Genomic DNA, 144179 nt, shown 5'->3' on the forward strand with positions numbered 1-144179 from the left:
TCTCCAGGGAAAATGTTGCAGGCAAAATCAGTTGGATGCTGGACAGCAGACTCAGGCACAAAATGAAAATTTCCCACACCTACAACAGCTTCACCATCGAGCTCAAACAGTCAGCCTGTGTGCGGGCAGCTGATTAAAGAGCAATTGTATAAAAGAAAAGGGGGAAAAAAGGAGGATGTCTTGTTCTCAGGGGCCCTGAGTGCCAGACAGGCAGCGTGGCTGAAAGCTGGGCCTCAGTGCAGGACAGCTGCCGGACACACTGCCTGGGGAAGGCACCGGTCCAAACACGGCTTAAACTGGATGCCGTCAGCATCGCTGCACAGGCAGCTGGAGAAACTGTGAAATAAAATACCTTTCTGCTGGGCATTTTGCATATTTAAGGGGGAGGAGACACACACATGCCTTCTCCCTTTCATGCCTTGGAAACCCTGTCTCCCTCACTCTGTCCAGACACAGAGCTTCATTTACAGGAGGCACTTCAGTAACTCAACACTGCTGCTGCGTTTGGACGGAGGTGATATGAAGTTCTCCTAAAAGCCTGATGAATTCAGTATCTGAGCAGAGTTAGAAAAACCTCACTAATCTGGTTTCACTTCATAAACACAGGTTTATACTTGAGCAGAGATTTCAGGTTGTGTGTTCCCTCGTCTTTGGGGTTACAGATCTTATTAGGATTTTTTCCTGTTGCTCATACTGCCAGAAGTGTCTCAGGACCAGTGGTGTGTATCTCTGTGGGGTAAATGTGATGGATATTTAACCCTTTAGCTGATCTACAGAAGTTTTCCAGCATTTCTATCCCGTCCAGGAGGTTTACAATCCAGCCACTAAATGTAGTTTTATTCAGAGACTCTATCTGGTAAATCCACAATGATCCATGATAACAGCATTATTTACACATTTCACCATAAAAACATCACTATCACCAGCTGTGTGTGTTATTTCTACAAAGTTCTGTTAGTTATAAATTCTGCTTTCTTCTTCTGGTCGACCTTTATGCTGCTATATCTATCATTTACATAATTTTAGTCTCACAATCTGACAGCTGAGGCTGGAAACATCATGTCTGATGCTGACTGGGATTAAAAGCTCCAGCTTCTACATGGATTTTTATACATGTAGACCAAAAGTAGTAACAATGGTTTGGAGTTTAAAGGGTTCATATTGATACTTTATTTAACTGGTCCAGAGTTCATGACAAGCTTACAGTTAGGAAGCTCAGACAGACAGTGTCATCCTCCATGCAGTTGAATTTGCATCAACACAGCGGTTTGCTGACTTCTCAGGTTTCACTGTGAGTTTGTTTCCAGACGTTGCGACCGCGAGCTTCTAGGCAAGTAAAAAGGAAGCCATTTTAATCACTCCTGTGTAAACAAACAGCTGGACGACGGCGGCGGAGTCGGTCCCATCGTCCGTGCATGAATGATGCCGAGTGAAACTGATCCCGTGTTTCCCAGAAGTGTAGATGTCTGGATATCTTCATTTGTCAACAGTGATTTTAGCAATCCCACCCTCATCATGAGAAGAGCCGTGATGTCGGGAAAGAAGCTGGAGCTGCTGAACTGTGATATTTCAATCAGAGAGAGAGAATTTTCTAGAAAGCTTTTGTATTTTAAAGCAAAGAATAGAGCTGTGATCCAGGGATCATTTGAAATTAAGCTGTGAAAACTGAGTAGTCTATGAAAAAGGCCTGTTAATTAATGCTTTGATTAATTTTCACATGCATGGAAATATCAGAGTGGAACGAAACGGACTGTGTTCACATGTGGCACTATTTAATGTGGACGCGTTAATTACTGCAGCTGTTTTATGAAAAGTGAGAAGGTTGAGTTGTTTAAAGCTCCATTTTCCTGTCTGCGCTGTCTTTCCCATTCGTTGTTCCTCCTGTAATTACAACAGCAGGAAGTAGTTAGTAATGTTCTTGTAAAGTTCTTGTTCACGCTAAAGTTAAAATATCACACATTCTGTGACCTATTAACTGAGACCAAACAGCCCAAACTTCTGCAGAATCTTCATCACCAAAATCACACACAGACAAAAATGTGCTTAGTAAATACCAGCACTCACTTTTCTCTTTGAATCTTCTAATTGGATCCCAAGGAAAAGAAGATTTTTCTTATACTTTCTTGTTTCCTGATGATCTAATTTTGCTAATTGCAACCTAAGGCAGATGCGACTTAAACCCTGGGGAAGCTGTGAGGGATGATTACTCTTCCTTTGTTGCTTTGCATTTTAAAAACTTCATTGCAGTTGTAGACAGACTTCAGCAGGAATGTGATTGTATCAAGAAAACGGTGTCGGGTGCAAATGGCTTTGAGCTGCCCCACAACAATACCAGTTGAATTTTCAACACTTGAGATTTCCTCTGGGGCGACCACTCCATATTACCGATCTATAAAAAGAAGCAAATTGCCCGCTTGCAAAACCAAACCGCCATCTGACAGGGCCTCTGGGCTGCTTCTCAGGGTCGCTATTAAAGCTGCTGGTGGTGTTTTCCTCCAGGGCCCTGACAGGCGGACTCCAGCCTGCCCCCACCCAGCCTGCAGGGTGCCCGAATCAGCCTGCTGCTGCTGGCCGAAGACGGCTGGCTCGCCTCTTACTGAGTCAGCCTGAGCCGTGCATGGGAGCAAGGTACAAGTGTATACAGAAGTATTTCCAACTTCTTTACACGTCTCAGCAGTCTGTGGAACTAAGACGTGTAATTTGAGCCTGGCAGGAGGAAACACGGGCAGAGGAGTTAAGTGCTGCCTGCTGATGAGGACGTGGGATGAATGTTTAACAGATTTCTCTGGAAGCACGTTGTGTTTGTGTTCTTAGACATATTTCCTGACCTAATCGAGTCTTTTTAGAACAAGAAGGCCTTGAAAGCATTTAGAAGAACATGAGGCAGGAGCGCTTCCACTGGCAGCATCCACAACCCCGCTGCACCAGTTCACATGGAGGAAGGAGACTGGAAACATGCCTACTGGTCATACGACGGGGAGCAGATATCTGACTTCAACGTCCCACCTCACCCAAAACTTTCTAACTTGCTTTTAATCCATAACTTCAGCTTTAGTTACTGCATGGTTACTGTGAAAAACAAACAAATAAATAAACAAAACCCCAGGAATTTAAGGTTTCTATGAGTTTTGATCTCTTTTCAAACAGTAAATAAATCAATAAATAATGCAAAACATGACACAACCAGCTGTAAAATGTAGTAAGATGTCATCAATAAAAAATTAATACATAAATTATCATTATTATTATTATTATTATTATTATTATTGTTATTATTTAAAGGTTTTTATTTATTATTATATACTTTTCAACTCTTAGCTGTCAGAAGAGACTGAGTTAACTAAATAAACTTAACTTTTTTGGTTCTGTTTTGGTGTTGAGTTCCATCTACTCAGCGACCTGCAGCATCTGGAGGATGAAAAGTTTCTAGAAGCCTGTTTATCTCTTAGCTGGATTATCATGTTTGAATCTTTCAGTAATAAAATCTCATGTATGAACCAAAAACCTATAAAATAACAGGAAATGTCAACAGAACACTGGCTGTAAAAAGGCAGTAATAATGTTGGAGGTTATCTTGTGTGAGTTTTTCACTGTCTGACTCGTTTCATGATCATTTCAGGAGGAATAAGCTGATCCAGAATTTAGGAGGCTGCACCATCCGAACTGTCCTTGAGATGTCTGCTAAAACATCCATCACAAGTTCTCCTAAACCAGACAGGAGGCATGTCCTCTGGTGGAGAGAACCCACAAAGATTCAACAGAAAAACATGGAAGGGGCGGAAATGAATTTAGTTTATCTATTGTTTTACAGAACTGGAAAAGGCTGACTTAACAGAAGTTAACAGAGGAAAAGCATGAAGACAGTTTCCTGATGAGAATCAATTGACTGAAATTTCATGTAAAAATTACCCAAAAAACAAATGAATGAATGAATGAACAAATAAATTTCATATTGTGTAAGTTTGCATTTTAATATTCAAAATTTATACATTTCCAAGGTACTTCTCAGTATTTATGGCCACAAACATAGTGAAATAATAATAATAATAATTATAATAATAATAATAAATTAATAATAATAATAATAATAATAATAATAATAAATTAATAATAATAATAATAATAATAATAAATTAATAATAATAATAATAATAATAATAAATTAATAATAATAATAATAATAATAATAATAATAATAATAATAATAAATTAATAATAATAATAATAATAATAATAATAATAATAATAAATTAATAATAATAATAATAATAATAAATTAATAATAATAATAATAATAATAATAGTGGTTCAGCATTTTCCTGCTTGCTTTTCATGCCTGTAAGTCAGAACATTGTAAAAGAAACATTTTACTGACACTGTTTAGAGTAAAAGTTTTCCTTTCTGTTCTTGCTCTTGTTTTAGTTTTTGTGCTAATTACCTCTCCGTGCTCATTCACTGTTGTTCTCAAATATTCAGGAATAATTAAGTTAGTATTCTGTACGAACCTCAGACTCTTCAAACCAAAGCTGGTTGATGATCAGAGGCACACTTTGTTCAGTAAAGCACAGAAGACACAAAATGGAGAAAAGTTGATTGGAACTGATTCGTTTTCCCTGAAGTGAATTGTTAACATGTATTACAGCCATACGTAAAGTTCTGTTAAATATCATTAAACAGCTGTCATGAAAATGTGACTGGGTTCTTTCATATATCAGTGTGTAATATGCAGCAACAGGCTGCCATATTGCATCACTTTGCAGCTGTGTTGGCGCAGCCCCTCCCTGCAGCAGCTCCTTGCTGCCCGCTGTGATAGGCCACCTACTGGACCTAAACCATGTGATCGTCTCTACTGACACAACAGTTTCAAAACTCTCACAGATTTCCAGCCGTGACCTTTCAAAACGTTGTATTATTCAGTTAGCTGTTTAATTTGGCTACAACGGGGCAAGATGGCTGCAGCTTCATTAATGCCTCTAATGATAAGTGTCTTCCACATGAGGATAATAGGACTTTAATTACAGGACACTATGGTGACAGGGAACATGTTTACAATGAAGTGAGACACACAGCTTCCAGTTTGGTGGGATATCTCACATCACTCATGAGGCTGCATCAGTTGCAAAGAGGAGACAATGAGCGAGCAGGTTTTCCAGGATTTGTGGCTTTTAACTTGGTGTGGACCTAGCATCATTTCCACCCATTTAATACACAATCTTGATTAACTCCAAATGGGTTGTAATTATTTCAGAATGAGGGAGAGCCTTGTCATGGGGAAATGTGGAGCTGGTTGGAGATAATGGTGACTTGGGTCAGGAAGACACAGCAACTCATAAACAAAACAAACTTTGACAAACAAGCTTTGTTTCTGGGCACAACATCACCTCAAATCCCGCCATACATGCTGGGTCCACAATCAGATCCAGACTATGAAGGTGAGAGGTACAACAGCAAAGATTACAGCCTGTTAGGTGAACTGCTGATGGCTTTTCTTTGTACACAGTATGTGAAAAGTGGTTGCTTGTGTGAGTAATTCCATGTTTTTGAGCAGCTGCAGAAGCAGGAGGTGACCTTGAAATACTTAACAACCACAGCTTAAGCACTTTCTTTATGGAAATAATATTTTGACTATTCAGTTTGTTTGTTTGGAATTCACACAGCACAGCCACTGCAGCTTTAACAGCTGTAAACTATGTAATCGACTCTTTGGACAACAAGGAAGATTGTGCAGTCCTTTTTATCTACCTGTCCAAAGCTTTTCATACAGAAACTTACCAGAACTGGATTTTCACATCGATCTGGTGGCTGGTTGAATAACTACCTTTCTCATAGAACTCAGTGTGTACAAGCTAAAATTCAAACCTCCGACTCACTTACACTTTGCAAAGGTGTGCCACAGGGGTGAGTCCTTGGACCTCTCCTCCAATTTTCAAATTGTATGCAGATGATACAGTCACATATCTCAGGATCTCCACCTAGTCTGGCTCTGTCTCTGTTGCAAAGTGCTTTATATATTACAGTCAATTTTGTATGATTTAAAACTGGTTATGAATGTGTCAAACACTAAACACATGTTTTGTTTTTTAACTAAAAATCAAAACTTTCTGGAATCACCAACTGTATCAGAGCACAGATACTGAATGAATGAATGAATGAATGAATGAATGAAATTTTATTGTCATTGCAACAGGTGCAACAAATTTTTTCCAGTACAAACCAGTCCAAGAGTAAACAACAACAACATATAGAACCAACAGGATCGGGCAGACTGAGGCAGATACTGAGGTGACTCACTCCTTTTTGCCACAAATTCAGCAGTTTGTAAAGTGACTTAAGCTAAAACTTGGTTTTTCCTTCAGGTTTTCATTGAGGCTAAAAGGAACTGGTGGCTGCTACCTTCATGTCGGTGCTCTACTATGACGATGTTAATAGGAATGTCTCTTCTAAATGTTTGTCTTGATCTGGTTACCATGTTGCTCTGAGCTTCATTACAAACTACAGAACTCTTACCCGTAATCGTTTTTTGCCCAGTTTGATTGGTCTGCCTTGTTCATGGAAAGCTAAAGCATTGACATGTTCTCATCTATTAGTGTTCCCTGGGTCTGCTTCCACAATTACACTTATCATGGAGTAACTCTACTTGGCTTAATCTCCAATCACAAAACCTCTGAATGTTAACTGCGCCTGAGGTAGGAACAGAGCAGGTAAAAAAGCTTTTAAAGATTTAGCTCCTGCTGCTTGGAACAAGCTGCACGAGGACCTGGGACTGAAGGAGCTGCTTTTAAAACATATTTTAAACATCTGATCAAATGGTAAATCTGAATGTAGAAGCTTTAACATGTTTTAGATCTCATCTTGGTCATTTTTAGCGTTGATGTTTTAATCAATGTTTTATATGAATGTTTTTGCTTTTAATGTTCGGTGCATGTCTTTAGTGGTTGTCGATAGCTGTAATTTCTCTTGTTCTTAGTGCTGCTGCAGTCGCAGCCAGGATGCTCTTATTAAAGAGACTTTTTTTTCAGTTAAAATGAAATAAACACAAATGGAGACGTTCAGCTGTCCAGGAAACAAACATGTACAAATACAAATTACTGTTGGCAACCTGGCATCTTAAACAGTTTCACCAACCGCTTCAAATTGAGACTCTCCTGGACCAGCTTTAGCTTTAAATAGCTATGCAGCTGTCTTCATGCTGGGCTTTGTTCCGTGTAATTTAGCAACAAATACAAACATTTTTGTCACTGCAGATCCAGGATTGTTGAGTCTTCATGTAAGCTGAAACTGGTCAACTTGTCCTCAGCCTAAAGCACATTTCCTGAAAACATCTCTAAAACAAAAACAACGTGCCGAGTTCTGACAGGAAGTGCTGGGTCACTTGTTCCTTGTGCAAAAACCTCTTAAAATGGTTGCAGCGGTGTATGATAGATCCTGTGGGTGCACGTTGCCTGATCTTTTTAACCATACAAGGAAATCCAGGAGCAAAGTCGTGATAGAGGCCACAGTTTGCTAAATATTAAGTCTACAAGTGACAGTTAAAGACCACTGGATAAAGTGAGTTCCTGTTGCATAAACTATGAAAACATATAACTTTTTTTTAGCCTTGGGTAACATTTAAGGTAATAATAAATCTTTGTTTTAACATCACAGATATTTTAGTACCAGCTCAAACAGAAGCAGGGAAGAAGAGGGAAGAAAGATAAACAGGACACATCATTACTCCCATTGGTCCAGAACAGTAACAACAATATCATGTCACACCAAGAAACTCTTTTCCATTTGGATCATTGCAAACGGTTAGAGTCTAACAGGGCCAGCATTCAACCAGAAGTAAGAAGAAGCTTTGCTCTTGTTGACATCCGTAAAAGATGTCCTGGCCCACAGAGTATCGGGGTAAAGATCATCTGGAATTACAAGACATCTAAACTACCTACATAAGCAAACTGGGTTGTCCAGAGCCACCAGCTCACCTTCAATATGGAAATCTGTCCATGTCCTCATCCATCGTGGATGTGGGCATGGACAAATTTCTCCACTGAAGTTTGCTACTTCATTGGAGTTAGTTTGAAGATGCAAACAGTGGTGTAAACCACATGTTTGATTGTGATATGATATATATTCATTGAATGGAAAAGGATTTAGTATAGTATGATCTATTCCCATATTTCATAGACAGTCTGGGCTCAAGCAGCCACTTTCTCAATCAAACACAGTCCCATTATATAACCCACCCCTCAAAGTTAGACATAAAAAGCTAATTCAACCTCATCACTGTCATTTACGATGAAATATAATTTGCTTAGTTTTGAAAACTTCACCGCTCTATGCTCTCTAAAATAAAAGTTGAAATGTGTCAGTAAGTCATCACCAAAGCTGCTCTGAGGACTCATCCTAAGACAGGATCAGACCCACCAGGAAGTCTGTCAGTACCGGAGAACTGTAAAATCTCCGACCGCAGAGTGTAGCCGACAGTCTGCTCGTGTTATTTAACTCCCTCCAATAACCGCAAGGACAAGCTGTTTGTTAGAGGGAAGGTAGTCGTATGGCGCACCATGCCATAAGAGATGAGAGGGAAAACAGATTTTCACAGGAAACGCAAAAAAATGGATCAAAACAAAACGATAATATATATTTAATATTAATTTTTTCTATGGCTATGCATTATGTGATAAATGAAAATAAAAAATATATATAAAATAATACATAAAATAAAAAGTATTTGTAGATATCAGATTTTCTTTAGAATCATCTGGATCCCAAGCTGATTTAACTCAATAAAAATGACAGTTTCATTTTGGATTGTTGACCATTGAATTGATGGTTGGTGGTGTGAGATCTGGTTCTGGAGTCTCAGAACCTTGGTGCTTCCTGGCAAACTGGCCCACTTTCACACCAGTTCAACCAGAACTGAAGTGGGACTTTCCTCCGCTGAAGCAAAACATCTACATGTAGCAGGTTCCTGAAGGTTGATGGTTGAGTCATCAACCTACAGTTTCCCCAAATAAACAACGTCAGACAACGTTAGGATGTCAACATGAACACACACTGAAATTTAATTCAGTTGCTAGGCAACATAACAGCATTCAGGTTTCTCTCTAAATGAATTATTCCAGTGTTTGATCAACCTGAGTTAGCCGACTTGAACTTTATTTCCAACGGGTGAGGATCTGACGTCAGCCTGCCCAGGAGAGGGAGGCGATGCATGGCAGGCTTCTTCTTCGGTGGTGGCTGTGCAGCAGCGATAAAAATGGACATGTAACACCGCGCCCACTCTTCTGTAACATACCAAGTAATAAAACGATCTGTTGTTCAGCCTTTGCCCTCTGATCAACCATTGTTGGTGTCCATTCAGATGGGCACCAAAAACATATAATTAAACTCCATTTCTGATGAAAATACCTTGCTTTGTTGGATCTGCACAATGAATTCTTATAATTGTACTATTTTAAAAAGTAGAAGTGACTACTCTCATTAATCAAGTAGCTCATCCTCCTATCATCCTAATATTTACAATTAGTTCAGTCAACTAAATCATTTCTCACTAAATTTAAGCTTTTGATTTAGATGAAAATTATTTAAATGATTTGAAACAGTTAATGGAAGCTACATGTTCATGCAACAGACTCCCAGTTTGCTTTTTTAGTGTACTGGTGAGCAGGATCTGTCCATGAGTTCTGCACAAGCTTCATCTCTGAGTCATAGCTGTGCAGTTGGGAGCGAGTCAAGGTTTTCCTCCGCTGATTAAACTATGTTCCTCCCACCAAAAAACAGATAAGACCGGAGTCCACAATGCTTGGCTTTTTCTGAGATAATGATGTCCACAACCTGCTTGATGAGCTTTAGGTTTCTCTGTTGAACTTCTGTTTATTTTAAACTAATATTCTCCTGTTCCTTCTTGTAAGGGGTTGCATGTTGGATCCTGGTGTTATGATACCTGACATGACATTTAAAAAACACAATTATCTTTAACCAAATTCATATTTCCGTCTATACCTGCATATGAAGCCTGCAAAGCAAAGAGAATACTCTTAAATATTCAAGAAATGTCAAATGAAACCTAAAATCCACAGAAAAAAATCTTCAGTTGCTTACACTGAAGCAGACAGTTTACGATGAAGTTCGCTTTAATCCAGATTAATTACAACCATCATTAGTAAAACACATCCAGCACATCAAGGGCAAACAGGATTAGCTGCAGTTTGCATTACAAACAGACCAAAAACAAAACAAAAAAGCTCAAAAAAATAAACCTTGAAATGAGTCCTTGTCTGCCTTCGTCCATTTCTATGTACACAGTTTATTAATCAATATTTGTGGGCCATAATTACAGCTGTTTGGCTTGTTGGGAAGTAACAGAGATTAACTGGTGACCTGAAAAATGCTGTATGTTTAAAAGCATAATGAGCTCTGTTTTGCACTTTCATTCTTAAGTGATATGCCAAGTCATCTGAGAAAGTGGAAAATTAACTGCAAACTTTTTAATTGTGTTTTAACCCCCCCTAATCTTTGTTTTATTTAAAGACCCCCGGTGGGTCCATCTTTCTGGTGAAAGTGTCTGATGTAGCAGAGCTGTAATGAATCAGTTCCTGTTGCGTGAATGGTCCGCCTCAGTGGGACTTTCCATACTTAAGGTGACCTTCAACAGATAAAAACACTATTTAATGTCTCTCCATCAAATACTATGTGGCTACAACATTAAAGACGCCGGCGCTGGGGGAGAATGGAAAGCATTTTCACTCACCTGAAACTCCTCAACTTTCCCATTCAGCATATCTTGTGCCTTTTTAATTCTTCCATTGTATTTCTCCACATTGGACTGATAAGGAAACACGGCTTTTCCCTGCTGGAAGCAGTCGTCGTCGGCAGCATGCAGGACGGAGTGGGCTTGATGGGGAATGTTTCATCACACCTGCTCTTATGTGATTGGTTTAAACCCTGACTGAGTATAATAAACAGGAGATCACGTCTGATAATGTGAAAAACCAGCAGCTCTGTTTCTCTTCGCTTCTCTTGCCTGATTCACAAACATTTCTGCTATTATTGCAGCAACTGTTTGAGTTTTGTTAGCATATTAACACACAGCAGGAAATGCTTGTGTTAAAATCTGCTCATGACAGGATTTTACTGGACTGGTTTTGTGGGCCTTCTACCACCATCTCCCCACCGCCCCCTTCCTCTCCTCCAACATTCACACTTCCTAAATCTGAAGATAAAACACAAATGTTCTGTACATGATTCCACCATAGAGGCACGTCATTTTTATTATTAATATTATTATTATAAAGAAAGAAAACACTCCCTTCACTGCCACAAATCCAACATGGCGGCCTTATTATTATGGGATGGCTACAGTCCAGACTGCATGGACGCCCATCTGGACAGATCAAAGGTGTGATTCACCTCCAGCTGTCAGGATGAAACCATGTCAGATAAATAAGCATTAGAACAAAGTTTATCTGGACTTATTTTTGCATTATCTGGAATTTTTCACTGCTTTGCTAAACAATTTCAAACATAAACATAATTTAGCTGATCATTAAAAAAAATTCTGTATTAAAATAATGAACAATAAAAATTTGGGGATTATTTAAAATCTCTAAAATAATCACATGTTTCTACTCACCTAATTTATTTTGTCTTTAACAACCAGATTTGAAAAGGAATAAAAGCAGCAATGAAATTTTATCTATCAGGAGAAATTTTAGGTTCTTTCTTCCCCTTTAAAATAAATTTATGATTCCACTGAAAGTCATTCTCATTCACTTGTGTTGGATTAACTTTTGGCCATTAAAGTGTTTTTATTTTTCTGTTTGTGTAAATGAGTTGGTGCAGGTTAATAAACATGAGTAAAAAAAGACACATGATGTAAACATGCTGGATTTTAGAGAGGAATTCTCATTTCCCTCCAAAGTCCCAAAACAGGTAAAAAGAGATGCGATAACAACAAGACCATAGAAGAAGAGATGAACCGAATAAACAAATAATCATACGGCATACAAACAAGAGAGAAAATGATCAGAGGCTCGATGCTCCTGTAATAACTGTTGGAAGATGGCGGGTATAGAGGAGGAGGGAGAATATTCCAGATTTTGCTAAATAACTAAACGCTTATAACAAGGTCGTCTCTCATGATCCAAGAACCTGTCAGACCTCTGGTTAAAACATCTATAAACAGGAGTAGGACGGCCATACGGGGACACACACTTATTTCACATTTATAAACTGTTATATTTTGTAGTGATGAAATGTTAAAGGTGTCTTAACAAGAATCTTTAGAGCTTTTTTAGAGTGAATCTGTTTTTCCTCCTGTAAATTACCCACTGGTGACTGATGTGGAGAAAAGCCATAAATACATCTTATCAGCACTAAGTGTCAAAAATGGCCCATTTGTGTAAAGTTCTGTAAGTTAAACTAAAACTAAAACTTTTCAAAGAGAAAGTTGAGTCTACCAAAATCGCAGGACAATTTAATAAATTTACAGTATTCAGCTTTCAGAAAATATAACTTCTGGTTGTGGTGTTAACATCAGACATACACTTTTTATTTATTGTTTAGTTTAAATGAGAGATGTTAATAAAAAAGCTGATCTGAACTCGATTCGCTGCAGCTGCAATAGTGACGTTTTTTTTCTTTTCTTTTCTTTTTACCCTGAAAATAAAGGATGTTTGGTTGTTGTTTGGTTTCTTTTTGCAGAAACAACAGAAGGGCAAATTTAAGCTGTAAAAGTGACATGAGAGGATGATGAAGAGGAGTTTTCATCCTGTGATGTGGGATGTTTATTCCAGACACAGAAGATTCTTTATCCTGAATAAATCCTAAAATCTGATCAATCGGGAGACGTTTCCTGCACAAAAACCAGATAAAAAAAAGAGAAGAGAACAAAAATAAAGCGATCAAGCACCTTTTAGAAACTATTGGTCTTCCATGTCCGTGATGCGTCATTTCCAGCGCTCCTATTGGACGAGCCCTCCGCCCGTCTCGTTGACTGACAGCCTGGCAGTCAGAGGCTCCGCCCCGCGGCAGCAGACGCTATTTGAGTGTGGACCAGGAGATGTTGTACAGAGAACCAGTGTTGTGTCGTCAATGGGAAGCGAGCGAGACGGTGGCAAAGCGAGTTACGGTCTAGATGGAAATCCGCGGCTGCACCATGCTCTCCAGGTCCTTCCCGTGTCTGTGGATTACATTTTTCCTTCATTTGTGCTGTCACGTAGGCAGCGGAGGAGCGCAGAACGCGAAGGAAGGTAAGTTCCTAAAGTTTGGACTTTCTCGTGTATCCCGTCATGATTGAAGACGTGGAGAGGAACGTGTCCAAAATCCAGACTGCTCTGACTTCCAGCTTTATTCACTGTCCAATTCCACATTTTATTAGACCGTAATCAGAGATAAATATGAGGAAGAAACTGGTCTGACGGCGCTGTCTGCTCCCGGCGGCTCAGCTGAACGACCTCACGGTTTTTACGCACAGCAATTAAACACCGTCCAGGCAGAAGCTCGTGCTCGCACTCTGGACGAGCTCTTGTTTTAGTGTAAAATAGTCCTAACAATCCTGCTAACTCAAAGATAGACGATCCCTCAGTGGACTCTTAACTAGGTGAAATTAGCGGATCGACGAGCCAGGCTGGCCTCGCTGGAAGCGAGCGCGCCGGCCGTCAGGACGCAGTTTCGGAGGCTCATTTCGGCTCTGACAGCCCTGTCTCATCTTGTTTCGGAGAGGAAAATACTCCAGACTGATGCCGAGCCGGAATCTGCTGCTGCCGCTCAACTTAAAAAGAATCCAAGAAATGAAAACAGAAGAAATAGAAACGGGGTTAGATTTAGATTGAGAACCGGAAACCGACATCTTTAATTCTAGTTATTAAAACAAAGACATGAAAAAGGCGTAAAAAACAGATTTTTTTACCACGGAAACTGCAGGCAGATAACGGAGCGTGGCGTGGATGGTGATCTGCTGATGTGAATTGGAAATTCCGTGGTGTCTGCGGGATTTCGCGGACCTTCCATGTCACACACTCTTCTAAAAAAAACAACCAGGGAATAAATTTTGTGTGCGAAATCTGCTTTAATTCCCCACCGGTGCGTCCTGGCGGCTGCGCGTCCTTCTACTGATGGAGCTGGCTGTAAATATGAAATATAATTAAAAGAAGTTGAATTGTGGACGCCGCCGCGGTGCCGCTATGCGCTTCCTCGCGCGTTTCGAACAAAAACCGGACTGCGCTGATAAATCTGGACTATTAAAAAACCGAGCGCGATAAAATAAAATAAAATAAAATAAATAAAACTCTATCAGCCAAATGTTTGTGCGTTGGGAAGGTCAGGAGCAGAAACCATGACCTTTATGTCTCCTTTATAAATGCGTAAAATCATCCATGAATCTTTGGCTATAATTTCCATCACAGTCCAGCATGTTTCCGGAATTTTTGTATCTTTAATTAGTTGTTTCCTAAAAACAGGGGGGAAAAAAAAGTTTTCCCCTAGAGGTGAGGAAGTCTGCATTGCATGTTCCCTACCTTAACTCATAAAGAAATTAGGTCACGGGTATATCACACCATAGACAGGCTATAGCTGTGTGGCCCATCAGTAACACCGAGGCCCTGTGAGATTTAACCACCTGCTTCTTGCTTTCCTGTCACCAGTGATTCTACTGGACTCCAAGGCACATCAGACAGAACTGGAGTGGATCTCCTATCCTCCCAATGGGGTAAGTCTGCAGAGTCTCTGCACTGCCTGCCTGCATGCGGATGAACTCCACATTTCTATATATTTATTTTTTTCTTTGTCAGTTTTCTCTGATGCTGCACACCTGTGATGGGAGATAGTAACATTTAAAGGACACATTCAGAAGGTTCATGGTGGCATGACAAAGGTCTGCAGCAGAAGTAAAGATAAAGAGGCTGCTTCTGCATCTAAATGCTGCCGGCTTTATCATTCAGAGCACAAAGACCTTAAGCAAACCACTTGCACTAGTCTGATTAAAACAAGCAGTGAGAAAGTTTTTGAGTAAATAATGTGAGCACAAGCTGACAAAACCAAACACTTTTTTTAAAGATGTTTAGCTTCAGATTTCTTTACAAATGCATGTTGTCTCCTTTCAGTGGGAAGAGATCAGCGGCTTGGATGAGAACTACACGCCCATTCGCACATACCAGGTTTGCCAGGTCATGGAGCCCAATCAGAACAACTGGCTTCGGACTAACTGGATAGAGAAGAGGGACGCCCAGAGAATTTTTGTGGAACTGAAATTCACCTTGAGGGATTGTAACAGCCTGCCCGGTGTGGTGGGCACTTGCAAGGAGACGTTCAACTTGTATTACCAGGAAACGGATTCGGAGGTGGGCAGGGGCTTGAGGGAGAATCAGTATGTGAAAATTGACACCATCGCTGCAGATGAGAGCTTCACCCAGGGTGACCTGGGCGAGAGGAAGATGAAGCTGAACACAGAGGTCCGCATAATCGGCCCTTTGTCCAGGCGGGGCTTCTACCTGGCCTTCCAGGATGTCGGGGCCTGCATCGCCCTGGTCTCTGTCAAAGTCTACTACAAGAAGTGTTGGTCTATCATCGAGAACCTGGCCACGTTTCCAGACACCGTGACAGGTTCAGAGTTCTCCTCGCTGGTGGAAGTGGAGGGTATGTGTGTGGATGACGCCGAAGAGGAGGCTGACAACTCTCCCAAGATGCACTGCAGTGCTGAGGGGGAATGGCTGGTGCCCATTGGGAAATGTATATGCAAAGCTGGATTTCATCAGAAAGGAGATGCGTGTGAACGTGAGTACTTTTTAGGAGAATATTTTCAGGATTATTGGCATTCACTCAGCGAGTTGCATCCTTGTTACTGCAGATACGAGCGTAGAGTACTTGTGGCTTGATTATGCAAAGCAGGTGAATGATAAAGACGACACTGATGGTTGCAGCGTTGTGTAGGCAGAAAGGATTAATGCAGCTGATGTGACAGCAGTGAAGTTGGATAATGAATTGAGACCAGACGTGTTCAGTGTAATAATCGGATTCTGTGTTAATTGATTGTGAGGCTCTTTAGTTATCGGCATGGTTCTGTTGACACTGGGATTAAATAATAACTTGAGTTTAGCTCAAACACTCTTCACTCCCACTGGCTCAGAGCCAACACAGGCCCTGGCAGAGTTCACAGGTCCAGCCTTTCAGTGCACGACTGGTCCGGCCAGATGACCGTGACAAGCAGGTAAAACAAACCCCGCTTCGGCTGGTATGATTCTTGTCCTCTAAATGCTCAAAGGATTGTTGTTAGTGCCCCCCTGACATGAATGATAGAATCCACTGAGGAATAAAAGAGCGTGACTTAGGTCACAGATGCCTCATCAGCCTCCTTTTTACTTTTTTTCAAAGTGGGCAACCTCAATCTAATCAGCTTATAAGGAGCAGCAGCCATATAAGTGAAGGCAATGCGTCTAAGAACAAATTAGCGTCCCTGGCAGACAAGCTTTTATGCCACGCTGTCATCCATTAGGGACCCCTCTGAGGGAGGTGTGTTAATGAAATATATTAGGCCATGTAATTTAGAGCAACACAGCCTGCCTCAAGTTGTGTTATGCCTCTAATGTTAGCAGGCTATCACTGATTCAGCCCCATGGAGCTCCTTCTTATTGTTCTTGTTGTTTTAATATGCATAAGGTCCAGTTGTGCCCTTAGGTTTACAAAAAAGACTCCATGATTTATTTCCACAGGGAGAGCACTGCAACGTGAAAACCAACAGCTCCATCTACCTTTTCTTATTGTATCTTGAAGCAAAGCTGTCCCAACGGAGGACTGTTGCGTGTCATTATTAATTAATCTGTTGGTGAGTGAATTAAAACATGAACACGTAGATGTGGGCAGCAACTCTCTGAGTCGAGCCGTGGATTGTTGAAAGCTGGAGGAAGGAGGCTCCTTAACTTGTATGTGGATCAAATTCCAGTTTTGACTTCACCTTTATGAGCTTTATCTTCACTGAGGCACGAGAAGCTTTTGTATTAAGGGGTACTTAATCTAAATAAAACGAGAATTGCACTGCACTATCAGCACTTCTTCTAAATTGTCCATTCAGTAGTTTCCTCATGATCAATTTAAGAGCTGTTCAAAGTATTTGTATCAGCTGAACAGCAGAGCAGTAAGTCCAAGTATTAGACCGTAAACACAGGGCAGGATCCTGGATGTTAGACTTGCTTGTCCAAGTCTTTCAGATGAAGGGGTTTGCTCTTCATGCTCTGCACCGTAGAGAAATCCTGGATGAGCAAACTGGAAGGTGGAAACGTTGGGCGTCAGAGAGCGGAGCAGCAGACAAAGCAGACCCAGTAGTGATGGACAGAGGTGAATAAAGCCTTGTCCTGATTTTCAGGTCTGAATGTTTCCAAGAGTATCTTAGACAATGACAGCAATGAAACTCCTTTTTGATTCTTTTCTAGTCAGCGAGTCTGAGTCGGTTTCAGGTACGTGAGGAAAATATCAGCAGGCCTGCGACGCTACTTAAACGAGTAGCTGCATCAGAGCTGTGGAGAATTTCTTTTTGGTGATTTAACTTTCCCCACTAAGAGAGAGGGCAGAGCAGCTGTCAGCCAGCTAATCTATCAAATGCTAACGTATTCTTCCGTCAAAGTTAAAATAAGGCTGTGGGTGACGATGAAGATTATCCTTCTCAAAGCAGGGGCGCATCTAGAAAATTTTTGATGGGGGGGCATATAGGGCACAGACTGGGAAAGGTTGGCAGATGTAAATGAGACAGTGAATGTGAATAAATAAATAAAAAAAATCTATATTTTAGGAAATCATGACTTGATTATTAACACTTATAGTTGCTTACATTGTGAATATTGTCTCAGGAGCGGTGGTGTGTAGCTCTGTGGGGTAAATGTGATGGATATTTAACCCTTTAGATGATCTACAGAAGTTTTCCAGGCATTTCTATCCCGTCCAGGACGTTTACAATCCAGCCACTAAATGTAGTTTTATTCAGAGACTCTATCTGGTAAATCCACCATGATCCATGATAACAGCATTATTTACCACATTTCACCATAAAAACATCACCATCACTACTATGTTGCTAAGAGACCTCTATTTAGACCTGGACATGACGATGAAGCCACTTCCTGTCAGACTTTCCACCAATCAGAGAGCTTAGATTGACGGTAACGTCCAATCAGGAGCAGCCAAAGATCAACCAGTGAGCAGAAAGTTCTATGTGTGTGTGAAAAGAAGAAAAATAATGCTCCTCTATGGCTGGAATAAAGCCAAGAAGACGTTTCTGATGCACGGTGGCGCCACAAAGCAGCTGAGCTGGAGTTGGTTTAGTGAGGATAGCAGGTAAATAGTAGCAGGAATAACTGGAAATGAGGAAAAAGTGGAAACATGGAAATAGTTTCTGTTGTGTGTTTGTTTCAATAACAATATTTTTTCTCCTGAAAGCCAAGACTTGAGAGAACGATGAGATGAGAAAAGGTTTGGTCACTGTTGGTCTGTGTGTTATTTCTACAAAGTTCTGTTAGTAATAAATTCTGCTTTCTTCTTCTGGTCGGCCTTTATGCTGCTAAATCTATTCATACATTCATTTTACATCAGTTTAGCCTCATAACCTGACAGCTGAGGAGAGTTAAAAAAAGACGTCCAGGCTGTTTCCAGCCATTTCTAAAATGACTGCTGAGTCATTTTGAAATAGTTTGTTTTCGATTCAAATGTCAGAAGATGCTATTAATATCTGACAGATGCATTAACTGATGCCAATCCAGAATTGAGTTTTTTAAATTATTTTTATTTTATTTTGTACATGATTTAGTAGAAAAAGCCTTTTGGAGACCTCTTTACTGGGCTGAAGGTATTCAGCCGTGGTGTGGCTGCAGGTGGAGTCGCCATGCTGAGCTGTCAGTCATGTCATCTGAGAAGCCCCCTGTGTGGATGCAAAAGCTTCTCCAAACTTGTTGTGATCCACTCATTCATCACAGTCAGCAAAGAGGGACTCCTTGTCTTTCATTCTGCCCCCCCTCCTCCGTCCCCCTCCCCTCTTCCCTGTCTGTCTTTAACTCTTTGTGTGGCATTAAATGTCACTCGTCTTCTGCGCCCACTGTGTCCGTCCAGCGGTCTCAGTGTAATGAGTGTTGATAAAGGCCAGTTGAAGTGTCCCTGCAGCCTGCGAGGGGCTTCATTTTGCGAAGAAGTGCGTGTTGTGAAAGTAGCGTCCATTCATGTGCTGGTTGTGTTTAGCGCTGTCTGCTGGTTGCAGTGGAGCCACTGAGTCGTTGACACACAGCGGGCCCTTGTGGGAGAACACTGACGCTTTTGTTTCCCCAATGCCGAGAATGTATGTTGTCCAATTTTGACACATCACACGGTTGTGGTACTAAGTAACCAGTGGCTGAGAAATGATTAACTGTTGACCCTCACCTTAAACCAGGGAGAGATCTCCAAGCTGGACAGAAGATAAAGCAGGCCGTGTCTTGTTGCTATCGGTGCATGCTAACAAGGGAATTAATGAGAGGATACGGCATCCTGTAGATGCCGGCACCATCCATCTTGACTGTCAGGGACTTAGACAGAAGTTAGTTGGAGACTGATTGATGATTAAACCCCCTGAGGGGAAAGGGCTGAGCTCTGCCTGACTGTAGTAGCTAACGTGTATGGAAGCCACCAGGCAGCCCGGGCAGTCAGGCCCAGCTCCAGACCTGCAGGGAAAGCTACATTTAGCATCTCAATAAAGCCAGGAAGCCATGAGTCAGGAGGTCCTCATACATCTTGATGTTCCCATGATTGATAAGGTGTGAATTTAATACACCAAATGGCTGTCTCTTACAACTCCTCCAGAGCTTAATTATGCAAATGACAGGTGTGTGCCAAATCCACAGGAGACCCAAATGGACCCAAATCACTCAAGATTGAAACAAATTGGTGATGGATGGGATCTCATCCTGTGTCTGCTTCCTGTGGAAAGCAGCATTCTTCCACAGTGCAGGCCTTCTCCTGCTTGTTGTCTGGACCTGGCAGGTAGGACTCAGACTCACAGGTGTGGTATTCTCCTCTCAGGATGTGATTTCCAGTTCTGATGCTGGGTGTGAAAGTGATTACTGAGGGGAGGGCATCAGGCTCAGACAAACAAAGCTGCCTTCTGCACAAATAATGTATGAAAGAAGACCTTTGGCCAGTTATCTGGGAAGATGCTGAACATTTGTTATGCTTGCATAATGAAAATAAAGATCTTGAATCTTAAATCTTGAATTCCCTGAAACATGGACATTTACAGTTTTAGTCCATTTTTTTAGCCTGGACGTGTTTGGGTTTTGCTCTGTTGGTCAGACTGAACCGGACTTTGTGCTCGCAGCATTAGAAATGAGGCTAAAGGTCTTATTTGGATCTATAAACAACTAAATCAAAGCAGAGCACCACGAAACAAAGAGTAAAATAATAAATGCATTATTGAAGAACCACTTAGATAATTATTTAACTTTTGTTTTTGCATAATTAAAGCTGTGATCAGCTGAATAATTAGTCATTTTACATCTGTGGTTTTCTTCTTACTGGAACTCATTTTTCTAACACGCTGTCCTGAAAGTTGAATAAACTGTCTCAACTTTCTTCATATTTTCTGTTTCGTACATGCAGATTCATCCCATTCCTTTTGTTCTTTGCTCTTTTTTGCTACAGGTAGGTGAAAAATGTTTTAGGGAGTTTTCATAAACAAGAATATAACGGCTTTACTCAGAAAGAAAAAAAAAGATGAGATGGGGTGCCTCTGGCAACAGAATCTCCTCTTAACCGAATGACTGCATTCATCTGTAGATCTTTGGGTCTAATTCCTTCTCATTAGCAGAATAAACCACAGCTACTTCCTCAGAGGAGGAGACAGCAGAAATGGTTGATACTGAGGTTTGGCACGCAGTGGTGCAAAGTTTTTATTTTACATCCTCATCCTCCAACCCCCCCCCCCCCCCCCCCCCCCCCCCCCTTTTTAAATATACACTTGCAAATGATGAATAAAAGCAAGAAAAGGATGTTTTCTGGATAGAAATGCTTGAGCTGATGCCAGCAGGGCTTTCTGTGGAATGTGGCTGCCCTGTCAACACATCAAATTAAATACAAATGCCTCATTTTACATAAGGAATGAAAAGACCGTGGTTCTGGGTCTTGGTAAATATGTCCAAGTTATTTTAGTAAAAAATACAGAAGCCTGACATACAGCAGCCAACCTAAGGATGGATGGAAAGCAAACCACGTAATTACTGTAAATTAAAATCACAGTTGACTCAGACTTTTTAGATTCATTAATCTCATTCAGTTAACATTTTTATGGTTGTAAACAACAGAATTTAAACCTTAAAATTCCTAACTTTTAACTTTAATGTTGTTACTGTACATGGAAATTTAGTTGTATTTTAAACTGTAGGAAACAGATATTAGATATGCAGATATCATGTCTCCATCACCAACATCAACCCCCACCACACCCCACCCTTATTCCTGGGGATTCCAGCATTCATGCTTTTAGTCCACATGGATAAGTGGGAGAAGCTGCACAGGACATGTAGCATATTTACATGTGTGTTACAGAAGCTGCACAGCAACGTTTGAGTCAAGAATCAGAATCATTTCACCAAGAACTGGTGACCAAGAGCTACTGGGAAACATTCCTCATCATCTTTAATCAAATTTATTAACCCTCACTCATCATCAGCGTCTCAGGAGCGGTGGTGTGTAGCTCTGTGGGGTAAATGTGATGGATATTTAACCCTTTAGCTGATCTACGGAAGTTTTCCAGCATTTCTATCCCGTCCAGGAGGTTTACAATCCAGCCACTAAATGTAGTTTTATTCAGAGACTCTATCTGGTAAATCCACAATGATCCATGATAACAGCATTATTTATCACATTTCACCATAAAAACATCACCATCACTACTATGTTGCTAAGAGACCTCTATTTAGACCTGGACATGATGATGAAGCCACTTCCTGTCAGACTTTCCACCAATCAGAGAGCTTAGATTGACGGTAACGTCCAATCAGGAGCAGCCAAAGATCAACCAGTGAGCAGAAAGTTCTATGTGTGTGTGAAAAGAAGAAAAATAATGCTCCTCTATGGCTGGAATAAAGCCAAGAAGACGTTTCTGATGCACGGTGGCGCCACAAAGCAGCTGAGCTGGAGTTGGTTTAGTGAGGATAGCAGGTAAATAGTAGCAGGAATAACTGGAAATGAGGAAAAAGTGGAAACATGGAAATAGTTTCTGTTGTGTGTTTGTTTCAATAACAATATTTTTTCTCCTGAAAGCCAAAACTTGAGAGAACGATGAGATGAGAAAAGGTTTGGTCACTGTTGGTCTGTGTGTTATTTCTACAAAGTTCTGTTAGTAATAAATTCTGCTTTCTTCTTCTGGTCGACCTTTATGCTGCTACATCTATTCATACATTCATTTTACATCATTTTAGCCTCAGAATCTGACAACTGCGACTGTCCTGGAAACACAAACATAATGCCTGAGCTTCTTCATGTATTTTTACATAAAAATAAACCAAAAACAGTAAAAAATTGACTTGGTGTTTTAAGGGTTAATGTTGATGGACTACAGAGATATTTACATTTTCTGAGCTGAGTCCTGCTGCTGCAGTTTATCTGCTTCATGGTTCTGAGGGGGAGGCTAAGAATACTGGTGCAAACTTTACCATGATCAGTCCCTGCCAGTCCAAACTGAAGACCCTATGTTGGATCATAAATGGACAGAATCCAAGTAAACAGTGTTTATTCTCACGCAAACAAAGCCAGATGGTGAGCTCTGCTGGTTAAAGACTTTGCGGGCTCCAGAAAGGGAGACCTCTGTGACTTTACGTCAGATAGTGTTATTACCAAGGTGACACAGAGGTCCACGGTTGCCCATGCATGAGGTTAGTGGATATTAACTTCATTTACACATGGCTGCAGCCCGGTGCAGCAGCACAATGGAGGCCTGCCTGGTGTGTTTGGTAACGTGAGCTCCCCGGCTGACAGGACACTGTCAAGAAGAAGATGGATGATCGCAGCAGTTGACCCCTGATCACCCGAAGAGTCACCTCTCCACCCCCTCCCCCTGGATGACAAAAGAGCCCTCCCCACAGTGCAGAGGCTCTCATCTCCACTTGCACTAACAGGTTCAGACATCTTTATCGATCCCTGCTTTCAAACCTCCTGCAATTCTAAGCTTTTGCCCTTTTTAGCTATCCAAACTGTGGCACAGATGTCTTTTTTGTAATTGCTTGCCTGCTGACTGCCTGAGAGGATGTGATCAGACAGGCGAACTGCATGGCAGAAGACAATGTCTTCTGTGTTCTGTGTTTTGTCCCTGTGGCATGAAGGTGAAAGTGATATGTGACTGGGTCCAGGGTTCCAGCACCTTAAGGAGCAGCAGGGAGGGGATGGTGTCAGTGGAGCTGCTCCTCAGGGAGGCCCCAGACCCCTGGCTCTGTTCTTCAATCTTCCTGCAAGAGGGAAATCAATAACTTATTACATAACTGCAGTTTTTTTCCCTCCACATTATATTCAGAGCAAAGGGAGCAGAACTTAAAAAGTGCTTAGGATGGCTCTGTTGTAGAAAAATCTTGTTTCTTAGACAGCTCTCTTTTTAGATCCATGGTTTTCTTCCCAGTATGAGTTCCGGTGGATTTAACGCTGTGTTGAGGACAGCCACTCAGCAATTTGTTTATTTCTGAATTATCTGCTGAGGATTTTGGTGGAAAACCCAATGAATGTTTTATAAGACCCCTGACTTTGATAAACATTGTCAGACTAAATCACTCATAGGCTGCAGTTTAAGTATGAGTGGGGAAAGGTGGCTGCATCTGGGATGGCCAGCCCCTCTCCCAGTAATCCAGACCTGCAGAAGGACTCTACTGCATCAAGGGAGACCCAGCCACAGCAGTGATGAGCTGGTTTGATATTTGGGGATGGGGCTGGTGGTCTGGGATGGACTGGGTCTGGAAGGTTGGTGGGCATTGGGACAATCCAGAAATAATGCTGGGCTGCTGACTGGGGACATTTTCAGCGCTGATTTCGCTTTGGCTGCAGGGGGCTTTGGGTTGGCCAGACCTTTAGACCCTTTGCTTTCATCCCCCCCCCCCTCATAGCGGTGTCTTTCAGCTCAGCTCCCTTTTAAAGCTGACCATCTCATCCATTAAAGGTATCTGCCTGGCTGGCCTTAAGGGCCCACTCTCCTGTTTCCATGTGAGTTAAATGAACTAAACAAAAGACGATTAGGCAGGGACATTTTCCATGTCACCGAGAATCCATTTCACAAGCTCACTCCGTACCACAGCTTAAAAAAGCAGGGACCTCTCCGGAGACCTGTGCATGGATTCATGGCACAGCTCAAACAGAGTGAGAGGCCATCGTTTTAACTGATGGAAGGCATTTAAACTTGGAATACTTTTCATTTCCCACCTCAAATGGGCGCAGTAAATCACGGGAGAGCGGGAAGAAGAGACAGATGTTTGCTGTTTGTACGGATGTCAGCAGGGACTGATGCAGCTGAACTTACTGTTTAGGAAGGTTAGCTTTCTTCTGAATTTTAGCTTTATCTGTTCCAAATGTCCTGCTTAAAAGTTTTTAGACAGCAACTCCAGCCTGACGACGTCCTACCTGATAAAATGAAGTGAATGTGAAAACAGTGGTCCATAGATTAAAGGAGACATTTAAAATCAATCCTGAGCAACGTGTCTTTGTTATTCTGGAAAAGCAACAGGAGGAAGGAAGTCTGACGACTGTCATTGTGTCATCTGAGCTCCTTCAGCTGTGGTCAGCAGAGCTTCATGGGTTTGTTTTATGGGCAGGTTAATCTGAAACAAATCTAACAGGAGATTACAGAATATTGAGTTGGACCTGATACAGTGTTCTTTGCTGTATAATTCCAAATTGTCCTAAGTTTCAGCATTGGTTATAACCCTAGTTTTATCCTTAGCTAGATTTTTAATATAACTTCATCAGAGTGAAGCTTTGAACTTTGCCGTGTACGACGGAGCAGGCACTTCCTTCGGTTTTCCCAACTTAGAGGGCAAAGCTGCATGCCCTCCAACACAGTGTAAGGGAATGCTAATCTTCTCTTTGTTTCTCATGGAAAGCTACTTATCTCCTGCTAAGCACAGGTACTTCGGATGAATGGCTCGGTTGTGTGGATGTGTGGAGTGCAGCAGCAGCCAGACAGAGCCATTCCAAGTATGCGTGGGGTGGGGAGAGGATCCAGCAAAATGTCTTAAAACGTTTCATACGTGTTTCAGTGACTCTTTTTAATTCTTCTCTTTTTTTTCCACCTTATTGTTGCCGTGTCCTTGCTTCCTCCCCTCTCCCTTTACCCATGGGAGGTGTTGCCACTCGGAATGAGCTTGTTTGGTAAGGTTTGGAAACTCTATCTCCGTCTCACGAACAGTTTGTTTAGCAGGTCTGTTTCTTTCTGTGCTCTGGGTAGGTGCCTCGCCTCGCACCAGATTATCGTGTCTGCAGGAAAAACTCTGCTGTGGAGAATCTTTGTTTTTACTGACAGAAAGAAAATGAGGTTCAGGGCTGTGCATCAGGCTCAGAGGAAAATTGGAAAATCATCAAAGACCTGCTGCATCGTTTGATACACCAGTGATCAGTCAAAAACACAAAGAAGAAATTTCAATAATAAACCAGAAGAATTTGGTAGCATCATTTCAGAAAACTTTCAATACAGTTTAGATTACATGATGCTGTAAACAAAACATTAGTGAGCAATGCAGTACGCTGAATAAATAAGTCACATCTTCCTTCAAGCTGCACTCGATTTCTCCAAAACCTTTGCAGCTGTGGAAGTCTACACATCACCCTCAAGATGAAATCAATTGAGCTGTCCTTTGGCTTTTACAATGGAAGAAACACACTCGGTTTGGGCTCTGAATGTGCAGCTCAGAAATTACCCCAAAGATGTAGTGCCTCCTACACTGCAGGAGAAGGCACCACAGGCTGAAGTCCATAAAAGAGATGCAGCCATAGTTCAGCATGCATAAAAAGCCAGTAAACAGAGCCTGATGAATGTCCATACTGAGGCCTACTATTTATTGAGGCAAAGAACATAAGTCACATCTAATCAGACCACTGCACGCAGGCCCTGGGCTACATTAATGCATAAGAAATAAGCTCTGTGTGAGCTATTGACGTCCCTCTCTGTAGTCGAAGCACACGGTCATGGTCCTAATCGTATGCCTTGAAAGTAAAACTGAAAACATAAAGTAGTTTCGGGTTTTTGAACAGCATTTCATGGTTGTCAAAACGCAGCTCCACAGGGGGCATCTTAGAACAGCTGACAGAGGATGTTTATGACAGTATAAACATCAGATTGCAGCGTGATTGAGGCAGTCGGAGACGTTTAAAGCAAAAGTTTCCAGCTTTTTTTTCACAGGTGGTTAATAATTTAATTAGATTTTACACTAGCTGTTTAGACAGCAGATTGACCTGCCAAAGAGAAAAGAATTAAGATGCCAGGCCTCTGTTAACCCCCCTGTGACTCCCACGCTCCCAGTTTATTATCCCTCATGCTGGAATATCTGGACAGTGTTTCTCATTTAATGCTGTGAACATTTCAATCAGTCAGTGCATTAAGGAACGTGCTGATTCAGAGTCCAGGTTTGGAAAATCAGGATTTCAAACAGAAAAAGCCTTATGAATACTGTGCATATTCCTACATTGGTACACCTCATTGTCCCCTGGAAGTTTTGGACTTGGATGGTGGTTGTCTGCGCTGCATGGATGGTAATTCAGTCACGTGTTTGGGTTCTTTTGTTAAATGAAAAACATCGGTGATAAAATATCTCCGAGCGATGCGTGACCAGCTTGGTTAAAAATCATTCAAAGAAAAAACAACAAAAATACCTGCACGTGCACCACAGCCGACAGGACCCACATGACACCACGTCCATGTTTAGAGCTGGTCTTTATAAAGCTCGCTGAGCTTTTTACACACATTGTGTTTTTTTTTTAAATAAGAAAATAAATAGTTTTCTTTATCACGCTTGACCTGTTCCACCTGGCATTCATCAGTGGCGGGGCCTGCATGTTGGTCCTGTCGGCCGCTCTCCTCCCTCTGCCTCTTTTATCACTCTAATGGGGTGCTATCTCCAGGCTGCTCTCTCCAGGCCTCCACAGCCCTGGTCGGCTCCCTTCAGCACACATTCTTTCCACATCCATCCCAACACACAGGCGGATTTAACACATAATCAGGCCGGACGGGAGGGCAGCCGGAGAAGAAGGGGGAAGGCCGGCCCTGACAGAACTCATCATGTGAGGACCGTGGAGACAGAAAGGCCCTCGCTATCGTTCTTACTTGGGCCCTTGCAGTCTGCAAAAAACAGAAGGAATTTCCCACATTCCCACCCTGTAGCTCACTTTTAGTCCCATTCATGGTAATATTGAGACAGATGAGGGGAAATTCGATACCCCAGCTGCCCTGCTTGGACCAGTTAGTCTTCTCTGTGCTCAGCACCAATAAGGATTTTAACCTTGATTGGATTTGTGGGTTGTAAGCAAATAAGGAAGGTTAGTTTCCAGTTCCCCCTGGAGACTGGGGATCATCTGAAGTGGTTTTTTTTTATCCTGGCACCAGTATATTACCTCACTTCTGGTGCTCAAATAATTTCCAATGCCTAAAAGATTAGATTCAACTTTCCACATCTGCTTTGCCACCAGAATACGTAAGCCCGAATTTTTCTCTGTAGCGCTGAACACATCCTCTAGACTTTGCATTAATACCTTTACTGGTATCCCAAGTTAGGCACATGAATCATACATACTCATTTACACACAAAGTTTATAAAGGTCACAAGGACATGAGATGGCAGTTTTTGGGTTCACTAAAACATGATTTAAATGTCTCCTTATGATAATTTATAACCAAGTTATCACTTAAAAATGAGGAGGAACAGGTTTCAGTGCACATCTGTCTCACCTCTCTGTGTCCGGCTCGTCAGCTCATCACCTTTTTGGCTGTTTTCCATTGTTTACCTGCTCATCAAGGTCAGCAGGCACATCCTTTTAGCTTCCGGAGAGATTGATCTAAGATATTTAGAATGAACCAAAACATCCAAAGTAAAGCTTAAGAACAAATTTAAGAAGATTTGTAAATATATATTGGTGAATGAGGCGTATTATTCTTATGTCCATATAAGCCAGGTATGTAAACACTGTAAACAGAAGGATCCAGTTTCAGACACCTCAGTGTTTCAGTTCTTGATGCCATAAACCAGGGACCTGCTATCCCGGTCCTCGAGTGTCCTGCAGGTTTTAGACGTTTTTCTGCTGTAACACACCTCACTCAAATCAATGGGTATTTAACAGACTTGTGCAGAACTTGACATCAAGTCTGAATCAGGTGTGTTGCTGGAGGGAAACTTCTAAAACCTGCAGGACACTGGCCCGTGAGGGCTAGGACTGAAGATCCCTGCTATAGATAGTCGCTTCATTACTCTGCTTTCTAGGTCCTCTAAACAAAAACATAAAGTAAAACAGGGTAAATTTGGAGCTCAAACTGTCAGCAAGAGCATGAGCTTAAGAAAAAAACGTCCTGGAGAAAGGACATAATTATGTTCTATTTTGACCGGGGACGAACAAGTCAGGCAGCTGCTTCTGCCCATCACCCCGAGCCTCTTCACTCTGCCAGAGTGGAGAAAAACTGGATATATTTCAAGAAGTTTAAGATGCTCAGCTCAGAGGAAAAACGGAAATAAACTGACTTCTAACAAAACTACAGAAATCTTTTCCCCCCTTGATTTTGCCTGAGTGTGTCTGTATAAGATAAGGAGACTTTGTTTTCCTGTCTTGGCTTTGATAGAGACAGTAAAGTCACCAGAGTTTTTATTATCGCCGTCCCTGTCGTCCGAGGACCTCTCCTTTCTCAGGCTCCTCGCCCTCTCTGTGTAAAACTGCTGAGTGCGGTTTGTCCCTTTACACGTCACTGGTGAGGAAATTACAGACGCTTTCTGTTCAGCCAGCCGAAGAGATTTTCTATTCTTTCCTCTCTGTCTTTGTCAAACCTCAAGCCACGGAGGACAGACTCATTTCTGAGTGTTGTAAATAAGCCTGTTGTTGCGTCTGCTGCTGAGCTCCTTGTCAACAAGCACATGGCTGCAGTCTGCCGTTATCTGTGCAGGACGGCGACCGGGCCAGCTTCAACGGGCCTTTCCCCAAAGAGTCACTCTGAAACTCTTCATCCTTACATATGCAGTTATATGATGGATGGTCAGCCCTCTTGTCAAAGTCATTGCAAGTAGTGCAGCGTCTAGGTTTTGTGCAGTGTTTTAACACGTTTGTGTGTCAGTGTTGGTATCCCTCATCCTGTCAGGTAACAGCGCGATGGGCTGGAGAGACGTATTGTTGGACTTGCTTTGTAGATATTTCTCCTCAGAATGAAAGTGTTGATGCAGGGACGGTCGACATAGACCCTCTCACCCGCCCATCTCATCCCATCTCGACTGAGAGCGCCTCCTCAGCGTCTGGGGCAGGAAAAGCCAACTGGCCAGCAGTGCTGCTGCTGCTGGGACTGGGATGCTGGACTGGGTCGGCTGTGTTTGTACTTGTCACTCAATGCGCTGCCAGTGGTGGTGAGAGCTGCAGAAACACTTAGCCGCCCGTGTCATACAGGCATTCGATTTTTGAGACCTCATTTGCCGGCTTGTTGGCTCTGTAAACATTTCCGGGTGCACGAGTAAACGTGCACGCAGCTGGTGAAAAAATGCATGACTGGACTTTGAACACTAACTTTATCTATTTATTATTTTCTGCAATGATGAAGATGAAAACAGTGAAAGTCAATGAGGTAAAAACAGGCGGTCAGACAGGGTGTAAGGCTGTTTCTGGATACAGGGCTCAGCATGTTCAGCCTTGCAATAAGTCTGTTAGCTTGGCAAAAACCAGGGGTGGAAAAATCCATTGATTAAATGATCAATGAGCCAATAGCATCAATCCAAACATGGATCCAGCAGTCATTCGTAAGATGTGTTTAAGAGAGACATCTGCTTCCATTTACTTCGTTTTTGCTCCTGAATCAAGCCAGAGATCAATATGAGAAACGATCCGATCCACTGAATCGACATGATATCATTTCCTGATCAAACTTGTGATTTAAACTGACTAATTTTAAATAAATACAATAAGTAATTTTAGTGTTTTTAGTTATTTTTGCAGCAGTAAGAACTTTACAATACAGATGATTTTCAGACTTGGCTTCTTGTTTTAAAGGTTTTAGTCATTTTGACTTCTTCAGATTAGAATGATCCTCATTCATTATTCAGATGAAGAAGCAATATCTGCCATTTAAGACTGAACCGAGCATCATGTCATATTATATAGCTCCTATTAGTGTCCCAAACACACAGTTCATGGTGTAAACCGGCGATGGTGGATCAGTTTTACACCGACAGTAACAGTGAGGCTGTTACTTATTTATCTTTAACTTTCCCTGAAGACTGGGGTCTTTGCTTGTGCAGCAATGACAGTTTTCTAACAGTTTTTGAAACAGAAATGCACATTAAACCAACAAAGATGCAGCATTGCGGTGGTGGATTGAGAGTTCAGCCCATGCTGAGCATGATGAATGTAGGTTCCCAGCTTTCAGCTGGGCAGCCTGTCGTGCGGACTGGGATGGAAAAGCAGCAGCTCGTTCTTCTGAACGTGGCACAGAAGGTCGTGCATGTCAGCACCAGCTTACAGTTTCCCTGAGCCAGTCAGGAATCACACACACAACAGTATTTGCACTTCACGGAAGCTGTTGATCAAAAAAACAAGGCTGCTTCATCCATGTCGGATGAGCTCCATCATGCTCCAGCTTCACCAGATGAGCTGGGCCATTTGTTTAAATTATCACCTGCACTTCTTAAACTTTCCACAGTGAACTCAGTACTAAAAACGGATGAGCACAAAACGAAGTAATGAAAACAGGGAAATCTGTAATATATGAGAAAATCTTTAACAGTTTAGCTTAAAGCTGTCTTCTTTTAACTTTTGTAGTCTTTATAAACTGAGCATTGAATCCTGTCGTTTTCGTGGTGGCGGGCGGCCCGGTCCCAGCTGGGGTCTCCCCATCTGCTCACCGGCCACCAAGCTAGGAGCTGTCAGAACCCGAACACAAACAGGCTTTATGTGAACGTTAAAAAGCTCAGCGTGGCGGGACCCGGCCAGTTTTCATCCTTCAGTCTCATTATCTGACCCTGCATCTACACACAGCTTGTTTGCTGTTGGTGAATGTCATCACTTGTGAGAACTGCATCAACAGAGTGATGCTGAATACGATGAGTAAGCACTCGAGGAGCTTGTGAAGATGTTTTGCACAGTCAGCGTTCAGCCTGGCGGCCTCCTCGTGGATCTGTTTTCAATTACTGGCTCACAAAGGTAAAGAAAGATTAAAGATAAAATCGTGTCGTTTCTCCTCTCGGAACAGAAAGCTCTTGTTTCACGTGGCTGCAGCAGTGTGATAAATAGAGAATGACAGGGCTTTCATGTCGCTGAAACGGGGATAGCCTCGTCTTCTCACCACTTTCCTTCAGAAAACTGAATCCTCCGTCCGTCTGCTGCAGGATCTGCAACAAGAGCAGCTGAGTGAAGAAAATCAAAAAACAATGATGAGGACAAAAGCAGGATGAGAAATCAGGCGAAGCCAGTGTGAAAGTCGCAGCTCCTTTCCTCTGTAAAAATGTATTTCCTCCATAGTCTGATAGTTTGCATGCAGAAGTGTGGATTTCCAGCCAGTTGTGGAGGAGATCATGTGCCCTGGATTGCAGTTTTTCACCAGTCCTGGCACACACACACACACACACACACACACACACACACACACACACACACACACACACACACACACACACACAGAGGCAGCCGGCACTGATTAGCCAACATTCAGACTAACACAGTCACACCTAGAATAGACATCTTACTGTTTGCTGCTATCTAACCACAAACAGTAGGATTCACCATGTCTGTTTTCTTCATGTCTGGCATCAGTTAATTAAATCTCATATTTTGGGACTTTATGAACATATTAAACTGCTTTCTGCCCACACAAGCAGAGAAAATCTTGTGTCATATCAGCAGCTCTGGTTTGTTTACTGACTTGGACAAAGGTGAAACACCAAAAAGTCTGTGTGCTTGTCCCTGAATGGAGGATCCCCTCACAGATGGGACTCAGTCTAAATAAGTCAGACCCCTCAGCTGACCTGAGCGCTCATCAGATTAAAACTAGCCTCTTTATTTTCCTCTCAGGTTTTCATCTATCCCTGGGCGAATGCTCCAGCGTGAGATTTGCACGGCTCGGGCTGCTTGATGAACCCTGAGAGGGCAGGTTCAATCAAATACTGACTGCACAAAGATGTGAGCACAGTGGTTTGTTCTGTCTTGCCCTCTTCGTGATGGGAACTGTGACTCTTTCAGACCGTGTTTGCACAGGACTAATATCACCTGGAGACATTCAGAGATTTTTAATGACTGCTGAGATCATGGGTGAAAATGATCCTGCATGAACCAGGCTCAGCTGGGATACAGCGGTTTAAGGCAAGAGGAGAGTTCCACATATCTGTTGAATTTCAGATTAGAGATGATTCTACTTCTTACATCAGCTGTAATACATATTACAACCTCTTCCTCTCATTTGGTATGTATCACTTCCTCCTGGACACGTATTAAAACTAGAAGTGGGGCTCGATTAAAAACATGAATCTAATTAATTTCAGGCTTTGTAATTAATTAATCTCAATTAATCGCATTTTAATTGCAATTTAATATTTGCACCCCCCCCCCCCCCCAAAAAATTATTTTTTTTATTTATTTTTTATTTAAATGGATTTTAGTGGACGATTGAATCAAATAACAGACATTAATATTATAAACTCAGGTCTAGTCTGTCTGGAAAAATGCATTTCAATTCCAAACAGTAGAAATAGAAATAGAAAACATCCCCGGTCCAAACTGAACAGACCTAAAAGTAAAGAGTCATTTTAAGTCTTTTAACCAGCAGCTGCAGCTGTTCTCTGGTTAAGGGTCTACAACATGTTCCAGATCTTTAACTTTCTGCATGTTCTCCTCCACACGCTTCATTAACGGGCATTAATATGTGCAGGTAAGCCAGGACGGGATCAGCCAGCAGCAGCTTCCAGTCTGATCCTGGAGCAGAGGGAACGTCTCCAGGTCTGCAGCTGGAAGCTGATGGACGGGGGAGGAGCCTGCAGAAGGGGGAGGGGCCATAGCACTGGTCATTGAGATGACGCTTTCCAAAAGTCTCCAATAACACCAGAACATGTCTCCAGATTTGTTGCTAGTTGCTTCTTTGAAATAGTTGCAGAGGGGTCTGAAAACTCGCTAAATATTACGCCAACGTTGCTAAGTTGTTAGCTGAGCTCTGCAGTGTGCACCAGTCTAAACGGTGTACCAGAAACTCTTACAATGACAAACGTTCCACGTTGTTGTCTTTTAACACGTTCATTTTTTTTGTAATTAGTTAATCATAATTAACGTGTTCAAGTTCCACCCTGAATTAAAACATCTGTAAAACTGCTCAGATCCACTTTATTAGCTTCTACTTCATCAGATATTACTTTGCTAATTCTGAGCTAAAGTCAGCTACTGTCTTCTGATTCAAAGATTATTTTTACTTCATCTTAACTTTATTTTCAGATCAAGATTGAACATACAACCCTTGTAGTTAAAAATGTATTTTAGGAATGTCATTTCAGACAGGAGGCAGACAAGGACACTTGTGAAGAAGGGGTTAAGATTCAGGTGATCTCCAATTAGAAACGTCACTAGTATGGATAGATAACAGGATCGGTTCTCTGGAGCACAAACATACAGCTTTAAAGGTTATAAGTCTGAAGATAAGTTTTATGGATACCCTGCTAGCCGCTGGGAGAGGCTCCATACCCAGCAATGGACGAGGGGGGTAGCCAGTGGATAGATGTTGGGGTTTAATTTATATTCCAGTTAGTCTTTCTTCCTGTTTGATTTGATGGAGTCGATCCCTTTGTGTATCCACTTCCTGCTCACCTGGTTTCTGTTTGCTGACCACCACACCTGCTCGTCAGCAGATCTTGCCTAGCTTCATTTGTTTTTTACCAGTTCACTGCTTCTCATGTTACTTCTGTCTTTACTGCCAGTGTTAGTCCTGATGTTGTCAGTCAGTTGTCTATGTTCTGCTTTTTGTCCGTCTTTTTTCCTTAGTTCCTGGTTGTCCTGCCTTTTTTTATTAGAAATAACTTCCTGGTTCCTACATTTGTCTGCATGGTCCTGTGTCTTGGTCCTACGTCCTCATGTCTTCACCACAAACTGTGACACAGAGCATAATAAAACTGTAACATATTTGGTCACTCACATTTTTAATTTTGATGTAGTTCCACATGAGGCAAAGAGCTTTGGGTCAGTTTATTTTGGGTTGTTCTGGAAGCAGAAGTACTATTCTGTTCTCAGGTTCTACTGTAGATTAAAAAAAGAAAAATGCAACTGTTTATGGGTTAATAAAGACACTAAAGATGCACCCAGTCTCCTGACCAGGTCTTTTCCTTCCTGTCCGCAGCATGCGGTCGTGGTTTCTACAAGTCTTCGTCCCAGGACCTCCAGTGCTCTCGCTGTCCGGCGCACAGCTTCAACGACCGCGAGGGCTCGTGGCGCTGCGACTGCGAGGACGGCTACTACCGAGCACTCTCTGACCCTCCATCTGTGGCCTGCACACGTAAGTCTGCCACGCTGTCACTACGTAAACACAGCCCAGATCCCTCGCTTCTAAGCAGGTCCACATGTGAGAGGGGGAGCGACACAGTCCAGAACCCGATCCACACCTGTTCAGTCACATGAAAGCCCCACATGTGTTCCACAGCCGTTCCTTTGCCTCCAGTATGTCATTGTAATTATGTTTGCAGGCTTGGGTGTCTGTTTTCTGTCTTAGCTGGTTGCTAATGATGAGAGGAGCAATTTGCCATTTCCCGTCTGAAAGATTGCAGCTTCGGCGAGCTGAGGCAGCCGCGCAGCAGTCTCCCTTTGTCCTGACCGGTGGAACGCTTATATGGCAGCCAGGGATGGGGGATCCAGTCTGAACGGGTGGGGGCTCATGTACACGCTTATTTCAAAAAGCCGCTGTTTTGTTTATTCTCCTCCTTTCCTTTGTTTCTGGCCACTTAGCCGTCAGCTACTGTGCGTGAAGGAGTGGCTCTGGTGTTGGCACTCAGCTTTTATCTCAGCAGGTAAACAGGACCTCTAAATGAAATCTCTGCACCTTATCTGTGTGCCTTCTCTGCACTCAGAATGTGTCACAGGACCGCGGAAAGACCCGCAGGTCATTCTGTTTCTGATGCACCTTTCGAAAAACTGTTCATTCATTTATTTTGCTCATGCAGCTGTTGGTTTAAAAGAACTGAAACAGTTATGCATGTGTGAAAATCTAGTCCACATCGTGGGTTGTGTTCACACAAATAGGTCATTTCTGAATCTCGTGTGTGTGAGACGGAGACGCTGCAGGAGAGTAATTATGCAGAAAGTGGGATTGTGTTGCATTGCACCGGCTTGTCTGTGCAGTAAATCAGAGAATTAGAGAGGAGTTTGGAGTCGAGGTGAAAAATGCTTCTTTGTTTTCATGCAGCAGCTCACAGAGAACATGTCTGTCTCTGCCTGCCCAAAAACTGTTTTCATTCATTCCCCCACGCTGCAGACAGGTGTATTTACACTGCCAGCAGCTCTGTTTGAACATTAGCCACTCTGTTGCTTGTGCTTTTTAGAATGTAGCTGCAGAAAAAAAGGAAAAATATTATAACAGATAAAAAAAGGTGATTTATTCCTCTCTAAGACAGAGCTGTGGAGGCCCACAAACGTTATCTTTAGATCATCTATCTCCTACGTTTCCGTTCCAACATTCTGTGGTTTCGCTTTGCCTGAGGAATCTGTGGTGGAAGTATTTGGGTGTGTCTCCAACTGCTCCCTCAGCTTGTTCGCTGGTCCAGAGAGTCAGGCGTTTCCTTTCTGTCCAAAAGCTAAAACAGAACCAGGGCCGCTTTTATGGTGCCAGGCAAACGTTTGGGCACACCTACTCATTTAAAATGAAAAGCAGATTACATCACTGTCGGAGAAGAGTGTCTGTCAGCAGGGTTGCACGTCGGGGCGCAGAGAGTTTTTAGCTGCAATTCTGCCCGTTACCACGGGAACGTTTGGCAGCGAAGCCGAGTGGCGCCTCTGCCATGTGGTTCCATCTCTCCGAAGACGTCCTCTGGAGAAAAAAAGCAGAGATGCTCAGTCATGTGACTCACCGCCGCCCAGATGTTCACACGATCACTTATTCCATACATCACGCTGTAGTGATTCACACACACACACGCACACACACATCCACACACACCTTCACCTCCGGACATCTTCAAATAACTTTAATGTATCATCACTGCCTGTGATTTGGTCTGTTTTTTTTTTTGTTGTTTTACAGAACGGACACAGAAGTTTGGAACAGCTGATTAAAAATAAAAAATAAACTAAAGAATAAATTCTCATCAAGTGAATTAAACAAAAAAGTGTCTTAAATAAAATAAAACTAATTAAAATTATTTAAAATAAATAAAACAAGCAAACGACAGATTAAAATAAATTCATTAGAAAAATTAAATGTAGAATAAAATGAATATAAAAACTTAAAATTAAATAAGAATGAAAATAATTAGATAATCAAAAAAATTCAAATAAATAAAAAATGAAGAAATAAAAAGAAAAATAAATAAATAAAGACCTTATTTGCGGCCATGTTAGAAATGTCGGTGTTCTTCGTTCTGCAGAGCCTCATTCATCTGTTTTAGCCGACTCTCAGCAGAGAGAAGACAGACACAGGCGCATTACTCTTCTCCAGCCATCCTAGCGGGATGTTAGCGCTTGGCTCTGCCATCCCGTGCTGATGCAGGGCGGCGCACGCATGCATGCATAGAACGAGTATGGAAGGTTCCGGTCCCACCGTGTCCTCTGGCTGTTCCCTCCTGGGTAATCACCTTGGCTGAGCTGCACAGTAATTACAGAAGTTGCCTAATGCACACTTTCCATTATTCATTTTCATTAACTTTGGGTTTACACTCGATGGCCCCATACCATTAAATGTAAATATGTATTTTCAACTGGTATGAAAAAGTTTGCCGTCCTCATGATTCTGCCAGCACAGTTTTTATGTTCCCGTCTGTACGTGCATTTCTTCATTCATGGCCGGATTAAGTCAGTGTGACCAATAGTCACTGTGATTTCCTCTTTTTATGCCTCATCCAGCCAAGGAGTGAATAGTAATTGAAAATGAATTTGCAGTGCCTGAATAAATAGCTTGATTGACAGCTTTTTTAAATAGAGGTTTGTAAAGCTACCATATGATAGGCCTCAGCAAAACAGCGAGATGGATCCCTGGCATACAGAGATTAAGGATTTAAGAAGAAATAAGATGAAGATGTAATGTAGGGACATGAAAAGCCAAATCACATGCTGAGAAGATGTTCCAAAAATATAGCTCCAAATACATTGTTTTCCATGTGGTATGTGCCGAGAGGGGGCGGGGGGAAGAAATGCTTTTGTTTGTTGAATGTTTGTCCAGGCTATTCATATGCAAATATCTGAAGGGATGAGATGTGTGCTCGTGGCCTTGGGGAGGCGTCTTCTTTAGAGGAAAGATACAGACTGAAGTTGTTGACAGGCTGGGGAGTTGGTCATCAATCATGCAACAGCTGTGAGCGCTGCTGGTTCAAGCGAGGGGCTGAAAGGGGCATCTGTGAGCAGTCATTTGCTTCGGCCAGCCCCCCTCCCCACCATCCCTGCCGCACCCCCTTAAAAATGTGCCACCTCAACAAGTTGACGTCCGTCGGAGGAGCCATCCTGCCTGGAGTTGTTTGGGAATGTGAAGGAGCAGCAGAGAGAGGAGGGGCTAATGTGGCTGCAAGTTTGCTTTTATTTCTACAGCAGAGGAATCTCCCAGCACAACCAAGCCAGTTTCAGTCTAGTTACATGAAATTAATAAAAAATAAATCCACATTAATACAGCTGGAGCCACTGTTGCAAGATGTTTGTCTTCAAGCATTACAAAGAACCAAGAACAACGGTTTAAAATCAGACTTTTGGATAAACATGACCCAACTACAACAAAAACACCTTTACAGACACGATGAGGTCAGATAGGGAGCCTTTATTCGTCCTCAGCGGGGAGATTTCAGAGCAGCAGCAAACGCTAACAGATTCCTCTAACTTGGGATTATTGTTATTGAAAATGCAGAACTACAGACACATCAGCAGTAGAATCTCACAAAATTCTGAATTTAGGTTCAGTTCAAATCTTAAAAGATCATACAATGCACTGTTTCATGTAAAATGGAAAGTAAATAGAAAAATGGGAAAAGTATGCAGCACTCTGGCTTCCTGGGTAGACTTGGGGGGAATTTTGCAGTTTTCAGCGGTCTTCTACCAACCTGTGGGAGTGGAAGGAACAGCGGAAGAATATTATAAAATACTTACAGGCTACATATCAAAAATAAAACAAGAACATGAAGTCAGAGTTGGAGATAACCTGCCTCTATGGAAGGAAACAGTATCATGGGTTTTGGGGTTCCAAATTGAACCAGCATTGGAGGAATGTTCACAACACATCAAATAAAGAGTTTACTCAAAAACCTCAGAAGTTTGAAACCTGTATCTGGGTCGTGTAGTGTGTGGAGCTAAAGAGGGATATAAAGCTGCTTCAAGCCTCTCTGGTAAATCCAGTACCAGGAAGCTTTAAACCTGTTATCATCTACAAATGAGCGATTGGTACAGAATAATCCTAGAAATCGAAAAGGTTTCATTTTACTTAATATGGAATATATTTACAACCCCTAATTATTATTTTTTCCTTCTTGATGGGTGATGAGGTAGAAAAACAGTGTTTGTTGATGGGTAAAAGTGGGAGTATTGGGATGGGTTTATCCTGCATATGTGGAAGAAGATGCTGGGAGATGAATATGGAGGAACATGATGTACTCGGAAAGCTGGCTGTTACAATAAACTGTGACACAAGTAGATGTTTTTCTTTTTTAGCAGACATTGCAGATGTAAAGACTAATTCTAGATGTAAAGACTAATTCTGGATGTAAAGACTTATTCTGGATGTAAAGACTTATTCTAGATGTAAAGACTAATTCTAGATGTAAAGACTAATTCTGGATGTAAAGACTTATTCTGGATGTAAAGACTTATTCTGGATGTAAAGACTAATTCTAGATGTAAAGACTAGTTCTGGATGTAAATACTTGTTCTGGATGTAAAAACTAATTGTAGATGTAAAGACTTATTCTGGATGTAAAGACTAATTCTAGATGTAAAGACTTATTCTGGATGTAAAGACTAATTCTAGATGTAAAGACTAATTCTAGATGTAAAGACTTATTCTGGATGTAAAGACTAATTCTAGATGTAAAGACTTATTCTGGATGTAAAGACTAATTCTAGATGTAAAGACTAATTCTAGATGTAAAGACTTATTCTAGATGTAAAGACTTATTCTGGATGTAAAGACTAATTCTAGATGTAAAGACTTATTCTGGATGTAAAGACTAATTCTATTCTGGATGTAAAGACTAATTCTAGATGTAAAGACTTTTTCTGGATGTAAAGACTAATTCTAGATGTAAATACTTATTCTGGATGTAAAGACTAATTCCAGATGTAAAGACTAATTCTAGATGTAAAGACTTATTCTGGATGTAAAGACTTATTCTAGATGTAAAGACTTATTCTGGATGTAAAGACTAATTCTAGATGTAAAGACGTATTCTGGATGTAAAGACTAATTCTAGATGTAAAGACTTATTCTAGATGTAAAAACTTATTCTGGATGTAAAGACTAAGTCTAGATGTAAAGACTTATTCTGGATGTAAAGACTAATTCCAGATGTAAAGACTAATTCTAGATGTAAAGACTTATTCTGGATGTAAAGACTTATTCTGGATGTAAAGACTAATTCTAGATGTAAAGACTAATTCTAGATGTAAAGACTTATTCTGGATGTAAAGACTAATTTTAGATGTAAAGACTAATTCTAGATGTAAAGACTTACTCTGGATGTAAAGACTAATTGTGCATTTCAATCCCGTCGGGCTTCTATGTAAATGCCTTTTCTAAACTTAAAAAAAAAGAAGAACAAAGATGTGACTTCTTGAGTTTTAGCGAATAGAAGGTCAGAATAAGGGGGTGGGTGGCGGCTCACTGGCTGCGGTCCCTGAATGGCCCGGTCGTGGGGGGCGGCCTCTCCTGGCCTGTCTTGCCCTGGGGGGCCTCCTGGGGAGCAGGGGTGCCTAATGCCACTAAAGGCTCATCATCCAGAGGGAAGTTTGCTTCCCTCTGGACGTACATCCCCGGACCCCTCTTACTTCCCGCTCTCTCTGTCTCACACACACACACACGTAGGGAGTTGGGAGGCGTGGGGCCATGAGGGGTGGAACGGAGGAGACCATTCAGTGGTCTCCTTGGATGCACCCCGTGGCTGCTCGCCTCTCAGTTTTAATTGCACCAAGACACCAAAACACAAGAAACACAACACACAAACAACACCTGGGGGCCATGGCATGTGGTGCATGGCGGGCGGGGCCACTTAGGTAGCCCGGCTCGCGGCTCATAGCAGTCACTGCCCCTCAATTTTAATTGCACACAACACACACTACATAAACAGTCAGGAGCGGGGAGGGAGAGGGTATTGGGGACCTCTTACACCCCTGCTCCTCCTGTGTGTGGCTTGGGGGGGGGTTGCCCCGGGGCCGGGTCCCGGGATGGCTGCGCTGGTGGGCTGCTGGCTCTATGGGGGTTGGGGCCCGCTGTCCGCTGGTCCGCCTGGGGTGTCCCCCACTGGGCATAGTGGGATGGTTGTGTGTGGCGTGATTGTGTGGTGGTGAGCGATTGTGGGTGCGGCACGGGGGAGGGTGAGTGTGGGGTTATATGGGGTGCAGGTTGAAGTAGATGGGGAGTGGGGGGAGGGGGCCGATAGCACCCTGGTTCCCGGGCTGTGCGGCTGGAACATCGGGGTGTGTGCTGGCCTACGCCGGGTGGCTGTCTGGGGGGGCCTGGTCCTCCTGGGCATGTTGCGGGCCCTCTGCCTTTGGGGGGTGGGGCGGCCGCCTCTGGGCTCCCGGGGTCCTGGGCCCTTCGCTTGGGCTGCCCTGGGTGGGCCGGTCCCTGGCGGGGCCGGCGGCTGCTGATCTTGGCCCACTGGGGCCTGTGCCCCGGGACCGTGGGGGGCTCTTGCTGGGGCTCTCCTCTGCTGCCCTTCGGGTGGGGCTGGAGTTGTCTTTGTGGTGGGGTGGCATGGGTTGGTGCTCCGGGTCTGCTGCTGAGGGCCCGGCCCAGGCCCTGGTCTGCCTCTGGCCTCCGTGGAGGCGAGGTCGCATTTGCATGATCTCACTCACCACTCTTCATCACTGATCACTCCTTGTTTCTCATGCTCTGCATGCTGACACAGTCACTGAGTTGTCTAGTGGGTTTTTAATATTAAGCGATAATTATTAAAAAAGGAAAAAGAGGAGAAAAAAAAAAATTGTATTTTTCCTGTGAGTTAGTATCTGGTTGCTGTTATGTCTTTTTGATTTGATTTGGTTATTATTTAAAAACTCTTAATGACTGGCAGCCCTGTTTTTTTTTTGTTGTTTTTTTTTTTTTTTTTTCTGTGTGTGTGTTTCTGCTTTTGTAAAAGTTGTAGGAAATTTTCTGGTGTGTTCATGTACAGGTGTAACAGTTTGTTGTCTGGTGATGGTGTGGATTGAAGGGTCGTTTTCCTTCTGTCTGTGATCTTTTTGTCTCCTTTCTTCTTTCCCTTTTGCTCTTTTTTTGCTATTTTCCATCTTTTTCTGTCCCCTCCGGTCAGGTCCAGCAAGATTACATAGATTCCGTGATTCAAAGTAAATAAATAAATAAATTAATCATATTATCAAGAGGAGCCTTACCCATAGGCCTCCCCTTGGCAGAGCAAATTTGTTCAGCACGATAAAGCAACCAGATTATCATTTTGCTTGCTATGATGCTGGACAGGACAAGTTAAAAAAAAAAAAAAAAAAAGAATAAGCCACAGGCTCCATTTCTGTTTCATTTTGATTCAAACTGGCTTCATTTAACAGTAAACATCCAGCAGCTGAAATATTTGTGTAAAATTTGGATTCCCATACAAAATTATCAGAATAGTACAGTTAAAATAAAGACGCCATGACATTTTTTTCTTTTTTTTCAGTGTGTATCATGTAAATATTTCTAAATAAATTAGCATATGATCAGATTAGCCAGACGTATGTGGCGTGTAAGTGATCTGAGGCCTATGCGGGGCTTTGAGCAGTTGTTTGCTTTGTGTGTGGGCATGATAATCCGCCGTATTTCATGGTGTCTTTGTGCCAGTCCTGGTCATGCACATGTAAAGTCAATGTAAATCACTGCATGTTTTTGCATCTATGCTGTAATCAGATGAGACCATGCAAATAAATACCATTTCACTCCAAACAAGATTCACAAACAGCAGCACATGTAAGGACAACCTCAACCTTCTCAAGTGTCCGGGCTTTGGGAGGCACCATGCAGCACCATGCATCACCACACAGCACCGTGCAGCACCACCACCTGTCACAACGCTTCGCCACACCGCACCATGCAGCACCATGCATCACCATGCATCACCATGCATCACCATGCAGCACCACGCTTCACCATGCAGCACCAAGCTTCACCATGCAGCACCATGCATCACCACACAGCACCATGCATCACCACGCTTCACCATGCAGCACCTTGCAGCACCCCACATCACCACGCTTTACCATGCAGCACCACGCTTCACCATGCAGCACCATGCAGCACCATGCAGCACCATGCAGCACCAAGCTTCACCATGCAGCACCATGCAGCACCACGCTTCACCATGCAGCACCATGCTTCACCATGCAGCACCATGCAGCACCATGCAGCACCACGCTTCACCATGCAGCACCATGCATCACCATGCATCACCATGCATCACCATGCAGCGCCACACATCACCACACAGCACCATGCATCACCACGCTTCACCATGCAGCACCATGCAGCACCATGCATCACCATGCATCACCATGCAGCGCCACACATCACCACACAGCACCATGCATCACCACGCTTTACTATGCAGCACCACGCTTCACCATGCAGCACCATGCAGCACCATGCTTCACCATGCAGCACCATGCAGCACCACGCTTCACCATGCAGCACCAAGCTTCACCATGCAGCACCATGCATCACCACACAGCACCATGCATCACCACGCTTCACCATGCAGCACCTTGCAGCACCCCACATCACCACGCTTTACCATGCAGCACCATGCTTCACCATGCAGCACCATGCAGCACCATGCTTCACCATGCAGCACCATGCAGCACCACGCTTCACCATGCAGCACCATGCTTCACCATGCAGCACCATGCAGCACCACGCTTCACCATGCAGCACCATGCAGCACCATGCTTCACCTTGCAGCACCCCACATCACCACGCTTTACCATGCAGCACCACGCTTCACCATGCAGCACCATGCTTCACCTTGCAGCACCCCACATCACCACGCTTTACCATGCAGCACCACGCTTCACCATGCAGCACCATGCAGCACCACGCTTCACCATGCAGCACCATGCTTCACCATGCAGCACCATGCAGCACCATGCTTCACCATGCAGCACCATGCAGCACCATGCTTCACCATGCAGCACCATGCAGCACCATGCTTCACCATGCAGCACCATGCAGCACCATGCAGCATCACAATGCTTCGCCACAACTCACTATGCAGCATCACACAGCATCAACCCTTCCATCAAGTGTGTCTTTGGCCTTTTTTTCACATGCATTTCAGCAGTTAAATGCGTTGACGTCTCTGAGCGCTCTGTTCAGGAGCTGAGGTAAACCACAAAATGTGTGTATTGTTACTGCTTACACAGACCAAGCTACATTTAGCATATTTGTCATTCCTGTCCACATGCCATCATACATTTGTGCTGAGACTGAGGTTGAAACTGATTTCAGCTTGTAGCACACATTGTGTAAGTGAAGCACATTCATGTTGAATTCTGTAAGGTAGCATTGAAAATTTTGGTACTATAGCAACAACCGCTTCAAAAGAACTCCCCTCCAAGCTCTTTTACTTCGGCATGTCTTCCCATTTAGAGGTTCTGCTGCAGCCACATCATTAGAGGCAAGGTCACAGGGTCATAACACACATTTGTAGAGTGAGGATTACCTCATGGGCGATTTGAATACCATTCACCCCTGCTGCCCCTCTCTCCACCACTCCCCAATTAGAGCATGGCCAGCTAATAGGCTGTGGAGGGTTAAGTTAGCCCCAAGCACCTCTCAAGGCTGATAAGCAGCTGATTCTTCCCTCTTAAGCCTGGATTTACTCAGGTCTTACAACTATGCAGCGAAGAAGGGCTCTGAAACATGACCTAAAAGCTGTTTTCTATACTATTAGTAAGTAGCTGATACCCTTTTCTCACAAAAAATACAAGTTCTGCCTTTAAATCTGTGTCATGTTAGCGTGCAAATATTGTAAACTGTGCATGCACAGATTCCACATCTATGCACTACAGCAAAAAAAGAAAAAAAAATTCCTCAGACAGACTCGATCACCCATGCTTGGTCACAGCGACAGAGTTGGAGGGAAGCTAGTAAGTGATTGAGACATTTCAGGCTGTGCGGGCTCTGGCAGCCTAATCCGTGAAATGAAACTTGACTGGGAGGAGGGGTGAGAGGAGAGGACACGAAAAGATAAGACAGAGTGGGGGAGTGAGAGACAGAAAAAAGTAAAAGAAGAGGGAGGGCGACAAGCCCTTGAGCTAGAAGGATGAGTAGACAGACGGGCAGACAGTGGAGGGCTCGGGATGTGGTGAAAATCTGTGCTGCAGGTGAAGACCAGTTTTATGTTGCAGAGTTCAGACACAGCACATTCAAACACACAAAGAGACGCCAGGACACAGGAGGAGGGAAAAGCTGAGCTTTCAGACAAACTTAGCTGAATGATGTCATCTTACCACGCCAACATTTGGTGCCTCTATATCCATCCCCCCACCACCTTTATCTTTTTGCAAGAGTTAATTTTCTTTTGTGTGTACTTGCAGTTTATCATCGCTAAATACCAAAACAAAATGGAGAGAAAACCTGCTTCTTTTTACTGTTTTAAACATACTGACAAAGAAGGAAAAGAATGGTAAATGGTCTGAACTTATAAAGCACTTTTATCCAAAGCACTTTACATATACGTCACATTCACCCATTCACACACAAAAGAAGGAAGGCCAAAGACGAAGGTCAGATGAGCCTTTTCCACACTGCTGCTGCGAGGCAGGACTTCACCTCAGAGTTTAGTTTGAAGTCTAAGGAAGGAGGAATGGGGCAACAGAGTTAAGTTGGGAGACGGTTGCAGCTCAACTGGGCTCAGACAGCGGTGTTGATGCAAAAGGACACGACGTGGAGCGCTGAGAGCTAATGAAGGGCTGCACAGCTTAGTTGTAACCAGCTTCTTCTTCTGTTGCTTCCTAGTCAAAGCCCAGAAGGAGCCATGAAGCAATGAACTGGAACTGGTCTGGAGTGTTTCACATGCAGGAACTAATTTTTCTCCTATAGGAACACATCTTTCTCCTGCAGGAACGCTTCTTTCTACTGCGTTCTTTGGGGTTTTGTCCAACTTTAGTTGGGGCAACACATTTTTTCCACTCTGCCGTCTTACACACTGATTTAATGAAGATGAGCATGGCTGTAAAATCTTCTTTGCTCCACAGCAGCTCCTTTAGAATCCTGATCAGACCAACCGGTTAGGATCGGTCGGATTGGGATCGGTCTGATGGGGACTAGTCTGATCAGGATCGGTCTGATCAGGATCGGTCTGATCGGGTTTAGGATCGGTCTGATGGGGATCAGTCTGATGGGGATCGGTCTGATCAGGATCGATCTGATCGGGTTTAGGATCGGTCTGATGGGGATCAGTCTGATGGGGATCTGTCTGATCAGGATCGATCTGATCGGGTTTAGGATCGGTCTGATGGGGATCAGTCTGATCAGGATCGATCTGATCGGGTTTAGGATCGGTCTGATGGGGATCAGTCTGATGGGGATCGGTCTGATCAGGATCGATCTGATCGGGTTTAGGATCGGTCTGATGGGGATCAGTCCGATCGGGATTGGTCCGATCAGGATCAGTCTCGCCTTGTTCTCTCTGGCTCCTCTTTGATTTGCGACACCTGATCCGGCATGGCAATCTGGGACGTGACGGTTTTTTAGGCTGCAGAAACGTGAAGACTAAACGTGTTGGTGGTTTGTGCTGCAGGGCTGGAGGAGAAGCCGGTGTGGGTGCACATGTGCATGTGTTTCTAAATGCGTATGCGTTGAGTCACACCGTCCCTTTGTAGATGAGGAGGATGGAGAGCGGCTGAGTGTCGATGCCGGCGCTGAAGTCGAGTGGTGCTATTGGCAGTCACTCCTCTCCACTTCACCTGCCACAGGTGGCTCTTTCATCTCCCCCGTCCACAGCCCGTCTCTTATCTTACCCAGTAATCATGAATATGGATGTCTCTGTTTTGCCCTTGATTCTAAACTGAAAGAAAAAACCCACACAAGTGCTGTATTAATGAGCCAGAATATTATGATAGCAGTTTTGGTCTTATGCATATGAATGATATGTTTTGTTAGTTAATGTGACAAATTTAATGAGTTGGAAGTTTCCCTTTATAGAACATTATCTTAGAAAACAGAATTCCCAGAAAAGAATATAACATTCATAAAGTGCACAAGTCGTATAATCTCATCTGAGTTTATTTCTATCAACATCTGGACCATAAAAGCCGGCAGCTGGGCATGTGAAAGATAAAAGCAGCCCTTTATTTTTCATTGTTTTATGATGCTAGCTAATTTCTCTGTCACTATTTGGACCTTTAAAGGCAACCTGTCTTCATCTGTGATGGTGGACGTTGAGAAATGTTATAACAGAGGTGTGATTATTCAAGCTGGAAACATGCGTTCATAAGTACTGCAGGAGAGACAGCCTTTAAGGTCATTTTTTTTGGAGAACTCAGACTTATCTTCTCAAAGAAACGGAGCGGAGCCACCACGAGGCATGAAGACTTGTTGACTGTTTCTGGCATCTAATTTGCTGCTAAGCATTTGCAGCCATGTCTCAGTCATTTACACAGCAGCTGCAGGTTTTATCTAGTTAACAATGACAATTTAAACAAAGTCCACAGACCATCTGGATGAATCAGCAGCCATGTTTGCCTGCTTGCATGAATACGCTGTAAAACAGCATTAGCTGGGTTTAGAGTGTGAATAAAAGCAGGCTGCTTTCAGAGGCATGCTGTTATTATTGTCATGTATCATATCCTGAAAAGGTCACTTATAGTGACAAACCAGTAAAGTACCCAAACAAATGTTAACATCCATCAGCTCGGCGAAACCTTTTAGGGTTTAGAATTTCATCGTTTCTTTCGGTGAGCTCTCCCTGGCTTTCAGCCCGTCCACCCAGAACCAAACAGCAGATAGAAAGGTTTGCTGTTATCGGGTCAACATGGCGGCACGTATGTTTACAGAAACATATTTTTTCCTCATGCGGGTGCTATCTGGACCATGTCGGCATGATAAGTTGTGATTAGCTGACACATAATGTAAGGAGACTGGATGGTAAAACTTTCATTCTGGTCATATTGTTTTCAAACCTTGAGAGTCATGGAGAAATCTGTTTTTATGGATTCATGTGAACATAAACTCATCATTATTTGTTCTGTAACATGGTTTAATGTACAACCCCAACACAAAAACGCTGGTTCTGTGTAGAATGTGTAAAACCAGAATCCCATTAACTCATAATTTATTCCCTGTAGAAGTTCAACATCTCAGATGATGAAACTAAATGTTCAGCACGGTGTAAAAAGTAGTTCCAGGGTGATGTTCAGCACGGTGTAAAAAGTAGTTCCAAGGTGATGTTCAGCATGGTGTAAAAAGTAGTTCCAGGGTGATGTTCAGCATGGTGTAAAAAGTAGTTCCAGGGTGATGTTCAGCATGGTGTAAAAAGTAGTTCCAGGGTGATGTTCAGCACGGTGTAAAAAGTAGTTCCAGGGTGATGTTCAGCACGGTGTAAAAAGTAGTTCCAGGGTGATGTTCAGCATGGTGTAAAAAGTAGTTCCAGGGTGATGTTCAGCATGGTGTAAAAAGTAGTTCCAAGGTGATGTTCAGCATGGTGTAAAAAGTAGTTCCAGGGTGATGTTCAGCATGGTGTAAAAAGTAGTTCCAGGGTGATGTTCAGCATGGTGTAAAAAGTAGTTCCAAGGTGATGTTCAGCATGGTGTAAAAAGTAGTTCCAGGGTGATGTTCAGCATGGTGTAAAAAGTAGTTCCAGGGTGATGTTCAGCATGGTGTAAAAAGTAGTTCCAAGGTGATGTTCAGCACGGTGTAAAAAGTAGTTCCAGGGTGATGTTCGGCATGGTGTAAAAAGTAGTTCCAAGGTGATGTTCAGCACGGTGTAAAAAGTAGTTCCAGGGTGATGTTCGGCATGGTGTAAAAAGTAGTTCCAGGGTGATGTTCGGCACGGTGTAAAAAGTAGTTCCAGGGTGATGTTCAGCATGGTGTAAAAAGTAGTTCCAGGGTGATGTTCATCATGGTGTAAAAAGTAGTTCCAAGGTGATGTTCAGCACGGTGTAAAAAGTAGTTCCAGGGTGATGTTCGGCACGGTGTAAAAAGTAGTTCCAGGGTGATGTTCAGCATGGTGTAAAAAGTAGTTCCAAGGTGATGTTCAGCACGGTGTAAAAAGTAGTTCCAGGGTGATGTTCGGCATGGTGTAAAAAGTAGTTCCAGGGTGATGTTCGGCACGGTGTAAAAAGTAGTTCCAGGGTGATGTTCGGCACGGTGTAAAAAGTAGTTCCAGGGTGATGTTCGGCACGGTGTAAAAAGTAGTTCCAGGGTGATGTTCAGCATGGTGTAAAAAGTAGTTCCAAGGTGATGTTCAGCACGGTGTAAAAAGTAGTTCCAGGGTGATGTTCAGCATGGTGTAAGAAGTAGTTCCAGGGTGATGTTCAGCATGGTGTAAAAAGTAGTTCCAAGGTGATGTTCAGCATGGTGTAAAAAGTAGTTCCAGGGTGATGTTCGGCACGGTCTAAAAAGTAGTTCCAGGGTGGTGTTCAGCATGGTGTAAAAAGTAGTTCCAGGGTGATGTTCAGCATGGTGTAGCATCTTTTCTTCTAACATGTCTGGAAACGTCTGGGTTGTGAGGAGACCAGTTGCTGGAGTTTTAGGAGAGGAATGTTGTCCCATTCTGGTCTGATGCAGGATTCTAGCTGCTCTACAGTCCTGGACCTTGGTTGCTGGATTTCTGCTTCCATGATGCTCCAGATGTTGTGTACTGGTGAAAGGTCTGGACTGCAGGCAGGCCAGTTCAGCAGCCGGACTCTTCTCCTGTGAAGCCATGCTGCTGTGATGGATGCAGGATGTGGTTCAGCATCGTCTTGCTGAAATCTGCAAGGTCTTCCCTGAAAGAGACGTTGTCTGGATGGAGCAGATGTTGGTCTAAAACTTCTAGACATTTGCCTCAGACCATTTTAAATGAGCTTTGGTCCAGAGAAGACGGAAGACGCTGGTTCTGGACCTTGTTCACATCTGGCTTCTTCTCTGCATGATGGAGCTTTAACCTGCATTTGTGGGTTTCAGGGTGAACTGTGTTCACAGACAGTGGTTTCTGGAAGTCTTTATGAAAACATGCAGTGGTTTCCAGTAGAGAATCATGTCTGCTTTTAATGCAGAAGATCACCAGCATCCAGCCTTGTCCCAGGCACACAGAGATTCCTCCTGAATTTTAAATGATCAAAGTCTTTACAATTTTACATTGAGAAACGTTTTCATGAAATTGTTCCACAGTTTTATATCCAGTTTGTCTCAGATTGGTGAAGCTCTGTCCATCTTTCCATCTGAGAGACTCTGCCTCTCTGAAATGCTCCTTTTATACCAGTCATGTTACTGACCTGTTGCCAGGTAACCTGATTAGTTGTCCAATGCTCCTTCAGGTGTTTCTGGTTTGTACCAGGTACTTTTCCAGCCTTTTGTTGCTCCTGTTCCAACTTTTTCCATCAGATTCACTATCAGCTCATATTTCCATCACATGGTGAAACGTCTCAGTTTCATCATCTGACATGTTTTTATCTTCTACTGGGGATAAAATATGACCTGATGAGATTTGGAAATCATTGGATTCTGTTTTTATTTACATTTGCACAGCATCTCAACTTGTTTGTCCTTGGGGTTATAAAAGCCTGTATGTAGATGTAACTTGAAGAAGACTAACTCTGGCAGTGTGTGAGCTCATAATCTGTTTAACTTCTAAACTTTTCTTCTAAGCTTCACAGTCGTTTAATGAGAAAAACGGTAACAAAAAACCTCTGACTATGAAATTCTTCTGGCTTTGAAAGTCTGTTCTCCACTGCTCGACTCATCAGCCCTCTAACACTGACCTTGGTGTCTGCCACAGCTCACTTCTTTTCAGTGTACCTGCACCATTTTTATCTGGCTCTGATTCTTATTATAATTGAGTGTCAGTGTTTGGCTCTGGGGCTGGAGCTCTGAAAGCACAGATCCAGTCCATGCACACACTTGGCTGTCACTCTCTTTGGCACTCAGTTATCTCATTCTGGCTTTCTCTGTGTCCACCTCTAACAGGACCTCCCTCTGCGCCACAGAACCTGGTCTACAACATCAACCAGACCACCGTTAGCCTGGAGTGGAGTCCTCCGGCTGACACCGGCGGCCGCAATGACGTCACCTACAGGGTTATATGCAGGCGCTGCAGCTGGGAGCCCGAGGAATGCGTGCCGTGTGGTCCAAACGTGGGATACTCTCCTGCACAGTCAGGATTAGTGGAGACTTATGTGACCATCATGGATCTGCTCGCCCATGCCAACTACACCTTTGAGGTGGAGGCTGTGAACGGAGTGTCTGACCTGAGCCGCACACAGAGGCTGTTTGCAGCGGTTAGCATCGCTACAGGACAAGCAGGTAAGGAGTTTGCTGGTTTACATTTGGATGAAGTTGTGTAGTCTTCTGTGGAGCTGAAAACTTGAAATCAACTTTGGGACATACACACATTCACTTTCTGAGAGTTAAATGGATATTATTGTGGAGATAACTGAGGCTGCGCTAGCCTTGAGGCAGAAGGAAGCTCCTGGATGTGATGACGTGCTCATCACACCGTGGCCTTCAGCTGACATGTCTCCATCTGGAGAGCAAATCAGTGTATTTTTTTGATTCCGGTCTTCTCACAGTTTGCAGAGTGGGATGTTTGTTAGCACGAAGCTCACTCTGCTCCAGCTCAGAGAGCATCAGACATTTGCACCGCAGCGATTGACAGTTTAATTTTAAAAACCTCTCATATGCAACCCGCGTTAATGATTCCCGTTTGCATTAATGGCCATGGCCTGATTTGATCCATAATATTTCCACCATGCATATTACCCAGATTAATTTAATATGTATATCAGCACTGCAGTGGCAAACATTATTAGCTTAGCGATGATGTAGACTCTCAGTGGTATCTGGAGTTAGCAGTGTGTTTGCAGCTCTGTCTCAGGGGAACTGGGTGTAATTAAAATGTTGTGTTTTGCAGTGACAAACTCTAAGACCTTTTTATTCATTATTTCTATGGATCCAACCAACAGAAGATTCCTCCTTCATGCTCGAGCATCCATGAAACACAGTTGACCCAAAAGACTGTGGAGAGAAAGAGAAGGCTGCAGAGAGAAGCTGGATGTAGAAGTTCAGTTTGGTTTAGTCTGTGACAGTCTGGACATGATTTTAGGTCTGAGCTGTGCTACGTAGCTGAATATGTTAGAGGCAGAGGCCATAAGAAAGATGGCGGTGATGGACTGAATGAATGTGCGGAGCATGCGATGCCAGGGATGATGTATTTTTTGTGGCTCGGTTCGTGACAGGGACGCGAGCTGGAATGAGCCACGGGGTTGCTGGGCCAAGGACACGAGGATGTCAGGAGGAAGATGACCTGCAGAACAAAAACAGAAGCAAAACAATTAACACATGCTCTTTCAGAGCCAGTCATAATTATACATGGCGTGTTGACAAGAGTCTATTACCCAGATAACCTGCTGCAATATGCAGTCATTATCTATTGTTAAAGAGAGCAGCATGCTTGGCCAAGATGGTGTCATGTTTATCATTTTGAGTAAGTAGCAGCATTTAACTCACTCACACACCATAATCAGCACGACTGGCTGGGACGGGTCATTAGCTGATCGTGTCGCTCATAACCTCCACAAAACTTTAATATTTAACGGAATTATGAAAACATTCCTTTATTTGTCCTGTTTTATAGTGGGGTGTGGAATAGGCTCTGAAGCATGATGCAATACTAACAGATTTCTGGCAAATCCACACTATTTAAATTCAGTCAGGATCAACAGCTCCTGAAGGCGAGGCGACCACCTCGGGAAGGAGTTACCTTACAAAGAAGGATGAAATAACAGAGTACTGCGCTGTAAAGAATTCATGGCACAAACAAAATGGAAAGGTTAAATTAAAAATATATAGATTTCTATTTCTTCTTTTATTTATTTTTATTTTTGGGGGAAAGGTGTGTCAGGACAACAAAACAACTTATCTGGCCTTGAATCAATTATTAGTTGTCTGGCCATTTCTGGGGATGTTAAGGCAAAAACACCACCTTTCTTTAATTTAAGTTTAAAATTTAAATTCTCTTACTTTTTTTTTATTAAAAAAATATTCCTAAATTCAAACCTGATGTACTGATGTGGGATCCGGGTACATAATTACACAGCTGTAATCACTCTGAGAGGTCGTCCCGTTTCCAGTCTTGAATTGATCGGGTCAAAATAAAACATTTACCCTAAACTTAGAATGAAGCACTTGGTTGTGATGGAAGGTGCTGGTGCACGTCTGTCAGTATGACAACAAGTAGGCCTGTCACGATAACAAATTTAGCTGTACGATAAATTTTCTCAGAAATTATCGGGATAAACGATAATATTGCGCAAAGCACTAATGTGTTATTTTGAGACCATTCTCAACTAATATAATGACATATGCCATAATAATGCAAGTACACATTTTCAAAGATCAATAAACTAAATAAATAAAAGCGCCTTTTCACATACGCCGGGACGCCGGCCCAAAAGTAATGCGGCCCACTGGGAATCCTCCCAAACCTCTCGATTAGCCGGCATTGCTCTTAATGTGTATTTTGTCAAATACGCTAGTATATAGGCTGACTCTATTTGCGTAATGTGCCTGCGGATTACAGGGGTTATTACGGTAGACCAGGAAGTGGGGGCTTTGTACTGACGTCGTAAGCTAGAATGTGTGTGTTCTGCTTACATGTGGGGAGCAGCGAAATGATAAAAGAGGAGGTGCTTGCATCTATTATTTCTCCATTCGACTTATTTACATATTTCAGCATGAGAATCGGAGGTTTAGCGCAAGAGCGTGAGAAGCCACTTAAATACGCAAGTCTCACGGCCATTGCGTGTTGGCAGCCCTGCAAAACAAATGCGGCTTACCGGCTCGTGCTGCAACATGCTGCAGTCAAGTATGACACCAGAGAGATCACTCCGCAAGAAACCAGAGCGTTTAGTCGAAATACTCCATAGTGAAACCTATTGTCATACACAGTTTATGGTAAAGGGGGGACTAATAAAAATTATCGTGGCCGGCAAACTTATCGTGCTCTTATTTTCTTATCTTTCAATTAATTGACTTATTGCTTATCGCGACAGGCCTAACAACAAGAACATGAGCTTTCTAATTTATAAGGCTCTCTTAAGCTTGAGTCCTTATTTGTGCACTTTACTGCAGAAAACAAGCAGCTGCTATGCTTTGCGATCTTGTTCTACACTTGTTTTATCAGTTTCACGAGTAAGGTCTGAATTTGGAAAAAGAGCATTTAGCTTTGCTGCCCCCACAGCATGGAACACTCTACAGTCCAAACTGAAACTCCTTGAAATTATTCCTCTTGGAGCTTTTCGCTCTATGTTAAAGGACAGACAGAGTGAGACTATTGGACAGTGCCTGTGTTATAAATCTTAATTCGTTGTCTGTTGTAAAATTGCTTGGATAGTACACGCACTCTATGTTGAAAATGCTATTGCTTTGGTGATATTGTATGTTTAATTTTGTTTTGTTTCTTTGTTTTGGTTCTCATACTGTTTTGTTTGTCCGTTTATGACGTGCCAGGTCACCCTTGTGAAAGAGATCATGATCTCAATGGGTTTTTTATCTGGTTAAATAAAGGTTTAAAAAAAAAAAAAAAAAGCTGGTCTGTTTTTCTGCTGGTTTCTGGGACTTGATGCACCAGTCGGGTGAAATGTTTTAGCTGTACATTCACACTGAGGGCCCCGTCCTCGTGCCCCCTCACTGTGTCCAGCTCTCTCTGGGCTGAACATTTAGATGTATTGTAATTGGATTGTTGGAGCTTCCTAAAACAATCAGTCCCTCCAAGGTGGGCATGCAGGACCGCTCATTAGAGAATGACTGCATTATTAAAGCTTTTATGGCTCATCATTCAGAATTGATTAACCTTTGGGTGGTGAGGTGCTTAAAGCCCTTAGCAGTGAAAGAACTTAAAATAGTAGAACCCTCTCGTCTTCGGCTGCTGAATGATAATCAGCATGAACCTCGGCTCACGGTGGAGACGGAGGAAGCCAAAACGCAGCATGTGAATGCAGATGCATAAGAATCTGATGAGGAATTCTCACCTCCCTTAATTATACGAAAGGAAATATCCAGAGTGAGGCTGGAACGGCACGAGGTGCAGAGTGCTTATTGTTTCCTGAAACCTAATTACCACTCTGGGCCATCTTAAGTGACCTTAAGTACAGACTGCGAGTTTGTAAGCTTGATTTTTCTGACTCCATCCTCGCTAAGTTTGAACAGAATTTCTTAATCTTGAGGGTTTGTTGCCTTTTTGCCATCGCAGTATGCTGGAAGTTAAGAGTAATTTTCAATCAGCGCCTCATTGTGAGTCGACAGCACGGCAGAGCCAGCCTCGGAGGCCCTCGTAGGTCCTTCCTGCTTCAACTTTCCTCAAGCACACTTGTAAACAAGACCTTTTGTTCTTCCAGCAGGCTTGTGAGTGGGCGCTGCTCACAGAATTACCATTAAGAGTTGGTTTAGTGAGGATAGCAGGTAAATAGTAGCAGGAATAACTGGAAATGAGGAAAAAGTGGAAACATGGAAATAGTTTCTGTTGTGTGTTTGTTTCAATAACAATATTTTTTCTCCTGAAAGCCAAGACTTGAGAGAACGATGAGATGAGAAAAGGTTTGGTCACTGTTGGTCTGTGTGTTATTTCTACAAAGTTCTGTTAGTAATAAATTCTGCTTTCTTCTTCTGGTCGACCTTTATGCTGCTACATCTATTCATACATTCATTTTACATCATTTTACCTCCCAGTCTGACAGCTGAGGCTGGAAACATGTGTGATGCTGACTGGAGTTAAAAGCTCCAGCTTCTACGGTTTATGTTAAAAAAAAGGGGGTGTATTAGATGTGGAATATTTAACATTACAAATTTTCTCTGGCTAAGAAAAGTGATTAGGTTTGCGAGACGTTGGGTATTAGCGTACCTGTGAGGATTTTGTTTTCAGGTTCAATCTTTACATCAGTCGCTCAGCAGTTTCTTACCTTCCCTGCTTCCTGTAGCGACATACACATGTGAAACCACAGTGTGCTGCAGGTGATTTTCTGTAGGCTGGATGTTTAAAATATTAGCTTGATGGCAGCAAAATGTCTAAAGAAGATATGTTTGCTCAATGGCTTCTTCATTTTCCTTGACATTACATACTCCTCACTGTAGCCGCTAGATGATTTAAGTGAAGGAACATGTGTCTCATACAACATGATTACACAAAAGATTGCTTCCTGATCAGCTGACTGACTGCAGATGGAGTTATCTCTCCAATCCATGCTGAAGCCACATCACAATATCCAGTGGTTGTTCCCGTAGCCGAGTCTGGAGTCGGGTCTGACTGACAGCTCTCTCATCAGCACTAATGAACTGCGCTACCAGAGCTGCAGCACCAGCTTGTTTTTATGTTAGCATGCAGGCTAGCTTTAAAACTCCCTAAAGCTCTGGTGGAAGAATCATTTTCAGTGACACATCTGCTCTCTTCTCTTCTGCCAGAGTGTTTTAACTCACTCATATCATAAAGACAAAAGGAAGCAGTGTCGCTTGTTTCTGGTCTAAAAGGGTTGCAATAAGGAGACTGTCTAAAATAAGCTTCATAATCCACCGAGTTCATCTTGTCATTGTTATTCCAAAGCTTAAATCTTTATGAGTTATCTTCACTTGCTTCATTTGTTCTGCAACATTTAGTGAATGTAGGGTGATCTTCTCATCTCCCACGAGTACAAACCTACTTAAACATTCAAAGCGAACAACAGGCTATTCCCTTTAGTGAAATCTCTCCGTGCAGAAGGAAGGAGGGAGAGAAGACACAGCGGCACAGCAGAATGTAAGCTAAGCATTCCTCTTTGATCTGGAGAGCCTCTGTGCTTTTGCATGTCGTGAGAAGCAAATATTCGCCGTTATTTTGGCATTTTCAGACGGACTCTGATTCTCCAGTAGCTCAGTGGAAGAGGACAGAGACTGAAGTGTGCTTTGATAATTACTGAACAGTAGTGATCATTAAAAGCTGTAAACTGAGACCTGGCTCCTCAGTGGTAACCTATATATCCACTTTGTTGACACTTTATCATCACTTAATGGATACTGTTCTGTGCATTTGTGAAAGTAACACTTAGGGAACAATAAGGGCATTGATTTATCCCTTTTTGTGTTCTAACCTTCCATGGTGGCCTTAAACAGAGGGACTGATTGATTCTGAGGAGTCCCCACTGACCACTGCCAGCCAGTGTCATTTTCTAGTTAAGCGGATCCTCCTTTGTAGCATTTGTCCCTGGTTTTACGTTACCTGGGAGCCCATTCTTTTCATTCCCCCCTCCCCCCTCACCGCCCCACATGCTCGCAGTAATTTGATGAGAGCTGGGCGAAGCAGTAAGATTCAGCAGCTGCAATAAAACTGCGGTGGTCTCAGAGCAGCAGCTCGGACCACTTAACCTGTAGCTTTTCTGTAAATGGCTCCTGATTTGTCTGTCACCCAATCCGTCAGCAATGAATAATTTTCATGGAAGGTGCACTTTAATTACTTTCCCATTTAAATGGCATTATCGTGGCCTATCTAGGTAATTAATCTCACCAAGTATCCTGTTTCAGCCTTTTATTGCTGGCAGACGAGCTCCCTAAATCCCCCCGAATCTGCTGTGCCTGAACAAGTCCTCCCTCCCAGAAGCTGGCGTTGCGTCTTTCCCCTTCACTTGCTTGCTTTTGCAGCCGTTGGATGCTCCTTTCTTTGAGTGCAGGCATTCTGTCAGAGCAACCGGCTGTTTCAGGCAGACACGTCCATGCTGGGTAGCAGACCTGAAAAGGCCTCGTCGCTGTGGGTTCAGTAGCTTCACACGGGAGCCTCAGAGGTTTTCTGCTGGTATACGCCACCTGGACTTTTACTTCTCACCTGCAAACTGTGTGAACAGAACTCCTCTGACTGCTTCCGTGTCCTGAAGAGCTCGTTCCGTAGTCCAGCGCGTCTTTTGGCTGCCTGAACCGCTCATTTCTGCACAAAATATGAACTCATCCGCTGCTAAAAGTAGTTCCTAACAAATGCTCTTTTATTTTCTTCTGTGTGCGTTAGATTTGATTGAGTGCCTTCAGTTTTTGTATGAAACTATATGTTTAAAATGTTTAACACAAAGAAGCAAATAAACATTTTAACTGAAGGGAAAATGATTCAAGATAAAAAATCTCTCCTTTCTTGTCGGACCGACTGCCGTGCAGTTTTTTTTTCCTCATGCCTCTTATATATTATAGTTGAAAACTAACTTAAAGTGTTGATAAAAAGCCAGTAGTGACAGTCATCACAGCTCAAACACAGCACGCCTGCAGTAAGGACGTTATTGGAAGTGAAGCCACAAATGTCTGCAACATGGGACAAAGCATCACAGAGAAGCAGATTAAAAGAGAAGAACTGCTTCCAGTTTGCGTGCTAAGGGAAAACAAAGACGTCAGCAAAATTTAGAAAAGATGGAAGATGTATTGTTGGAGCACTCCCACACCCACACCCTGGGATTACTGGTTACGTTCCACACCAGGAGCATGTGAGGGGCAGGATTTTGTCTCGTGGAATTAGTCTCCATGCCTGGTGGTTTGTAATGTTGTCCACAGTGAAAGCCCTCGTGCTGATGAGTCCGTGCAGGGGGCTTCGGCGCTCTGTGCTGTTTGGATGTCTGACTTCCTGTTCGCATGACATGGCTGCTTGTCAGAAATAGACAAAGGGTGTAGGTTTAGTTGAGCAGAGTGGGGATGCACTGGAAAGATCTGGTGGAAGGACAGGGCTCATCTCAGGCAGCTGAGGTCTGGTCCGGTGACCAGGATTTTCTCTTAAATTTTCCTTTGTTTTCCCTCACAGCTGAATGAACCTTCTATCACATGTGGGATAATGAAACAGGAATCCATATAAACTACTGGGAGGTTTGAGATAAACATGTATAGAGACAGACGGTGCTCATGGCTCATTGCTACAGACTGAACGACATTAATTAGATTTTATGTATTGCTTTGTGTGCGTTGGTTGATTTTGTCTGTGAAACATTAATATTCTGTGGATTACTTCTGCTTGCTATCACAGGAACTCTAACTGTTCGTATGTTTGGATACAGAGTTGGTAAATTTATAAAAAAAATCTGCAGACAGAGATATTTCATTTAAAAAAAAGCAAAGCTGTCTGAGAAGTTGCAACTTTCTGATGTTTCAGACTCAACTGGGAATATGTGGAAGTTGAAAAAGCAGCGCTGATTCACATTCAGCCTCATCCTACAGGCTGTGTTCCCCCCGAGCAGACACAGACACGCTTTAATTATTCAAGCCTCTGCAAAGCAGCACACAGACGGAAGCTATGCTTCTTTTTGTTATTTTGGGTTTTTTCATGTTTATTCTTCTGTTTACCTTCAACAGAGCAGCTTATCTTCTCATTCCAACCTTCACCTTTCTGGTATTTGTCTCCTTTATTCAGATGTCAGTTGCTGTCATGTCTTTTTTTCTGCATTTATTTATCCAACAGGGAGGAATATTGGAATATTAGATGTTGTCATACAACTTATTTTGTGTGTAAAAGCACAAACAAAAGATAATTAGATTATATACAGTCTGTACATATAAACACACACACACACACACCCACACACACACCCATATATATATATATATATATATATATACAGAGAGAGAGAGAGAGCCTTGTGTAATGGTAACTTTAACTTTAAGCTGTAAGTGTTTGGCATGTATGAATCCTCGTCTCCAGCTAGCTGAGATCTCATGATTAAAGTTGAATATTTTCCTGTTGTTCCTGACTGACTCAGACTGATTAGTGACGGCATCGCTGACTGGCTGGAAAAAACACACAAACACACTCCAGTAAAACCAGCGCAGGGCTGATGTTTAATGAGAGCTCTGGTATACGCCAGTTCTCGTCTTCTGGTGTTTCACAGCAGAAAAATAACCAGTGTTTTCATTGTCTTACTGGTTAAAAATCATATATCAGACTTTCCTGTCTGTCGGGCATTTTCCAGACAGAGCTACTTGTACTGAATTGATTATACTGAATATTTTCAGTATAATCAATTCTCTAGAAGTCATCAACCTGAGCCCTTCAAGTGTCCTTGGTGTCTCTGCATCTGCACTGAAATTATGACAGTAAATAGTATTTCATTGTAAAGTCAGCTTTGGAATGATGTTGTTTGGTTTTGGTACTCGGATGCATCAGATTTCGGTTGTATGTTTGTATGGTTCTACAGTATTCAGCACTGTGCAGATAAATAACACCCAGTCCTTAAAGACTCATCTGAGAATAAACAAAAGAAAAAGGGGATATGTCTCTTAACAATAAAAATAAATATTATTTAATGCATTAAAGTAAATTTTCTGTGTAAGACATATTATCTAACAACAGATAGAGATGGTGCATATTTCAGTCTGAATTTTCCTGCACCTTCCCTCTCTCCATACCTCCTCCAGAGGTGACAGATCATGAGCAGAGAATTTATTCTCTCAGTGAAATTACAGACCTGAGGGGCAGTTGATGAGAAATGTCACTGTCGACAAAAATGGAACTCTAATATATTCCATCTCAGGTTTGTTGGACACTTATTAATGTTTCTCAGGGAGTGCCACTAATTAAGGTAGTCAGTCTGCTGTGGCAAATGAAGCGTGGGACAAATAACGGTGTGACCTGAGAACAAAAGAACGGCGAGGAGATGTACAGCAGCTTGGTGAAGCACCAGAGCAATAAAGGCCTCATTGTGGCAGCAACACACCTGATTATCCTGCTTTGTGTGTTGACGGCTTCTTTCCTTGCTTGTAGCAATCACCATTTCCTGTAATAACATCTCATAATAAAGTGTGGAAGCTGGGGAAGTTCATTACAGCAAACACAAAGAGAAAATGGTACATATTTATTTCTTACTGGGCTTAAATCATTAGCATATCAGTGGAAATGAACACCTTTACTTACAGAGATTTAACCTGGAGACAGTAACACCCCCTCTAGAGATAATAATAATGAAAATGCTTGCACCCTGTTCTAGTTTAGCTTGATATAAATCACAGTTCCCTTCTTTTTGTTTTTCTTCATGAGAATCTTTGGAAATGAAGATGACCGGACAGATAGCTCCTCGAGCTAGCTAGTTGTCCAAAGTATACCCCACAATGCATCACTTCTCAGCTGCTTCCTGTTAAATTAATGAGATACATGAATATATATATGATATATATATATAAATATATATGATATATATATATATATATATATATATATATATATATATATATATTTTTTTTTTTTTTGTGTGTGTGTGTGTGTGTGTGTGTGTTTTCAGCCGTGTTGCTGCTGGCTCTGAACCAGAGGAGCTGCATCCAGGCCTCTTCCTCCATGTCTTGTCCTGCTACAGCAGTGATGATGGAATCAGGAGAGAGCGGCTTTATTAGCATAAAGAGACGTTTTCTGTCTTGAACTTAAGAAAGAAGAAAAAGAACCAACATTTGTCTTTGTCTGTCTAAACTCATATAGATGGTAGAAAATTGGGATTTTTGGAGGCCCAGAAATCAATGATAAACATGGTTTTCTTTCTTTTGTTTCTTTTTTTTAACTAAATGCGGCTTTATCCTGGTGGATAGAAGTTTTGAGGCCAGACAGCAAAGGTGAGACATTTTCTGACTATGTTTTACAAGCGTGCAGCATAAATCGGGTCTTCTTCTGCCTCTGGTTCGGTGGATCTTGGTCATATTAAGATGAAACTTCCAGCTGTGGAATCTGTGAGATGTGAGCTTTCAGTAGAGGAGCCGTTTGTTCGTGTTCATGGGGAAACATCATCTGTGTTTACATGTTTTTAGGACTTTGTGTACCTGGTCTTTTAATTATTGTTGTCTTAACTGTGTGTGTTGGTGATAGAAATGGTTTTACTGAGCTGGTAGCTGAGATTCTGGACTTTCTGTGGATACCACACATGTTTATAGTTACAACTACAGACCTGACGCTACACCTGGAAACCAGATGTTAACCCTTAACTCCCGGTAGCGGAGGCTGCAGGTGCAGAGGTGAAGCTAAACAGTCAAACTAAAAATGAAAGTTTAGAGAATTTATTCTATTCTATTCTATTCTATTCTATTCTATTCTATTCTATTCTATTCTATTCTACAGTCATTTAGCAGACGCTTTTATCCAAAGCGACTTACATTTGAAAGTAAGAACAACACAAGCAAGAATTCAAACAAGATGAACGTCATCTTTAAGTGGTATTCAGACTGCTGGAGTCCAGGTGGACCAGGTGCTGTTATGTAGTGCTGGAGGCAGTGCATATCATTTTTTTTTTTTTTAGACATTTTTTTGTAAGTCATTTTGTTTAAATGCAAGATCACGATTTCATCCCACAACATCATCTTCGGCGTAAGTGCAGCAGCTTCTTCAGTACCTGGTTGAGCCAAAGAGCTGGACAAATCTTTCTAACTCATTCTGAGTAGAAGAGGTAAGCTAAGTGTGGAAATGCTCCTTAAACAACTGAGTCTTTAGCTTGCTTTTAAAAGTGGAAACGGACTCTGCAGATCAGAGGTAGTTTGGTAGATCGTTCCACCACCGGGGAACAACAGAGGAGAAGAGTCTAGCTACTGATGTGGCGCCACCTTGTGGTGGGAGCAACAGCCAAAATTATATCCAGAAATGTGGATAATGAAGCAGTGAAGGTGCATGGATGGAAGTTATTGTGCATATTGTGAATATTTCTCTCTCCTCACCATCTAGAAGCTGTGAGATTCTCATCCTGCTTTCTGTCTGTTCACCTGATGCTGATATTCATCACATATTGTTCCTTCTGTGTTTAGAAGGAAGCAGCTTCACAGCTTTAATAAGCTTAAAAGTTTCCTTGCATGTTTTCCTGTATTGACCGGTCCGTGAAGGCAGCTGGCTTCGGCTCTGGAATGCCTCTGCTCTCCCTTTACTGCCCACGGCTGATAGGAAGGCCTCAGCAAACACCCAAATACTTCTCTTCTCGTCCCTTTATTTATCTGCTTGCTTTCACGCTGTCTGCTCCCTCATATGCATCCACACACACACCCAGTCAGCATGCACCTGTGATCCCCGAGCCGTTCTTTATAAGGAACACATGCCCGGGAATGTCACGGCCCCGGCTGCAAATGGCTCCGGCACTTTGCAATAGAGTCATTCGAGTGTTTCATTTCCTGCCCGAGGAGTTAAAAGAACTTCAAGGGTAATAAAAGCCGAGCAGGGTTGCATGCCGTAGGTGCCCAAAAACTGAGATTTCCCCCCTTTTGGACAAAAACACACACACAACAGTAATCTTGGGTCAATGGCTGAAGTTTGATTGCTGTTTCCTGCAGGCTGTGGTGTTTTCTGTTGATGAACAGGAGCAGTTTGTAGCCCGCAGTGTTTGCCTGTCATCTATCACCCACTTCACCTGCATCTACTGAACCGCTCCACGTTACAGAAAACACATGTTTTCATTATGAAAAGCAGTTTAAACATGTGAAGTAGCTGTAGAATGTGTCACTTTTAGAAATAAACCCAGGCAGGGCTGTGGGCAGCTTTAGTTTGTCTCCATTTTTTTCAGGTTGTTTAGCTTCCTGCGCCCACACAGCTGCGCCCCCCCATACATCTCCTTCCCAGCATAAAAATGTAGTTGTTATGTCGCAGCAGAAGAGTCAGATGCTTTATGGAGAATCAGCCTGAAAGCAGCAGGTCTGCTGTGTGGAAATAACTCAGGTCTCAGGCTCCTGGTTCAAGTTTCTGAGTCTACATTGAAACTCATCTGCAGGACTGGGTAATACTTACACTGCAGCCAGTTTAAAGCTCTTCCACTTCACTTTATATTGTGGTTTAGTGGAACATATTTTCTAATTATGCAGAATAAATCTGATTACCTCACTCAGTTTTATATTCCATCTGTGGATCTCAGATGTTGATTGAGTCAGTTTTATTCCTTAATTTAGCAAACAAGCCCGTTCTCTTCAAACCTTTTCTAGTTAGAAATGGTAGATGCACCATATCTGTTATTATTATTAGAATCTTGGTTGTGTTTGCTGGAGCTTTCGTGGTATTTGATTTTCCTTCTGTATGCGGCTTGATGAAATGGTTTAAGTAGTGGACTTGGCGGGCCCGTGTTGTGCAACACGCGGCGCGGTGCAGTTGCAGGGCGGACAGGGAGGTTTTGGGTCTGTGAGCATTACTCACTGCTGCTTTTGTGAGATGAAAAAGAATCAGGGGAGATTGACAGCTCTGCTTTTTCCAGTCTTTCATTGTCTCATCAGCATACTGTCTCCTGCAGTGAGGAAAACTAATTATGTCTTCAACCCACAGCTTCACCCCCCCATCCCCCTTCCCCTCTATACAGATCATCACACTTGGAAATCATAATGAGTTTGTGGCAGACCACTTTGGCTTTTGAGAAAGGAAGTGAAAAAAGTCCGTTTTCCTTCATTCAAACAGGCCGCTGGCAATTACGGACAACCTTCTGACCCCGGAAAGCTGTCGCCTCAAATTCTTTCAGGGTGGACTGAGACACGGTTTAGTCGTGCACACATGCTAGCTTCCTCATCTGTACTTGCTTTAAACTACCACAACACCAAAACCTCTTTGAGTGTATGACAGCCATCTGGAAGGCTGCTTTTAATTATTTGGTATTAAACAACAGTAAAAAGATTATGGCAACCAAAATAAAGGACACTGGTGCTGGCAGAGCAACAGATGGGCTTCACATCTGGCCTAGAGGAAGTTAGTGAGGGCAAGAGGGATGCTGCGAAATGTAACGCAGCCAAAAGCTTTGTGCAAACTCTACCCCGCCCCGTTTGAATGGGATGATCTCCTTCACCCACCCGTCCTCTTTGCTCTGCACCCTTGGACAGCTGTGACAAAGTCTTTGTAGGAAGTGTTTAAGTCTGATTGAAGCACCGCGAGCCCCGCTGAGAGAAAATAATTGCCCATTTAACCTTGTGATTTCAGAGATTGTTGACAAAATGCGAGAGAGCGGCACATTTTAGCTGGAAAGAGATAAGTTAGTTCGAGAGAAGCGGCTCGCAGGCAGGTGGTTGTGGCAATATTTTAAAGGACGACTGTGTTTGCTTGTGTTAGTTGGAGAAGGAAAGAAAGAGCCTTTTCCTGGGTTACAGCTCCTCTTTGTTACTTATTACAGGCAAATACTTCTTCTTTAACCTTTTAACTTTTACCTCTTTAATGCTTAAAACTCCAAGCAATTTTTTGTCCACTTTTTTTTTTCTCTTATTATTTTGAGGCTGAAATGATGTAAAATGAATGTATGAATAGATGTAGCAGCATAAAGGTCGACCAGAAGAAGAAAGCAGAATTTATTACTAACAGAACTTTGTAGAAATAACACACAGATCAACAGTGACCAAACCTTTTCTCATCTCATCGTTCTCTCAAGTCTTGGCTTTCAGGAGAAAAAATATTGTTATTGAAACAAACACACAACAGAAACTATTTCCATGTTTCCACTTTTTCCTCATTTCCAGTTATTCCTGCTACTATTTACCTGCTATCCTCACTAAACCAACTCCAGCTCAGCTGCTTTGTGGCGCCACCGTGCATCAGAAACGTCTTCTTGGCTTTATTCCAGCCATAGAGGAGCATTATTTTTCTTCTTTTCACACACACATAGAACTTTCTGCTCACTGGTTGATCTTTGGCTGCTCCTGATTGGACGTTACCGTCAATCTAAGCTCTCTGATTGGTGGAAAGTCTGACAGGAAGTGGCTTCATCATCATTTCCAGGTCTGATGGTGCATTCCAGTTGTCCTTGGAACTTGGAATTTTGAGGAATTTTTGCCAGAAATGATGAAGTGATCTTGTTTTTCCAAGCAGCTAACGAGGATCCCGAGATGCTGAATCTAAAGATGGCTGCATCCAGTAACACTTGTCATCCATTGTCATTGATATTAAAATTCTTTATGTTGTATTTTGTGTCCGTTAAGCTTCTAGTGTGAACAGCAGCGGGTTGTTGTCATCAATGATCACGTTGTTACTGCGGGATTGTTCGTGAAAAGTTGTCAGTATGTGGTTTATCAATCATTCTCACCAGAATGTGCTGCTGCTTGCTGATGCTGCTGCCGTCACCATCTCTCGGCCTCTCGGAATTCCAAGGTGACTGGAACGCACCATAACCACTCATGAACATGTAAAGGTTCAGACACAGAAACAGCCTGTTCTCCGTAGAGCTCATAGAGCCACATCTGGAACGGCTGAGATAAAGGACCAAGTCTGGATGTGGGGTAAAACACACACCCATATGATGCTGTTGAAAAAATGTAATATGGGACCTTTAACAAAAATAATTATCTGTAAAGATTACTAATGGAGAGATGAAGGCTTGTTATTGTTTAATCTAGTTTTTAAATCTGTAATTCAACACTGATGCTAAATGCTGACTAAAGCCTTTCTTTTCCACACTTTTCAAAGTCTAATCTCATGTTAATGGTTTGTTAAGGCTACTAGGACTACTAGACATTGTCTGCTTGCTGTGCCCTTTGAAGCAAATAATTACTAGCGAGTTAGCCCAGTACACTCTAATTAGTTCAATGTGCTTGAACGTACCAGAGCTGCAATGATTAGTTATTGAACCAAGAAGTCAATAAACAGAAAATAAGTTAGCAATGAATTGCATAATCAATCAAAAGTCATTACATTTTTTTAAGTAAAAACGTCAGATACTGCTGGTGTGTGCTGCTTTTGTTGCAAAGCAGAGAGGCCACTTTTTTTTTTGTTCCGTGCAGCCAGATGGAGAGGAGATATTCTTCTGTGAGAGTGGTGAGCCCAAATGTATTCTCAGAAGAAAGATTACATCTAAATGAAAGTTGGAAGAGCCTGCATCCTCAGAGACCGAGCTAATTAAATTTGTAAATTCCTCCCGAATCATTTCCCCATCACGCTGGTGACTAGCTGTCGAACGCTGCCAAAAAAGTGTGTCACAATGTGTTAAGAACAGTATACTTTGGCAGCAGATGCAGATGAGAGATGAAATTAAAGGCCAGCAGAGACCCCAGTGTTTTCTGCAGGTTTGCTTTAGTGAATAAATCTTAAAGCTCCGGCGAGATAATCGCTTATTAACGGCGTGACGTTATTTGATTTTTTTCCTCTATGCAAAATGAGATTATATTACATTTAGCTTGTGAGATTGTGTGAATGAATGGATGTATTTCAGCTGTGTGGCTTTGTTAATCTGACATATTACAGATAATATCCTCTGCTTTCTGGATATAATTAAATCACACTGATAACAGCAGATGAATTCGGTCTGGAGGTCTGACGTGAGCAGAGTCTGATCTGTAAAGTCAAAGCTTCTCCCCTCACTCCCAACACAGGTTGTCTTGGTTTGTCACCTTAAGCTAACTGAAGGTAGCTGACTTTAATTTGTGTCAACATGTTGTGCATTTGCATGAGAATAAATCACTGACTCTCCAATTAACTGCTGACAAAGCGGATTGGAGATTCACTAAGTAAACATACTGGACGTCTGACACCAAAGAGACACAAGCTGCTGTCTGTTTTTGTCCCCGAGGTAATTGGGATGAGGACTAAGAGAAGCTCAGCGTCCTGAAAAGTAAACATGCGTCCGGGCCCTCCCACTAAGTCTTAAGCCCGGAGTCCCTCGGTGCCTATCAGACAGAAATCACCAATTACTGTAATGGCAAATCCTGCAGCCAATACACAAAAGCTGACAATGATGTGACACCTTGCTGGCCTTAATCAGGATGTCGGGCTTCATCTCTCAATTTGCAAAGCCAGTGCAGCTGGTTTTGCAGCTTTAAGCTGCTTTGGTCCAACATCACGTGGCACTGCTACCCAATTTTAGTTTGGGAGGAGAGAACTGGCCACATTAGCTCATAAAACTTTCACCTTTTTTTATCCTTTCAAAACTTTGCCCTTTTTGTCTGGTTTGCTTTGAACTGAGGAGTGGTCCCTCAGGTTGAGTCCTGCCCATCCTCATGTACTGTTAGAGACCACTACATTTTAGTTGTAAGATCAAGTCTCCGGGTGTTCTGGAGAACGAACGATCCTCAGACATTTTGAATAGTATTTTTGCTTGAAATGCCTGTCCATGCTGCCTACTGCTCTCTGGCTTATCACCTCTAATACTTGAAGCAGAATTTTCTGAACTTCTGAATCAAACTGAACACAGACTGCTTCTGGAAAAATTCCAGTCTATCCAACAGCATCAAGTTTGGGTCCCCAGTCCTAACTTCCAGCAGTACCATGCATTTCTTTCATGGTTTGTCATGCAGGCTGAACCTGCTTCCACCACATCACCGACTGATGTTTGACTTCTTTTCACTACAAGGCCAAAGTCCTGCTTACATTCTGACAAGCCTGCAGACTGTATGAATGTGTGTGTGTGTGTGCTCCCCTCTGCTGGTGGTCCTCTTCCTTTAGGAAATCTGCATTACAAACAGCCTCGCCCCCCTTCCTGCTGCTGCTTTCTGTACCCGAGTCCACACATCTCTGCTGGGCAGCGGTGCGGAGCGGCTGCCTGTATGGATATGAATGGTCCCACCAAACTATTCTTGAGTTTAATCGTGAAGGATTAAGGCAATTCACACAGATTTACAAAGGACAGGCAGGGGCAGCTTTTTTTAATTGTCCCTGGGTGACAAATGGCAGTGGTGCTGTAGCGGGCGTTTTAGGACACACAGCAGTGTGTCCCAGTCTCTGGCTGCTGATTATTTCCAGGCTGGGACTTTATCTGACCCCAGCCGATGATCGACTGAGAAATAACTTTATTTCTTCTCTGTGTAGCAGCGCTATGACACTGTGCTTTGCAACCTGCTTCCTTTCCTTTCCTAAACAAAAAGGTAGATGATTTTTTTTCCTCTTCTTTCTTTTTTTTTGCTTTTTTTTTGCCAGTCTCCAAACTTTACTCTCAACTTCAATGAAAACAATTTTCCACATTATTTCGACCCAGTGAGGAAAGTGATTTGTTGGCTCGGCCGTGAGTTTTATGTGACTGTTGCTGAAGCAACTCGTCATTAGTTCACCTCAAAACCGTAAAACAGTCCGATTGAGAAAACATTTTATAGCTACTAAAGCTGTTCCAAACAAACACAAGCTTTCTGGTTTGCTACCCGTCTCGAGGTGCCACTTTGAACAGCTGGGTGACGCGACACCGCTCAGCTCAGAGCTCGGTGGAGCGAACTCCTCCCCATCGCCGTTGTTTCGTCCTCAGCTTCGCTGATGATGTCTGACGTCTCATTAGAGGCCTGTTATCTGTTTCACCCCCTCCAACAGATCAAGCTGAATATTGTAAACATGATTTGTGTTCAGGCCCAAAGAAAAGAGTCATTATCAAGTCCAATGTGTAGTTGGCAACGGAGACGCGTTGCTGGAAGGAGAAAGAACAAACTGAGCGTTTTATATGATACATCTTCAAGGCTAATTATCATTAATATGATGTTAGTGAGGCAGGGATCCGGCTTTGTTCACATCACACAACTCACGCTGTCATTTACAAGTCATGTTGCAGACAATAATTAAAAACCTCCAGGAAGCTGCAGGCGTCTCTGTTTAATGAAACTTTCATGGACACCAGCTTTAAGGCAACAACTCGCCGAATGTGTTCTACCAAATATTCCATTGAATTTTCTGCTGTTGACTTTTTTTTCCTCTCAGCTCAGACCGCTGAAGTCCTGCTCTTCCCTGAGTCAGTCTGAGGAGATGTGAACTTATCAGCTGTGACGTTGTGCTCAGGTGGAAAGTCAAGACTGTGGCTGAAATACTCGGGTGAAGGATTTCTGCCTGACAACGCGCCTCGTCTGACATCTGATGTGATCACTCGAAGCGTTGTTTAACAGAGAAAAGGGTTTTTCTGTGGAAATTCTTCTAGAAATAACATGAGTGAAAATGTAGGAGTAAAGTTCCAGCTGACCGAGAGGCACTGATACATCATATCTGCTTACAGAGTTATTATCTGCCAGCTGGATGGCAATTTATATGTTAAGTTATACAGTCAGTAAAAGTTAACAAAAAGTAAATAAAAAATAATTTACAAAAATAATAAACAGACAATAAATAAATAAATAGACAAAATGTCTGATAATTGACCTTTATTTATTTATTTACTTACTTACTTATTTACTTATTTATGTTATAAATGACCAAATGAAACAGATTATTTTGAATATTTTTTCTTACATTTTTTTTAAGACAGACTTGTTTATCCAGCTCATTTCATACATCAGAAACCCAGTGAGCTGTGGCTGATTTGAAGAGATGGGAGGATGACTACAATTAGTTACATAAAATGCAAACAGACATCAACAGGAAATGCATCATCATTATCATTATCATCATCATCAGGTTACATTTTATTAAGAATGTAGTTTTTTTTTATGTTTATTAGTTTGAAGCCGTGGCAAATGAAAAAATGTCAGACCAGAACTAAGTTTGCATCAAATTTCTGGTTTTCTGGTAGTTTGTCCCAGAAAACTTAAAGGATGGAAATCAAACTTGACCATTCTGACAGTGGTAGATGTGGTTGGCCTGGTGGACTGGGTGGATGCGGTGGACCGGGTGGATGGGGTGGACCGGGTGAATGCGGTGGACCGGGTGGATGGGGTGGACCGGGTGAATGCGGTGGACCGGGTGAATGCGGTGGACCGGGTGGATGCGGTGGACCGGGTGAAAGCGGTGGACCGGGTGAATGCGGTGGACCGGGTGGATGCGGTGGACCGGGTGAAAGCGGTGGACCGGGTGAATGCGGTGGACCGGGTGGATGCGGTGGACCGGGTGAAAGCGGTGGACCGGGTGGATGCGGTGGACCGGGTGGATGGGGTGGACCGGGTGAATGCGGTGGACCGGGTGGATGGGGTGGACCGGGTGAATGCGGTGGACCGGGTGGATGCGGTGGACCGGGTGAAAGCGGTGGACCGGGTGAATGCGGTGGACCGGGTGGATGCGGTGGACCGGGTGAAAGCGGTGGACCGGGTGGATGCGGTGGACCGGGTGGATGGGGTGGACCGGGTGAATGCGGTGGACCGGGTGGATGGGGTGGACCGGGTGAAAGCGGTGGACCGGGTGGATGCGGTGGACCGGGTGGATGGGGTGGACCGGGTGAATGCGGTGGACCGGGTGGATGGGGTGGACCGGGTGGATGCGTTGGACCGGGTGAATGCGGTGGACCGGGTGGATGGGGTGGACCGGGTGGATGCGTTGGACCGGGTGAATGCGGTGGACCGGGTGGATGGGTTGGACCGGGTGAATGCGGTGGACCGGGTGAATGCGGTGGACCGGGTGGATGGGGTGGACCGGGTGAATGCGGTGGACCGGGTGAATGCGGTGGACCGGGTGAATGCGGTGGACCGGGTGGATGGGGTGGACCGGGTGAATGCGGTGGACCGGGTGAATGCGGTGGACCGGGTGGATGTGCTGCTACATAGTAATGATGATGTCATAGCGGTGCGACTCCTTACTTGAACTAGAAGGAAAAGAACAGAAACAAAGGAGGAGAACGGTTTGTTGTCTTCTTTCTTTTTGTCATGTAGCTTTAAAGAACAAAAATTCTCCATATATTTAATCATGAAGCTGTACCGGCTTTGTTCTAAATGCTGAGTCACACAGGAAGTAATGACAGTTTCCACCAACCAGAGGACTGCAGTGTGTCAAGCTCCATCCTTTAGGGGCCAATCGGTAAGAGTGGAACCACAACAGAAGGGTCCCAAAAAAAAGTAGGGCAGCTTTGATTGAATATTCTGAAAACCTTCCCAGTTTTTGCCTGTGGAAACACAAAAAAACGCCTCCCACTCGGTGCTGTCCTGAGCTGGACCTGGACCAGACTGCTGAAAACAGATGATGAAGAAGTTTTTCTGAGTCATCGGTTCACTTTTTCTATTTAAAAACTCTTGACTGAGAAAAGCGTCTCATCCTTATCTCTGACAGGTTTGAAAAAAAAGAAAGCTGAGCCAGTGGATTAGTCCTGTTCTGGTTGAAACTTCTCAGCAGATAAACAGAGTAAAAGCTAATATGCTAACGGCTCAGAAGGAGAGCGGTAGCTTTTTGCTTTCTGTGGAGCAGAGCGAGGGGAACAGAGGGCCGAACTGTGCTGAGTTCAGCCGAGCAACCTGAGAGCCGGCTTTGTCTCCACAAGCAGCTGATCACTCAGCACAGTTTCGGTTGGAAAAGGTTTGGAGGGGTAGAGGGCGGTCCGTGCTGTCCCCAGTCTGGGAATAATCAGCTCTTGTTAAAGCCGGCAGCTTTTTAGCTCCAGAAACAGCTTTTACATGACACTTGATAATAAATCATACTTATAAATTTGATCTAAACAGATTGTTATGCACAGTTAGTCGCGACAAACCAACTCTGAAATTGTTTCCATCAAAGAAATGTATTTTCTTTTTAGATTCCACAATTTCCACACTGCTTGTCTCTCTTTGCTTAGTGGTCATTAATCATAACCAGCTGGCTGCTTCCTATTTACCCAACATTAAAGAGAAAGAAAGCTGCTGCTGCTCTGGAGTTCAGTCACTTAAAGGATCAGCTCCTTTACACGCTCATACACATGAGCTGTCACCTCGTAAACTCTTCCTCCAGGACAAATATGCTTGCAGAGTGTTTTAGTTGAGCGTGAGTCGACACACCCAGTCGTTGCCATCTGGTTCCCCAACATCCTGTCATTTGCTTTTTGTCTGCATATAAAGAAGACATCAACTGAGCTGGTAGCAGACAGCTGAGTGATGGAAGAGCTCACCGCTGATGACAGACACACAAAAAACAGTCCCTGAAACTACAGTTAGCAGCTAAGCAGGCTGTTGTACAAGCTTCATGTTTTCCTCCTGCACACCGTCTGGCTGGAGGCCTGTCTGAAGTGTCAGCTCGGGGGGGTTACTCATCACCCGCACAGCTGCCAGCATCGGGCCGTCTCCGTGATTACAGGGCTGCTGCAGAGTCGGCCGGCCGGGCTCTCTCCCGTTTAACTTATCGCCAGGTGCATTTACTCGGCCCACGCACCACTCAGACTCCTGGAGATGCCGTCAAATGACTTCTGCAGTTTTCAGCTTTTCATGTCCTTTAGTTTCTGTTTCCTCAAGCGGAATCAGGCAGAGCTGTGTCTCTCATCTCATCTCATCTCATCTCATCTCATCTCAGCTCATCTCATCTCATCTCAGCTCATCTCATCTCAGCTCATTAATAAAATTAGCTGACCAATCTGTTTACTAAGTTGTCTGTTACTACTTCAGTGACTTATAGGCCAGAGTTTAGTGGCTTAATAAACAAAAAGAAAACACATGGAAATGGTCAGGAATGAGGATTTGACTGAAAATGAGGGGAAAAGCAGAACATGTCTGAAGAAAAACATCGAAAGGCCTTCAGAAAGTCTGGAGAACTGCTTCTCAAGAACACTTTAAAAAGATTATAGCGAAGCAAAATATTAAAGACCAAAAAAAGCAAGTTGGAGGGAGGATCAGGACCGTGTATCACCGATTCACTTCGTGGCCTCATTTTTATACTTTACCTTAGTCTACAAAGACAAAAGAACTCTCCTTTTGAACCTTTACCATCACACACAGACTTTTGGTACCTTTGAGAAATCATTGTTTATAGAGGCTGAACAAAGCCGGACGGCACAGTATGAGCTCATGCTGAGAACCGGTGGAGGTGAAGAGGCTAACAGCTACCTGGTTCTCTTCTTGTTGGTGTTGTCTCTCCAGCTAGTTTTGGTTGCTTTTTAAAGATGAGGATCCTCCTGAAAAGAAGGTGAATTTGCACTCTTTGCAGCTTTTGTTCCACCTGCTGTGCAGCAGATTGTTTTTCTCTCCTCATGCAAAATAAAAAGTCCAAACAGTTTTCTGTAACTCGGTCTGGTGGATTTCTGAACTTGCAAACGACACATGCAAGGTCTTCAGCAGCACCAGGGGATTGTAGCCTGAAACTTCCACAGCTGTCCACAGCAGCATTAGCAGGGTCATTTTCAGTCCTTCTCTGACTCGTATTGGACTCTGGTGTGATTTAACTGTATGGTGTCTTGGAGAGCTGCAGGCATGGCCTAGATCTGCTGGCAGTCAGCAGTGTGTTGGACTACAGCTCCGTGCAAAATTACAGAGGCGGCTGGAGGGGCCCTGGATGTGATTTCTCTGGGATGGAGTCTGTCCAAGACTGTGATTAAAGAGCATATGAGCTCTGATTAATACGATCATCTTCCTGATGACAGACGTATTTCTATAATAAATGGATGTTTATGATGCCAGACTCAGAAATCACATGTCCCCACATTCTACACAAACACCAGCGGTGGGTTTAATTTAAAATGTTGGAAAGCTGGGAGCCAGACATTAGATTTATTTGCAGATGATAAGGGAATGAGAGCAGTGTTAGGAGCAACTGCCTCCACGTGGAGCCACAGATAAGTGTGACTATAAGGGTTGTAACCTCAAAATAATAGCAATGCCTCAGGATTCTGACCTGGTGCGTGCCATCAGTCTGCAGCACTGTGCATTTTGTGAAATTATCTCACTTATCAATCCCTGCAGAGCTCAGATGTCCAATCAGGGTTTCAGATTGGAGCACGGGGCCCTCAGGCTGTGCTTTGACATTTAAGGGAAGCAAAGAGGTGGAAGGCCGTTTGGCTGCCTAGCAGCTCCTGTAAATATCCAGAGTCACCGCGTTCGGCACTCGCTCTAATCGGCTCTGTGTCTTTTTACTCTGCGGTCTTTGTTTTATTAAGATAAATGATAAAGCCACTGTGTATGCAAACGCATGTCTCTGCTCAGGCTGGTCATGTATTTGAAAAGGCATGCCTTGCAGCCTGCAGCAGAAAGGTCAGCGAGGCAGCGGAGAGGCAAAGCAGAGCGTGTACGTTCTAACAAGAAACAGTGCTTTCATTTCTCATCTGGCCTGCGCCTGTTTGTTGCACAGTGGATTCTGTCTGACAGACCATGTGCTGAGCTGGAGTTAGATAGCATCATTATAACACAACTCCCCAGCAAAAGGACCTGGACAAGCATGGGGTGCTTTCATGATTTCATCAGGCTGTCTGTGTGATGATTTCTGCAGATCTCAGGAAATTCAGCAATTAACAAGGAGGATATCAGGCTGTACATCATGCAGCCCGGCACTTCCTGGTGCTTACTCTGATTAATTGGCTTCAGATGGAAAACACACAGCAAACAAAAGCAGTTTTTATTTACAAAGCAGCCGAGTTTTTCCCTCCTGTGCTTGACCGTGTCGTTGAGCTGCGTTACATCCAGCACAAACATGCTGTTTGCCTTCATGATAATTAAAATTCCCAAAATACATCATCCAATGTTCTTATTTGGCCGTCTGGGCCGTGCATTACAAACAACCAGCGTTTGTTAAAGATTTTCACTGTCGGAGTTTTATGTCTGCTTTTAGATTTAGTTTATGTTCCATGTCATTGTTCTCCCAGTCACACAGACTTTTTCTGCATTTGCAGCTAATTATTAAGACCTTGTACAACATGAGCTGGTTTCAGCCTGACAGGGGAGGATCTGATCCATACCTGGCAAATATATACTCACATACATTTCACTGCTTACATGTGATGCTTTATTAGGGAAGCAGAAAAGAAGAAAAGTACATTAATTCAAGGCATGCTCTTGGTCAAAGATTGTATTGAGTTAACCTCTTCATCATGAGGTCCATTTCTTCTGCCTCCTGTCACATGGCAGAAATGATGCACCCAAAATAAAAGAAATATATATTCACAGCTGCCAGGGCTGTATGTATATTCTTGGTCTCTACAGAAAGCTGAGACATGTAAGATTATTTCAGAAGTGTCCGAATCAAGATATGTGTTACTGTGTCAGAGCAAATTCACCTGGAATACAAAACCACATTACTTTCAATGAAAACCAGAGGAGAGCAGCTTTGGACGAGACACCAAACCCTCAAAATGTGTCTGTTGGGTATGAGTGAAGTGCTTGAGTAGCCAAGCCGAAGAAAAGCAAGTCCATTTACCATCCAGTCATCTAGGAATTAGTACAGTAATGTCTGATGAGGAACTGTGCAAAAATAGAAGGAAAAAAAGTGAACCTGAGCATATGCTGCATGTAAGGATCAGTGCTAGCTAGCATGCACACAAAGCATTTGTACTGCATGCAGGGGTGCTGCTAGAGATTTTGGGCCCCATGAAAAGAAACTGTGTGCCCCCCCCCCGAAAATTGTTATAGTGTAATACATCCAATTGGCAATTTTAATGTTATTTGGCCATCAAAATAGCATTAAAAGAAATTAAATTAAAAGACAGGCTAGTTGGCAGGGGAAGCACTAAAAATACATTTAAGTTAATTTAGATTCAACTATTTGCTGCAAGACGGATACTTCATATTTAAAAACCCATCTATCTTTTTTTAAATACTTAATTATCTCATGATAATTACGTAACAAATTACAAATACAAAACTTAAATACAAAATAACCTCTTCCATGAAAATGAAATGCATTTATAATCTGTGGAGAAACAAATCAAATCTCAGCTAAAACACCATCAAAAACAAAATGGCCGCTCTTTTTTGATGATTTATTGTATTGTGAGCGTTATCATTAAATCAGAAGCTAATGGTAAAATAAATTAGGTAGGTTTAGAAACAGAAACTAGCAGGACCTCATATGGTTTATTGTATTATATGAACTGAATGTAAAACGGTCACAAGCAAACCACTGTGGAGATTTACAGCCAAACAACAGCTGGGAGCGTCTTTAAAATTAAATAATCACATTTTAAAAGGTAGAGCTTTGTGTACTAACATATCAAGGAGTGGTAAAGGTACATTATTGCTGAGTCATGCTCTTGCAGTCTCATTCACAATCACTGTCCTTACTCAGCCTTTTTCACCAAGAGCCCAACGTGGAGCTTTCTCCCTGGAAAATCGCTTATCAAGTCCTGAAGTCCAGCTTTCTATTCTATCAGCTGTTCTGTTATATAGTATCTCCAGTCATGTAATCTCATGTGTAATAGCATCACAATCCTTATTTCTGGTGGCCTCACACTATTTGTTTTACTTAAAGGTGCTCACCCAGTCTGCTGCACTACAAATGTCTCTGTTCCTACTGCAAAGCAGGAAGATGAGTCTAAACTACTGACCTAATATTACTATGATAGCTGAGAAAATAAATACAAACTATTTTTATTTAATATTAATAATTCAGAACTTTTTTTTCTATTATATAATGTTTTTTCTCCACAATAATCAATTAATTCAACCCTCAGCTGCTCACCTCTTTCCTCAGGGCCCACCTGGACATGTTCAGGTAGGGAGGGGAGGATGTTTAGGTGAGGGGGGTCTGGCAGCATCTGCTTCGGCTGCTCTCGTGTCTGTTCGGACATGAATGAAATGAAATGAAAAATACTTTATTAATCCCAAAGGGAAATTCAATATTGTAGTAGTAGTAATTTTTAGTAAAACAATCACATTAATTAATTAAGGGCTTTGTTCTTCAGCCTGATAGCTGCTGGAAGGAAGGATCTTCTGTATCTCTCTGTCTTGCATCGGACTTGAACAAGCCTCCCACTGAACACACTCTGTTGTTTCGTCACGGCGTTGTGTAGAGGGTGTGAAGGATCTTCCATTATCTTCGTCAGCTTGTACAGAATTCTTTTTTTGATGATCAACTCCAGCGGCTCCAGAGTTACTCCAAGCACAGAACCGGCTTTCTTGATCAGTTTGTTAATTCTTTTCAAGTCTCTGGTTCTGATGCCGCTGCCCCAGCAGATTGCTGCAAAGCTGATTGCACTTTCAACAACAGACCTGTAGAACATTTGCAACATTTTGGTGCAGACGTTAAAAGATCTCAGCTTCCTTAAGAAGTAGAGTCTGCTCTGACCTTTCTTGTAAATGTACTCAGTGTTGCTTTTCCACTCAAGTCTGTTGTCCAGCTGAACTCCAAGGTACTTGTATTCCTCCACCACCTCCACCTCCTCTCCCATGATGGAAACACTTCTATGTGTGTTCTTGTTCCTCCTGAAGTCAACAATCATCTCCTTTGTTTTCTTGGTATTCAAGATGAGATGATTGTCACCGCACCATTTCACAAACTGACCGACCAGTTCTCTGTACTCTGCTTCTTGTCCATCACTGATACACCCAACAACTGCTGAGTCATCAGAGTATTTCTGCAGATGACAGAACTCAGAGTTGTACTGGAAGTCTGAGGTGTACAGCGTGAATAGAAATGGTGAAAGTACAGTCCCTTGTGGTGTTCCAGTGCAGCTGACCACCATCTCAGACACACAACCTTTCAGTCTCACAAACTGTGGTCTGTTTGTGAGGTAGTCGTAAATCCAGGTGGTTGTGGAGGGATCCACCTGGAATTTCTGCAGCTTCTCACACAGCAGAGCAGGCTGAATCGTATTAAAAGCACTTGAGAAATCAAAGAACATGACCCTCAAAGTGCTGCCTGACTGGTCCAGATGAGAGTGGGCTCTCTGAAGCAGGTATATGATGGCATCTTCAACCCCAAGCCCATTACGGTATGCAAACTGTAATGGGTCCTGAAAGGTGTTCACCTGCTTGCTGAGGTGAGCCAGTAAGAGTCTCTCCAGGACTTTCATGACGTGAGATGTCAGGGCGACTGGTCTGTAGTCTTTTGGTTCAGCTGGTTGTGGTTTTTTAGGCACTGGAACAAGGCAGGATGTTTTCCACAGCACCGGGATTCTTCTCTGGCTCAGGCTGGTGTTGAACAGGTGCTGGAGAATCGGACATAGCTGTTTTGAGCAGGTCTTGAGAACTCTGGGACTGACACCATCTGGACCTGCAGCCTTGTTCTGGTTCAGTTTCACCAGTTGTTGCATGACTTGGTTACAGGAGACAGACAGAGTGGAGGTGGAGGCAGAGGAGGTTTCAGGAAGTCCTGATGTGGAGGGAGATGAGGTTGTGTCCAGGTCCTTGACTGAGGTGCAGGGTGACAGAGTGGAGGTGTGACAGGAAAGCTGTGGGCTCATGGAGGGTGTGTGGCTAGTTGGGGTTGAAGCATGCATGATGTTTTAGTAGAGCAGTTTGCTAATCGTTTGCCTGCATTGATTATTTGATTAAAACAACAGTGAAATAAATAAAATCCAGGATTTTCTTCAGAAATATGAGCTAATATGGAACAAAGTGAGCTAGATTATATGGACAAAGTTTAGAAGAGACAACAAGCTGATGTTCCACAACTTTCCATCAGATGAACTAACCGACCACCTCGCCTCTGGAAGAACTGGGTGACGTACTGTCCACCCCTCTGTTCTCTCTCCAGTCTCAACTTTTTTTCTTTTTAAACTTCCCTATTTTCGGGTCATCCTGCCGTCTTCGCATCCACTCGCTGTCTGTCTGTTGCGCTGCTCCGCAGCTGAAGGAGCAGCTGAAGGAGCAGCTGAAGGAGGAGGTGGACTGAACCATTTAAGTGAAATATAGAGGGGGAGGGGGGTGTTCAGAAATGTTTTCAAAACAAAGAAACTTAGTGATACCAATGCATTGTAACTAAAATGTTTGTGTGATTGTAGGTTTATCATTTAGTATTAGATAATTTTGTTAGTATTACAATTGCATTGAGGGCCCTCTGGGCCCTTGTTAGTCATGGGCCCCCAGAATCCTTCCCCTTTACCTCCCCTTTTCGGCTCCCCAGACTGCATGGATGTCACTCAGGCCCTTGTAAGTGAGCGCTCATGAGGAAGAGGTTAAATTATAAGCTAAAAATACCCAGTTTCACCTGGGCTCAATCTGTGATACTGTGATTACAAATAGCAAAAATCAGCTTGAAGATTTAAAAAAATCACTTTTAGAAACATCTCTGTCGTCTTCACGCTGCTTTTTAGGCTCTGTCAGCGTCATCTCTCATCAGTGTGTGCACATCCGTCCATGTGTGATTTATTTTAGCACCTGGTGTGAACAAGGCCGTCATCTCACCCTTGCAGGTATATGATTATGTAAATTTATCCCACGGTACAATAGAGCCAAAATGACTCTATTCTTGCTCGACATGAGGGAAAATAAATATGGCTATTTCACACCTAGTCCTGGCTGACTTGAAGAAATCAGAGCGTGTGCTAAGAGCTGCTGATGATAGACTGCCAGCCATGCTCCCTAATTTGAGCACTGACACAGGGAAGCTTCTTCAATAAGCAGCGTCCCTGCTGGTTTAACAATTATGTAACACAGCTGACCAGTGATTTCTGCATCTGTTACCTTCCTGAATGGCATTTTGATTTTACGATGGAGTGAGTGGATTGGAATACCACCGAGGGTTAAAATGAACTCCTTGTCAGGAGGCGTTGGAGGGGCAATCATGCACAGTGTGCCTCATGTGCATGTCAGTGTAGCATGAATGCAATTTCCCCCACTGACCTTCCACTGTGATTCTGATTCCTAGCTTCGCTGCAGCGTGCAAGGCTATACTTAAGCTGTTAGGTGTGGGTGATGCACTCAGTGACTCAAACACCAAAAACCATTTACTTGCTTGAGCGTAGGGAGAATTCATGGAGGGATTCTATTAAGTGGAGAAATATTCACTGCCATGCAAGGTGCTCACTTTCTGGCCAGATTCATCTGGACATTGCTTCATAGACACATCTCTGTCACACCTCATCATTTCAATAAAAAACCCCACTCTGAGGCAAAAAAGACTTGTATTTGGTGCCTCTGTTGATCTACAGAACTCATGTGTTGAGTCCTTGAACTGGGAAATAATGAGGGGGGAGAATATGATGCCTCTGTTCAGCTGTCAGCAGTGAATGCATCACATATGTATTAATAATCATCCCATCACCTCTAGAGCTGTCAGCCCTATAGAACATGAAAGACCCAGCCCAGGTCTCCTTCAGATCAGGCCTAGCTAATTGCTTTCAAATGGAGTAGCCTTTGACCTCCCTGCATGGTCACTAAAGGTGTCCCCGCCTCGGTTGGCATTGTTATGCAGCGAGTACTCTGTCCTTTGTCTGGCTCTTAAAACTCTATTTTCAAACAGGCTTGGTTCAAGGGTATTTCATGCTCCTCTCCCTGAAGCGTTCATGGTGAATAGGAATCACTGGCCTTAAAAAATGCTCCAGAAACCACAAAGTTAGCCATTGATGGGTGAACTTTCTGCAACTTTAGTGATGCTTCAGACCAGTCAGCATAAATGCTCGTAGAAGGATGCTTTAAAAACAAAGGGAAGTTTTGAGTTCATCAAACCTTTCTTGGCTCATTAGCTGGATTTCCTCTGTGCTTTTTCATTTGAAGTAAATGTGAATAAAAAATGACTTACTCTAGTTTAGCTTCACTAGTGAACAGAAACCCAGTCACACGATCAAGATGATTCTCTTTACCTCCATCCATCATCCTCCCTCCTTTGTTATGTGACTGACTGAGCATGCTCTGTAGACTTAAAGGAATGTACTATGTCAAGCGTTTATTGCCCACTGGGTAGATGAAGGTGGTTTCAGTCTGGCCAGCTCCACAGCCAGACAGGTGGGTTAGAGTTGGTGGATGGCATCCAGTAGCACAGCTTCTCTCCTCAGAGTTCATACAACAGACAGGTGAACGCCTACACTCGTGTATAAACATAAGTGGGGAGTCTGGTTAGAAAAAGCAGCTGCTGTTGCTTGAAATTTGGCAAAGTGATTGTGATTGTGTCTTAAAATTCAAATGAGAGGACAGTCCTCCCACCAGCAGAGGACAGGACAGCTTAGAGCAGCTTCATGCTAAAACAGTTAACTGGCTTTCAATCCTGGATCCTGTTTTGTTTCTGCTCATACTGGTAATCTTGTCAGCTCAAATGTTTGTAATTTAACCACAAGAAAAACTTAAGCAGAAAACCTGACTTTAATTTTAAAGCAACACTACTGATCTTTGATAAATTAGGCACCTGCTAACCATGGTTAATCCAGCATCGTCTTCATCCCGTCTCTTCTCTGAGATCTCCCCTAACGACGGTTAATCCAGCATCGTCTTCATCCCGTCTCTTCTCTGAGATCTCCCCTAACGACGGTTAATCCAGCATCGTCTTCATCCCGTCTCTTCTCTGAGATCTCCCCTAACGACGGTTAATCCAGCATCGTCTTCATCCCGTCTCTTCTCTGAGATCTCCCCTAACGACGGTTAATCCAGCATCGTCTTCATCCCGTCTCTTCTCTGAGATCTCCCCTAACGACGGTTAATCCAGCATCGTCTTCATCCCGTCTCTTCTCTGAGATCTCCCCTAACGACGGTTAATCCAGCATCGTCTTCATCCCATCTCTTCTCTGAGATCTCCCCTAACGACGGTTAATCCAGCATCGTCTTCATCCCGTCTCTTCTCTGAGATCTCCCCTAACGACGGTTAATCCAGCATCGTCTTCATCCCGTCTCTTCTCTGAGATCTCCCCTAACGACGGTTAATCCAGCATCGTCTTCATCCCGTCTCTTCTCTGAGATCTCCCCTAACGACGGTTAATCCAGCATCGTCTTCATCCCGTCTCTTCTCTGAGATCTCCCCTAACGACGGTTAATCCAGCATCGTCTTCATCCCGTCTCTTCTCTGAGATCTCCCCTAACGACGGTTAATCCAGCATCGTCTTCATCCCGTCTCTTCTCTGAGATCTCCCCTAACGACGGTTAATCCAGCATCGTCTTCATCCCGTCTCTTCTCTGAGATCTCCCCTAACGACGGTTAATCCAGCATCGTCTTCATCCCGTCTCTTCTCTGAGATCTCCCCTAACGACGGTTAATCCAGCATCGTCTTCATCCCGTCTCTTCTCTGAGATCTCCCCTAACGACGGTTAATCCAGCATCGTCTTCATCCCGTCTCTTCTCTGAGATCTCCCCTAACGACGGTTAATCCAGCATCGTCTTCATCTTATTTCTTTATCTTCATTTATCCAAATCAAGCAACACTTTGCACAACAGCGAGTCCATGCGGAGGGAAGGAAGGCTTCCACATGTAGGTGTGTAAGACACTAAAAAGCCATCTTAGCTTCTAGTTTTACATTCTTGGTCCAACTAAGAACACGACTGAGTTCATGATTCTTCTCAGTACAGACTAGTGAAGGTGGGCTTAATTTCAGCAGCCACTTTCTGCTCTGTTATGGAAGCCACAACAGAAAGTAGAAGTAATCTTTATTATGTCATACTTGGTTAACGTCAATGCAGCCGGGGATCAGGCTGTCACCAGGCGTTTGGTTTCACACGCTGCTGCTGATGATGTTTAATACCACAGCTCCTCCGAACAGAACAGACAGCTCTGTCGTGATGACGCTGAACAGACCTGGACAGTCGATGCATTCTGATGTTTGTCTGATGCAGCCTGAAAAGTAACCTCCACATGATGAAAAACCTGTTCCCTCACATGTCTAATCTACTATCGGGCACATAAAAATACAATTATTAGTTCTGTCTTCAAAAATACATTTATTCATGTACCAGTTTTTAGCACAAAGGATTTAGTTGGGATTATGCTCTCTGGAGGACATTCTGTTCAAATTAAATATATGTCAGATAAATAAATAAACTAAAGCCTTTAAAGAGCATTAAACACCATCAAGCCAGTGCACTTAAACACAGATGTGCTGTAGGTGTTAAGCTACACCAGCACATCTTGAAAACAGCCATAATTAGTGTATGAGTTTATATCAGTGTTGGGTTCATGAGGCGCGAACAGAGGCAGAGAAAGACGCTTATGTAATGAACTGCCTCCGTTCTGCTTTCTGCCTCAGAGCTGAAATCAGTGAAAGAAGAGAATGTTAAAAATGCAACGTTGTGCACGTTCACACGGTATTCAGATGCAGAACACGTCTGGGCGAGCGGCTTCTGGATCACTTAGCTTTACAGGAGAAGGTGTTCGGGGTCACCAAAGCATTTTCTAATATGGCAAAATGATTGCACAAATGCCTTCCCAAGCTCTCTCTTTAAGGCTAACATAACAGTTATACAATTTTCCGCGGGACTAAGCCCCACAGGTTGGCTAAAAGTCTGAGAGAGGCTGGCTTGTTCGGGTCTGTCTCATATCAAGTCGGTCATTAATGGCTGTCACACTGGGCCGTCTGAGTGATTCACAGGGGAGTCACAGAGGGCCCAAGGAGCATTTTCTTTCTTTTTTTTTTCTTCTTTTTTTTTTTATAGATTTAAGGATCAACTGTGGTTTTCATTTCCAGCCCTGCAAAATGGAGAATGGCTTGTTTTCCGTTTTGAAAATCACCTGCCTGGAATGATCACCTTTTAGCCCCGTGGAGCAGCATGTCTGCTAATACTGTTCAGTGATCTCATGATCCCTGTGGAAACACAGTGGAGATCTCTCTGTCACCGGTGGAGGGCTGAACGAAGAGGAGGGACTTGGCTGAGTCACTGCTACTACAGCCAAGGGCTTAAGGGGGTCAACTCTGAGGGGAGGGAAAGCTTTCATCATGCCGTGCACTGCCTCAGCAGCTCTGTCAGTATCACTGCTGCTGCATGAAAACCACTTAGAAATAAAGAGTACAACTTACCCTCAGCAAGAACCTAAAAAAGCACAGGGATGACAAAATCTTAGTGTGTGGCTGGTCTGACCAGAAACACCCACAAGTTGCACAAGAAAATGTCTGAGAAGGGAGGACGTCAGATACCAGCACTGTGAGTTCTGGCCTTCCTTGAACTCAGGATACTGTGGAGTTGCGTCATCTGAAGTACAAAAAACAGTGTTTTAGAGCTTGTCACATACAAGGGAATCTGATCCCAAAGCTGAAGGTATGAAACATAATCGAGTTGCTAATGTTTGGCTGAGGCTGACACATCGAATGCTGGGTTCAAGAGTTTGAGTGATTCACCGGGGAGTCACAGAGAGCCCAAGGACTAAGTCCTGAATTTACCAGATTAAGACCAGATACTGTATAATAATGAAGACAGAGCAAAGGTTTGGATTGTGTCATCAAGCCACTGCTAAATCATTGTCTCTTTTCACTCGTCTACACTGTAAATACTAAAATATTTTAAAGTGCTTTCTATCCATGTGCATGTAGTAAAGAAAAGTAATGAAATGAAAAGTCTGATTTAAGATGGTTATGAGGGCAGGAGGCAGAATTGGCAGCTAAAGCAGAATTAAGAAGCTGGAAAGTCCATATTTCAGAGGTTTTCTGGGTGGTGCAGAGAAAGCAGTCAGACTGGATGAAGCTAAGCTGCACTAACTGCATGTTGTGACTCTGGGGAGAAAACTTAGTCGTCCCTTTGACCGGCCGCCTGTGCTAAGAAAGGACACATTGTTCTTGTGTTTTGGGTGGATTATGAAGGGACATGTCACAACAGCAAGTTTTTACAAGGTCTTGGGTGTCTGCTCTCGTAGCCATTACTGTCAGGAATGCCGATGAGGCCTAATGAGCTTTTAATCCAGCTGGCGTCATTAGTGGCAGGTCATCTTAAAACAATCTGGGGTCAGGCTGAATTAAGGCTCCAGAGGTCCCCTCCCACCGGGTCACTGAGCATGGCACTTCAGCAGCTTCTGCTTGTCCATGTAAAGCCATTTTCCTGCTGAAAGTTGTTCCATATGCGCAGATGTAAGATGGCTCTATCAGCTCCAAGCTTGCGCTGGACAAGGTTGTAAGATATTTCACTGAAAACTGCAGAAAATGAGGTGATCAGCTGATCTGTCAAAGGTCCAGGAAACAAATGAAAGCACAGCTTCTGATTGGAGGCTTCACATTAGAGTGCAACTGAGGACGGGTTTTCAAACTCCCCAAGACATCTTAATTAATATGGTTACCTCAAGAGCAGTGTGTGGGGTGTGTGTGTGGGTGGGTAGGTATGTGTGTGTGTGTCAGGGTGGGGCTTGTCTTCTTTTTTCTCACTAGGGTGTTTAACAAAAGATGACGGTGATTATAACCACGATGATGACGATGATGATGATGATGATGCATGTGAAGGTAATGGAAGCCGTCCCAGAGGCAGAAAGCACAGCTGTAAAACTTAAAGAGGAAAATCTCTTAAAGGCTCTTGAGCTTGTTTTTATTTTGTAAAACATTACAGGAATAAAAAAAAATCTATTAAAATAATTTTTAACACCAAATCCAGTGTTATAAAAAACAGAATGTAATGACCTAAAAATCATCGTCATATCAGATTCAAAATGATCTCATATTTCCCATGAAATGGTAAAATCTGAAATGTTGTTAATGTTCTTCTGGGAACAAAATGTGGCTTGATGAGCTTTATAAATCATTGTATTGTGTTTTTATTTACATTTTAAACAGCGTATCAGTTCTTTTGGGAGTTCTAAGTTACAAATAGAAGTAGGGAAAAGATGCACTGCTCTGTAGTCAAAGGACAGAAAAAAACTTGGAGCAGAAAATGCATGATCTGAGTTTGCTGGCACAGGAAACGGGTTGGAGCAAACTGTTATGTACAAAGCAGAAGCAGTTGGTCCTACAGGAGCAGAGCACCAGCAGTGCTGCAGTAGTTATAGCACAGGACAGTGTTTGTGGCTAAAACGGAAGCTTCAGCTCCATCTACACACGCTTGTTTGGTTCATTTACCTTTTGTCAAGTAAAAAGAAAAATAGAAGGATGGTTGTGTGCACTGTTCAGCAAATCTAAATGCCGTAGCTCTTAATCCAGACAGCCAGACACTTAAAATGAATCATGCACAGAGCCGGAGATAATTGGTGTGCATAAGATGGGTGTTGGAAGGTTACAGGTACACCCCTTTCCCTCTAAGAAGCTTTCTGAGTAGCTCTGTAATCAGGTGGAGGAAGAGCCTGCCTGTTCCGCTGCAAACGCTGGAATAAATTGAAATGAATTGTCATTCATAATTTACATGTTGCTCTTTTGCAGCGGCTGGGGTAGCGCTAACCACTGTTTGCTCTGGAGCTGAATTTCCATCATGAGCTGTAAACATTTAGAGTCGCCCCCGTGAATATTCATCAGCTGACGGGGGTCGCTGGGAGGGTCTGAGCGGCCGATTTCAGGCTGCCGCATGCATGTGTGTGTTGAGAGAGGTTTCCCTCCTCTTATTAACATGTTCCTCTCTAAACAGCTCCATCCCAGGTCAGCGAAGTCATCAAGGAGAAGGTGCAGCAGCGCAGCATCCAGCTGTCCTGGCAGGAGCCCCACCAACCCAACGGCGTCATCACAGAATATGAAATCAAATACTACGAAAAAGTGAGTGTCTTTCTGAGCTCCTTCTCTTCCGTATCTCAGCCCCACATCCACTTTTCTAATCTCTTCATTTTGTATTCTATCTGTGTGCTGGTGTGAGTGGAATCCTCATGATTCTGCAAGTACCTTCGTTGTCTCATAATTGCAATAATGAATGAGATGCTCATAAGATAAGATAAGTCCTTCTCAGCCTCCCACACGCACATGTTAGCACACACACAATACCGGGCTGCTCGCACTGCCACGGTTAGAAATCTCCTGTCCCTTTCCACACAGATTATACCACCACTTCTCTTTTCAAGTCTGACCACATCAGCTTTTTACAGCCAGGTTTAATGGGATGAGTTTAACCCAGCGAATGAAAGGCGGGCGAGCAGAGCTGTGATACACACCGACCAGTCGGTCGCCCATGTCACTACTGTGCTCTGACCAACTGTAAAAGTGGGAAATTGGAAACAATGAAAACACATCTAACAGACCCTGGCATTCCATTTAGGCTTCAGCTAAACTTTGTTTGGAGATCAACAGCTAAGTACACAAAGCATGCAGCCAAAGGATCCTAATACAATCCTGATATGTTCAGATGTGTTTGTTTCCTGTGTGGCAGACGAGGCTCACAGAGGAAAAATGTTAAATTAGTTGAAGGTCTGACTAAATAAACATTAAGGGATAGATATTTATTCTACTCAATGCTATTTCACATCTTCATTATTTATACAGGCTTTGATTTACTGTGAATGAACATTAAGAAGTAAAACATTCAAACAGTTTTCCCTTCTGATCCAATTTTCTTCAAATAATGCTGAGTGCATGAGAACAATGCCTCAGACAGTCCTGCCAGAAGTTTCATTTAAGGTAGCTTAACTGCAGTTAATGTTTGAAACTATACACAAACTATAAGCAGGTGGAATTAGAAAAGAAGAAAGTTTTAATTGCTTTTGAAGAGCAACTCGGAGCAGTTGGCGGCTAACGTGACAGGTCTCTGATGGGATTAATGTTTTGGAAATGTGCATTATACTAAATCTACCAAGATAATTGTCTATCTCTGAAGAAAGCCTCATCTGAATATATAATATGTAAATTACTCCTAGATGGAAGTGTTTTCATCTCAAATGGTCACAAATTGCAGGTAATTACACTCTGTGATTAATATCTGTAGTTTTAAAGACAAAGACTTTAATGAAAACATTTCAGACTCAGTTATGAGCTGTTTTATGTCACCACAGTTAGATGCTACTGTTTTAAAAAAGTGGTATGAGGAACTTCATACTGTGGAAATTGTTTACAGGACCAGAAGGACCGGATCTACTCCACAGTGAGGTCCAAATCCACCTCAGCGACAGTCAACAACCTAAAGCCCAGCACAGCCTATGTGTTCCAGATCAGAGCTTTCACAGAAGCAGGGTACGGCACCTTCGGCCCCAGACTGGAGATAACCACCAAGGAAGAGGCCACAGGTACGGCCCATTATTAATCAGAGCTGATATGAACAGCATGGCTTCCCCTCAGTAACCTTTGATCAGTTTCATACCTGTTATTTCTACTTCCTGATCTGACACGAAGCCTTGCAGAGTGGAAACTTGCCCGTAGAACCAAACCAAACACATTTTACTCAGCTGGAAGGGACAACTGAAACAATTCCAGCAGCGAGCTGCCTGTAGCTTGTTGCATGCAGCGAGCTGCCTGTAGCTTGTTGCATGCAGCGAGCTGCCTGTAGCGTGCTGAATGTAGCGTGCTGAATGTAGCGTGCTGAATGTAGCGTGCTGCCTGTAGTGTGTGGCGTGCTGAATGTAACGTGTTGCAAGGAAAGTGTGGTGTGCTGCTTGCTACTTCCTGCGTGTAGCCTGCTGCAAGCCGCCTGCAGTGTGGTGCTTGCTACTTGCTGCATGTAGCATGCTGAGTGCAGTGTGCTGGAAGCAGCGTGCAGTGTGCAGTGTGCTGCTTGCTGCGTGTAGTGTTATTGTGCTGCGTGTAGCGTGCTGCATGCAGTGTGCTGCGTGTAGCACGCTGAGTGCTGCATGCTGAAAGCAGCGTGCATTGTGCTGCTTGCTATTTGCTGTATGTAGCGTGCTATTGTGCTGCATGCTGCGTGTGGTGTACTGTGCTGCTTGCTACTTGCTGCGTAAAGTGTTATTGTGCTGCAAGTGGCGTGCTGAGTGCAGTGTGCTGCATGCTGCAAGCAGAGTGCATTGTGCTGCGTGCTGCTTGCTACTTGCTTCTTGCTGCGTGTAGCATGTTAGTGTGCTGCATGTAGCGTGCAGCATGTAGTGCAGGCATGTCAAACTGGTCCAGCAAAGGGCCGTGTGGCTGCAGGTTTTTGTTCCAGCCAGCCAAGAGCACACAGTTTGACCAATCAGCTGTCTGAAGACTGAGATCAGTTGATTGAATCAGTCAAATCTGGTGTGCTGCTGCTTGGTTGGAACAAAAACCTGCAGCCACACGGCCCTTTGCTGGACCAGTTTGACATGCCTGATGTAGTGTGTAGCTTGCTGCGTGTGGTGTACTGTGCTGCTTGCTACTTGCTCCTTGCTGCGTGTAGCATGTTAGTGTGCACCGTGCAAGCAGCCAGACCATTTCGAACAAGAGAAAAGAAAATACTGTGCATTGTGTCCAGTGTAAAACCACATAATCTGCTTTCACCGCAGTGTCTGGGCATCTCAACGGTGTTGACATACTTATATAAATCTGTGTGTTTTTAGTGAATAATAGTAAAGAACGGATGTTCGCTGAGATTTGGGTTTGGCCATATAGCAACAGTTTTATGTTTGTCCTGTTTTATATTTCTACGTTCTTTTCTTTTGTTTTTTTTTTCTATTTTGCACCTTACATTGATTGTGTTGGACAAAAGGAGCAGAAATTCTGTTGAAATGTCAGAACTGCCTCACTAACGTAAAACTGTCAGCTGTTAGTATGAACAACTATTCTCATTTTACAGCTTAAGTCCAAACACTGATGTTACCATGGGGGATTTTATCTTGTCAAATACGTGACTGTATGTATGTATGTAATGTGTGTATATATATATATATGCACGCAACCTGTTAGTGTTCCTAGCTACTGTGGTAATAGCCCAGGGAGATTATTTGCTTTCAAGCAAAGCAAACACAAATTGCTTTGACTTTGTGCTGACAACACCTTACTGGAAAAATCACTAAATGCAAGGACAAGCTACTGTAGTGTCATGAGGATAAAGTCATTTAGATCTAATCAGTTGCATTAGCTCTGTCCCGCGTCTCAGTGTGTTATAGTGAAGGATGATCCTACTGAAATCTTGTGCTGAGGATTTTACATTATGTGACATTCTGTAAATAAACATGCATATTTCTCTATTGTTAGTTTAGAATTCAAGCTCCTTAATTTATAGTTAGGCTTCATTTGAATTCATTGTGGTCAATGTAACCCTTTTTCAGAGAAAAAAGTAGGTCTCTCTGATTTTTTTTTACCATTTACACTCTGTAATGGCTCTAAATATATTAGTAAAACATTTTGTTAAGCATTGCTTGTTGGAAAGTTGCACTTTTGTTAAATGTATTTAAGGGTTAAAACCTCTTTGGTTGCCACATACCTTAGATCCAGTTTCTACATTAAATGGCACATTAATTACTCTTACCACATGCAGAGTGTGTCCTGTAACAAGGTTACAAGCTTGCAAAGTGTCCTTGACCTGCACAGAGAGGCACCAGCCTCCTCTGTGACTGCCTCAAGATGGAAACCTGCAGGTGTGTGACTCCACAGCCAAGTGCTCTTTCTTCTCCCCAAACAGATGATTGGTAGTTTTGAAGCTTGACTTAGTAACAGCTGATGGGATATGGGCACCTTTCTTCATATTTATACAGTGCAGATATAGTTGTTTTCAATGCATAAATTTCCCTCTCACACACGACTTGCACTGACTCTGTCGAAGCTGCTGCAAACTGTTCTTCAGGGCAATCAGCAGCACAGCAAACAGAGTGCTGCGAGAGCTCTGAAAGGGAAACAATTCAACCTGAATGTGCCTTTGTTTGAGATGAAGGGCATCGCCGTCGCCGTCTGGGACTATTAAGCCCACTTTCTGAAACAGTAGAGCCGTGTGTAGAAGAACGACTCAAAAATAGAAGCCCCTGCTCCTCCTCCACTCTCTGAAAGGAGGTGGGGGCAGCTATCAATCTCCATGCTGCTCATTGGGACTTAATTACTGTCTGCCCTACAGATTGCACTTTCTGATGTTAAGTTCACAGCGAACCTCTGTCTTTGTGTCTCTGTCTCCTGTGTGTGTCTCATCAGCTGCGATTGTCTCAAGTGAGCAGAACCCCGTCATCATCATAGCGGTGGTGGCAGTGGCGGGGACCATCATCCTGGTGTTCATGGTGTTCGGCTTCATCATCGGGAGAAGGTACGCTCTCGCGGGCCCCATTGACTCTCCGCTCCTGTGAGTCTGCGCTTGTCAATTAGCCTTTCTGTCACTCACAGGCCTCCACGTCTGTGGAGTCATCACACACGCACACACGTGCACCCATCATCTTGTGGCATGCTGTGCTAATGGGTTGTGATGCGCCTGTTTAGTTTTTTTTTTCACCGCCATCACCACCAGCATCCCAACAAATCTAGCAGAGCCATTATAGAACAAGTAGTTCACAGAAAGAAAGCTGTGTGTGTGTGTGTGTGTGTGTGTGTGTGTGTGTGTGTGTGTGTGTGTGTGTGTGTGTGTGTGTGTGTGTGTGTGAGACTATGTGATCAGTAAGGCAGGATAAAGTGTGGTGCAGATCTTTTTCCATCATCACAAACCACTCTGTCATTCATCATTTTCTCTCTTGAGTATATATATATATATATATATATATATATATATATATATATATATATATATATATATATATATAATATGTGTGTGTATATTGGGGCTGGGCACATTAATGCATTAATTAATTAACACCATTAGTTTTTCTTTATCTCGTGTTAGTGCAGTTTTATTTTGTTTTGTTTTGTTTTCAACCTTGTTGCTACTGGCTCTGAACCAGAGGAACGTCATACAGAGGCTGCATCCAGGCCTCTTCCTCAATGTCTGGTCCTGCTGCAGGGGTGATGATGGAATCAGGAGAGAGCAGCTTTATTAACATAAAGAGACATTTTCTGTCTGGAACTTAAAAAAGAAAATAAAAAAAGAACCAACATTTCTCTTTGGCTTCTGGTTCGGTGGATCTTGGTCATATTAAGATGAAACTTCCAGCTGTGGAATCTGTGAGATGTGAGCTTTCAGTAGAGGAGCCGTTTGTTCGTGTTCATGGGGAAACATCATCTGTGTTTACATGTTTTTAGGACTTTGTGTACCTGGTCTTTTAATTATTGTTGTCTTAACTGTGTTTGTTGGTGATAGAAATGGTTTTACTGAGCTGGTAGCTGAGATTCTGGACTTTCTGTGGATACCACACATGTTTATAGTTACATCTACAGACCTGACGCTACACCTGGAAACCAGATGTTAACCCTTAACTCCCGGTAGCGGAGGCTGCAGGTGCACCTTTTGGAATGTGTTACCAAACATTTTGAAAACAGACAAATTAGAATTTGTGATAAATATCTACTATAGAAAATTGGTTGTCATTTTTGAAGAACCACATTTTATTTCTATTTTTAGGTTTTAAAATAAAGAAAAACATAAAACTTTTGCAAAAAGAAGATAGACTTTCTTCTATGGCAGGCATGTCAAACTGGTCCAGCAAAGGGCCGTGTGGCTGCAGGTTTTTGTTCCAACCAAGCAGCAGCACACCAGATTTGACTGATTCAATCAACTGATCTCAGTCTTCAGACAGCTGATTGGTCAAACTGTGTGCTCTTGGCTGGCTGGAACAAAAACCTGCAGCCACACGGCCCTTTGCTGGACCAGTTTGACATGCCTGTTCTATGGGATGTAGATATTTGAAAAATTATGTAATAAAAATGTCCATAGTTTCCAAACTAATGACAAAAAATAGATAAAAACATTCCTGGTACTTTTAGTGTTATTATGTTGTGGAAATTCAACACAATTTTTCCATAAAAATGGAAAAAATGCCAAAAACCCTGCATATGTTATGTCTATATTTAAAAACATGAATTAGCTCTTTAGCATGTTTAGCCATGTATTAACAGCCATTGTGGAAGGGCCAGAGCCGCAGGTTGAACACCCTCGATTTAGTGTTTGTAGACCAGAATTTACTGAATTTTCTCCATATAGCAGTAGGCCTACTTTTAGAGGAAAAGGTCATTTTCCGTGTAACAATGGGATTAATCGTGATTAATCGCACCACTTTATGTGATCAATAACTTTAATCATTGTCCAGCACTAATAATAATAATAATAATTATATATATATATACACATACACATATAACAATACACATAACATGTGTAACATTTACCATGTCTAAAAAAGGGTAGGACTTAGTTAATCCCATCCTTTCATCCAATTACCAATAATTGCACTTTATAAAGAACCTGTAAAATTTATTAAAAAAAGAAAATATACACAGTGAAGAAAAAATAATCTATTATTTTAAATTAAATTTTAGAGCTGTAATTTCATATCCACCTAGACATTCATACCAGCACACGCCGTGCACCCTGAGAGCATCTCCTTCCCGTCTAGGACCAGCGTTTTCTTTTGGATTCTTCATCTCGCTCTTAAACACTGCGACATGTCGTAGATGAAATGACTTCCTCTTGTGTTTTCTTGACGGTGGAAACGCAGCGGCTTGGTCGTCACTGCCACCTACTGGTGAGCAGTGTGGAGCAGCATGTCAGGCAGAGTGGGTGATGTGTGGTATCAGACAGCAGCATCCTCTACACTTACGGCTGGAAAACTGTCAGAATCTTCACAAATGAGGAGGATTAAGTGGTTTTTGGTGGATTTGGTTTACAGCTGTGAAGAACCACCTACATGCCCACAAACAGCTTCTCTCACCACAATGATGTATTCAATGGTTTAAATTTGATGTTAAATTATTGCGGTTCGACTTTTTAAATTCTGACCCTGTGATTGGTTGTTTATTCTTGTAAGGAACAAATAAATAATGGCTGTGATTAGGGCTGGACGATGAATCAGTTTTAAATCTAAATTACATCTTAAAACATTACAGTTAGCAAATTTTGTGATTAATTTTCACGTTTGACCTGCAGCATGCAGTTTTACAGTTGGAGGCGCTGCAGGCGTCATTCCATCTGAATTCCCACGTGGTTGGAGTGGGATCAGCGGGATAAAGACGTATGTTGTCCCACGTGGTTGGAGTGAATTCAGTGGAATAATGGAATCATGCAGAGAGAAATGAGGATCTGTGGTGGAATCCAGATGAATACCCTCAGACTGTTTAGATAAGGATGAAACCTGTTCTAGAGGAAACTGCCGTGTTTTGTAAGTGAAGCCGTTCACATCTCCGCTTCACGTGCTGGTTCGAGTACAGGAAGTTCGTATTTATGCCATCATCCTCCATCTGATGGTAGAAACGGAAGCTGGGATTTAAAAGATTAAATCTTATTTTGTGACTAAACACTTTTTTTTCTCTTTAGCTAATTATTATTTATTTATTTGTTCATTTTATATGGTTTGTTTTTATTTAATTTTATTCTTTTATTTTATTCGTCTTTTTTTTTAATTTCTCGACTATGTTTGTGTTTGTTATGAAATTGTAAACAACTTCAGGTGTTAAGAAGTTAAATCACAAACCAAATCACAATATTTGTTAGAGAAATTACATTTCTAATTTTTTCAGCCCTGGTGATGATTTAACGAGGACGTTTCAGCCTAAACATCTCTGCACTAAACATGCTGATCCCTCTTTTTATCCAACTCAAAGTTTTTTAAATGAATGAATTAATAACTGAAGCTAACTGGAAATTCCTCAGAATAGCAAATAAGGAAGGGCTTTAGGAAGCATGTCATACACACACACACACACACACACACACACACACACACACACACACACACACACACACACACACACACACACACACACACACACACACACACACACACACAGGCATTTCCATCCAGACTAAGTGCATATCCATCCCTCGTGTCATCACCTTTTTCAGACCAACTCTGCATCAAATCACCTGCTTGAAGGACCTCCAGCATGTTCATTCCCGGTGCATGTGTTATGTTACGCCTCATGATGCTTGAGCTGCTTTTGCAGGTCTGAGGCTGTTTGCCTTCAGCTGCTCAGCTGGGTTTCTTAAAGAGATTTGTCTTGTGCTGCATTAGTTGCTGCATTAAAACTCTTACAATTTAGGGCATTTATTTCTGCAGCACAATCATTTGATTCTGCCACTCTCTTCCCTTTCCCCCTGCAGGCACTGCGGGTACAGCAAAGCCGACCAGGAGGGAGACGAGGAGCTCTACTTCCAGTGTGAGTGCCTGCATTAACACGTATGTACAGTGTGTAGAGACGCAGAGGCTGACAGAGACGTCGCCACGCTGAAAGGAAGAATGCCTTAAACTCATTAGCACCCGCTGGCATGACTGTTATTCCGGTTCATTTGATTTGAGGCACAGCCGGGATCTATTAGCAGAACTTGTGCTGCTGATTGGCTTGAGTCTGTCTGTGCAGATGAAGAAGTCAGGAAACTACAAAGGCATGAGTGTGACAGCTGCCAGGGAGGGAGGAAGCGGTTGACCAGGGCAGGGAGGCCAGTTCTTAAAGATAAAACCTTTCATAAGTCTGGTGGACAGTTTTCTGGTCTGCACACACTTTGCTGTCATGAGATCTGCTTCTATCAGTACCTTTTCTTTTGATTTGATTTTTTTTGTTTTAACTGATGCAACACCTCTAATGATGCCCCTGGAGAAACAGTTGCACAGTTTCCCCAAATGGAGCCGTAATGATCTGCTCTGTGGGTAACTGCTGATTTGGAAACAAAGGGTCAGGAGTGTCACAAAGCGCTCAGAGAGAGCAGAGGCAGAGGCAGAGAGCCCAGCTTGGCTTCTGCTAAGTGTCTGACAGATGCGCCTCAGTAGTTCACAAGTCACACCTGCTGGAAAAGGAAAAACTGGGAGGAAATACAAACAAGGTGCGAGTAGAGCTTAGTGGAAGAGTCTGGGATACAGTAACAAATGAAGAGAGGCTGTCACGAGCTGGATAGTCTGCAAATCCGACAAGTAGACCCAATTTGTCCGGCATGTAAAAGTGGGGAAGTGGTGATAAAAACAGCTCCTATCAGATCTGCTGACATCTTGGATGGACGAAGCAATTATCGGAGCAAGTGGAAGGAAATCTCAGCTGCCAGCAAACAATGAATTTGTTGTATTTACGCTGGCGGGTTGGCCAGAGTGCCTTCCATACACAGGAAGAGTCCCCAACTGGAACGGCTGCATGCTCTGCCGGCCGGCTCCGGCCTGGTTTATCAGCTGCACCGTCTCACGCTTGTCAGATTATATTGTTGTAGGTGAAATTTAAAAAGCAGAGCCTAGCAGTCCCCATGAGTGGTTTGTTTATTTAATAATGCATAATATTGTAATTCATGGTTAATTTGGTGCACTATGCAAAGCAGTATTCTCATACCTTATCTCTGACCTTTCCCTCATTGTACCACAAACTCTCCCCTTCACCTCATGGATATTCATAAGTTAGATTTTTTCCCTCTTCCCTCAGTCCCACATGTCCTGCCTGAAGCATCGGGCTAACAAGAGTGCTGTCCCTGCCTCTCGCTCCTAAATCTCTTTTGCTTTTATATTTCCTGTATTATTCTTTGAGGGTGAATGTTCATTTAGAGGTAGAAAAGCTGATTTTCCGGCCCAAAGAAAGGTCTCCTTCAGCAGCCAGATGAGAAGCGATGAGGGTGGGAGCAGAAACACTGACTCTTAATCAGCAGATATTTGATATTTGGGGATAGTATTGTGACTTGTACAGTCCTTGTAGTAACTAATAATGTAATAATGACCAATAACAGACTCATTTTGACCATTTTAGATGTAATAAAGCCAATTTATAATATAGTTTTGAGCTGATAATGTAATACATTATTATGCTAATCGTAGGTTTTTGCCAAAGATGAGAAAAAGCTTTTAAAAATGTAATAACTGCTGCAGATAATGTAATAATATGAGATTTTAACAATTTGCTCATCAAAAATAGGTATGATTACATCCCGTACCGGCTGTTTTTATGGTATCACAGTTCCTAACAGACCTGCAAATGAGAAGCTTAAAGCATGAAAACACAGAAGCTGAAATTTTCACATGTTCGTTTTAAGGCATTGCCCTAGGATATTTTGTACGTTTGCCATTTTATTTATTCACTGGTCATACAGGAGTTCATGAATCATTTGGTACTTTCAGAGGATGATATCATGGCAGTGTGTGTGGGGCTCAGCTGCAGCCAGGTGAAAGGTAGCTGACAGCCTCATAAAAGCAACCGAGCGCAGGTTACGCAGGTCTTTGCTTTTTTTCTGAATTTATCCAGATTGAAAAGCCTTTTAGACACTGTTCAGCAATTCCCTCTGAATCTCTGGTCTTACTAATCGTTTGCCTGTCAAGTGCCTGCTGGTGCGCAGTGTGCATATTTAATCATAACAGTAATCCTCTTACCTTTCTACAGTTAAATTTCCAGGCACCAAAACCTACATTGACCCTGAAACCTACGAGGACCCAAACAGGGCTGTCCATCAATTTGCCAAGGAGCTGGATGCCTCCTGCATTAAAATCGAACGAGTTATTGGAGCAGGTGAGCCCGTCTCGTGCCGCTCAGCTCTTTCCGTTTAGCGACTGCATGCTCTCATATATCATGCTGACAGCCAAATATTTACACCTTGAATGGGGACACAGCTTTATGCATCCTGTATTGATAGAGCAATCGCATAGAGGGGAAAAAGTTCATTGCAATTAATGTGTGGTCTGCATCTGGTAGAGGCAGTCAGAGAGATAACCACAGCTGAAAAACTGCTGCCACATGGGCTTTTACAGAGGCAGCCAATGACAGCATCTATGCATCTCCAGCATGTCTTATTATAGGTCTCGCTGTTATTCCCCTGAGCATAACAAGGTGTCGTACTCCAATTTGTATTCTAGTGCTGCGCAGCTGCTTTGTCTCAAAATACACTAATAAATTTGTCTTTGTGAAGCGCTTGATCCTTTCTTTTTTTCTTTGTAACTACTGGCCCTTTCACTCATGAGCAGTTTCAATCCTCTCAGGAGAGTTTGGGGAGGTGTGCAGCGGTCGGCTGAAGCTGCCCGGGAAGCGGGACGTGTCGGTCGCCATCAAGACACTGAAAGTGGGCTACACAGAGAAGCAGAGGCGGGACTTCCTGTGCGAGGCCAGCATCATGGGACAGTTTGACCATCCCAATGTCGTCCATCTGGAGGGAGTCGTGACCAGAGGTACGAAGCAGCTGTATTTAGCTGATGTTATGCCTGATCACATTAACCGCCCCTTCAACATGTTTTCACTAATAAAAGGAGCAGACGGCAACTTTGAATTAAAGTGAGCAGCTAAGAATAACGTGGAGTCCGTTTGGGCTCAGACTTGTAGGTATTGATTAATCATCTTCGTTTTTGTTCATTATTTTCTTACTTCTTTCTTCAGGGAAACCCGTCATGATTGTCATCGAGTACATGGAGAACGGCTCATTAGACGCCTTCCTCAGGGTGAGTATCACCTTCAAAGTGCAGGAGCCTGAACGCAGCATCTTTTGTAACTTTTCTCTGCATTTTGCTGGAGCGTCCCAGAGAGCAGGGAGTCTGCAGTGGGACCTGAACGGCGCATAAATATCATAAATCTTGTGCTGGAGCTGCTGCAGTGCTGTGACCTACATTTCCCCGATGGTCAGTGAAGATGGCTGACCTGCCTGTGTTTCTCTGTGCTGTGCAGAAACATGATGGTCAGTTCACAGTCATCCAGTTGGTGGGGATGCTGCGGGGCATAGCAGCGGGAATGAGATATCTTGCTGATATGGGCTATGTCCATCGAGATCTGGCTGCACGAAACATCCTCGTCAACAGCAATCTTGTATGCAAAGTCTCTGACTTCGGCCTGTCCAGGGTGATAGACGACGACCCCGAGGCTGTCTACACAACAACGGTGAGTCAGCTGAAGCGCTCGCTCGCCTGGTCTGAGTTCTCTAATCAGGCTGCTGCTGAAACCAAAGCACACACTGAAGTAGTCTGCAGGATTTCTATCATATACAACATTTATTCATTCAGAGAAAATGTGGAGTTTATGACAAATGTAAGGTTTTTGTTCAGGATCCAGATTCACAGTTTATAGACAAACTGGAACTACGTCTCTAATGTTAAATACAAAAACAAGGATGAGGAATTACTGGTAAAAGAAACAAAATGCTGATTCATGATCTGTGTCATGTTTAACACACTACAGACAAATAAATAAATCTATAATAAACTGCAGCTTTGTTATTGTGCTGTTTTTGAAGAAGTTGTTAAGTCATTAAAAATAATCTATCCGGTCTGCAGGTGTAAGCGGTGCGAAGTTTAAATGACTTTGGTTTGTAGCCAAATAACAACAACTGCTTTATTTGTTTATTTACACAAACTGCATCCAACCATTAAAACTGCGACAGTCCATGAAGTAAAGAGCAGCCCAGTTTCTGTCTTTGTGTTCATATTCCTGGTAGTTAGTGTGTTAGCGTGCGCTTCAGTGTCTCTAACTGATGTTTTAGGGGAGGATGAAGGAATTAATGATCTTTACGTCTCCTCTGACCTGCGTTTTTAATGAACAGGGTGGGAAAATACCCGTCCGATGGACTGCACCAGAAGCCATCCAGTATCGTAAATTCACCTCTGCGAGCGACGTGTGGAGTTATGGCATCGTCATGTGGGAAGTCATGTCCTACGGGGAGCGGCCCTACTGGGACATGTCCAACCAAGATGTGAGTTACTCCCTAAAACCCAGTCACCAGCACAACATGATGACTTTGTCTCAGGTTCTGAACTACCTCAGAGCAAAAAAAAAAAAACCTTTTGAATATCTTTACTAAACCTTGAAGATGTTTTTTCTAACGTGGAAAACAGATGTTGGGAAGCAGACACATGGCCTTAGGCTCCGCCTCTTTTTGTCAGTATTTGCCATCTTAATGCCCATTTTTCACTTTTATGTATTATCAAGTTCACAAATTAAATTTAACCAAAGTAAAATATTTCTTTTACACACATGAAAGATTTTCTATATTTTCTGTTTTAATTCTTTGTAATATTGAATTATTTGATATTTGAAATAATTTCTGATCTACATGATCAATGAATGCATTTCATGACTAAATACAGTCATTTTAAACTAATTAGTAAAAAAGTGCCATAATAATAATAATAATAATATTATTAATAATATTAATATTAATAATAATAATAATAATAATAATAATAATAATAAAGAAGTGTTCTTGACACTGACGTTCAGCTCTGTTTTTGATCTGTACGAGCTGAAGTGGAGCATAAATTAAGAAATGTAGAATTTTTGCCTTAATTAAGCCGTAATGATGCCCGAATGAAGTCCTTCCTCTAAAAGACAGAGAATCAGAGACCAGAATCCCAGACTGTGGTTTGGTTTTGATCCTGTTTAACGAGACCCCCATGAGAACAGTTGGGCGGGTACGGTAACCTTCGGCTTAATTAGTTCAACTAGTCCTGCTATAATCATGCAGTTTGAATCCATTTGAAGTAGAAACAAGCCTGAAGTGGACACGAATTAAAACAAAGTCCTGAAAACGTGGAGCTGCTGGGGTTATTAATATAAACAGCAGAGGTGGAAAACACTCGTCATGCAGAATGCTTGATTTAAATGTCTTTAAAAGTTTATAATGACTTATGGAAATGGGAAGCAGTGTGAGTCGCAGCATTGAACCAATTACACTGCAAACAAACTCACGCACACGTTGCCGTTTGTGTCGGCCTCGTTGCTTTGTGGTACAGAAAAAAATAAACATGGATTTTAATGACTTGCTGCAAAAAACATGCATCAAAGTTGTTTCTGTTGGGAATACGACTCAACCTGTTAGACCGTTTAATGTCTCTACTGCATCATCTTAGCTTGGACATGAGACCGGAAACGTGGAAATAAAAACGGAGATCATGTGTTATGATGCTGTGTTACACAGCCCCAAATAAGGTGGGACATAATGTAAATATAAACACAACAATGATTTATAAATCTCATCAGCTCATCTTTTATTCCCAGTAGAAGATCAGCAACATGTCAGATAATGAAACGGAGACATTTCACCACGTGATGGAAAATAAGTGATAGTGTATCTGATGCAGCAACACGTCTGGAAAAAGTAGTTCCAGGGTGATGTTCATCATGGTGTAAAAAGTGGTTCCAGGGTGATGTTCATCATGGTGTAAAAAGTGGTTCCAGGGTGATGTTCGGCACGGTGTAAAAAGTAGTTCCAGGGTGATGTTCAGCATGGTGTAAAAAGTGGTTCCAGGGTGATGTTCGGCACGGTGTAAAAAGTAGTTCCAGGGTGATGTTCAGCATGGTGTAAAAAGTGGTTCCAGGGTGATGTTCGGCACGGTGTAAAAAGTAGTTCCAGGGTGATGTTCGGCACGGTGTAAAAAGTAGTTCCAGGGTGATGTTCAGCATGGTGTAAAAAGTAGTTCCAGGGTGATGTTCAGCACGGTGTAAAAAGTAGTTCCAGGGTGATTTTCAGCATGGTGTAAAAAGTGGTTCCAGGGTGATGTTCGGCACGGTGTAAAAAGTAGTTCCAGGGTGATGTTCATCATGGTGTAAAAAGTAGTTCCAGGGTGGTGTTCAGCACGGTGTAAAAAGTAGTTCCAGGGTGATGTTCATCATGGTGTAAAAAGTAGTTCCAGGGTGATGTTCATCATGGTGTAAAAAGTAGTTCCAGGGTGATGTTCAGCATGGTGTAAAAAGAAGTTCCAGGGTGATGTTCGGCACGGTGTAAAAAGTAGTTCCAGGGTGATGTTAGGCACGGTGTAAAAAGTAGTTCCAGGGTGCTTTTAATGCAGAAGATTACCAGCATCCAGCCTTGGCCCAGGCACACAGAGATTCCTCCTGATTCTCTGAATCTTTTGTTGATTTTATAGTTTGTCTCAGATTGGTGAAGCTCTGTCCATCTTTCCATCTGAGAGACTCTGCCTCTCTGAAATGCTCCTTTTATACCAGTCATGTTACTGACCTGTTACCAGGTAACCTGGTTAGTTGTCCAATGTTCCTCCAGGTGTTTCTGGTTTGTACCAGGTACTTTTCCAGCCTTTTGTTGCCCCTGTTCCAGCACAGTGCCCCGACCTTATTGAACTAGGTGTTGTAGAAAGTTAAAGCTAAGCATATTAATTTTAAATAAACAAACTTGCCAAGCATTATGTGATAGTTTTGTACCCTTTTTAGAATTTTTTACATCTATAAATGATAATATTTATTATACAAAAGCTGAGCTAGATTTAACATCAGGATACAAATCACCTGAAAATAAAGTTGAAAATATTTAAATCCCATGAAAGTTGAGTGCAACGAAAGAGCAACCTCTTTTTTTGTACATGAGGATTAAATCATGACCTCCTGAATCAGACAAATTCAGAATCTCTTTTTTAATCTATGAACTCTGCAGTCATACCGTCAGGTAAACTGTGAGAGCTGACTCTTCAGATTGCAACATTTTCCATCCTCAAAAAACACATTTGCATTTTCAAGTCTGACACGTCATTTTATAAAAGTCACAAATTGCCATAATGATTGACTTTCCTGCGGTTGTCTGAGTGCTGTTGCCTGCCTTCCTGCCAGCTCCCACCGTCAGAGTCCAACTGTGCCAGACCTCTTGAAGCTGTTCCCTATTCCTGGACACTTGACACATTTTGATTGATGGTGGAGGGAGAGTGAGTTCTGGCCTTTTCCTTCACGGCTTCTAGTGTTTAGCACCCACAGCATTCCAGCTAAACATGATTAAGATTCTGCGGCGCTGCAGAGCAGAAGTCCGCTGATTGAAGAACCAGATGTTAGAAATGCTAAACAAGATGGCTCCGCTGTTTGACAGACATCAGTGTCAGAATTCTTTTTGCACTTCGTCAAGACGTCAGCAAACATCCTGCGGGGATACAGCAAGAACAATGTCTGCATTTTTCTCAGCCGTTTCAGTGTGTCGACACCTTTTTTCCTCCATTCTCACTCTGAGTGGTCAGGAAAGGAATAACTTATGAATATATGCAGGAATGTACACAACTCCTTACCCATACAATAGAGGACGGACAGCGAGGGGCTGAAAGCAGAGCTCACACTGTTCTCACAGCTCTGACTTTTAATGGACTCTATGCTAAACTGCGAGCATCATGCAGACTGACAACAGATAGAGATTTTCTTGTATGTAATAGGGCTGTATTAAGACAACCCTGTGTTTAGGCATGTAAGCAATAGATCACTAACAAATCTGCAATATGGGTGTAAAGGTTGTCTGTAAAATCTTGAAATCCATTCTGAAACTCAGTCAGCTAGTAAAGAGCTATAGGGATTTTTGTAACATGATCCCACCTCCCAAAGAGTTGGTTTAAAGCCTAGCAGCAGCGTGCAGTTCTGCAGAGCCCTGTTAGAGAAGAGACAACACAAAGCTATACAAGCTAACATTATCGGGGTCAGTAAGCACAGTTAAGCTGAGTAATTACAGCTGCATTATGCAGGATCTCCTTCCAATTTAAATGCTGAAATGTACAAACTGTGACTAGACCGTGGAGTGAAAATCACAGAAAACAGTTTAACCCTGTTAACTGTTTAGCTCTGTTGTAAAGTCATGGTGTGATCAAAGCAACTCCAAATGTCAGCATGGAAACTCTTCAGGGAGTTTAGCTATCCATACGCAGAGACGGAGCAGTACCTCCAGAAATCGCTGGGGCAGTGCTGAGCAGAATAGCTGACCAGTGAAACAAACCAGAGAAGAAGAAGAGGACCAGAAAGTGGAAAAAACGCAGAAGAAGAAAGAAGAAGAGCACAACTGTAGAAATTGCTCGAGCTTTTGAAGAAAGACTTTATGTGTTTAGGGCGTTTTGGGCGGTTGGAAACAACTTTATAGCGACATCTGAAACTGACGTTGGAATACAGGAGTGAACGCTGAACTCAGCACTGCCCGCTAGTGGAGGAACTGCCTTGGCAACCAAAACACACATGGAAGCATGAGGGCGGCGACGCATGACAACGTTTGAAAAGGACGTTGCTGTTTACGTACGTAAGAGCAGAAATGAGCCTTTAACTGGAGCAAACTGTGGGTTCTTGGAAATTCTGAATCTTCTTTAAGGTTGGGGGAAAGTCGTGAGGGACAGATGGAAATAAACCGACTGATGCTTGATGCTGAGACTTTTTTTTTGTACCTGGAAAAAGTCAAATTCCAAACTAATTCAGTCACTCACAAATTTCAGAGTGAAAGATTTTCTCTCCTGTACAGCAGCTGTCCCAGCCCGACAAACTGGTAAAGGAGGACATTTTGTGCCGAGCTCCTCCTCCTCTGGGGGGCTGATAGGGGTTCTATAGAATTCAAGGATTAGGGCGACACTAACAATAAAGATGGACACCAAGTGAAAACAATTAGCTTGCATCTGTGATGATTTTACTCACCAAATTTCAGAGGCTAAGGTCAATATTTAGGGTCAAGCTGAAATAATGCTCATGATTCATGAAGTAATAAAGGTTGGTACTTAAGCTTGGGGTCAGTACATTACCTAATGCTGATAATATTGTCTTCGTGTAATTTCCAGGTCATAAAAGCAATAGAGGAAGGCTACCGTCTTCCAGCACCCATGGACTGTCCACCAGGCTTACATCAGCTAATGCTGGACTGCTGGCAGAAGGACAGAGCCGAACGCCCCAAATTCGACCAGATAGTCGGCGTCCTCGACAAGATGATCCGCAATCCTAACACCTTGAAAACCCCAGTGGGAACATGCACAAGGTAAGTAAAGACAACCTCAGAGGAATCTCTTCATGTGTGGCCTTTTCCTGCTAATATTTCTGTGCATTAATAGATCATCTGGAATGTTCCACAGCTGAGTTATCCTCTATAGTTCAAAGATGAAAGATAATTCCTGGGAAATCGATTCCCCACAGCCAGCTCTGTATGGCTGCATGGTCAATAAGAGAACTTTTAAATCAATCTCTATAATGAGTTGCTATTACTTTAGAGTGCAGAGGGACCGCCAGCCCTCACTGTGACATCTGTCAGGATTTCTATTTGCAGTCAGAACATACTTTTCTGAGGTGAGATGGAAGTTGGAGGTTCTAGCTGGTTAAAAAGCCCGTTATTATTCAGAGGCATGCATTTAGAAATGTATTCACATCCAAAAGATATTGACAAAAATATTTTCTAGAAGCGGAGGCTGAAATGCTGCATCTATTTATGAGTTTCTTTTGGACTGAAGCCTCCAATCAACACGTTCTTTTCTCCTTGCAATTTCTGGCACTGCTGGACGTCTTTGGTGGGCGCCTTGTCTCTTCTGTTGCTTGATTGTGTTTTCAGTGGAACGCTTCCTTTTCACATAAGACATAAACGTCTATCTGTGCTCATCCTGCAGGCCAATTAGCCCACTGTTAGATCAGAGTACACCAGACTTCACCGCTTTCCGCTCGGTGGGAGAGTGGCTGGACGCCATCAAGATGGAGCGATACAGAGACAACTTCACAGCAGCCGGCTACAGCTCTTTGGAGTCTGTGGCCAGGATGTCAATAGAGTAAGTAGATGTGAAACCCTCAGGGGTCAAATTATCAGTAACCAACATTTAACCAACAACATTCAGTTTTTAATGTCACTTCTCTTCTTTTCATCTGCGTGACTCAACAAATCCATTTTTATGTTCAGGTGTTTCTAAACGTCCCAAAAAATGGTTTCATACTTTATTTACCAAAACTGATCTGAACAGCTGATTTTTTAATCACTGCATCTGATTAGAAACAGTTTATTCTGATAACATGACATTGTCTCATTTATCTGTTGTCTTTGTTAATTCAACACAGATTCTATTAGATTTATTTATTTGAGGAACTTTGATGTTTTCAGTATTTTTTACATCAGACGTGGAAGTTTGCAGCTTTTTATGTTAAAACAACTGTAAAATAATACAGAAAAACTGAAATATTAGTTTGTTTTTGCTTTTTTACAGATGAGAATAAATTAATCATGTTTAATATTTAATGTATTCTCATCTGAATAAATCTGTTTCATTAACATCCGGCTTCTTGAAACACCTCAAGTTTAAATCAATTTCCAAAAGAAAATGAAAATAAGATATCTTCGTGTTTTTCGTTATGCTTTAGATCAAATGACAATTTTAAAGTATAATGTTAAAATGTGTATACGTGCACTGACTGATGTTGTATCCCGTCCTGCAGGGATGTGATGAGCTTGGGAATCACACTAGTGGGCCACCAGAAAAAGATCATGAGCAGCATACAGACTATGAGAGCCCAGATGCTGCATCTTCACGGTACGGGCATCCAGGTGTGACGAGCTGCCGCCTCCGTCAGGTCAACAACAAACATGGACTTTATCAGGAGCAGCGCCGTAACCACGAGAAAGGGACATCTGTGGTGTCTGACTCCTACTGCTGCGTCTGGAGCGAAATCATTCCTTGTTCCTCGGCGAAGGATGGAGCTCCGTCTCTTAAAGGGCACTAAAGAGAGGAAATAGACAAGAAGCAGCAAGAAAAAACTACCTGGATGAGACGACTTTTAGCTCTTACAAACTCAACCACATATCAAAGAGCGCATTTGAACGGAGTTTGACGCTCTTGTTTCTTTATCTTAATGAAAGATTTAAATGCAGACCGTGGTGATGGATTTCCTTTAGGAAGAAGAAAACTTGTCTAGTTGCGGTGGTTTCACTTGTTTCTTTTCGTAAACTGGTCATTTTCTTTCTGTGTGCCGCGTGACGTGTGGCGGCACGTTTAAAACAGGGTAACTCATATCCAAACACAGAGGTGCAGATTTCAAGGTATTATTATTTGTGCTGAGTCATGCTAGAACAGTTTCTTTTCTTCTTTCCTTTTTCCTTCATGTGTTGTTGAAGTGAAAGTGAAACCCTCACATGCTTTCCACCGAGGACTTTACAAGTAAGAACAATACAGAAGAAATCCAGGAGGAAAATTCTTCTAATCACCTGATTTTTTATATGTCAGAGTAGCAATATTCTTTGTGTTAGTGGTCACTACAGGAAGGGTTTTGGGTGGTTGCTTAGAATGTGTGAGCACAGTTAAAAGATTGTATTGAAACTGCAGCCACTGTATGTTGTTTTGCCCTCATTCTGCCTAAAATCTTGCACACAGGTTTGTTTTGGTGCATTGTTTAGTTGCAAATGCTGTTTAAGGGTGGATCCCAGAAACAAGTAGATGTAATACTGCCTTAATAATGTTTGGATTTAGTATTGTCACTATTTTATTGCAGTGGTAATGCTTTCTATGGCTCATTTAAGTTTTGTTTTGTTTTCCTTGCAGTGTGATGTCCTTTTACCTGAAACTTGATCTGGTGTGCTCAGACTCAGTTTAATGTCAGGAATGACACAGACAGGAAGAGATGGACTTAAATGAGCAATAATTACCAGGGAGAAACGGTCCTCACCTGAGATTTCTTTTCTAAGGTGCTAGGTAGACATGCATGTGCGTGCTGAACGCAGACAAACCCTTTGGAAAGATTCAGCTGGTGCCAGGAGAGGAAAGGGATGTACCTCTTTGACCTGAAACAGTTTGGTTCGTGCTCAGAAAACTGCCGTGCCAAGTCATCAAATGAAATAATCATGTCGTATTTGGCCACTCTGATATGCTAAACATTTGATGAAAATCTAACATGGCGTGGAAATGCTGAGTTGAGCGGCTGCACAGATGAAAGCAGGACCATTTGAAACTCTAGAAAGGGGCCAATCAGCCATGCTGACATCATCCTCTGACACCTCGCACCACCCGGAAATCAAAGAGCCCCTTCAGGGTTTGGGTTTGAAAGTGGCGGACCAGAGGATGGAGCCAGCATCAAACGGCCATGTTAAATCGCTCCGTCCCTGCTCTGCAGGAAGTCATGCAGCTCCCTTGTTTATTCATGCATCTCTGCTGCTCATCCCTCACGGCCGCAGATGTGACGGAACATGCATTAAAACGTTTCTAAGATCGCTGCTCTTTTCTTCCATGACTTCTTATGGGGAACAGAGATGAGGGAGCTTTGCAGAAGATGTGCTAAACGCCAATAAACCTCTTTGGTGCCATCTGCCTCCACCTCAAGGAAAAAACGTGTTTTATTTCAGTTTTCTTTGATAATAAAATTCATTTTCTGAGCTGTTATGGAAATGAAAGTGGAGCTCACAGAAGAAAACTATTGTTACTTCCTCCACTGCGGTCGTAAGCTGAGGCACATCTGTGTTTTCAAAGCTGTAGTCTTTTTCTTAAAGGTTTCTTCTTTTTCACCTCCAATGCATGAAGTGTAACCGCATCAGTAAACAGCTGTAAAACCTTCTGAAGCTCTTTTCTCTCCGCGACTACAACCATGTTCAGCCAGAAGCACCAAGAACACGACTCTTACTCGGGTTTGACTCTGTCCACATGAAACCGCTGAATAAAAATGTAAGCATTGTTCCAGAGCAGATGAAGAAGATGCTAAAAAAATGAAGAAATGTTTTACTAACGAGGATGCATGCCCTTTTTACAGCTAGCTTCATGTGGACACACACTTACTGTAGATCCATTTTTATTGTGGGACTCACCTTTGTAAAGAGACACCAGGAATTAGCCGTGAGCAAATCTCTTTGTCACCCTTTTATCCGAACAGCCGAGCTCAGCAGTTGGGCCGTGGCCAGAGCTTTGAATTGAATACAGACGTGAAGTCATTCAGTCAGCACAAAACTCCCCATTTCCCAGGCAGCACCCGTCCCTCGCCCCCAACTCCTCAGACCACGCTCTGATTTTAAACCAGGCCCCAAGCTGAGGCCCCTCACTCCCTGGGGTACCAAGCCCCTTCTCCCTTCTTTATGTAAGTATTTGTTTCATCCTGTGCAGGGGAGGCAGCAGTTCAAGCCAAATTGAGATTAACGCCAGGGTACAATCGATTCAGCATCCGAATCACCTGCAGCTCTCCTCCGACACGAGCCGCTTCACTGTTTCCGCTTCTTTCACCCCGATTCTTCAGGTTCCTCAGCTCTGGAATAGGAACGTCTGTTGTGACTCTGTTTCAACAAAAAAAGAAGAAAAAACAGAAAGTGCAGGTTGTAGAGAGTTGATTAAAATTCGGACGTTATTTTTAGTGGTATGGCTTCGGCAGGGTTCTGGGTGATTCCAAAGACAGCCGCACTGTCGACTCGGTCAGAGAGAGCTGAGGTCTGAGGGTCTTTGTATATGTTCTACCTGTAAAACTTGTACATTTTATTTATATTGTTTTTTTACACATATTACTCAGTAGAGAGCTCTGAATACATTGAAAATGCACTATATTTTTCTATCTCGCAGATGAATTATTGTCCCCCACCAGATTCAGTTGTACATAATTTTTCATTTAGGACCAAAGACAGCTGATAGATTTCCATCTTACTTTCAACCTGTTTTCACTTTGCCTTTAGTTTGTTGTACATTAATACAAATTGTTGATCTATTATTTATTTTTCTGTGATGAAAGTATTGACAATATTCACTGGTCAGAAGTCTTTTCCCCACAGCAGAACTGTAAGATCATTTACTTGGATAGTTTCTTGTTACATAGACAATTCCTTTTTGCTTTGTAACCTTTGTAATAGACTGTACATATATTTTTGGAAATATAATACAATCTCTAGAATTTGTGCTTTTCATTTGTTCTTTTCATCTACTTTTTCGTACCCTGGTTCGTGTTTTCTGAGTGCCTTTTCCTTTTGTCTAATCTAAGTCATGATATTGGGATCAGATGCGTTTTGGTTTCATTCACTGAAAACACATTTTATGTTGGACCTTCTGGTCTGCTGGTTCTTGGAAACAAAGGTTAAGGATGCTGTAATCAGACACGAGGCTTCACACCCTGAGCAAGCATGCAGAGGGTTTAATGACTGAAATCATTTCCAAACTCTATAAACATGAAGCTGCGATGCAGCCATCTGCTCTGTAAATGGCACTTTGCAAACACGTAACAATGACACCTTTCCACATGTTTCAGGTGGAATAACTTGTTAAAACCACTATTTTGTATTTATTGATCAATATTTTACAATGTAATTAAATTTAAAGGGAAACTAAATCAAATATTTGGGACAGTATACACAGATAAGATTTATAGCTACAGGAACCACAGTCTTTTTAAAATCTTTGTTTTTCTTCCAGAATTCTTATTTTCTAGCATATCGGTCCACACCAGCTATAATGGCGTAAGGTCAAAGATCAGTAATGGATATGGGGGCATCTAACCTGAGCTTAAGGATTTAGAATATTCAATAAATATCAGTTTTTGATAGAAGTGGTTCAAGTTACATTGTGTTTATTACATGCGCTATAGGAGTGGTTCTCAACATGGGGTTCCCAACCCTTAGGGGGTCCTTAAAAAGCACACACGGAATCTATCTGTCTGTCTGTCTGTCCGTCCGTCGTCCGTCCGTCCTGTATATATATATATCACAGTGTTTTAAGACAGTGAGGCTTGTGTGTTTGGATGAAGTTACACGACTGTAGTCATGCTTAAAAACTGGTTTGTACTTGCATGCAGCCAGGATTTACTTCCAAACACTCCTCCAAACTTCCCCTGTTCTGGATTTAAATCCTCTAGAAATGCCAACGCCTAAGAAGAGATTTAATGGATTTTTCTGATCGCATGTTTAAACATTTCCAGTATTTATTTTAGTCCATCAGGGACTCTCCTTCCAGCTCTACTGTCTCTGTGAAGTTTGACTCCTTTCCATATTCAGCCTTATTTGCAGAGTTATGGCAGTAAGACTGCACATATGGAGCAGAGATATGGTGTTTGGTCTGAAGATGGATACTTGACAGAGGAAAACTGAGGCGCTTTTAATCTTTTATCAAACATGATTCACTTTGCTTCTTCTTAGATTTTTTTTTTTCTGTCAAAAAATCATAGAAGATGATAAATGGCTTGTCAAGCTAAAGCAAGAAAGTGAAAGTCACCAAAATTACCACTGACATTTGGAAATAATGAGCCAGAGGAAACCTTCTCCAACAACTAACAGACTTACAAAAACACTAAATAACAGAACAAACTATGAGCCCAAATTATGTGAGAAGGTCACAAAGCTCAAGCGCAGCTGCTAAATAGGCTTTTTATTCAGTCAACACTGTTTACTACAAATTAAAAGTTTATTTAAGACAAACACCCCCCCCCCCCCAAAAAAAAGAAAAAAAAAAAAAAGAAAATTGCAAATAAATGGAATTTTCCATCCATCCAGTGTTATGAGAGTAGTCTGATTTATTCACAGTGATCAGCAGCAGTGGCGATTACTTTGCAGCATCCATTAAATCAACTATCATCCTGTTGAGTGTGGCAGGGCACTGGAGCCCTTCCCAGCTGACACTGGATGAGCAGCAAGCTGCCGTCCATTGTGGGGATATGAGAGCAGCAGCTATGCACACTCACAGGTACATCCAAATTAAAATCCCCAATCAAACTAAATTGCATGTCTGTGGACATTGTGTGTGTGTGTGTGTGTGTGTGTGTGTGTGTGTGTGTGTGTGTGTGTGTGTGTGTGTGTTGTGTGGGGGTGAAAGCCCATTATCCATAGGAAACTGAAGCAGACACAAGGAGAAAATGCAAAAAAAAAATTTCATCACAATATCAACAAGCACAACATCAAATCTGCATGTGTGAGACTGTAAAAACAATTCCTTTTTCATGGCAGATATTTTGATAGAAATGGTAGGACTAGTGTGCTAATGAGGGCTGCATCCTGTCTGGAGGAAGTGGTGTTTTGCACATTTAACAGCTAAGCAGCATGTACTCACTCAACACAATAATACTGAAGGATTTCTTCACACACTGCATGTCGTGGGCTACATGGCGGTGTGGTGAGAAGCACTCTAAATTCTCCCTATGAGTGAGTGTAAGTGGTTGTTTGTCTCTCTGTGCTGGTCCTGCAAAGGACAGGTGACCAGTCCAGGTGGACCTGCCTCTCGCCTGATAATTGCTGGGATAGGTGGACTAAGTGGTAGAGAAAATTAATTGATTGCATGTCATGTCATGTCATGTCTAAATCTCAGTATTCATCCAAATTAATGTATATTGAATGTTTTCTAATATTGTGCCGCCCCAAAGCAAAACAATCAAAAAAGCAAACAACAGGTTTGACCCCGTCTGTGTTCACTGACGCTTTAAGCTGAGAATATACTTACTTTTTGTCTTCGCATACCCAACCAGCTCTGGCATGAATGTAGGATGTGAACAAAACAATAAACATGACGACAGTAGGTTAGTGTTTGGTGTTTAGTAATTTCAGACTTGGTCAACAAGCTGGTCTATAAAACATCCATCCATCCATCCATCCATCCATCCATCATCCATCATCCATCCATCCATTCATCATCCATCCATCCATCCATCCATCCATCCATCATCCATCCATCCATCCATCCATCCATCCATCCATCCATCCATCCATCCATCCATCCATCCATCCATCATCCATCCATCCATTCATCATCCATCCATCCATCCATCCATCCATCCATCATCCATCCATCCATTCATCATCCATCCATCCATCATTCATCCATCCATCCATCCATCCATCCATCCATCCATCCATCCATCCATGCATCCATCATCCATCATCCATCCATCCATCCATCCATCCATCCATCCATCCATCCATCATTCATCATCCATCATCCATCCATCTATCATCCATCCATCCATCCATCCATCCATCCATCCATCCATCATCCATCCATCCATCCATCCATCCATTCATCCATCCATCCATCATCCATCATCCATCATCCATCCATCCATCCATCCATCATCCATCCATCCATCCATCCATCCATCATTCATCATCCATCCATCCATCCATCCATCATTCATCATCCATCCATCCATCCATCCATCATCCATTTGTGCATAACTAATTTGAACTACAATCAGCCATACAGTCATAACAGCAGTTTTGGGCACCGTACTTTAAACAAGTAATTATTATAGTTACTAGTTACTTCTTGCAAAAAGTAACAGCATTAGTAACGGAATTACAATATTATAATGGTAATTACTCAGAAAAGTAACTATTTCATTACTTTTTAAAAAATGTTCCCAAATATGTTCCCTTTCCTATGGAATGTCAAATTCATCTGCATGCTTATTTATTCATAATAAAACTGAATATTAGATCTGACTAATGAATGAAATGGAAACCTACTGGAAAAAATTGCTAACAGAAAAATCATGGACACTAATCTTAGGCTGCTGGATGTTACATTTCCATCTCCTCCTCAGGAGGAGCTTCACCTGATTCTACCTGCTTCTAAAAACTTTGTTTCTGGTCGTGATGAAAATTTCTATTTTTTCTGAGAGAAAACTGATGTCTGTGGTTCCAGATTAAAACGCTTCCTGTGTTCTCTGGACTCACTGTTGCTGCATCTCCTGGTCGTTTCTGTGTGTGACTGCTCATGCCAACTGGGTCTGCTCCTTTAGTGTCAGCTGGGCGGTGACCCGAGGACGAGTGGGTCTGCTCCTTTACCGTCAGCCAGTCGGTGATCCGGGAAGAAGTGATGGCGAGTGGTGAGGAGGAAAGCGTTTGCCAGTGGAAAGACTCTTTACCAAAACAAAAGAGGCATGAGTCTGTCAGGGTGAAATTGATCATAAAAATGATAAATAGAAAAATAATTTGTACACATTTTTTTCAGGTTGTAGTTTGCAAAGTGCAACAGTGTCGATTAGAGGCCTCTGAAAATATGAGTACAATTATTTGGACTGGAACAGAACTTTTGCTGCCTGGAGATGCTAAAAGAATCAAAAAGAATCAGCAGAAGTTGTTTGAAGAATCACAATAAGATGAAGTTATCTACTGAAGAAATAAGAGCTGCACATCAACATTATCAGGTTGGAACATTTTCTAAGACGGATTTTTTGTTCCACCCATGTAGTTAAAAGAGGTATTCTTGCCGAACAAGCCGTTGGATCTGAGTGGGTCATCCGGCTGATTGCATAGTTTAAATAGAGTGAAAACTCTGTGATTAAAAAGTGCAGACCCACTTTGCTTGCATGCAACACATCACGGCAACTATTCTACTCAAACGTTGAGTTTAATGTCCACTTTCAGTCATACCACTCATGTTACGACCCCTGTTAATTCTAAAGGTGCAAAGGGGTCATTCCCAAAACAAGTCGGACACTTATAATAAAATCTATTTATTTACAATAAAGTAAATAGCACAATACAACCAAGGAGTCGGACCTTCAGTAACAACCAAGGAAGCAAAAAGGTAACCAAAAGTATCCGTTAAATAAATGGAACAAACTCTGACCTAAACAAAAAAGCTCAACAAAAGTAAAACAAAACTCAACTTAAAGTGTCCTGGGACAGGTGAAAATGCCCACAATGGCAGTTTAACAGTATTTACAATAAACAGAAGAAATAATGAAACACAAAAGGGCGGAGTTATCCAGATAAAACAAACTCTCATGAACAGAGCAAAAGCAGTCAATCCCAAACCACAAACCACTTTCTGTAACCACAAAAGTCCCACACAGGCTAACTAACAAGTATGCAAACACAGAGTTCCCGTTCCAAGTGGCGAGCTGTGCTGCAATGTCACACAGCTGCCCGAATGTTGGTAACCCCATCCTTATGAAGCGACAGAGTCTTCCTGGTTGGCCAGCCACAGAGGAGCAGAACCGGCAGCGAGCAATCCTGGTGAAGGAGGGTAGGTTCCTAGCATGAGGTCCTTAGCCAATCAGGTCTCAAGCGAGGTCCATAGCCAATCACCTGTAAGCACTGGCACAGTTTTATTTACATACCAAATAACCAGCAGATAGGCCTGGGCCGTAACAACTCACCCAAAACCAAAACAATCTGATCTCACAATAGTAACGCGCTGTCAGTAATGTTTCATCCTCAGTAATGGTAGCGGCTTTGTAACCATGGAATACGTTAGTCATTAGTTAGATTACCTGTTACTGAAAAAAGTAACGCCGTTAGTTATGCCATTTATTTTAACGCCGTGACTCCCATCACTGCATAACAGTACATAGAACATAAAGATTATTTTCATGGTAGAGGCCTGAATTCATATGATGGATCTGAACATTTTTCTGTCATACAGTTCAGCCCAACGGACCGAATCTGGTGTACTTCTCAGTGACTTCAGTTTTCTTCACCTGTAGGTCCTTCAGCTCCCTTTCTTTGTCCCATGGTAATTCTTGAAGCATTCAGTGTGCAACTATGTTTTGCATATGTTCCTGGCATAGATCTCAGGAACTGATTCTCTTTGTCAAGTCAAGTCAAGTCAAAGAGGTTTATTTGTCACATGCACAGTTATACATAGTACAATTGTACAGTGAAACGTGTTTTCTGTACCTGCATCCTTTAAGAATAAAAAAGAATAAGCTAAATATTTATAAAATAGAATAAAAATAGAATAGTGTTGATTGGCCAGTGAGAGACTTGCTCATATCATATTACAGAAGACACAGTGCTACCAGCCTTTGAGGTCAATGGTCTCCTTAATAACAAATTTGTAAAAGATAATATTTAGTTACAAGTAGACTGTTGAGACCATATACAGATAGGTCCCCACCACTTCTTGGACCTGATGGTTATATTGTATTATGAAGCCTGTTGGCCATGGAGGTCTACACCTCCAGGTCTACAAATGCAGTGGCAACGAGTTCCATAACTGAAGAGCTGCCACTGCAAAAGCTAAGCTTACATCACATCCTTGGCACATCCAAGAGAAGCTGGTCAGCTGGCCTGTGTGACCGAAGGGGGAGTGGACATGCAACAGCTCAGAGAGGTTGGACGAGGCGAGGCCATTCAGCGTAAAAACAAATAAAACTATTTTAAAATGAATCCTAAAAAGGTGGCCAGTGCAGTGACGGTAAATCAGGAAAAATGTGCTCTGTCTTCCATGTACCTGTTAAAAGATGTGCAGCAGTGTTTTGCACCATCTACAGACGAGATAAAGATGACTGAGAGAGACCAACATAAAATGAGTGGCAGTAATCCAGCCGTGTTGTGATGAAAGCATAGATCACGGTCTTAAAATCTTTTCTTGAAAGGATATGTATGATCTTGGCCAGTTTTCTTAGCTGATGAAAGCTACTTTTTACCACTGCACTAACCTGCCTGTCTAAATTAAAATCACTTTTCACTTTTACGCCCAGATTGGTGACAGTTGGTTTGTGCCAGAGGGCCCAGATCAACAGTGGAGGATCCAATGGTTACACTAAGACCAAATAATAAAACCTCTCTTTCTTTATCTTTTAAAAGCAGAAAGTCAACCATGACTTCTTTGATGCACTGGATCAGCATTTCAAGGAATAGGAGTCCTTTTGTTTCAGAAGCATATAAACCTGGCTGTCATCAGCAAATAAATGAACAGCACTTGTGTTTCTAAAAATAGTACCCAGAGGAAGGAGTTATAAAGAAAAAAGCATTGAGCCTTACAGCTACCCACATGGCAGAGTAGCACTGTTTACCAAAAATCTTTGTCCTATGTTTATTTTAATATACTTTACTAACCTCTTCTTTGAAAGGTTTTAACCAGTTATCCTGTCCTCAAGGTGAATCCAGGAAGTAAACAGCTCTGGTCATCATTTACTGCATACATGTCAACCAAACACTGTATTCTTTCAATATTTACTCAGTTACATTTTTAGAGCCCTATAAACAAAAATATCTTTGATGGTCACTATTGTGACTGACTGCTGGCAATGCGGACCAAGCTCTGGCACCAGTCATACAGGGACCAGACGGCTCATTTAAGGGGGTCTGGTTCTCCATACTCCCAAAGTTCCCCCCACAGGAGTCCCCGGGGGACACAGTCAAACACCTTCTCCAAGACTGGTTGGCTGAACTCCCATGCCCCCTCCATGACCCTGCAGAGGGTAAAGAGCTGGTCCACTGCTCCACGGCCGGGACAGAAACCACATGGTTCGTCCTTAGTTCGAGGTTCGACTATTGCCTTGGCTTTACATCTGGTCACATTGGTCCCTACGCTGCCTCTACTGGTTACTCAGTATCTAAGGTATATTCTTGATCTTTGTGTTAATCACCGTGTCCTTAAAGAAAAGACCTTAACCCTTGTGTTAAAATATTTATATCATATACACATAAATCCAAACAGATATTTTATTTTGTTGTCTAGCTTTGACATTTACGAGTGCATTTCATAGAAAACTGTGTTGTTGAAAGAGCCGTGTTGTTTTGGGTAAATAGCTCAGAGAAACGGAGGTCACTTTTTTTTTTCTGTAGAAAAGACCCCCAGACTGTCATACACCACAGATATCCTACTAACCAACCTGCAGTCTAAACGTAGACTGATAGCTAGATGAGGAAAGGCCATGTGGTGTTGGACAGATTTCCAGGCCTGGTTTAGCCAGTTAGCATCCAAACCCCAGCATGTTGACTCTAAAAAACAAGACAAGGAGTCCATTCATTTAAAGGAAGCCAATGATGTATTCAGCTGTAATTTATTTACTCTCAGTTAAAAGTGTGTTTATTTCTTTGCTGACTGTTTTTATCCTTAAATCAGCTTTTGGACTTCAGTTCTTTTCCAATTTGCAGTAATTTCCCACAAAGGTTGACTTCTCTCCAAACTGAAAGAGTGTGAGGAGAACCAGGTGGGTAGAAATGCTCTCCCGGGGGTGACGATGATGATTTCTTCACTCTTCACTCCCTGCTGTGCTAAACTTGGTGTTGCTTTGAGAGCTGTGAAGTGGTAAAAGCCAAGATTCAAATCTCACTTTTGTACACATAATTAATTCCACATGAGTTGGCTGATTTTGTGCTTAGAAGAGAACTTGTTCAAACTCATCATCAGAGACCAAAGATCATTATTCATTTGTGCTAAATTTTACCTCTGAGGTATGAACACCTGCAGTTCTTGGCAAGTTGTAGTCAGAGAATTACATCAAGTTAGATTAATCATGAATATTTTTGCAATATTTAGAGCAAATACCACAGCTAATGATTCACTTAGAGTGATAAACTGCTTCTGTTTTTATTGCACAAACACATATTAACTTTCAGGAAATGATCAGCCAAACTGATTTATCAACAAATATGAATCCAGACGAAAGGTTAATGCAAAGGCTAGGAAGAGTTTGATCAGATATTAAATTAATTTGTACTTCAGTGTTGAGTTTCAGACTTTCTCTGACAGCTAACAGCTGGATCAGATGTCATCAGATGACATTTTCTAGCAAATTCCTCAACTTTTGACTTGGTCTTTTAGTAAAATGTGAAATAGGCCTGAGGTCACCGTACTTGACCATCTGGTGCTACTATAAAAATAATCTATTTATATTAACAGATTCTTTAATATAAACATATATAAAACTTTCTTTATCTAAACGGGATTTTTGGACTCAGATGGCCTTTTTCTGAGAGCTCAGTCACGGTAAGTAAGCTCACGGAAGTAAAACGGTGTTAGATGGTATTATTGCAGAAACCAAACCAAGCAGTAGCTAACACCGAAAGAGGATTAGAAGAGGAAATAAAGAGTAGCCCAGATTCTCACTTTAAACTCCAATTTTTCAGGAGAATGAGAACAATTTGATCTGGACATTTTCCACAATGCAGCACAGACATGTTTCACAACAGGAACCAGTCTGCTGGAGATGCTCTCACCGCTGGAAAAGTCAATGGGAACCTGCGTCTAATGTAGAAACATGATGCAGAAATGTCATTGTGGCAGTCACTGGATTTTCTCTGCTACATGTTGAGAATCGCATATGAGGCCCCTTGTTGTGTTGATATCAATGCATGTATCTGTATGTATCCAACAAAGCCAGAAGCAAACGTAAAGTAAACTTTCTACATGCTGTTTTTCTATATTGCATCCCACTATCAGAAAACCATGGCAGATAAGCTAACCGGCCTCAGCTCATGTGGTGTCTACCTTCACTTCCACTGTAACTCTCGTGTTTAGCTCTGTTGTTTAACAGGTGTGCCGTGCTGCAGGCAGAGAGCTTTTGTAGGCATCATAATGTAGAAACTAACTGTAAATCAGGCTGAGAATTTGTGACAAATTTGTTTTTGTGTTTACTTCAGAGAATACAAGATGCACTTTCTCCATAACACAGAAAATAATGTGGATATGACTGTCAAGAAAAATTAAGCTTTCAATTTCAAAATTTTCTAGAAAAATACATTTATTATCCACAGAGTTTTTATCATGTTTTTTTTTTTTTAGATACACTTTATAAATGCACACTTTTTTATTTAAAGGAGAAAACCTGGAAAGTACAACCCACAATTCTACAGTCCTGGACCTTGGTTGCTGGATTTCTGCTTCCATGATGCTCCAGATGTTGTGTACTGGTGAAAGGTCTGGACTGCAGGCAGGCCAGTTCAGCAGCCGGACTCTTCTCCTGTGAAGCCATGCTGCTGTCATGGATGCAGGATGTGGTTCAGCATCTTCTTGCTGAAATCTGCAAGGTCTTCCCTGAAAGAGACGTTGTCTGGATGGGAGCAGATGTTGCTCTAAAACCTCCATGTACTTTTCAGCATTGATGGAGCTTCACAGATGTGGAAGCTGCCCACGCCATAGGCACTAATGCAGCCCCATCCCATCAGAGATGCAGCTTTTCACCTGTCCACTGATAACAAGCTGGATGCTCCCTCTCCTCTTTAGTCTGCAGGACACGCCGTCCATGCTTTCCACAAACTACTTCATACTCTGCATGATGGAGCTTTAACCTGCATTTGTGGGTTTCAGGGTGAACTGTGTTCACAGACAGTGGTTTCTGGAAGTCCATGCAGTGGTTTCCAGTAGAGAATCATGTCTGATCACCAGCATCCAGCCTTGTCCCAGGCACACAGAGATTCCTCCTGTTTTTTTTTTTTTTTTTAATCTTTTGATGATATTATACAGATGGTTGGGTCTTTAAAGTCTTCACAATTTTATGCTGAGGAACATTTTTCTGAAATTGTTCCACAGTTTTAGACCCAGTTTGTCTCAGCTATCACTGATTCCAGTCAATGATAGTGAGACTCCTGTAGATTAGATTTCAGTTTCTAACTAATCACCTGCTTGTAATGCATAGCATATTGAATATTTATATTTCCAAGTAGAAAATGTCTTTATTTCTCTTTCGCATACTGATACTGCCACAGCCAAATAGAGGAAGCAGGCTGACTGCCAGAGGAAAATAACAGGGATGGAAATCATTTGTGTTTGGCCTTCTGCAATAATCCTGAGCCCAGCTTCACCATTATTACACTATCTGACATTTTCCATCTAATATAGAAGTCAAGCAGGAATATGGAGATGAATGGTTTTAAACCGTGTAAATTGATTAGAGGAGGAATGTGCACGCCTGGTCTACAAATAGTTTACCTGTTGATTAAAAAAAGATCATGACCCATTTAGAATACAAAGGCTTTGGTTTTCACAGTTGAGGTGTATTCTTTGGGGCAATATTAGCTGTATTTACAGATGCAACCACTTTGAGTTTTCACACCTCATCTGTCATTCCTGTCCTAAAGACAAACAGAGGTGGTTTCTGCAGAAATTGGCATTGTATGCTAAAAATGAAAGTTAGTGCTTCAAAAAAAAATGTAGCCATCAGGTTACCTGTATAAGTACAAACGTGTTTTCATCATGTTTGTTCTCATCATAAAGTGTTTGTTGCTGAGAGCAGAGAGGAGCCCAGTGCATCATGGGACATCCCCCAGCAGAGAGGAGCCCAGTGCATCATGGGATGTCCCCCAGCAGAGAGGAGCCCAGTGCATCATGGGACATCCCCCAGCAGAGACCTGCTATGAGATTTATCAGGAAGGGACACTTGAAGATGATCTAAAGGATATAAATTGATAAAAAGAAGACTTGGATAAAATGCCCTCATATCAAGTGTAAAAATTTGTCATTAAACACGTTCCTTTCAATCCAGCATGCTGGACTACAGACATGAAACAGTGGTAGAGCTGTTACTGTCATTACATACTGTATGAAATGACGTCAGTAAAGGTCTTTAAATAATGAAAAGAGCCCCTTGACTCACATTTCATCTTAAGAACTCTTCAGGTTCTTTATGCGCTGCATTAAAAATGATGAGGTGCTATAGCACAGAAATTACTTTGCTTTCATGTTCCACTTAATGTTGTGTGCAATCCCTATAAAAAGCCACTGAGGCTCTGAGTGTCTGATAAGGACTAAATAATCTAAAAATCAAACATTGTGTCTCCATTGTAATCGTCGCCCTGCTTCCATCATTAAGAGGGTAAACATATTTTGGCTCAGAGTACTTGCCTTTCCTCTAAGCTGCTCCTGCTCCTGTTTGGCAGATCAGGATGAATGGTTATGGCAGAGGTAAATCTGAAGTAAAAGTCAAAGCAACTTTTATGAAAAGATTAGCCAATGATGAGTAGAGAATTCTCATTTCAAGTCTGGTCAAAAACCACGTCACCATTCTGTCCACCTACACACTAGTTTGTTATGGGAGACATTTGAAGTTAATCATATAGTTCATACATGCACATCAGAAATGCACCACAATCATTTGCTGGTGGAAAATCTAAGGATTTGCACCATGCTGAAGGACAATGTGTTTCTTCAGGTTTTCTGACCTGACAACCTTTCATTATAAAACACACATTTATCTCACAGCTTTTTGTCCTGAAACTAGATTTAATTTTAAATTAGTTTTTCAGCATCAGTCAGATTTATCAAATGTCTGGACTCAGAGTTTCTGTGGATCCTTTTGGCTGATTCAGAGTGGCATGGGCCCTTTAAATTCGCATGGTCCTTTTTATGGCCAGGCCTGTGGCACCTTTCTGTATTAAGTATTTAAGGGGCAGTAAAATATGGTTCCCTTACACGGCCCTTGGTCCCCAGGGTAGATGATCAGTTTCACAGGCTGACAAATGCCTGCGTGGGAAAGGTTGATTGATTTGGCAGATACAATGGTTGCTTCAAAGACACGGCAGAGCAGAATGAGGGATGATGCTGTTGCCATTAGTTTACTGCTTGCTAAAAGTCACATTTTATGTTTCTTCCAAGCTCTGGAGAGGCTTGTTTTTTTAAAAAAAATCTTCATTTAATTTGATTTACTCAAATATGTACGGCTCCATCCATCCATCCATCCATCGAGCCGTCCGTCTGTCCGTCCATCCATCCATCCATCCATCCATCCATCCGTGCCCGGAACACCTCACCACAAAGGCGTCCAGGAGGCATCCTAACCAGATATCTGAGCCACCTCATCTGGCTCCTCTGGATGTGGAGAAGCAGCAGCTCTACTCTGAGCCCCTCCCAGATCACCAAGCTTCTCACACTATCTCTAAGGACCCTGTAGAGAAAACTCATTTCAACTGCTTTTATTCGCAATATAGTTTTTTCAGTCACTACCCACAGCTCGTGACCATAGGTGAAGGTAGGAACATAGATCGACTGGTAAATCCAGAGCTTTGCCTTTTGGCTCAGCTCCTTCCGCCCTTCCTTCGAGATATGAGCATAATTGTTGGAATGTTTTTAAATCCATGCCACCCGATGACATTAGAAATGTGGCCACTGAGTTTTTGTTTCTAAAAAAGCCAATGACATAGGGCTGTTGTCTATTATTAGGGTCTTGAGAATGGGCGTGGCAGTTAAAAAAAAACAAGCCCACGGAAACTGCTTCAAAATGTCCTCGAAAAAGTACAAGACAGTGTTGGGAGTAAGGTGTTACAAAATAGCTTCTACTGGAGAAAATGTGCTTCTACTGGGATAAATGTGCTTCTACGGGGATAAATATGCTTCTACTGGGATAAATGTACTTCTGTTGGGATAAATATGCTTCTACTTGGATAAATGTGCTTCTACTGGGATAAACATGCTTCAGCTGGGATGAATGTACTTCTCTTGGGATAAATATGCCTCTACTGGGATAAATATGCTTGTATTTGGATAAATATGCTTCTACTTGGATAACTGTGCTTCTACTGGGATAAATATGATTCTGTTGGGATAAATATGCTTCTACTTGGATAAATATGCTTCCACTCGTATAAATATGCTTCTACTGGGATAAATGTGTTTCTACTGAGATAAATGTGCTTCTGTTGGGATAATTTATTTATTTATTTATTTAGGACAATGCATATTAATCAACATATGAGCAAAAGCTTCACAGTAAATATGCCAGAATTAGCCACAAAAGCTAAATTGCATCTGTTGTCCTAAGGCAGGCACATTGAACAAACATTGACAAACATCTCATAAATATGCTTCCACTGGCATAAATATGCTTCTACTGGGATAAATATGTTTCAACTGGGATAGATGTGCTTCTACTGGGATAAATATGCTTTTATTGGGATAAATATGCTTCTACTGAGATAAATATGCTACTACTGGCATAAATATGCTTCTACTGGGATAAAGATGCTTCTATTGGGATAAATATGCTTCTACTGGGATAAATATACTTCTACTGGGATAAATGTGTTTCTAGTGGAATAAATATGCATCTACTGGGGTAAATATGTTTCTACTGAAATAAATATGCTTCTACTGGGATACATTTGTTTCAAATGGGATAAATATGCTTCTACTGGTATCAATATGCTTCTACTGGGATAAATATGCTTCTACTGGTATAAATATGCTTCTACTGAGATAAATATGCTTCTACTGGGATAAATGTGCTTCTACTGGGATGAAGATGCTTCAACTGGTATGAATGTACTTCTGTTGGGATACATTTACTTCTATTTAGATAAATATTATTCTATTGGGATAAATATGCTTCTACATGAATTAATATACTTCTGTTGGAATAAATATGCTTCTACTGGGACAAATGTGCTTCTACTGGGATAAATGTGCTTCTACTAGGATAAATATGCTTCTACTGGGATAAACATTGTTCAACTGGGATGAATGAGTTTCTACTGGGATAGGTATGCTACTACTGGGATAAATATGCTTCTACTGGGATAAATATTCTTCTACTGGGATATATATGCTTCTATTGGGATAAATATGCTTCTACTGAGATAAATATGCTTCTACTGGGATAAACATGCTTCAATTGGGATGAATGTGTTTCTACAAGGATAAATATGCTACTACTGGGATAAATATGCTTCTACTGGGATAAAGATACTTCAACTGGGATGAATATGTTTCTACTGGGATAAATATGCATCTACTGGGATAAATGTGTTTCTACTGGAATAAATATGCTACTACTGGGATAAATATGCTTCTACTGGAATAAATATGCTTCTATTGGGATAAATAAGCTTCTACTGGGATAAATATACGTCTACTGGGGCAAATGTGTTTCTACTGGGATAAATATGCTACTACTGGGATAAATATTCTTCAGCTGGGATGAATGTACTTCTGTTGGGATAAATATGCTTCTACTTGGATAAATCTCTTCTACTGGGATAAATATGCTTCTACTGGGATAAACATGCTTCAACTGGGATGAATGTACTTCTCTTGGGATAAATATGCTTCTACTGGGATAAATATGCTTCTATTTGGATAAATATGCCTCTACTTGGATAACTGTGCTTCTACTTGGATAAATATGCCTCTACTCGTAAAAATATGCTTCTACTGGGATAAATATGCTTCTACTGAGATAAATGTGCTTCTACTGGGATAAATATGCTTCTGCTTGTAAAAATGTGTTTCTACTGGGATAAATATGCTTCTACTGGGATAAAGTGGTTCAACTGGGATGAATGTGTTTCTACTGGGATAAATATGCATCTACTGGGATAAATATGCTTCTATTGGGATAAATATGCTTCTACTGGGATAAACATGCTTCAACTGGGATGAATATGTTCCTACTGGGACAAATATGCGTACACTGGGGTAAATGTGTTTCTACTGGGATAAATATACTAATACTGGGATAAATATGCTTCTGTTGGGATAATATCCATCTATTGGGATAAATATGCTTCTACTGGGATAAATATACATCTACTGGGATAAATGTGTTTCTACCGAGATAAATGTGCTTCTACTGGGATAAATATGCTTCTGCTCATAAAAATGTGCTTCTACTGAGATAAATATGCTTCAACTGGGATGAATGTACTTCTATTAGGATAAATATGCTTCTACTGGGACAAACATGCTTCTATTGGTATAAATATTCTTCTACTTGGAAAAATATGCTTCTGCTTGTATAAATGTGCTTCTACTGGGATAAATATGCTTCAACTGGTATGAATGTACTTCTGTTGGGATACATATACTTCTACTGGGCCAAATATGCTTCCATTGGGATAAATATGCTTCTATTTGGATAAATATGCTTCTACTGAGATAAATGTGTTTCTACTGGGATAAATATGCATCTACTGGGGCAAATGTGTTTCTACTGGGATAAATATGCTTCTACTGGGATAAATTTGTTTCAACTGGGGTAAATGTGTTTCTACTGGGATAAATATGCTTCTATTGGGATAAATATGCTTCTGCTGGGATAAACATGCTTCAATTGGGATGAATATGTTTCTACTGGGACAAATATGCGTACACTGGGGTAAATGTGTTTCTACTGGGATAAATATACTAATACTGGGATAAATATGCTTCTATTGGGATAAATATGCATCTATTGGGATAAATATGCTTCTACTGGGATAAATATACCTCTACTGGGATAAATGTGTTTCTACTGGGATAAATATGCGTCTACTTGGGTAAATGTGTTTCTACTGGGATAAATATGTTACTAGTGGGATAAATCTGCTTCAACTGGGATGAATATGCTTCTACTGGGATAAATGTGTTTCTACTGAGATAAATGTGCTTCTGTTGGGATAAATATGCTTCTACTGGCATAAATATGCTTCTACTGGGATAAATATGCTTCAACTGGGATTAATGTACTTCTGTTGGGATAAATATGCTTCTACTGGGATAAATATGCTTCTACTGGGATAAATATACCTCTACTGGGATAAATGTGTTTCTACTGAGATAAATGTGCTTCTACTGGGATAAATATGCTTCTGCTCATAAAAATGTGCTTCTACTGAGATAAATATGCTTCAACTGGGATGAATGTACTTCTATTAGGATAAATATGCTTCTACTGGGACAAACATGCTTCTATTGGTATAAATATTCTTCTACTTGGAAAAATATGCTTCTGCTCGTATAAATGTGCTTCTACTGGGATAAATATGCTTCAACTGGTATGAATGTACTTCTGTTGGGATACATATACTTCTACTGGGCCAAATATGCTTCTATCGGGATAAATATGCTTCTATTTTGATAAATATGCTTCTACTGAGATAAATGTGTTTCTACTGGGATAAATATGCATCTACTGGGGCAAATGTGTTTCTACTGGGATAAATATGCCTCTACTGGGATAAATTTGTTTCAACTGGGGTAAATGTGTTTCTACTGGGATAAATATGCTTCTGCTGGGATAAACATGCTTCAATTGGGATGAATATGTTTCTACTGGGAGAAATATGTGTACACTGGTGTAAATGTGTTTCTACTGGGATAAATATACTAATACTGGGATAAATATGCTTCTATTGGGATAAATATGCATCTATTGGGATAAATATGCTTCTACTGGGATAAATATACCTCTACTGGGATAAATGTGTTTCTACTGGGATAAATATGCGTCTACTTGGGTAAATGTGTTTCTACTGGGATAAATATGTTACTAGTGGGATAAATCTGCTTCAACTGGGATGAATATGCTTCTACTGGGATAAATGTGTTTCTACTGAGATAAATGTGCTTCTGTTGGGATAAATATGCTTCTACTGGCATAAATATGCTTCTACTGGGATAAATATGCTTCAACTGGGATTAATGTACTTCTGTTGGGATAAATATGCTTCTACTGGGATAAATATGCTTCTACTGAGATAAATGTGCTTCTACTGGGATAAATATGCTTCTATTGGGATAAATATGCTTCTACTGTGATAAACATGCTTCAACTGGGATGAATATGTTTCTACTGGGACAAATATGCGTCTACTGGGGTAAATGTGTTAATACTGGGATAAATATGCTTCTATTGGGATAAATATGCATCTATTGGATTAAATATGCTTCTACTGGGATAAATATACCTCTGCTGGGTTAAATGTGTTTCTACTGGGATAAATATGCGTCTACTGGGGTAAATGTATTTCTACTGGGATAAATATGTTACTACTGGGACAAATATGCTTCTACTGGTATAAATATGCTTCTACTTGGATAAATGTGTTTCTACTGAGATGAATGTGCTTCGACTGGGATAAATATGCTTCAACTGGGATGAATGTACTTCTTTTGGGATAAATATGCTTCTACTGAGATAAATGTGCTTCTACTGCGATAAAAATGCTTCTACTGGGATAAATATGCTTCTACTGGGATAAATATGCTTCTACTGGGATAAATGTGTTTCTACTGAGATAAATGTGCTTCTGTTGGGATAAATATGCTTCTACTGGCATAAATATTCTTCTACTGGGATAAATATACATCTAATTTGATAAATGTGTTTCTCCTGGGATAAATATGCTTCTACTGGTATACATGTGCCTCTACTGGTTATAAATATGCTTCTACTGGGATAAATGTGTTTCTACTGAGATAAATGTGTTTCTACTGGGATAAATGTGCTTCTACTGGGATAAATATGCTTCTATTGGGATAAATATGCTTCTACTTGGATAAAGTGCTTCTACTGGGATAAATATGCTTCTACTGGGATAAACATGCTTCAACTGGTATAAATATGCTTCTATTGGGATAAATATGCTTCTACTGGGATAAATATGCTTCTACTGGGATAAATGTGCTTCTACTGGGATAAATATGCTTCTATTGGGATAAATATGCTACTACTTGGATAAATGTGCTTCTACTGGGATGAATATGCTTCTACTTGGATAAACATGCTTCAACTGGGATGAATGTACTTCTGTTGGGATAAACATGCTTTTAATGGGATAAATGTGCGTCCACTGGGACAAATATGCTTCTTCTGCAAACCTGCAAACTAGGAAATTAAGCGTTTTCGGTGTAACTAGGCATCCTGTATCAGAGCAACATGTCTGACTGTTGCACCAATGAAAACCTGCTGGAAAAAAGATTGAGAACCCTCTGAGTTCTGCTTATTGTTATTCAGGTGAGTTATTAACAGGTGAGTGAACGAGCCTCTTAGTGGTCCAAGATGGCGGCCACAGGGCTCGGCCACTCTTACAGGTGGTGCTGTAGCCAATGTTTTGTTGGTAGGGCTGCAAGAGATGTGCAAAGCCAATTCAGGCAGGAGTGATCAGGGGCATCTGGCTCTCAGAGGTCGAAAAGAATGATTTGGTGGATGTATAACAGTGTAAGGTCGCAGTAAGTGCTTCTCCCTGGGCAGCAATGTGAGGCATGAAGTGGTGGTAAAATCACAAAATGGCCTGTTGTAAATTGTGCTGAGCGGAAGGTGTCGGGCTTCCATTGTGACACTATTATTTTTCCATCTGACATGAGATGTGCCACATTGTTCATGGAGAATGAAAAAGACAGAGGATCCCACAGGCTTGCGTGAGTAGAGACCAGCCAGCAAAACAATAGATGAGTATTTATACAGTTGCTTTGGTAGAAGTGCGGCCTGGAGATTACTTACAAACTGATACATGACATGGATGGATACGCCATTCCTTTAGAAATGATTAGAATCTGCAGATTTGCATACATTCAAGCCGCGGCTGTTAACATCTGTCCCTTTCCTGATTTAATGTGCACCAACACATTTACAGATTTTGTTCTGCCTTTTAAATCAGATTTTTTTTTTCCAATCCTAACACTGGATTTATAATCGTCTGGTCATACTGACAAACAGCTGCTTGGCTGTCTTGACACAGGAGGCTGGATTTTGATAAACACAGCTGGCAAACAAGATGTAAACAACATCCAATAATAATACCGCAATAATACCAGTTCTAAGTTAGAGAAGTTAGAAATGTGTGGGATGCTCTTTGAGGAGTTGCAGCTCAATGGAGAGAGATGGTCTGCAGCAGCTGGAGGGTCTGCAGGGTCTCTGTTCAGCTTCCAGGGCGGACGGGTCGATGCTTAGAGGACAGACCCAATAGGGGTCCCTAATGGGGCCTGTATTGATCTTAGCATGGTGTTCACCCCATGGGTCTGAAAGAAAAGTCTGCTGAAAAATAAAAGGAAAGTGTTCTCCACTCTTAGAATTTGAATCACATACAGAAGCAGAAGTGTTCACTTTGTATCTTTCTGATGGAAAAAACCTCTTCTGGAGCACAATGCTTTTACTTTCTTTAGCTGCTGAAAGGAGAAGTAAAATAGAAAAAAATAGCAGCCGAGGGCCTCGCTAGAGAACCATGTGGCCCTCTCGGGCTTCACTCCACTTTTGAATAAGTCCTTGCAGTCAGGCAATGATGTATGGCCCACATGTCCCCCTGATGACCTTGACGTGGTATACTGAATGTAAACTAGCTTTAAGAGTATGTTTTCACATAAACTGTGGCACATAATACTAAAGGGGTCTTAAGGCCAAACAGACAGTCCTTGTGGATGCCATGTGTGGCGGCATTCCCATGGAATTACATTCCCACACTGCGAAAAAAAAGAGCCATAATAATGTAAGTAAAAACCACTTCAGACTATAATGAAGTGAAATAATCTGCCACTGCAGGAAGATAATTACACTTGGTAAGATTTCCTGAAATAAGAAAATAATTCAAGGCTTTAAAGAAGTGAGCGATATCTTAAAACAAGTGGTGAAACACCCATTTTCAAGTCTTTCACTAAGAAAGAAAAAAACTTTAAACTATCCTATCAATGTTTCTTTCAGTGTTTCCTTTCTCATTTTCAGAAAAAAGATCTTAAAACAAGAAGAAATAACGAAGATTATTCTTCTGAAGCCAATCTTCTGATTTTTTTTTTCTTAAAACTGAGACAGCTGAGACATTAACACTGAATGAAATCAATAATAAAAGATTAGATTGAACATTTTTAAGCCACCCAAAGGTCTTCACATTGAATTTATGGTTATCGCTCATTATTCGCTTCACTGGTGGTGTGTGAAGTGCTGCTGCAGCCGTTTAAACACGTTTTTACAGCTAAAATTGGGTGTGAAAGATACAGTATGGTCTCACACACATGATATGATTTTAACTCAATATGAAAAAAAAATCTATTTTAGGATTTAGTTAGAAAGAAATGAAAGACATATACTCTGAAGACATGATTAGTAATTCTACACAGTCTGCTGTTTCCCAGCACACCCCCTCAAAATAAGATGAGCAAGTTTTTTTATATTTCCATATTTATTTATTTATTTATTTTTTGGTGTATTCTATGTAACTGTGAATTTCATCGGCTCTGTCAAGCACTTTGTGATCAGCATCTGTGAAAGGTGCTGTATAAATAAACCGTCCTTACTTGACTGAAGGCGAATTTTTGCTTCAGACTAAATCAAAGCTTTCCTGACAATCTTGATGATTTCTGTTATTTTTGTCTCCCATGTTTTCTGTTTATCTTTTGCACCCATGCAACACCTGTTTGCTCTCAGTTGTTACTCCCCTGGGACATACATACTCCCAGCTCCTGCCTGCCCTCCTCCACTATATGGTCATTCAGTTCTCCTGCCTTTCATTGAGACGTCAGAAGTGGTCATTTTTAAAAGTGTATTGATGTCAGAATTGGTCAACAACTGCCCAAACAGGTCAACTCATCAACGTCCACTAAGATCTGGAACTGGTGCCAACTGGTTAGAATCTGGATGTTCACGGTTAGTTTAGACGTGATGAATCTGTGTGAGGGCAGGATGCTAACATGCAGGTGAGCCATGTGCTTCAGGTAGTTTAAAACACGTCACATAGAAATGGAGATAAGTTTAAATATTCCACATCCTTTAGGTTCAATTCCTTATTTAATTTTTTTTATTTGCTGATGAGGTTAAACTTCTGTGTTGACTAAACTACTTCTTATTGCAGTTACTTTTATTTATATCTGCCCAGTAAGGATTTCCTACAAGCACATAACTGTGCATGTTTTAAGTAAATCTGTAAAACTAATGTTACAGTTTCCATTGCTTGTACTATCTCACTGCACCCCACACATTTAGAGGTAATTACCAATGTAAGGATTTTTCACATCAGCTCCGGAGGTGGAGAATTTGTTCTGCACATAGAGGGTTATTGGTTTGATCCCCAAACTTGTTCTTTTAAATCCTGTTGAGGACAGCAAACACAGCCACATTTCCACCAAAACGCTGCTGTGTGTACAGCTGACATCCAGGAAAGATAACACGATGGTAGCTAGAGATCTGTTCTAACTGGATCGACTCTGTTCACCTTTCCGTCTTTTTAACGGGACTTGAGCTACTTTCTGCAGCAATGGAATCCACAGCACACAGCCGTCATAAGGTCGATCTCCAGATCAAGATTCAAGATGAACTTTACTGTCCCACCAGGACCCAGCCCAGTGGCAGCCATGAAGGGATGAACAACAACCAGTAGTAGTACCATGATTAGCAGATCATGTAGTACCGTATAATCTGGGCTCTTTATGCTAGGCAGCCTTTCGGCTGAAGCTTGGCCTCTAGGGCCTGTTTTTGGGTACGGAGTAAACGTTCAGCTGTGGTTCTGTTGGAAACAGATGTGTGATGGCATTTCACAGTTCTGGGACACAGAAATTAGTTAATGTCTTAAACGGTACGTCTGCAAAGTTCTGCACTTTTTTTCTCGCATAACAAATTCATTTCTTAATGGCAGCCTTTATTTCCCCCAATTCTCTTTAACATTTGGACATCTTACTGTTATATAACTGTGGTTGTGTTGTGTGTGTTTAGATCCTTTGTGGATCCATTTTTCCTTTTGTTCACCTTCAAATAGCCTGGCTGCAGTCCCTGCAGAGCTGTGTTTGGTGACTATAAAGCTCATAAAACAACTCCATAGTTTGCTCTTTAAAATAATCTAACACAAGCAGATTCTGTCTTTCCTTCCTCCTCCTGTTCTCTGTCCCTTACATGACCGTAGCAAGGGCTTCCATGTGAAGGAGAATTTCTCATTTGCTTGGAAGCTGGAAAATGGTGCAAGCAGAAATTTGACTCAGACTTACCAAATACAGCATGATCCATTTAAATAAACTCTAAATTTCTAATAGGGGAATAAGAAGCACCTCAGTACATCTGTAAAAGGTCAATGTGGCTTTCAGGTGCCAACACTGAAACTAAAGAGTGGCTTTTCAAAGCTGAGACAGCCTACCAGCTGAGAACTGGTCACAAATCTGGACTCAAGTTTGTTTTCTTTTAATAGAGAGGCTTTTAAGATGCAGTAATTTTATGCAAATATGAAATATTCTGATTCCTCACTTCAATCAGGAAAGCAGAAAGGAACATTACATGAATTTACCTCAACTTGCGTTGCATCCTAACTTCTTCAGCTGGTCTAAACTTCTGCTTACAGACAATTCCTCGAAGCCCCCAGCAGCAGGAAGGATGGAAACACTCTTTGTTTTTAATGTAATGATAAATGTTTCCCACAGTCATGATTCATTCACTGATTACCAAATTAACCTCCACATCCCTGTTCACATGGAGATGTTGACTACGCTGCGTTTCAGCCAGTCATGCAGCTGTCAGCTGTGGAGCACATCTGCACAGAAACCCTGTGATGATGGAACCAGGACGGAGACGCCGTCGCCTTCCTGCTGTTCTGTCATTTAGTGAGTTTCCTGAGAAAAAAAAAAGTTTCACTCGTTAATGTGCTAATGCAGCGCCACTGTAGTACGTAGAGATAATAATTCATTTCTGTTTGAGAATCTGAGAGATCCATGTGGCGGTGGTTTTCAGCTTGGTTTGAACCTTTTTCACTAACTGTGGGTGGATATTAGTAAATATATTTGCTTTTAACACCCTTTAAAAAGGAGCTTTGTTTTTAGAAAATAAAGAAAAATCATAATATTTAACATTATTTATTAATTTATATACAGAAAACTTGTAATAAGTGCATTTTTACTGGAAAATCTTTGAGTTTTTGATCTGATTAAATGCACAGAGCCAAAAGGATGTCTGCACGCGTGGATGCTGCAGCTGGCTGCTCCTCCATGAGGTGCTTGGCTCGTTCTACCTAAGGTGATTACAACACCAGTACAATGACAACAAAGACAGTCCTTCCCCATGACTGGCCAATAAACACCTCATTTTAAAGTACTAGTTAGGTTTTCTGTTGTTATGGAGACAGATGTGCTGTTTCATCAACTGCAAAGTCATTGTTTTTATAACAAAGAACGGTTGCAGTGCTGTCTGTGAGAATGATTTTCAGATCTCTGCCCGTGACGGGCAGTGGTGTGCAGTGTAATGTGTGGCGCATCAGGAGCTGCAGCATCATTTGCTGCTTTCATAACAGTCTAACTCATGGAGAGATTTCATTTTCAACTTTGCAGTGATTTATCTTTTGTTTTGGAGCAAGGAAGGTTTAAACCTCACTGCAAAACGTATTATAAATTATGTAACACATAAAATATTCACTCCAACTTAGCACATATGTGTATACCTTCGTGCTGTTTAATGATCCAGTGATAAAACTGTCCTAGTATATTTCCTTAGAAATATGATGTGTATCATAAAGTGTGGGTTGTACCAGTGTTATTTTACCTGACAAGGGTGATGAAACATTTCTGTGGTACATTAGACTTATTTCATCCCAACAGATTACAATTATTACACATAAATAAATGGAAAATACATAAAAATGAATACACCCAGACATATGATGTTTGCACTGAAGGAGGAGTCAGATTGCGCATGAACTGGATGTGCAGGGGCCACAAACAATGGAAATAATGTCCCATAATTGTATTATTCATAAGACAAAAAGGGTAGAGGATAAAGGATTGTGTGCGAGCAGCAGCAAGAGTCCTGATCTGTATGATGCACCATCAGAAGAAGTGAGGAATGGATGCAATTAAGGCTGTGTAGTGACGTGCATGTTAATAAATATTTCAAGGTAAGGGCTAATATTTATGATTGATAGAAGTTTCTGACCAAATATTCCTCCTAATATTTTTCTTATATAGTTTGCAGTTGAACGCTAAAAATCGGAAATACAGTCCAATATTTCTGTTTTTTAGTGACACAAAGATCCCTGTTTGAATTATTGTCACTTTGATTTCACTGACCATCATTTGCTTCAGAAATCCCTGGCATCTGTGGAACGACTTGACAACAGACATTAGCTCACTAAAAAAGGCTTTTCGGTCCAGGTGTTCCTGTGGTCTGCTTGTTGAAGTAATGCTTTAAAACCAAGCCTTGATCCAGGGATCCCAAAGTATTATCAAAACTTCATTTTCCTTTAAAAATTGTTGGAGAAAGTGTTTTGGAGAGAACACATTTTAGACAAATCAGTTGAGTTTTGACAGGACAGACTGAACAGAAACTGCAAAGCTTTCTGTCTCATGCGCCCTTGCATGAAATCTGTAACTTTTTAACTTATCTTTCTTTTAACTATTTTATGTAATTTATTATTTTATTGTGATTCTTGCTATTTGTTGCTGCCTTTTATTAATTCTCAATATCTGTAATGTTTTTAATGTTTTATGTAAGGCACTTTGAGTTGTCCTGTACATGAAATATGCTGTACAGATAAACTGCCTTGCTTTGCCTTTCTAGACACATTCTGATTGCATCCAATTTTAAATACTCTGTTATCCTTTTGTTGAATCTTTCAGGTGCATTGTTGATCATAAGATTCTAATTACTAGGCTCTGAGATGTATTTGGGCTTTCTGGAGTGGTTTATTTCTCCTCGTGCCTCTCTGACTGAAGTATAAGTGTTTTTTTTTTTTTTCTAAACAAGTTTCAGTGTGAATGGACACAGCCTACCTGTGGGGTACCCCAGAGTTCTGTCTTGGGCCCAATTATTTTTATTTATTTGAGTTATTTGACAGGGACATTTGTGACTATGTACAAATGTACATAGTTCTCAACTCTTGTCCCTGATTGGGCCTTTCTACACTACATTAAAATACAATAATGTATTACAAAAACCTACATAAAACTCACCTAAACACTCAATACAAATCTATAATTCATTCACACACACACACACACACACACACACACACACACACACACACACACACACACACACACACACACACACACACACACACACACAGTACCATTTACAAGTGGTTACAGTTTTGGTTTGCTTTTAGCCAGAATTTAAGCCTAGCGGTGAAGGTTTCAAACTCAGATATGATCTTGAGTTCAGTTAGTAATGAATTCCACAGCTTTGCCTTTTATAAGAAAAGGCAGATGAACCAAATGAAGTTCTGCAGTGTGGGAGCTTCCAGTTCTGGTTGGTGGAAGTTTCCAGTTCTGGTTGGTGGAAGTTTCCAGTTATGGTTGGTGGAAGCTCTGGTGACTCCATTGCTGTTCTGTGTCTGAACAAATGAACTAAGTGGCTCTGCTGCTAAATTATTGATACATTTGAATGTTAGTTTGAGAAAGCACAAGTCACTAAAACTTGCATAGCTTAGCAATTTATACTTCTCCAGAATATTGGAGTGGTGGTAGCGGATTGGCTTTTTGTCCATAAGTTTTTTTGCTTGATTGAATAATGACCCAACACACTTTGTGGTTGAGGGAGGGGTCTGGCCCCATGCTGTCATGCAATATGATATGTGAGAATATCAGAGCATGCATGTAAAGGAGGGCGGCCTGATCTGGGATATAGTGTCTGATTAGTTTAAAACAATTTAAACAGTTTTTTTTTTTATTATTGTTTTTGATATTTTCTTAATGTGTTTATCAAATTTCAGTTGGGGGTCAAGGACCAACCTAAGATATGTAAATTCTGTCACAGATTTTATGTTTTTGTTTTGCACATTTTCTAATAGAAAAACACATTGCTACTGTCTTGGTTAGATTCAGGACCAGCTGGTTTTGAATCAGCCACCCACCCACCTCAGCCTTACAGGAGGACAGAACGTTCGCTGCCGGCTCTGAGGACTTGGCAGGTGCAAAAAACCTGCATCGTCCGCATAAAGCTGGCATCTGGCATCAGGGCAGATTAGGGGTAAGTCATTTGTAAAGAGACTAAACAGCAAGGGTCCCAGAATGGAACCCTGTGGAGTGCCCATTTGGACGTTTAAAAATGGAGACTTCTCCTTGGCCACTTTGACGCATTGTTTTCTATCCTGAAGAGACGATGCAAACCAGCCCACTGCCTCAGGAGAGATGTTGTAGGATGACATTTTAGATAAAAGCTGGCTGTTACTGATCGTTTCGAAAGCCTTTTTGAGATCTAAAAGACCTGCTCCAACCACCTGACCCCTATCCAGGGATGTTTTCACGTTCTCAACAAAACAGCAGTTTGCTATTTCAGTTGAATAACCACATCTAAAACCAAACTGCAGTGGTCGGAGGAGCTGATAGGCTTCCAAATAGTCAACTAACTGTACAGCTACAGCTTTCTCCATCACTTTCGATAATACAGGCAGAATTAATATGGGCCGGTAGTTTCACCTTAAGTCTGGACTTCCTGCTTAAAGTATTGGTACAGCGACTGCTTTTTTCCAGCCAGATGGAAATTTACAGGTTTTAATAGACAGATTGACAAGATGACAAGAACGGTTTAATCAGGATGCTGCTGTAGTTTTTAAGAAAGAAACTATTAATGTTATAGATATCATTTGATTTTGAATTTGACAGTTTTGCAATAATTTGTGCCACGTTTGTTTCATCAACGCTTTTGATATGAAAACAGTCTGTAGAGGCTGAAAAACCTGAGAAATTTAAATGCTCACTAGCCACAAGTTTTTGGTTAGTTCTTCTACCGACTGTAAAAAAGTTAAATTTGTTTGCCATAGTGGCCCTGTCATTAATAGTTTTTGACATCTATAATAAGTCCTCCAATTCCTTTGTTTTTAGGTGTTTTATTAGTCAAGTTTTTTAAATATTTCCAAAGCGAATTAGTGTTGCCCCTTGCATTGCCCTTTTGTTGAGTGTAATAAGACACTTTTGCTTTTTGTAATTCTTGAACAACTTTATTTCTTAAACGTTTGCAAGTTAAGAGATCAATACCAAGTTTTGATCTTAATTATTTCTTTAAGGCAAAATCTTGCATTTTCATTAGTTTTTTAATTTCATTGTTTAGCCATGGAAGAGTATTTTTATTTTGTTTGCATTTTATTTGCTTTGTGAATTTTTTCATTACCTTTGTGATGGCTGCAAAAAAAAAAAAAAAAAAAAAAAAAAACAAACAAAAAAAAAAATGACAACATTAATCCATGGCCATGATTTTCTCCCAATTCCGGTTCTCTAATTCCCTTTCAAAATGCAAAGTTTTGGATTTAGGAATAATCAGTTTTATGTTTTTAGATTTACCAAAGTATTGTAATCTCTATTTAGTAAGTTTTCTGTCAGGGTTGTGTTGTGGTCTTAGAGTCCTGGTGTTAAATTATAAGTCCTTGTAATGTGTTCAGGTCTGTTAGTAAAAGCCATGTCTATCTAGGTTTTTGTCTGCCTAGTAATCCTAGTAAGTTCGTTAATCATTTGTTGGTAGTTAAATTTATTCATCATTATTTTCAATTTCTGCCTGCAAACTTTATCAGACCAATTAATATTGAAATCACCAAACCCTATAGTCTCGTTGTAAACCTCAAGCTGTTTCACTGCCTGACTCAGTTCATCATGAAAGGACACATTATGAGAAGGTGGGATGATGGAAGACAATATTAAAGTTCATTGAAGGTGACAACGTTATATTCAAAGCTAGGCATTCAAGAGGGGTGTTAAGCTCAACCAATTTACATTTAAATTTTTCTTTGATGTAGATTAGCGCTCCTCCCCCTTTCCCAGAATTTCTGTCCTTTCTGAAGCACTGGTATCCAGAAATGTCTTTCATGTTTGTGGTATTATGCAGGATTCCATTAAGCAAAGATAATCCAAGCTGGAGTCTAGGAGAAGTGCAGATTGGAGCTCAGACTGCGGATGTTTAATTGTCCTCCTAGTATTCCTTTTGGTTTGCTCACAGGTTCCCATGAGTGACAGTTGGAAAGAAAGCATATTCGTTTTGCTTTAGCGTAGCATGACAATTCATGTTAAAGTGCATTTGTAGCATCTTCTTCGACCCGGTACTAAAAGCCGGACCCGATAAGGAGGACGACCCGGTACTTGAAGGCGGTCCTGATGAAGAGGACGACAAGGTGGTCCTGATGAAGAGCACAACCCAGTACTGGAAGGCGGACCTGATGAAGAGGACGACCCGGTACTAGAAGGCGGACCTGATGAAGAGGATGACCTGGTTCTAGAAGGCGGTCCTGATGAAGAGGACGACCGGGTACTAGAAGGCGGACCTGATGAAGAGGACGAACCGGTACTAGAAGATGGTCCTGATGAAGAGGACCACCCGGTACTAGAAGGCGGACCTGATGAAGAGGATGGCCTGGTTCTAGAAGGCGGTCCAGATGAAGAGGACGACCCGGTGCTAGAAGGCGGACCTGATGAAGAGGACGAACCGGTACTAGAAGGCGGACCTGATGAAGAGGATGACCTGGTTCTAGAAGGCAGTCCCAATGAAGAGGACGACCCGGTACTAGAAGGCGGACCCGATGAAGAGGACGAACCGGTACTAGAAGATGGTCCTGATGAAGAGGACGACCCGGTACTAGAAGGCGGACCTGATGAAGAGGATGACCTGGGTCTAGAAGGCGGTCCCGATGAAGAGGACAACCCGGTATTAGAAGGTGGACCTGATGAAAAGGGACGAACCGATACTAGAAGGCGGTCCTGATGAAGAGGACGACCCGGTAGTAGAAGGCGGACCTGATGAAGAGGACGACCCGGTACTAGAAGGCGGTCCTGATGAAGAGGACGACCCGGTACTAGAAGGCGGTCCTGATGAAGAGGACGACCCGGTAGTAGAAGGCGGACCTGATGAAGAGGACGAACCGGTCCTAGAAGATGATCCTGATGAAGAGGACGAACCCGTACTAGAAGATGGACCTGATGAAGAGGACGAGCTTTAACAGCTAATTAAAACTAAAACTTTGATCATAATATAATAATAATATAATTATAATTGAATGTGTATCTAATTTTTACCAAAGGCCACAAAGAAACAGCCTTCAAAAACTCAGGCTTGTAGCCAAAAGAAAAAAAGGAGGCTTCTTGTAGTTTCTCATGTTAATCAGGAAATTATAACAGTCATGTTAAACAAATGAAAGGCAACAGTGGAAGTGACCCGGGTGAATGTGTGGGAGGTCCATCCACATGCCTGGGTTAGTGTGCGAAGACAGCCTGAGTGAGAACTGACCCACGATGAGACAGCAATGTCACAGAAGTGACATGACCTTGGTTCATTAATTTGAAGAACTTTGCATAGAATATCTGAAAAAAGGATCAACGGCTTCTTCCAGAGAGAGAGGTGTTTCTGCTCAACCAAAGGAAAAAAAATCTAATAATAACATGCCATATTAGCTTTCAGCTGACATTGTCATCATCACATCCACTGAGAAGGAAGTTCATTATGAGTCCACCCCCCACCCCCGTGCTACCATTAAGTAATTAACACAGGTGGAACATATGGGTGCTAGAGATTGATGTAATCACTTATGCAAATGTGCAAAACAAAATTCTGAGGATTAATTGCAGGCTGAACACGTGCTGTGAGACATGTCACAATTATCTCATGTACAGATGGAAATTAGGAACATTTTTGAATCAAACAGGCTTATCTCACAGTTTGAACGTTACTGCCCCTTCATGAACCAGGTTCGTTTGGAACGCTGTTCAGTGAGTACATACTAATGATAAACGTTATTTACTGTTAAGCCCTTTATTTATTCCATCTTACAAAGTATTTAATAAAATGCAAGGTACAGGCCATCCACATCAACTGAAATAACAGTAATATGTCATGATACATGAAATAAAACAGTAAGACACTAGCAACACTCAGATTGCAGCCAAGCTCCTCGAGAAAATGCCCACCCAGTACCCCTTATATTTTGAACCTTCTGGATCCCCAGATTCAGGATATCAACATGATCCGGGTCCAACAATGTTTATTTTAACATTCACCATCAAGTCTTCTTGTCTTTTTTGGTTTTTTGCCAATGATTGTGGGCATTATCTGATTAGTTAGAAGCTCTAATGGCAAAATTATTCCTATCTTCTAATAGTACGGAATATGTAAATATTTAATTTGAGTTTCTGCTCCATGTGCACTTGAGGCTACGAGGCCTCTGCGGCGGAGGCCTGCTCCATCACCTACCCCCAGCCCTGCACCTCGCCCACAGTGGAGGCGACACAAGCGGCATGAGAGGAAGCAGAGCAAGATTGGAGGTGTGCACATATAGATGAAGATGGCGCCAAGGATGGCTGCTGCGTCTTAAGCTCTCTCTCCTAACGTTATTTATTCCTTATTTATTCTTCTCATTATTTATTCTTTTCTTAGTTGTGCAACCTGCTAAAGTGAGCCCTATCATATAGTATGATAGAGATAAATTACTCTGCATCAGGTCGGTGGTGGGAAAAACTTTTTTATCACCACCACCACCGCCACTAGCTTACAAAGAGGAATCACCATGGCGGCGCCTACCTGTTGTTGTACCTGAGTGACAGAGGCGGGGGAGGAAGAGGGAGTCGGCCTCCTCGACCGAGTATTGTTCTGTCAAATGTTCAGTCATTGGACAACAAGCTGGATGAACTTCGGAGCAGGATGGCGTTTCAACGACGGAGTGGGGTGTGTTTAAGGATACTGACATGAACACATACACGGATGCGGTCATTGGTTACATCGGGAAATGCATCGATGACTTCACTTGGGTTAACGGTGAAGTCTGTGCTAAACTTGTAGCGCGGACAGACGCCTATAACTCAGGTGACTTGGCGGAGTCCAGGTATGTGCTCCGGAGAGCTATCAGCAGCGCAAAGAGACAGTACAGGGACAAAGTAGAGTCTTATTATAAGGGCTCCAACACCAGGAGCATGTGGGCCGGATTAAAAACTCTTCCTGACTACAAAAACAAGACCAGCAGTACTGAGGTGATGTCTGTATTTCTGCCTGAAGATCTTAACACCTTAACACTCTGCTGCTTTGAGAGCACCTCTACAGATACAGAGGTACAAAAGGCTCAGGAGGACCACTGCCCACCTGTGATCACCAGGGCAGACACATGCAGAACTTCAAAAAGGATGAACACACATAAAGCGACTGGACCTGACGGCATCCCAGGCAGAGCTCTCAAGGTGTGTGCAGACCAGCTGGCAGATGTCTTTTCAGACATTTTCAATATGTCACTGCTCCAGTCTGTAGTCCCCACATGCTTCAAGAACACCATCACTGTCCCTGTCCCCAAGAAAACCAAAATCCTTTGCTACAAAATCCAAAAGAGCCACAGATGCACTATAGACAAGTTCTTCACACATGCAAAAGACGTCCATTTTGTTTTGACAGTTTTTTCCTCCATTACAAGCAAAATAACATGATGAAACATCTTTTCCCTGACTGCAGAATCTCTTGCGCTGGTCTGCTTGAGGTGGTCGGTCGTGATGCATACTTCATCACTGCACAGCCCACGTTATGCTCTGGGTGCCGTGAGTAGCTGCCTGCTTCCTAACAGCTGCTTGCATGTGCATTAACACACACACAGATTTGCAGCAGTTTTCATTGGAGAAATGTAACATTAATATCCTCACTAGTCTGTTAGATTGCCTTACCATTTACACTGCTCAAACTTGTCATATTTCACATTTTTATGAGATGCTACAGTAAATAATGTGAGGCATGATACAGTTCCTGCCAGCAGGTTGTATAGAGTGGCAGTTTTCTTGCATGTTGCTTGTCATTTCTAAATATGAAGTACTTGTATGAAATGGCAATGGTGTGTTGAACAGATTCATGTGGTTAACTGAACTAACTGTCATTATTAACACGTTGGAAAAATCTCTTCTCTCATTTCTGCTTGTCAGAAGGGAATCTGCCAGGAAACTCTAAGTCCTTCCAGAGGCCCAGTTTTCTCATATCACCATGTTTAATATAACAGTGTTGGCTGGGAGCAGCCGATCAGTACTGACACATGTTCAAACTGAGGATGTTTCAGAAACAGCTCAAACCTTTTAAAATGTTTTTTTCTCCCTCATTTGACTCCAATGATGTGGAAAAGAGACTGTGCAGCAAGCAGCTAATCGTTGCAGGTAAAACTAGATAGGTGGAAAGTTTGGACAGCTGTTGAAAGTAGTAACCTGTCAGATTCCTCTGAACAGGTCATTAAAAGACACATTAACTCATTTCTGCAGTGTGTGTGTGTGTGTGTTCAGCTCACAGTTGTGTTGATAGTAACAGTAAATCCTGCTGCTGCAATATTTAACAGTAAATTCACACGACATATCTGTTCTGTTGCCACCAGACTGAGAGAAAATGATTCATATCTAAGAGGGACCTTTACTATCAGTATAAATACGGGACATTTTTACCACAAATTCACGTTTATAAATGATATAATGACCTCTCATTAGTCACCTTTATGTCTGTCAGACTGAGCTTGTTAGAGAAACAACACGAGACTCAGGATAATCTGACTCAGACCAAAGCAAAGAGCAGACCTGCTGTGACTCAGCCTTGAATCTACAATGTGTCTGCTGAGCCGTCCCTCGGTAAATAACCCAGATGGCACGGCCGGCTTAGTCGTGCAGACATCATCCCTGCTCATTAGTCTCCACTGGTCTAGTTTTAAATGATAGCTTTTTTTTGACCTTTAAACTAATACCTCGTCCCATCCAAGGAGATCTCTGAACTCTCAGCTGCTAAATCAGGGCTCATTTCAGCAGGCTATCACAGCTGCTCCAGCTGCAGGATCCAGTGAAACAGAATGCCCTCCAACATAGTGAAGGACCCCCAGATGTAGCCATTTATGGCTTGTGTTGTTTTTTTGAGTTGGGATCACGACACCAAGAATTAATTTCAGCCAATAAGAGCCAACTAACAGCATGTTGTGTTAGGTACCATAAACAAGAGGAAAGCCAAACAGGGTGGCCTCAGGAAAACACACCAAGCTTAGACATTGGAGTTGTAACAAATACTTTTGTTTGTACCTTTAGTTTGGTCAGAAAACAGATTTCCACGTGGACGTGAATGCTGCACAGGATCTTCTCAGAGCACATACGCCATTTCACACAGGCACAACCTGCAGTTACCAGGTTCAAAAGTATGGCGGACCTGGAAGGGTTTTGTTTTCCAGCACAAAAGTAAGAACAATATGCAGGTAAGTAAAATGATCATCACCAAAGGCCAAATAACATGGGAGCAGAACAGGAGGAGCTAACATCAAGACTCTGAGGTTAGAAAAGGCTTGTGAACCATAGAGCTGCACGTTTACCTGCAGGTGACCCCACCTTGCAGCAGGTGTTATCTCTCTTTCAACACCACCATGTTGTTGATCATAATTAAGCATTCATGCAGCATTTTCTTGCTAACTGCTAAAGATGATGTTACATTATAATGTAATGATTTGTAGAAAAGTTCATTTCACCCAGAAGGATGAATAAACACCGATCACATGTCTGATGGCGTCTCCAGTCTGTAACAGATAGATGAATGCTAATCAGGATAATCCTACCTAAACGATCTATGTTCACATAGCCATTAACCCTTCAGCAAGGCGAAGGTTTTACAGTTGTTCCCAGTCAGAGCCCCTGCCTGGTCGCCACATGGAAAGGTTTTCTAGACTTGGCTTTGACCATAAAGTGATCATATCTGCACTTTCACAACCAACTACTCACCTAACAAAGACACCATAAAGGTCTGAGGCAGGTGGAAAGGTGGTAGTTTCCATGCTGGTTGCTGGCAGATCCCAGGCTGCCAGGGTTGCTTCATCTCAGTTTGACAGGGGGGGTTCCTGGTCAGCAAAGCCTCCTCCTAACACTTGCTCAAAGGAATAGTTATGAGCTGCAAACTGAGAGTTGGAGAGGGTGGAATCATGATGTCTCCAAGGCTCTACTTTACCTCTGAGACCTGCCGTCCTCAGATCTTTGGCTGTCTGCACCACTTAATTCTGTTAACTGGAACCTGTTGTACACAAACACAGAGACTTATTGTACCATTAGGTGGTGCCAGAAGAGATTTTTAACTAAAATTTTTATTTATATCCAAATAAAATTTAATAAATCATGATTAATTTCATGACCTTTGCGACTGACTGTGATTAATAACATTGCAATGCATAAAATTATATGATGATTTGGAAAAGTATTATATTGCAAACCTTTATATAAAAGTACTTCTTTATGAAAAAAGTTCAGTAACTTTTGGTTTAAAAACACAGCAGCAGCTAAAATATTTGTATCAGTTTGAACTTGAAGCACTCAGAGAGCACAGACCTCCACGAAGCCATTGTCTTTTTATTATTTTATTTTATTTTGATTTTAACTAACTATTGTAGGAATAATTTCTGAGTTGGAAGCTCTAAATTAATTTCTATTGTGCAAATGTTCAGTTAATCCACAGT

The 144179-nt window shown here is 42.0% G+C and overlaps 1 protein-coding gene across 4 annotated transcripts; it reads left to right on the forward strand.

Annotated features, from left to right (window-relative positions):
- Window positions 1–13078: 13078 nt before the first annotated feature.
- epha7 (eph receptor A7) lies at window positions 13079–109363 on the forward strand. Of its 4 annotated transcripts, none has more exons than XM_041976064.1 (17): window positions 13079–13235; window positions 14628–14692; window positions 15087–15756; window positions 34514–34669; window positions 50669–51004; window positions 86541–86665; window positions 87951–88119; window positions 90926–91070; window positions 94971–95026; window positions 97214–97339; window positions 97807–97992; window positions 98198–98259; window positions 98483–98692; window positions 99351–99500; window positions 104323–104516; window positions 105136–105291; window positions 105950–109363. In XM_041976064.1, exons 1-17 carry the CDS (start codon window positions 13121–13123, stop codon window positions 106062–106064), a joined length of 3036 nt encoding a protein of 1011 aa, XP_041831998.1. In that variant the 5' UTR covers window positions 13079–13120; the 3' UTR covers window positions 106065–109363. The 4 variants fall into 4 exon arrangements, with proteins under 4 accessions (XP_041831998.1, XP_041831999.1, XP_041832000.1 ...); XM_041976065.1 differs by having other exon boundaries at window positions 97226–97339; XM_041976066.1 differs by having other exon boundaries at window positions 90926–91034.
- The last annotated feature ends 34816 nt before the right edge of the window (window positions 109364–144179 follow it).

Source organism: Melanotaenia boesemani, chromosome 22, assembly GCF_017639745.1.
Source record: "Melanotaenia boesemani isolate fMelBoe1 chromosome 22, fMelBoe1.pri, whole genome shotgun sequence".
In the NCBI taxonomy this organism is placed as follows: domain Eukaryota; kingdom Metazoa; phylum Chordata; class Actinopteri; order Atheriniformes; family Melanotaeniidae; genus Melanotaenia; species Melanotaenia boesemani.

Bases quoted from the DNA above. Each gene is read 5' to 3' on its own strand.
- epha7 (XM_041976064.1), top strand. From the start codon at position 13,121: ATGGAAATCCGCGGCTGCACCATGCTCTCCAGGTCCTTCCCGTGTCTG. The intron at 95,027-97,213 runs GTGAGTGCCTGC...ACCTTTCTACAG, and splicing joins CGAGGAGCTCTACTTCCAGT to TTAAATTTCCAGGCACCAAA. The intron at 98,260-98,482 runs GTGAGTATCACC...TGTGCTGTGCAG, and splicing joins CATTAGACGCCTTCCTCAGG to AAACATGATGGTCAGTTCAC.